At 36.8% G+C, this 144,179-nt stretch overlaps 1 protein-coding gene and 1 long non-coding RNA gene across 2 annotated transcripts; both read left to right on the top strand.

Annotated features, from left to right (window-relative positions):
• Window positions 1-2,854: 2,854 nt before the first annotated feature.
• LOC121383159 lies at window positions 2,855-107,158 on the top strand. The gene is made up of 18 exons (XM_041512987.1): window positions 2,855-2,870; window positions 23,563-23,724; window positions 40,119-40,280; window positions 42,310-42,502; window positions 43,052-43,242; window positions 43,756-43,929; window positions 44,934-45,089; window positions 53,457-53,645; window positions 54,065-54,355; window positions 57,164-57,355; window positions 58,794-58,946; window positions 72,100-72,150; window positions 75,306-75,390; window positions 81,943-82,056; window positions 87,069-87,182; window positions 89,830-89,901; window positions 95,148-95,342; window positions 106,936-107,158. The coding sequence occupies exons 3-18, from the start codon at window positions 40,121-40,123 to the stop codon at window positions 107,015-107,017; spliced, it is 2,412 nt and encodes an 803-aa protein (XP_041368921.1). The 5' UTR covers window positions 2,855-2,870; window positions 23,563-23,724; window positions 40,119-40,120; the 3' UTR covers window positions 107,018-107,158.
• On the top strand, window positions 7,528-9,803 carry LOC121383160. Its single transcript, XR_005959267.1, has 2 exons — window positions 7,528-7,629; window positions 9,686-9,803. It is a non-coding gene; the product is annotated as an uncharacterized LOC121383160 (long non-coding RNA).
• Window positions 107,159-144,179: the final 37,021 nt, after the last annotated feature.

Raw genomic sequence — 144,179 nt, forward strand, 5'->3', positions numbered from 1 at the left:
TCACATTGAAAGTCATTTTACTTGTTTCTAATGCCAGTCACATTCATTTAACTTGTTTCTAATGCCAGTCACATTGAAAGTCATTTAACTTGTTTCTAATGCCAGTCACATTGAAAGTCATTTAACTTGTTTCTAATGCCAGTCACATTGAAAGTCATTTAACTTGTTTCTAATGCCAGTCACATTGAAAGTCATTTACTTGTTTCTAATGCCAGTCACATTGAAAGTCATTTTACTTGTTTCTAATGCCAGTCACATTGAAAGTCATTTAACTTGTTTCTAATGCCAGTCACATTCATTTTACTTGTTTCTAATGCCAGTCACATTGAAAGTCATTTTACTTGTTTCTAATGCCAGTCACATTGAAAGTCATTTAACTTGTTTCTATTGCCAGTCACATTGAAAGTCATTTAACTAAGTCATTTTACTTGTTTCTAATGCCAGTCACATTGAAAGTCATTTAACTTGTTTCTAATGCCAGTCACATAGAAAGTCATTTTACTTGTTTCTAATGCCAGTCACATTGAAAGTCATTTTACTTGTTTCTAATGCCAGTCACATTGAAAGTCATTTTACTTGTTTCTAATGCCAGTCACATTGAAAGTCATTTTACTTGTTTCTAATGCCAGTCACATTGAAAGTCATTTTACTTGTTTCTAATGCCAGTCACATTGAAAGTCATTTTACTTGTTTCTAATGCCAGTCACATTGAAAGTCATTTTACTTGTTTCTAATGCCAGTCACATTGAAAGTCATTTAACTTGTTTCTAATGCCAGTCACATTGAAAGTCATTTAACTTGTTTCTATTGCCAGTCACATTGAAAGTCATTTAACTAAGTCATTTACTTGTTTCTATTGCCAGTCACATAGAAAGTCATTTAACTTGTTTCTAATGTCATTTCATTTTGTTTCTAATGCCAGTCACATTGAAAGTCACTTGTTTCTAATGCCAGTCACATTGAAAGTCATTTTACTTGTTTCTAATGCCAGTCACATTGAAAGTCATTTTACTTGTTTCTATTGCCAGTCACATTGAAAGTCATTTTACTTGTTTCTAATGCCAGTCACATCACATTGAAGTCATTTTACTTGTTTCTAATGCCAGTCACATTGAAAGTCATTTAACTTGTTTCTAATGCCAGTCACATTGAAAGTCATTTTACTTGTTTCTAATGCCAGTCACATTGAAAGTCATTTAACTTGTTTCTAATGCCAGTCACATTGAAAGTCATTTAACTTGTTTCTAATGCCAGTCACATTGAAAGTCATTTAACTTGTTTCTAATGCCAGTCACATTGAAAGTCATTTAACTAAGTCATTTACTTGTTTCTATTGCCAGTCACATAGAAAGTCATTTTACTTGTTTCTATTGCCAGTCACATTGAAAGTCATTTAACTAAGTCATTTTACTTGTTTCTAATGCCAGTCACATTGAAAGTCAGTCATTTTCTACTTGTTTTAACTTGTTTCTATTGCCAGTCACATTGAAAGTCATTTAACTAAGTCATTTACTTGTTTCTAATGCCAGTCACATTGAAAGTCATTTTACTTGTTTCTAATGCCAGTCACATTGAAAGTCATTTAACTTGTTTCTAATGCCAGTCACATTGAAAGTCATTTAACTTGTTTCTATTGCCAGTCACATTGAAAGTCATTTAACTAAGTCATTTTACTTGTTTCTATTGCCAGTCACATAGAAAGTCATTTTACTTGTTTCTAATGCCAGTCACATTGAAAGTCATTTAACTTGTTTCTAATGCCAGTCACATTGAAAGTCATTTTACTTGTTTCTAATGCCAGTCACATTGAAAGTCATTTAACTTGTTTCTAATGCCAGTCACATTGAAAGTCATTTAACTTGTTTCTAATGCCAGTCACATTGAAAGTCATTTTACTTGTTTCTAATGCCAGTCACATTGAAAGTCATTTACTTGTTTCTAATGCCAGTCACATTGAAAGTCATTTTACTTGTTTCTATTGCCAGTCACATTGAAAGTCATTTTACTTGTTTCTAATGCCAGTCACATTGAAAGTCATTTTACTTGTTTCTAATGCCAGTCACATTGAAAGTCATTTTACTTGTTTCTAATGCCAGTCACATTGAAAGTCATTTAACTTGTTTCTAATGCCAGTCACATTGAAAGTCATTTTACTTGTTTCTAATGCCAGTCACATTGAAAGTCATTTTACTTGTTTCTATTGCCAGTCACATTAATTTTACTTGTTTCTAATGCCAGTCACATTGAAAGTCATTTTACTTGTTTCTAATGCCAGTCACATTGAAAGTCATTTTACTTGTTTCTAATGCCAGTCACATTGAAAGTCATTTTACTTGTTTCTAATGCCAGTCACATTGAAAGTCATTTAACTTGTTTCTAATGCCAGTCACATTGAAAGTCATTTTACTTGTTTCTAATGCCAGTCACATTGAAAGTCATTTTACTTGTTTCTAATGCCAGTCACATTGAAAGTCATTTAACTAAGTCATTTACTTGTTTCTATTGCCAGTCACATTGAAAGTCATTTTACTTGTTTCTAATGCCAGTCACATTGAAAGTCATTTTACTTGTTTCTAATGCCAGTCACATAGAAAGTCATTTAACTTGTTTCTAATGCCAGTCACATAGAAAGTCATTTAACTTGTTTCTAATGCCAGTCACATAGAAAGTCATTTTACTTGTTTCTAATGCCAGTCACATTGAAAGTCATTTAACTTGTTTCTAATGCCAGTCACATTGAAAGTCATTTAACTTGTTTCTAATGCCAGTCACATTGAAAGTCATTTTACTTGTTTCTAATGCCAGTCACATTGAAAGTCATTTAACTTGTTTCTAATGCCAGACACATAGATCAGTAAAACGCTGTCTTCGTAAGTTGAATGTTACTTCATATTTGTTGATGCATCACCATTATGACAATGGCTCGGAGGTAAACAACTGTCTTATAGAAACTTGCATCAAAATTGCAGTAGCTTTGATCCTCCCAATTAACCCGTTTCCTGCTGTTAAAGTTTATACATGTCAAGTGTTATCACAATGACATCACTTAGCATTGTTTTCATTTAAAAATCGTTTTATAAAATAACTGTTGAAATTTTTTTCAAAAACAAAGTAAGGAAATGTCAATGAATAGTCTTAGAATGACATCCAAACAGTTGCTAAATTGTTGTTGTACATCTTGTTTTTATTAAAAATAAAAATGACCCATCAAATGGCGCGTGCTATTGTTTATTATTGTTTCTCGTTTTTTGGTAGCAATATTTTTTAGATCACATACTTTAAGAATTTGATAATTTTGAAAATTAGATGTAAATTAATCGACGTCACGACACTAGGTTTATTGACATCTAAGCAAACATACTAGGGTGACACTCCATAATTGACGTATGCATTCATAGTTTTCAAATAAAAACACTTCAATAGCAATTTTACACCAAAAACTGTCCAGTATTCAGAAAACAAAAAGCTTTATGCACTAGTTTATATTGATGTAAGGACATCCAAAATGACTTAATTCGAGTTTAATGTCATTCCATTCAAAAACACTGGTCCACATATTCTTATGTCATTTGAATATTTAGTAATGGCGGACTGAAATTAAAGTTGCATGTACAGTTTACAAAAACATGCTATATCAAGCTTGAGATTATATGATAAAGAGATTATTACCCCTTTGTGTTTCGGTATCGCCAATATCATATATTAGTGTCACAAGTCAAGGGTAATCAGAGCAGAATGTGATTTGTAGATTTAATATACTATTTTTATTAGTACACATGTGGTATTTTTAGTTGTACATATGAAGTTTATGGTATAATACTTATTATCAATTATATACGGTAATACAGGTTGTACAGTTGAGAGAAATGGAATAGATTAGTCATAGCTTGGATCGTGAAACTAAAGGTTTCTTGGTTTGGGATTAATTAGGCAAGGTAGGAATTTGTATTGTTATAGCTTGTAGCAGGAGTGAGTGAATGGTAACTGAAAAGCTGACTGTGAATAAAAGAGATGACATAGTTATTGTTTGAGGCAGTGTGATTTATTTTTGAGAGAGAACAGTGAACAAGATTTGTGCAAGTTGGATAGAAGTTTGTGAAATGCTTTTGTGTTTATAGTTCGGGTTATTGCTTAACCGTAAGTAATTAAATATTTGATATTTAGTATGTATTGTTATTTTGTGATGGTTATAAAAGTGTAGTAGAATGGTAATGACATATTAATTTTATAAAGATGTGGATAATGAATTTTTATAAAGATGTGGATAATGAATGTTTAGTATAACTTGTATAATGTGGACATTGAGTAAAGAGATGAAGTTGGTTGGTATTAGTCCATGGGCCAGATACCGAAACCCTCCCCCCCCCCCCCCCCCTAGGGATTTTTTGAGACAAGTATTTTTAGATACCTTATTATATATGAATTTAATATCTGCTTGTCTGCAGCAAAAATGTTGGTGGATTAAAAAAATATCGCCATTTGAATGGGGGTACCGTTGCACATTTTGTGTTCCAAAAACACTATATTGAAAAATTAAATATAGTGATAAATTTGTCATCCATATAAATTTTTAACAGATATAAGGCCAAAATGAATGATATTCATTCTATACTAGATGTTAATAGTAACAAACCAAATAACAATGCAATATGTGGTATGAATAATGATATACTCATCGGCAAAAGTTAAGCAATGCCTGAAATGCACTATTTTCTATATTTACACATATTTTGGGCTGCTTGAACCTTTTACTATTAAAAATTGCACTGTATTTAATATATCGAGGCAGCATTATTCAAATATGGTTCAGTATATCTGCCTATACTATACTCAACAAAATTAATTAAGGTCCAATAGATATTTTAGCATTTTCCTTTAAATATGGGGGAAAATACAACTTCTTCCGTTGAAAATTGTCAGCATTGTGGCATGTTCTTAAACTTAATGACTTAAATAACAATTTTGAGGGAACACAATGACAAAAAACATTCTGAACAAATGTGTAACAAATACTTCCCTAATGTGTTTTTTGCGTGTATAACCAGTAAAAGTTTACTGAAACAATGTATAGAAGCCATATATATGACCAAAACATGCTAAAATAATATGACATTAACAAAGAATTATATTATAATTTATTACCTACGAGGTACAGCATAACGAGGGTCATATTTATCGTACGATTTCCCTCGTATGTCATAACTAAATCGTATGTCCTCCTGGCATTGTCGTTTAACTGGCTGTTGTAAGAGTACATTTATTTCTGATTGGCTGACACGACATTCCACAGATACTACTTTCTTCATTCATACATTTTCACTACGAGTGGAAGCTTGTCACGAACCACAACATTTACTGTTTACTGGTTATTACTTAATAAATTTAACTCGTTACTAATTAATTCAATTACTGTGTATATGTTTGCTTTTTGGTATAAACATGCTTTACAATTTACAGCCGTTGATACATGTGTACTCTTTACTTATGGGCGTATAAATATGTCGTCACTTTAGAACGGGTTGTGATTTGGTTTTTCAAGACAGTAATGAACATACATTACTCCGCCGTTAAGGAAACGTAATTTTGTAAACAATGACTGGAATGTTCATTTAGCAGTACAGTTCTACGGTAATAAACAGAATATTACATTCGTGTCCATGACGGATGATGTTTACGACACTCGTGCCTAAATTATCACATATGATAATTTAGGCACTCGTGTCGTAAACATCGTCTGTCATGGACACTCATATAATATCCTCTATATAAGAAAGTTTACTAACCCTTAATTAATTTTGTTGAGTATACATGTATGTGCATCAATATTTTGAATATGCCCCTCTTTACTAAACACCAGTGTTAAAAATTTAAAGCATCAGTTGTGTGTACCTACCATAATTTCTTTTGCATTACATGTACAAGTCATCTATCTCACAGAAGTTCATCTTATACTAGTCTGTGTTTGTAATATTTTTAGATTTGCCTTTATATTTACATTGCTTAACTTATGCTCAAGTGTATATAATTAGTTTCTACATCAAATATGTCTAGGAAAGTTTTGACTTCCTTTCATATTCCTTTGCATTTTTATGCAATTAAAATATGCCTGTCATGTTCACAATTTCTGGTATTCTCCTTCTCCAGACTCTACTCTGGTTTCTCCATCAGTATGTCCATCAGCTCTCATGGTATCATATCACTATTTCATCTCAAGTGTGCCTTCTAAAATGTTTCAGCCATATGACAATTTGGTTGGGGAATGGCCTGGTATGCCTGGCATGACTGATACCAAATGACAACTTGGCAATTTGTTCTCTTTATGTGCATTCTTAGAGCATTCTCAGTGAATACATACATGTAGAGTGGAGAAGGCTGATTTATACTCTACTGTAGTTCAATATTATCATCCTTGGTTTGACAACAAACATTTCCAGATATTTCTCAAGTAATGTTTTTGTATGTTATTCGCACCTGCACTCCCATAGAGAAGGTATATGAAATGATTTGCTTCTTAAATATATGAACATCAATTTTTGCTGAACTTCCATGAGCTAACAACATTTCAAGGAAGTCTTGGCATCCCTTACGGAAATAACTTATACAAACTTATACTTTACATATACACCACTTATAAGTGGCCTATAAGTTACCCATATATTGGTACAAGTGAAGTATCAGTGTGTATAAGTATAAGTGAAAAGAATGGTTAACCGATACATCACTGATACTCCACATATATTTCACCTATAAGTGGTTTATCAGTGGTATAAGTGTTCTGGAATTAAGATATTTTTTGTTTGTTTCTATAAGTGAAATATAAGTGAACAATTAGTTTGGAGATAGTCTTTTTGCAAAGGAAATGATGTGTTCCAAATGAACAGGGAAAAAACTAAGTCCAAAAAAAGTTCATGGTTATTTTTTAAAAATTCATAACTTCTCACAGGATTTATCAAATTCATTGGGAACAGTGGCTAAACAACCAAACATACATCTAACAGAATTTGATAGTATTTCCAGTAATAATATTTTTTTTATTAATATTAATATTAATACACATGCTGCTATATGATTATAATTATCCCATGCTACCTCCTCACTTAAATAGACCCTCCAGACTCACCACCTGTCACAATAAATATCTGTAAAATTGTAGGGGCAGGGCAGAGGGGGTGTGTGTGTGTGTGTGTGTGTGTGTGTGTGTGTGTGTGTGTGTGTGTGTGGAGGTGAGCTCCATTTCAGTGTGTTTATTACAGCATGGATTTATTTTATCTATTAATGGTAATTTGCATTTACATATAAAAAAGTTAATTAACTAAAAAAAAAAAAAAAAAAAAAACCACAAGAAAAACAAAGACAACAACAATGACATCAGGAATTCAGATAGAACAAGGGATTATTATGAGAGGTGCAAAATCCTGAGATTAATAGCCTTGCCATCTTAGGCAGTATGGTGCAACTTCAAAAGGACTTAATTCAGACACCACTGTGTGAGTCTCCAGCCAGTAGGAGGAAACCCAAAGAAGAAAACCAAAATGGCGGCACCTGGACATTTTCTTTGTGCACATGTGTTTAGTTAAGACTATACCTCATGTCCGTGGAACAAGTCTATCATACAGGAAAACTAATTTGGTAAGTATCTGACTACATGTAGCACCTATTTTTTTATTTTAACAGTTCATGTTTTTCATTTAAAAGCCATGCATTACAATCATTGCTGGATTTTCAAATAGACAAAATGGCGGCATTCCTTTGTTGATAAATTCTCTTTATTTATGTTAATGCATGTGCATAAACATTTCATTTAGTGAATACAACTATACTAAAAGTTCAAACTAGTGCTGATTATAGTTATTTTGTCACACAAAGGTTTGGTGGTGTTGTTTACATTTAAATATTATAAGTAATTAGTAGTATTAGTAATTAATTAAAATATACTTGTGGTTTCCCTCTGTTGCCAACAAACATGATTTTTTTTTTTTTTTTTTTTTTATGTCAAAGCAAATTTTAAAGTTTTTAAACCCATATGATCAATTAATAGCTTGGAAGTATTAATAAGTTATAATTTTTAATTATATAATTTTGATCATTGTGACCTGTCCCTCCATTTCCGGTAATGGAGGAACATTTGTGCCATTGTACATTAAAACAGTTTATGTGATAAAACCAACTTGAAAAGCATCATATATATATATATATATATATATATATATATATATGTATATATGTATATATATATGTATATATATATATATGTATATATGTATATATATGTATATATATATATGTATATATGTATATATATGTATATATATGTATGTATATATATGTATATATATATATATATATATATGTATATATATATGTATATATGTATATATATGTATATATATGTATGTATATATATGTATATGTATATGTATATATATATATATGTATATATATGTATATATATATATATATATATGTATATATGTATGTATATATATGTATGTATATGTGTATATATATATATATGTATATATATGTATATATATATATATATGTATTTTGATTAAATGATCTAAAATAATTTATGTAATGTTCATCAACTTCTGGAATTCACAAACACTGGAAGTCTTCAGATATCACCTTACAAAGGGATTACATAGCTCCACTAATTGGGGCAATAAAATGTCTATAGGAGAATGGGAGTTATCACCTGATCACTTTGTACCTGTCTTATCAAAAGGATGTGTATCTCTATACTTCTGGCAGACTGGGAGTAATTAATTTACTTCACACAGTGCTAATTAAAAGTCCATGGGAAATGGGGGGCAGTTGTAATGACTGACATTTCAAACAGTAACATGAAAACTATTTGTTAGCTTTTATGTTAATTTGCTTAATACACATATTAATTTTTATAAGCCCAATCATTGCATGTTAATATCATTTACAGTAAACTTTTCTAAAGTCAAAATACCTATTATTTGTTCAGAAAAATAAAGATGCTACAGAGAACACCAAAAGAAAAACCTAGTGTCATCATATTTTTTACAAAATGCACAATTAAAATGGATGTTTTCATTTATTCACAAATTATCTCCAGATACATACATGTTGTAATGGTTCATGTACTGAACAAATCAGTCTGACTGATGTTTTATTAAAGTTGATCATCCAGCTTTAATATCCTCAACATGCACATACAAATACACAAAACTTTACCATTTGGATTATGGAAACATATATAATCAGTTGAATCAGAGAAATTTATAAACAGTTATTTGCATGATTCTTTCTAGTAGTTTCCAAAACTTAAGAGATTAAAAATATATATGTATATACATGTATGTATTTTATTTTCTGGTTTCTTCTTAATTAAAATTAAAGTTCAACATTGAATATTTCAAAGTCTGTTTTAATACAAAAATTAACGTTTATCCTAGATATTTGATTGAATATTTTTTTAAACAATTATTTTTAGAAGTAAAATTGAAAATTTAACTGAAAGTTTGTTTTTTCCTGAAGTTTTGATTCCCCACATCTAAAACTTGGTAGGCTATGATTCTCTAACTTAGACTTTAAAAACTAATAGAAAGAACTAAATGTTTACATTAAACAATTACTAATTACACTGTACATGTACATAGCAGATCTATCCAGACTATATAAAAAAAAATTTTCTTTTTAAATTGTTTTGCAGAATCCCATCTGAATGTTGGATGACATATATCAAGATGGCACTGAACAGGACATAACTGAAGAAAAGGGATGTGAGAGAATCCAATCTAACATTTAAAAATAAATATATATATATATTATTTATCAAATATTTCTTTGCATATACTGTTCAGATATATTAGTGGGTCACTTCGGGAAGAATGAAACACCACTTTGTTAAGACTATTGTGCTTCAATTTTTATGTCTTGCTGACAGTTTACAGATAGGGTGTGGAAGTGCTGTCATACTGTACCGGTGACATAAGAACAATAACTTTTTAAAACAATTATTTGAATTAAATGGGTCATGGGAATTCCCATGGTATTCATGGATTTTGAACCTGTTGTTTCACTATTCTTTTTTCTTTTCTTTTCTTTTTCTTTTTCTTGACAAAACATTTGTTACCAGTTGGTAGCTTGATCAAAATTGGGGTCCATTTTAGTGGGTGGAGAAAGGGTCAGTCGCATTAATACAGAAATTACCTGAGAATATTGAAATTTGGCCTCCAGGGACAGATTGCTGCCTAATTTCACCAGAGCACTGATTAGTTCATCACTGGCTACTGGATGTAAAAAATTAAATTGATAATTAATTCTGACCCATAGTCTTCAAAGGAAGCTCTCTACATGTTTCAAAAGCAGCAAGTCATCATTTATATGATCTTACCTCAGACAGGACAGAACATACCACAGCCTTTGATATTCACTTATATTTCACTTATACTTCACTTATACAGCGTTTTTGTAAAATATCAGTGAATCACTAATACTTCACTTATACAGCAATGTTTGTAAATATCAGTGAATCACTCATACTTCACTTATATTTCATTTATACTTCACTTATACAGCATTTTTTGTAAAATATCAGTGAATCACTTATACTTCACTCATACAGCAATGTTTGTAAATATCAGTGAATCACTTATACTTCACTTATATAGCAGTTTCTGTTAAATATCAGTGAATCACTTATACTTCACTCATACAGCAATGTTTGTAAATATCAGTGAATCACTTATACTTCACCTATACTTCACTTATAAGTCACTTATATATATTTAACACTTCTGTTAAATATAAGCGAATGACTTACACTTCACTTATATATATGGTTAACACTTCACTTATACGTCACATATACTTTGTATAAGTGATACCTCATTTGCATACAAAATCCTAATCGTTTACTTATAAGTCACTTATACTTCAAAAGTATTAACGACTTATACTTCACTTATGAGTAAAAAATATAAGTCATTTCGGTAAGGGATTGCTTGAAATCTCCAGTTTTCCATTCTGCATAAAAGCACTGTTGCACCACCACCACCCCCACCCGCCTGCTACCGATTCAATCGGGCTGCTGGTGCTCCCTTGCACCTGCCAGTGCAGGCAGTCCCTCCTTCCCCTCCCCCCACCTTTCCTGTCATGGACACGACAGGTGTGCGCTACAACAGCTTGCTCTGAATGTGCACGTAAATCCCTATGACATGACATGACATGACATAGCCAGTAATGGCAAGCACAGCTGGAATTGCTAATTGGTGTCTTCCCTGCATCCTTAATGATGCTGTGCACATCTATAAGATGCCTCTTGTTGCCAAATTGAGTGTATACAAATGTCCGTATCTGGGATGGTGAACTGGCAGTAATGTACAGACATTGAAGTATAATCTTTGTTTCTGCATTTTCTTGTGCACTTTACAACACCCTCAGACATGGTTTTCGTTTGAAACATGTACTTTGTCTCACAAATAGAACCCTCTTCCCAAGAAGCTGAGGGCAGAGTTTTCTTTTTTTCATTTAAATGGTCTTCCAGTCTCTTAAGACCTTTGTAGGCATTCCTTAGATCAAGTGTGGCTTGGAAGAACCCCTTTCACATGAGAAATTTAGTGCCAAACCACGAATGCTGTTATTATGCTACTGTGGATGTGTGCGCTACAACAGCTTGCTCTGAATGTGCACGTAAAACCCTATGACATGACATGACATAGCCAGTAATGGCAAGCACAGCTGGAATTGCTAGTTGGTGTCTTCCCTGCATCCTTAATGATACTGTGCACATCTATAAGATGCCTCTTGTTGCCAAATTGAGTGTATACAAATGTCCGTATCTGGGATGGTGAACTGGCAGTAATGTACAGACACTGAAGTATAATCTTTGTTTCTGCATTTTCTTGTGCACTTTACAACACCCTCAGACATGGTTTGCGTTTGAAACATGTACTTTGTCTCACAAATAGAACCCTCTTCCCAAGAAGCTGAGGGCAGAGTTTTCTTTTTTTCATTTAAATGGTCTTCCAGTCTCTTAAGACCTTTGTAGGCATTCCTTAGATCAAGTGTGGCTTGGAAGAACCTCTTTCACATGAGAAATTTAGTGCCAAACCACGAATGCTGTTATTATGCTACTGTGGATGTGTGCGCTACAACAGCTTGCTCTGAATGTGCACGTAAAACCCTATGACATGACATGACATAGCCAGTAATGGCAAGCACAGCTGGAATTGCTAGTTGGTGTTTTCCCTGCATCCTTAATGATACTGTGCACATCTATAAGATGCCTCTTGTTGCCAAATTGAGTGTATACAAATGTCCGTATCTGGGATGGTGAACTGGCAGTAATGTACAGACATTGAAGTATAATCTTTGTTTCTGCATTTTCTTGTGCACTTTACAACACCCTCAGACATGGTTTGCGTTTAAAACATGTACTTTGTCTCACAAATAGAACCCTCTTCCCAAGAAGCTGAGGGCAGAGTTTTCTTTTTTTCATTTAAATGGTCTTCCAGTCTCTTAAGACCTTTGTAGGCATTCCTTAGATCAAGTGTGGCTTGGAAGAACCCCTTACACATGAGAAATTTAGTGCCAAACCACGAATGCTGTTATTATGCTACTGTGGATTAGTTGCAAACCTTCCATCCAGTAGATATTCCCTGAAAATATGCTGTACCAATAGAGCAGATTGGAAGAGAGCAAATTGCCATGGTCTCATATGGTATTAGTCATATCACAAAGTCCAGGTTATTCCTCAACCACATAGAAATGGCTGAGAAATGTCCAAAGAAATACTGAAGCTGAATTGGATGGTTTGTGATCTGATAACAAGAGCTGTTGACATAGTGTGGGAGGAACAAGAGCAAAGGCCCAGAGGACAAAATAAGAAATTACAGATATTGTGAACATAATAGACATTATATTTGAGTCAGATGATAAGTCTGAAATAGGAAAGAAAGTCAAGTACTAGATATGCCTGATGACTATATCTGATGTCAATTATATAAACCTAAGCATAAATTAAGCACAATTTAAATACAAATATGTTTTTAAAAATAGTACAAGCTTCTGTGAGATAGATGAATTGTAAATGTTTTAACACACATGCCGAGGAAGGTACTTATAATTGGTTGGTACTAAGAACAGAGGGACATCTTCATAAATTTTTGAACATAATATATAAACTGCATATACTTCTCAATATGTTATAGAAAAAAGCCAGTTCAATTTGTTTTTTTAATAATAAAAGCTTCAGGCAATCCTAAGTATGTGTATACATAGAAATTAATACATTTCTGGCATTGCTTACTAGTAACTTATTTTGAGAAGTATATAATTATTCATACCTCATATTATATTGTTTTGTAATTGTTATTAACATCTACTTAATAGAATGAAAGGAAGGATGTAGAAATAGAAAATTGTAAACTTCACATATATCATATTTGGGTCACATAAAATGATTGAGAATTGGGAATGAAAGTTAGATTTTTATAGTGCTAGATATTTGCCTGATGACAATATTCTATGTAGATTATATACACCAAACATAAGTTAAGCATAATATAAATAGAACTGCAATTGTAAAATATTACAAAAAGCAACAAAATACATAGCTATTGTAAGATGAACTGTTGTGAGACAGATACATTGTATATGTAATGCAGACTTGCCTAGAATGGTATGTAAATTCACTTTTTATGTTTGTAAGACGTGTGTAATATAAAAGTATTCAAAATATCCATGTAAATGGTTTAGACAGCATGTACTGCACCATATTTAAGTAATGCTGCCTTCAGATATTAAATACAATACAATAATGAAAGTATCAGAATGTTTTAGGTACGGTATGTATATATACACATGTACATAGAGAATTACGTATATCGGGAACTGTGTAACTTTTGCTGGTGAGTATACCCCCGGTACTATATCCATACCAAATATATTGCATTGCTTTGTGGTTTGTTGTTATGAACATGTAATTTAGCATGAATACCATTCATAATTTGGTCTTAAACCTGTTCAAAATATGTCTGGATGTTAACTTGAACATTGCCATGCAGTTTTTTCATATACTATGTTTGTAATACTCAGGACATTTCAAATTCATGGACTCACTATGCTTAGTCAGATGCCAAAAATGTATTATTTTTTGGTGGAATACATTCACCAGTAACCCAGCTTTAAAGTAAAAGCAGTGATATAGTCCAGAATTATTTTCAAATATTTTAGAAAATTATGTGGAACATTCACCTTGATCAGAAATTTGCCCTGTTAAAAATAAATAGGGTGCCTACACTCAAACATGCCCTACAGGCACACCCACCAACAGATTGCCTGCAGACAAGCTGATTTGAATATGTCTATGGATAGGCTTCAAAGATATACTCATCTTGAAAACCCCCCGGTGGGGGGGGGGGGGGTTATAGTGGGCCCACGGTCTATATATAAAGTGTATGGAATAATAAGGTGTTACATCATAGTATCATAGTAATTAAGTGTATCTTGGTTACAGCACTGTAAGAGGTAACTGTTATAACTGGTACAGCAGTAGTGTCTACTGAGAGATGTAGAGGTGGCTTGCCTGTGTGAAGATGTATCCAGAGATGTAGAGATGGCTTGCCTGAATGAAGATGTACATTACTAAGAGTTGAGCTTGTGGAGGTTTGGTGAATTCATGGAGGAGTGGTACACGAGAGAGTACAGAGCGGTGGTAATGTGGAAATGAAGTTCCATGTAGGGCTATTTATTAGCCATGTTCGGGTTACATAGAAAACAATGGGTTGTTGTTTTGTAATACCGTATTATTATTATACTGTGCAAGTATAATAATGGAGGTGTGGTGAATTCGGAAGGTGAAGAGAAGGATGAGTTGAAACATTAGCAGTGATAGTTGTTAACTGGAAGAAAGTGGTATGTGCAATACTGCCTAATTAGTTAATATAACTTAAGTGATTTTGGGTGTTATAAAAGAATTGTTTTAATGAAGATATATGAAGTCATAAGTGGACACTGATATTTTATTTTAATACGTAATATTTTAAATATTACGTGGTGCTATGTGTGATGTGACATACTGTAAAACAGGTATTATTCGCGAATGTGTAATTTTCGCATTTTTCGCGTTTTTAATTTAGCTGCGAAAATTACACTTATGCAAATAATAAAATCCATTAGAACAAAAAAAAAACCCCCAACGGTTTAGCAATTTTGGCATGCTGTTCTGCATCATACAGTCTATATTCACCGTGTTTTTGTTTACGATTTGTAGAAGTGTTTAATTTATCAACGGCATCATTGGCGGCCTGTATCGATTGAACTTCTTCAATCGTTAAACATGTTGAAGGGTCAGTTAAATCAACAGTTTCAGGTTTGTCCGCGCTTTTTTTTAACCACTGCAAAATTGAATCTGCCATACCGCTGTTTTTGTGAAGAATGATAAATGTAGTTAATTTTTGGAACACATTCTTACTGGTATTGTTAAGCTGTGAATAAACATTTAGAAATTAGTATAATGAGCCATTTTTAATTGGCCAATCAAAATAAGGGACACAAATGGTTATGTAAACTTCCGGAAAAACGTCATCGACAAGTGATAAAAACAAAAGAGGTGAGACATTTTAACAGCCGGTGTTTAAACATTAAAACAAGATTACTAGTACAAGTGTTTGTCTTTATTTCACACTTTCTGGAGAGTTGATTGAACCACATCCTGGATTAATTTCATTAATTGTACACAGTGTAGTCGCGGCTGGACATGTGGCTACAGCACTTAGCGGAGTCGCTCAGAAAGGGATAATATTACGTATACCTCTGTTGACCACTCTAATGTCGATTTAATGTTATGTACCAAATTTAGTTTTGTACGTGTTAGTAATTTAAAAAAACAAACAAACAAAAAAGAAGAAACAAAAACCATGACACCGCAGAAATTAAAAACCGCGAACTGCCTGCATTTTTGATATCGTAAAAATTTACTGCCGCGAATAATACCCGTTTTACAGTATACTTAAGACATTGGGTAGTATTTATGTATAGTTAATATTGATTAGTGTGGTGATCATCTGTACTAAGATGGTGACTAGGAAGGAAGGAACTCTATTTACGTGCCCATATCCAATAAAGGTTCAGGCACACCTACCATGGATCCAGCCCCTGACATAGCCAGTGGGTGGTTCCGGGGCAGGAGTGGTGGGGGATAGGGGAGGGGGGAGTAGTTGAGATGATGGGGAGAATTTAGAAATTTTGTTGGTAAGACAAAATGTCCTAAAAAAATAAAACGGGGCTTTACTTTATAAAACATGGTAGTTAGTTTTCAAGTGCACCAATAAAAAGAAATGTATAAATAGGAAATATCAGGTTATGTATTTACTTATTAATTTAGTTGGTGTCATTTTCAGTCGGGCTTGCCTAAATAAATTAATAATATTAATATATATTTACCAAACTTTAACATATAATATGTTAATTACTAATTAAGAGCCCAGGGCCCCATTTCACAAAACATTGTAAGTTACGTCTGCTACTAGCAGTTATGCCGGCCGTGCGTTTACACTTGTTTGGCATCAATTTCACGTAGAAAATTACATCATTATGGAAGCAGGAGTATTTTAAAGACAAAAGAAAATGAAATATGTGCTCTTCTAACTATATTTGTTGAACTATAATAGTAATAAGAATCGTAGATTTACGTTTACGTGCAAAACGTAACTTACGATGTTTAGTGAAATAGGCTCCTGGAGACTAGTGAAATTAGTTAAATGTGTGATGGAGAGAAAGGTTTGGGTGTGAGGGGTTGTGTTAGTGTGCATTGGTGTATGATGAATAGGCCTATGGTTTGCATAATGATTGAAATGTGTGAGTGTATATGATTATTATTTGCTGATGTAAATAAATGTAGCAAACTTATATTGGTTTTATGTGTTGTTTCTTTTAGTTATCTAATCACTCGTTACAATTAGGAAAAAAAATAATGCATTATGCTTGACAGAGGCTCACATAATACACTTTTTATTCCTAATATATGATATTGATGATACCGAAAACCACTCTGGTAATAACCTCTCTATATATGAACTACATTATGACAGGTGCATTAAAATAGAATAAGTATCACTTTTCATGTCTAAAAAAGGTACAAACACAATCAAATAGTTGTAATCTGATGTCATAAACAGTCATCGAAAAGCGCCATTCCCCTATATCTATGTATAAACAACAGGTCATGTGACGACACATACAATTTGATAGCAGTTGTACACATTGCTTGCATGTGCTGGGAGAAAGGAATTTAAAAAAAAAAGAACATTTAAAAAACGATATTTGCCATAGTTTTATCTTGAATCATGAACGCAAAACGATAAACATGAAAACATGAACAAAAATAAAAATAATAATCACATATGATCGGTGAAAACCCCACAAATTGTATATATTTTACATAATAGAATAAATAATACAAAAAAGATATAAAAGTTATGAATTTTAATTCCATATATGTATAAAAAGTACGAGTATTCAGTACTGTATCCTGAAAATTAATAAAAGATGACACCGTTGAAGCGTTTGACAGCCTGAGCTAGCACATGTTTAGACAAAAAGAGTAATAACGTCATCACTGATTGGATGAAATTTGACCTATAGTATATACTGGCTCTTGAGATAACAGTACATGTAGCTGTTCTGCTTACTCCCACTTGTTAAAAAAAAGGTGGAAACCTTTTATTAATTTTAAAATCCTTTATAATTATTGGATACACTACATTGAACAGTCAACCTTAAATACATTTATAGATTATTTCATTATATTTTATGCTGTTTTAAGCAGTTTGTATTGCACAAAAGCCTTCTTGCTTCAGACTAGGACACTCGACCCGACATAGCTCCGTACATAGGTGTTGACAGGTGTTGATTGTAACCAGTTGCAAATTCTGGGTCCTTTGTTTTAATTGGAGTGAATACCTTCATAACCTTGATGGCTGTCTAAACCAAGAACGGTGCTATCGTTAATGTCTGTGTAATCTCTTGACCGGCTCAGCAACTTTGACAAATGTCTAGCCTAGTGGCAGTCGATTGACACTACTGTAGGTCCGACTTCAGTGACTGGCGATATACTTAGGCAGACTTTAAAATCAGAAACGTATGAAACACCAGCCATATTGACCACTATTTATTTATTATTTTAAATCATGCACGAGATACAAATGTCTGGGCAGGCCGGTCCATTTGACCGATAGGAATTTGTTCCAATAATAGAAATGGACAAGTGCTTCGGACCGACAAGAATGACAAAAGTGGGGCCTGCAAACGCGCGTTTTTAAAAAAATAATTTCGGTCTCAGAGATCGAGAATCGGTCCCAGACCGGGAAAAAAGGGCTTTTCCCCACCCCTGTGTTTAAAGGGTCACAGTCGTTAAAAACAAAACAAAACATAATATAGAACACTAAATTGCCGACGAAATGTTTTTTTTCTTTTGTCAAAATTTTCTGAGAAGTACTTCTGACCTCCACTACAGATCTTAATTTGATCTCTTTGGTAGGTCAGTTCATTCACCGCCTTACTTCCAAGATCAGTATTCCACTTTAGAAGCTGAGGTAGCTGAATATAGCATAAAAGGGTCTGTTCTCATAATGGGAGACACAAATGGTAGAACAGCAGACAAAACTACCATACTAAATGATTACATACCACATGACACAAATGACTTCATACCCTTACCAACAGACTCTATACCAGACTATATCACACGCAACCGAAAATCACAGGACACAACCATTGATACACATGGCAGAAAACTAACAGACTTTTGCATAACGACCGGTATGCGAATACTTAATGGAAGAACTCCTGGCGACTATTTAGGAAAATTAACCTGTTTCAGTACCCAAGGCACAAGTGCAGTAGACTATGTCATCTGTCAGAGTAATTATCTGTCCGATATCATCAGCCTAAACGTTAAAAATATTACCCCAAATTCCATTCACTCCCCCCTATCAGTGATCATTAATGGCAAAGTATCTCACAATAAAGTACAGCCACCTAAACTACAACAACTGAATTCAAAACACAGAATCAACACAGAAAATAAAACAACCTATCAACAACAGCTCCTTTCGTTAAAATCATTGGAAAAAATACAAAACTTTATGAATTCCAACATCTCTGCTGACAATATTAATAATAGTGTTGAAACACTGAACAATATCCTGGTGTTGGCAGCATCTAAAGTATCACCCATACATCACACACACAAAACCACAAAACACAAAAGGAAAAAACAACAAAAAACAACAAATATAAGTGCACTCCAGTCACAATTCCGGAGCGGGGCAAAAAAATTGAAAATAAATCCACAGAATACAACACTACGTAACACATTAATGAAAACAAAGAAAAAACTACATAGAAGCAATAAAAAACTTGAAAGAACACTAAAAGAGACACTATATACAAAATTAGAAGATCTAAATGAAAACAACCCAAAAGAATACTGGAACATAATAAATAAAATGACCAATAAACACGCATCTAACAGTGCTGAGCTACCTGATGAAATGGTTAATAATTTAACCAATCATTTTAAGGAACTCAATAGTGACCTTAATTCATACTCAAACAGTAACTCACAAGAATTGCTTAAAGAACTCAAAACACTGGAAAATAAAAAACATGAGACATGCCTAGATAGTCACATCACAACAAAAGAAATAACAATAGCCATAAAGACACTAAAACTTAACAAAGCATGTGGCCCTGATACCATCTCCAATGAAATGATTAAATTTGGCCATGACATAATAAGCTCCCCATTAGCCAAACTGTTTAATGCAGTATATAACACAGGGACATTTCCATCCAGCTAGACTAATGGATATATAACGCCGATACATAAAAAGGGAAACCCAATGGACCCCAAAAATTATAGAGGAATAACTATAACAAGTTGCCTAGGTAAACTGTTTTCTACCATTCTCAACAACCGTCTAACCAGTCATCTAGAAGAGAAAAAACTGCTATCAGATAATCAATCAGGTTTCAGAAAAGACAAGAGAACAACTGATAACATTTTCATTTTAAAAACTATTATAAATAAATATGTAGAAAAGCAACACAAGAAACTATACGTATGCTTTATAGATTTCCAAAAAGCCTTTGACACAGTGTGGAGAGAAGGACTCCTCAAAACACTACGGCTTGGTCTTGGCGGAAAGTTTTATAACATTATCAAGTCCATGTACAATAAGACAGAAGTGGCAGTAAAATTTTCAAATGGGGTATCAGACCACTTCCCTTCTAACATTGGAGTAAAACAGGGGGATAGTTTAAGTCCTACTATGTTTAACATATATACTACTCAAAAGAATTTAAGGGTCAGACGATATTTTCGACATTATTTTCTGAATGTCAATTATATTGGCTAGACCATAATGTCACGCATGGTATTGTTCCATGTTGACGAAAGTGGGTCTAAGCAACCCATAAATGAATTAAAATCCACTGTCATTGACACTGTCAACTAGTTCTAATGGCGAAAACATGCTTACATTTGCACGTAAATTAGGGCGAAAGCGAAAGGTCTGCTAAGTGCCCATAACTTGAATTTTCACAAAGCGCTTCATTTGCACGCTTTGCACGTGTATTCCATGTTCCCAATGCTGAATTTCCGTATAATTGGAGCTTGCGTTCGTGTATGGTGCACACTCCAAATCCGACAATGGTACGACTTCAACTGACTATCGAAGATCGAGGAAGGGCTATTGCTTGGCATCAGGATGGCAATACGCAAAGAAATGTTGCTCTGAGACTTGGTGTCAGTCAGAGTGTCGTTGGCCGACTGTGGCAACGGTACCAAGCAACGAATTCTGTTCGAAATCGTCCACGTTCGGGAAGAACCCGAAGCACTACAAATAGAGAGGACCACTACATCACCAATATGGCTCTACGTCAACGCACAACCACTGCACGCCGATTACGTGACAATCTGCGGACTGCGACTGGAACTCGAGTGTCTGATCAAACCATACGCAATCGTCTGAGAGCCAATAATCTACGCTGCCGTCGCCAGGCTGTTCGACCACCACTCCTACCACGTCACAGAACGGCCAGACATCACTGGTGCACACTTCATCTGCGGTGACAACGTGTTCAGTGGGGTCGAGTGATGTTCACTGATGAGTCCAGGTTTAGTCTCCAGTTCAACGACGGTCGGGTTCGTGTCTACAGACGTCCTGGGGGAGCGCTTCGCTGACGTTAACGTTAGACAACGTCACCGGTTCGGTGGTGGCAGTGTCATGATGTGGGGCGGCATCTCTATCCACCACAGGACCCCCCTCTATGTGGTGGATGGCAATCTGAATGGAATCCGCTATCTGAATGAGATTATCCGGCCATTGGTTCTCCCAGGCCTTCAGCAGATTGGCGGCGGGGCAGTTCTGCAGGATGACAATGCCAGACCCCACCGCGCCAGGGTGGTAACAGACTTCCTGGTATCGCCAGGATGGATTGGCCAGCATATTCGCCTGACTTGGCCCCAGTAGAGCACGCCTGGGACAAATTAGGCAGGAGAGTTCGGGATAACCATGCCCCTCCGGCCAACCTTCATGATCTGGGTCAACTTCTTATGGCAGAGTGGCAGGCCATTCCCCAAGAGTTCTTCAGACGTCTGATCAACAGCATGAGGCAACGATGTGTCGAGTGTATTCGTGCCAGGGGTGGATTCACACACTATTAAACGAATGTTCTAATGTGTAAAATCCATGTTTGACAACCTTCAACTTTGACAGCATGTCATGTGACTTTCTTGTATACAGTGACGTTTATTCGTGGTTTTTTGTAAATATGGAACAATAAATAAAAAATTTGGTGTAGTTTACATCATCAATCTAATACACTCTGAAACTTATTTGGTTATAAATTTTTTACCCTTAAATTATTTTGAGTAGTATATATATAGATAACCTTACCTTTCCAACAAATATATGTACACCAGTAACGCTCCAGAAACAAACAATATCACATTTGCTGTGGGCCGACGATCTAGTCCTTATATCTGAAACCGCCAACGGTCTACAAGAATGCCTCAACACGCTTAGTAACTTTTGCAAATCATGGCACCTTAATATTAACCCAGCAAAATCAAATTCTATGATAATACAAAAAGGAAAAAGCCCCACTAATCTGAAATTATACCTGGAACAAGATGAAATAGTTAAAACAAACAACTACACATATTTAGGATGCAACATAAACTCTGTCGGAAACTTCACACAAACAAAACTAGAACTAAGCAAGAAGGGCTCAAAGGCCCTTTTTAAATTACATATGACTTTTGGGGGGACAAACCCTCCTCCATATATTTATAATAAGCTTTTTAACTCTCTTATTAAACCGATCCTGCTATATAACTGTGAGGTATGGGGCAGCGAACTCTACGGCAGATTAAAAAAGCACAACCAACACACATTTTTGGACACCATTAGAAAACGAGCCATATGAAAAAATACACACAAAATTTTGTAAGTTAAACCTCCAAGTCGGAAAGAAATTCACCAATATTGCATGCAAAAGTGAACTTGGGAGATATCCACTGATTAATAACATACACACCAATATATATAAATACTGGGCATACCTAGAACGCATAGAAACGTCGAGAACAATTCTCTATGACGCAATACAATGCAGTAAAGAACTACAGTCACAACACAACATAGGCTGGCATGCATATTGCAAATGTATGTTTGAAATTAACAATATCGACCCACTTAAACTAAAAAATAACAAAAACTGCATGAAAAGAAATGCAAAAGCCATAACTGAAACCCTTAACAACAATTTCAAAGAATACTTTACAATAAAACTAGAAAAATCTGAAAAACTCCAAATATTCAAACATATTAAAGATGAATATAAATTAGCCGATTATCTAAACCAAATTAAAAATGTAAACTTTAGGCAGGCACTTACAAAACTAAGAATATGCGCTCACCGACTTGAAATTGAAACTGGACGATATAGGAACACTGACAGAAAAGACAGACTATGCAGACTGTGTAACCAAGAAGTAGAAGACGAAATACATTTTTTGACAACATGTCCCACAAACTCCCACATACGAAATATCCTATACAATAAAATACAACAACTCTGCCCAGACTTTCAACATCTAACCAACAAAGAGAAATCGTTTTTTTCTCTTAGACTGCCCAGGGAATATATCCGTAATAATAGATCAGTTGTGCTATGAAATGTTAAATCACAGAAGGACAGAACTCTCTAGACCCCCTACCACAGCCTAGAACAAACTAAAAACAAAACCACATAACTATACTTTTATTCTCTTTCATGTATGCATTTATATCTGTATGTTATTTTATATTCATGCATAAAGGCAATTCATTTTAGAGTTTTATGTAACATTTTAACATGTTCATGATGGTAGCATCATTATTAGCACTACTAGTTTATGTTTATGTACATTTCTGTATGATGCATATATGGAAATAAATTATTTGAATTTGAATTTCTTTACAAAATCCTGGATCTACCCCAGCTAATTGGTTTGATTTAACTTTTTTCATGCAGGTCCATGTAGTGCTGGTAAGATATACAGCAAGACGGGTGCTGGCTGCAACTCATGTCCCATTGGAACCTATCAAGATAAAAAGGGTCAAAGCAGGTGCAAAGCTTGTCCTCAAGGAAAAAATACGGTCACTAAAGGGGCAAAGACACAGGCTGAATGTCATGGTAAGTTCAGAAATATGTGGTATTTATTACAGAGCATGCATAAACAAAAAACAAATGATGAGTTGTATTTTATACATTATTTAATACTAATCTCAAGTTATTTGGCAGTATAATGGCCGCGTCTGAATTATAAAAAATATTTTGGAGCTGCCGACAACACATTGAGCACGTTTCCAACAACAGATCAACAATATACACATCAATGTTTATACCTGGCTCCGGGTTATCTGCGACCTTTTTCACAACGATATTATTTTATTAATTTATTACAAAACATGAACCTGACTCAAGGTTATCCATGAGCAGGAATCAACCACAACAAGTATTATATATTGTGTTCTTATAAATGTCAAATTGCAAAAACGTAGCAAACTTTTCAAAAATGTTACAATAAATTGCACACCCATGGGTAAACACTTATCAAATGTACAATTGATCATCAAATTTGAAACACAACAGATCAAAATCACCTGGCAAAATCTGTAGCAACCTAAATGCACTTTTGATATTCACTTGTTTATTAAACATTTCGTATTTGCAATTTTTATATAAAATAAATCTTTCTATTTCCGTTTGACTTTTGCAAAAAGTCGGTGATAAATGAAAATTATGCATCGGAAGTACATTGAATTAAGAGCCCCTCAATTCATCCTAGTGATAATTCTTCAACAATTTTTTCTTTGAATGTTTATGGTGGTCTTTTGCAGATACTAACTTGTTTGTCATCATAGTTTTTCTGAGCCCATTATACATCAATGGAAAACCTTCTAATGAACCTTGTTTTAATTCCACAGCCATTTTCTTGATTGGATATTTATCCAAATAGGGTCGAATGACCTAGGGCTCAAATATCTTGTGTCACTTTGTCCCCTAAAGTTTCCTCTTTGTCTAAAGCTGTACTGGCTCCCATTGTAAGGTGCTCGGGCCTGCCCACTTGCTTGAAACCCAAATCACGATACTGATCCCGACTGAAAGGAACCTTGAGGTTGCTGTAATGAACAGCTGTTTAAAGCATGTTTAGCATTACATCTCATGCATGTGTGCAAGTAAGCACAAGACTGTCTTGAACAGGCCCCTTTGTAATTAAAATTTAGGCATTTGTTATGTCCCAACATGCTTTTGTTCCCTTGTATAGAAGTGGGCAGTTCTGTTCTGGTCATATATAATAATTATATCGTCAGTGGGCGTCTAAAAGGTCGTATGTCATGTTTTTCAGATTTTACAGGAGACACTTAAAACTGATTATATGTTCATGACATAAATCGAACACTTTTGCATTTTGGTATAACTCTATCATTTCGTATGCTTTAAGTGTTAATTTTCTAAATTGAAGGTGCATGATGGGTAATATCAGACATACGACTATTTGGAATAAAAAATATATTATTTTTAAGTTACAACTTTTTATTACTAATGGTATCTTGCCATATTCGGTATAATTATATTGATACTGCAGTAGCTCCTGGATTATGCATGATGCAGATTTGTGAAATGACACCAATAGTCTTATTCAACTTACTGTGCTAGCACAACAAATATGCTATTCAACCTGAGTCATACCTACACACTGCAGAATTCTCTCCCTTGCCGGATATGCGCAATGCTATCCTTGCACGGGCTACCTGTAACTTCATTCTCAATTCTGCAGTCCACCTGTTAACAGCTGTTAAGCTTTGGCAAAAAGTTTTCTTTACTTGTAATTTTGTGTTTGTTTTTCGGTTGAACTTGACATGCGGTTGGTAGTTGGGAATTCTGTGTTGAATTTACCATGTCCGACGCGAGTTCGTTGACAGCTAGCGCACGGAAAGTTTGTGCGCGAGATGGTTGTCCATTTCCTTTACGACGTCAAGACACACACGTGTTGTGTCCGGACTGTCGGTCTTGTTCTCAAGACCGTCAGTGTGAGATCTGCGCCATGTGGTCTCCTGACCAGTGGGTTTGGTTCGGTTCGGTTCGCAGACTCAGGTTTCGGGTACCAGCAAAATCTTGTCGTCTGCTTTGGCAGTAGTCGGCAAGTCGGACTTAGTGGGTAGGTCCCATAAGTCTGTAGACACTTCGAAAAGTGTCCGGAAAGGGGGGAAACACAAGGGTGTTTCTTCGTCGGTCCGTGTTACGAGTACAGTTGCCGATACTTCGGGAGCGCCCCCCCCCCCCCCCCCCCGGGCTCCTATTGTGACCATGGTAAGTGAGCCGTCTTCGTTAGTGATGGCGCCTTCTTCTGTTTGTGTGGCTTCGTCGCGGTCGTCACCATCGTCGTTACGGTTACCTTTACAAACAGAAGGGGGGGGCAGGGTGGAGTCGTCGCGGCACCGGTTTTGACGACTTCATCGGTTAAAACCGAGCACATGCACTCCGTTGTGTGCATAGGTCCACTGCGTCGTCCGCAGAGCAGGTGGCCCCGACTTTGCCTTCGATTGCTGACAGTCACTTCGGCACCTCAGCATTCTCAAGGCCCGAGGAGAGTTCTGCCAGTTTGCTTCGAACTGAGCCAGTTGTTCTGATGCCGGGATCCGTCTCTGATGGCATCCCGACCGATGTTTACCGTTGGGTGGAGGACTCATCCTGTTTGGGTCCTCCGTTTGCATATGTTTACTCCAAGGGTCCGGTGACTTCGGTATCAACGGAAATCTCCTCACAGTTTGCACTGTCTTTGGTCCCTACCTCTTCGACTTTACTCGATAGAGGACGAGGTTCGCGCAGTTACCCCTCGGCTGGGGGTACTCTGTGGCCGCAAACTCCGACCGTTCCGCACTTGGCGCAGGAACGACCGTTAGGCTTTCAGGAAACGTTGTTTCGGAATTTTGTGGAATTTTTGAACGCTTCACCTCAGTTGGGATCATTGCTTTCGCAGACGGGACCGTCGGGTGCGGCTCCTATTTCCCCCCCCCCCCCCCCCCCCCCCCCCTGGTTTTCCGCCAAAACCAGCAGAAACTGCGTCTTGACAGCAGTTTGACAATGCAGTTAGGGATTGTCGTTCGGTTCCTATTGTTTCCATCTCAGGAGACGCTGCCCCAGGGGCGTCTCGATTAGTGGGAGGAGTCCATGTAGATCTTCGGGATCCAATGGACAGTGACCTGGCTTCAGAGGAAGCGTCGGTTGGACCGGATTCTGTCGCTGACCCAGCTCTCTCTCACTTTGGTTTCGAAGGTAGAGGAGGAGTGCGATTATCCGGCGGTTCTGGTTTTTGTCAGAGACCAGGTCCGACAGGTATGCGGGGATGCTATACCTCAGGTTGAGGCCCAGCCTACATTCAAGGGTGTCTCCTTCGGGAACCGTTCTTTGAATTTAGTCACTCCTCGTGAGGAGTCGGGTTTACCACTTGCACAGGAGGCGCACAGTTCACTTTGTGACATTGATGTGTTGATCACAGGCAGTGATCGTATCCTGGGAGTGGGTGTTGATGAGTACCCAATGGCACTGCCTACGGGGAAAATCTTAACGGGTGCGCGCATTTTTCGTGCCGACTCCTATGAGACGTTGGGGGCGGATTTTCTCGAACATCCGGCAGTCGTTCCTGCTAGTGTCCGAGCCGCTTGTTCCCCATCGCCGCATGTGTCATTGCCAATCGCGGATCTGGAATCGTTCAAACGGCTGGCTAAGTCGATGTTCCAGGTTAATAACCATTTAGGTACGTTCCTATTTGGCTTGGATAAGTCTGTCGAGAGCCTTCCCACGATGGCCAAAGGCTGTTTGGAGGCTGCGTCAAAAGCCTCTAAGCATATCGCTCAGTTATCTGGCCGATTGTTTGCGAACAGTGTTTTATTACGGCGTTACCATTACCTGGTGGGTTTGGGTGCGTCAAACGTTGCGAAGACGTTTTTTCGTACACGTTCGGTACGGGAAAATTTACTTTTCGGTCCTGATTTTAATATTGTCCTAGACAAGGATTTGTCGCGACCAGTCCCGAACACTCAAACCTCAACCTCTGGTAAACGTCTGTCCACATTTTCGGGGTTCAAGCCTCCTCCTGTGAAAAAGGCTGCTTTTTTACAGTCGGCTCAGATCCCTAGGGTTCCTGACACTAGGAGGCAACCAGGTAACAACCTGTCTTCCGCTAAGCGAGGACGCAGACGTCGTACTGCTTTCCGTTCTCAGTCCACCAAAGGCGCTGCGCCTACGGGTGGTAAGCGGTTGGGGTGAGGGTACGTGAACGATCGGCAGTTGCTTTCGGAGGTACCATTAGCAACCATACCCGTAGGGGGCAGGTTCCGCCATTTCCTTCGAAATGGTGCAAGCTGCCTGGTCTCGACCCATGGGTTCTGTCGGTCGTTCGACACGGTTACAAAATACCCTTTTCTTCGAGCCCCCTCTTACTTCCACTCCGAGAATGCCGCCGTTACCGTCTACGGATCGGCGCGTTTTAGTGGAGAGTATGATTGCCGAGTTTCTCGACAAAGGGGCCATCCAGAGAGTCAGTCTGGACACTCCGGGATTTTATTCTCATCTTTTCTTCGCCCAGAAGAAAAATGGGGAATGGAGACCAATCCTAAATTTGAAGCCACTGAATGTCTACGTCGATGTTCCTTCCATGAAAATGGAAACGGTTCATTCGGTCCGGAACCTGCTTCAAATTGGGGAGTGGGTTGCGTCGATCGATCTGAAAGACGCATACGTCCATGTCCTGGTGCACAAGGCGTTTTTGGAAGTTTCTGCGCTTTCTGTTCGACGGGAAAGCGTACGAGTTTCGTCGGTTTGGCGACGATTCCCCATGCTTTTACACATGTGGTAAAAGCGGTGGTAGGTCATGTTCATTTGTTAGGGGTTCGAATGCATACCTATCTGGACGATTGGTTGATCCCAGCTTCGTCGCAACAGGAGTGTCAGACCAATGTCGGGTTGGTTTTGGACACGATCCTCCAATTGGGTTTTATTCCCAATTGGGTGAAATCGGAGTTAACGCCGGCTCAGATTTTTACATATCTCGGAGTGGTCTTCGATCTTGTGTTAGCGTCGGTTCGTCCCACCGATGCGTGTATCCACAATTTTCAAACGTCGGCGCAACGTTTTTGGGGGAGCAAAGTACTACGGTACGATCTCTCCACGTGGTGTTGGGCCACCTCGAATCTCTGGCCTCATTGATCGTGCGGTTCAGACAATTAAAACGACCACTCCAGTGGCATTTGTCCCCACGGTGGGACGGTCACAATTGGGACATGATAGTGCCTCTGGGCCCATGGTTCACTCATCCGATACAGGAGTGCCTGTTGGACAAGTGTATGTCCCTATCGGTTCTGTTGCACCCCCTCCCCCAGAGCCCTCAAAAGTACCCGGTCTCCGGCGGCAATTCGCCGCCTGAAACAGCTTTTGCCGCCGCCTACTTTTCGTTGATGGTAAAAAAAAAGTGCTTTCTCTTCTTTAATAAAGTCTCCTACAAAAGGGATCCAAACAAGGTGCCAAAATAGTTGTTTATTTGTCTTGAAACGCGATTAGTTCACATCGAAATTTGATTTTTCAAATGTTTCTTGGGGAGGGCCCCCAGACCCCCCGCTTTGCCCCCTGCTATCATCACTGTTGTAGCCTGCTACTTCTTAAACTATTGAGGGCGCTGCTCCCCTGCTCCTGATCTGATCCTTTTCACGGATGCGTTGCTGCACGGGTACGGGGCGCATCTGTTGGATCAACACATTTCAGGGGTATGGAATCTCTCCGAGAGGAAGCTTCATATCAACTGTTTGGAGATGGAGGCAGTACATCGTACCTGTCTTCATTTCCGGTGTGTTATTCGACACCGTCGAATTCTGTTGAGATGCGACAATACATCGGTAGTGGCATATCTCAATCGTTGGGGTGGAACCAAATCGGAGACTTTGGGTCGCAAAGCTCTTGCGATTTTGGAATTCTGCGACCAACTAGGGACCACTCTGTGGGCGAAACACATTCCTTCATCGGTGAATGTGTTAGCCGATGCCCTCAGTCGACATACCCCTGTTCAGTTGGAGTGGATATTGAACAAAGGGGTGTCGCAGCGGTTCTTCGGGTGTGGGGCAGTCCACAGGTGGACATGTTTGCCACATGGTTGAACAACCAATTGCCGGTGTTCGTGTCCCCGGTACCGGACACATTGGCGTTGGAGTACGACGCGTTAAGTATGGATTGGACGGGACTGGATTTTTATGCCTTCCCTCCTCCTGTCTTACTCGGCAAGGTGTTGACCAAAGTGGTCCAGGAACCTTGTCAGGTGACGTTGATAGCTCCTCTGTGGGTGGTGCAGCCCTGGTTTCCACAGCTCCTGTCACTGTTAGTGGCAGTCACGTTCCGGTTTCCAGTGTTGTCCGATCTACTCAGCCAGCGACTGAGTCAGACGGTGTGGCATCTTCACGCGTGGAGGTTATCAGGGCTTCCTTGCGACGCAATGGTTTTTCGACAAGAATTGCGCATCTCGTCTCTTCAGCAAAGCGCAAATCTACCGAGTCGGTTTATCAGTGTCACTGGCGTATGTGGGTTCATTGGGCGAACGCACGGGATTTCGATCCCTTATCGCCTACTGTCAACGATTTAGCGGAGTACTTTCTGGCATTGGTCCAAGAAAGGAAACTTAAAGTCACGACAGTCAAAAGTCACAGAGCTGCGATTTTCACTACTTTTAAACAGTGTGGATGTAGTGACTTTTCTACGAACTGTGTTGCATGATTTACTTAAATCATTACAATCCACGGTTGAACGACCTTCCATTATTCCAAAATGGAATGTCTTTCTGGTGTTACATGCTTTTAAGGGTGCGCCTTATGAGCCGTTGAGGTTTGCTAGTCTTCGTGCCTTGACGTGGAAGACTCTGTTTCTGGTTTCACTGGCGGCTTGTCGTCGGATCAGTGAGATACATGCTTTTTTGCATGACTTGGTTGATTACAATTCGGACGGGTCTGTCACTTTACGTACCGACCCTATCTTTGTTGCTAAAATCAGTCTCCGGGGGGAGAGTTTCCACCTACTGTCATTCACAGTTTATCTCGTACACTGTCATCTGATAACTCGGATAGACTTCTTTGCCGGTGAGAGCATTGAAGTATTATTTGGAGCGTACGAAAAACCGGCGACAGGGTAAAAAGAGATTGTTTATTTCTTATACCATTAGGCCGGGTGATGTCACAAAAAATGCTTTGTCTCGATGGATAGCAGCTACCATCAAGCTAGCATATGAGATGGCGGGTGATCATGTGTTACGGAATTTTTCTGTTAAATCACATGAGATCCGAGCCATTTCTGCTTCCCTGAATTTTCATGACTCTTTAGATATTATAAAGGTCATGAATGCAGGGGTTTGGAAAGGACGGCACACTTTTGACCGTTTCTGTTTCCGGGATATGGTGGTTGATCCTGACAGTATGCGTAGAATCCAGACAGTCATTGTGGCTCAACACGTCGTGTCTGTGCGCAGGGCAACGGAAAGGGGTCGACCTCTTTTTCGTCCGACTGCCATCGATTCATGCTTCGGACATGTTTAACACTCCACCCTTTTCTGAGTGATGGGTTTTTTTGTAGTGTTGTCTACCGTTTCCTCTCCCTGGGGAGATGTTTTTCCTCCCTTTCATGGGGATGAGTTTTTCTTTTGGGAAGCCCCTTTTTATTCCTAAAAGTTTGTTTTTTTTTGACTCCTTGTTACCTTATGTTGTGGTTCATCCTATCTCCATGTCATTACTTCAAAGGAGCTTTTTGGGTACGGGTAAGTCCTCTATTTTCTTACCTCCTCCCATTAATGTTGAATTCACGTGCTCTAACGGTGTCATTGCACGTCCGTTATAGCATATTTGTTGTGCTAGCACAGTAAGTTGAATAAGACTATTAGAAAATTTGTTTCTAATTTTCATTATTATTCATACTTACCTAGTGCTAGCACAACAAACTATACCTCCCACCCACCCCTATGAGGCTTTCCCTCGGTGGGTTTGGGTGGACTTTGAACCGAGAATGAAGATACAGGTAGCCCGTGCAAGGATAGCATTGCGCATATCCGGCAAGGGAGAGAATTCTGCAGTGTGTAGGTATGACTCAAGTTGAATAGCATATTTGTATAAATGCACAAACGTTTAAGTTCAGTAGTACTTTTAGCCCAAATTCTACTCGTGTGACAAACTATCGTAAAAAGCATGAAAATCCTTTGGAATAACTGGTTTAAGTTCTTGTAAGTGCTTGTACTTAAGAGCTTTAATTGGAATGGTGTGATTGTAGAGCTGTTCAACTGTGTCTCCAAGTGCTGGCTCTGAACACCTTGCACGCCTTGGTAGGTCTTCATAAGCATTGCTGTATTGTGTTTTGTACTGAATTACTCCATCAGATGTGTATTTAATGACACAGATGTCTGTAACAACACGATCTCCAACCTTTATTCCTGGGCGTATGGAAAAGTAGTATTAAAGTGAAGCAAAGTCCTTAAAAAAGGTATGAGACAGATAATGTACTCTGTACTTTTGAGAGATCCTTGCTGATTTGATTAAATCCATATATGTTTGTGGGCTGTAAATTGGTTTGTTTCTCAAATTTCTCTCGATGGTGCTGTGTACACTATCACATTCCATCTGCGTGTGGCCCTTTTCTAAAAACTTCTGAACAATTGTCATACCTTTTTTATGAGCCCATACGTGAAAGAGCATTTGAAAGGATAATGTTGCGATTTTGGTATGTGCAGCCATCGCTGTAAATAACCAAATGCGTTACATTCCTACTCAAATTTTCAACGAAATCTGACAAACATGACGCAAACGCATTTGCTGACAGTTCACCTTCACTGTCATCCCAGAAATAGCAGTCAACATCTTTAGAGGTCATGTCATGAATGGTGTAATTATGGCAACCAAGCTTTGTTTTGTAGTACATTGCGCTAGCTTTAAGCAGTGGACAAAGAAGAAGACCTTGAAGATCTACCGTGACAACTCTGAAGTTGTTTTCTATCAAAGCTCTTTCTTTATCCATATTTTTCTCCTTCCTGGCTGCTTCTTTTCTCTCTCTGTGGAATTCATATTGTTCTTCGGATATATTTTTTGCCTCATAAGAGCAACATATGACACACTGGTCTTTTTTGGATTGGTACAAACACAGATTCATATCTACAAAAATGTTTCTAAAGACTTTAATACTTGTAGGGGTTTTATCATCACTAGTGCATTTCTCAGAATATGCACGGTAAAGCTCGGCAAATGAGGTGAAAATGGGCTCGAGATAACTTTTGGTTGAAGATGCACGATAATAATGGGAGGGCATTTTTGAAAGTGATTTTAAAAACTCTCTTGCATATGATGTCTTACTTTCATGTGTATTTTTTCTTTTCTCTGGAATGTCTGGATTTCCAGTAGGGCTTACCCAACTATAAACAGTCTTTTCTCCAACCGATAAGGTTGTCAAAAACATACTCTTACAGACACGCAATCTTTCCCCGGCTGGTTTCAAGTAGTATCTACAGGATTTGTTTCTTCTACTGCTGCCCTCTGTCTTTCTCTCTTTCACCCCAGATGTTTCCACCATACTGGCTACATAAACCTCCTGCTGATTCCAGTCCATATTCAGCCAAAACGCTTCAAATATACTTTTCCTTTTATCTTCAGTTAACATTGAACATTTCTTAAATTTACAGCTCCGAGTGCAGCGACTTTGTTTCAGTTCATGTTGATTCTTGTCAACACTGTAGGAGTATTTGCCTGATGCATCTTTCTTTGCTCCAAGGTATTTTTTCCCTTGCATTCTCATCTTTTTGTTTTTATTTTTTGACCAATTAATACTTTCAGCTTTCCCTTTTTTGGCTCTGTTCTTCTTTCCAACATCCTCCTGAACATCTTTCACACCTGTGTTTGCAGCTTTCCCTTTTGGCCCATGGTCTTCACTATCTGTACTACTGTAGTCGTCCTTTGTTGTGTACTTCCAAGTGGGATCCTTGCAGTGTCATCAAAACTTTCACCAAAGGAGTCATTGTTTTCCTCATTCTTTGTATCGAAATTATCAGACTCGTAACATTCACATTGATTTATTTCGTTCATGCATGCCCCTTGAATCCGAAAATGTGTTGTCACAGTCTCATGTTCAAGTGAAGTACTAGGTATACTTGCAGGCACATTAGAATCATGTTCTTTTGCAACTGGTGTAAATGTGTTACTTTTAATTTGGGAGTGTTTCTCTAGTGACAATTCAACCAAACGCTTCCCTCTGGAAAGTTTATCAACATCCATTTTTACACCGGGGATGTAATTTGAGTTCTATAGTGTCGTAGTCATTATCCTTAACACCAACTACTATATATCTAGGCGTTGTTTGGGGAAACAACTTGTAGTAAATGTTTGCAATAAAGTCAAAGTTTTTTCCCTTATTGGCAAATTCCCCTATTTCTCTCTTATACAAAGTTTCAACTATACATGTGGACTGAATGTTAGCACGGTAATGTAAGTCAACAGAATTCCTGCGCCAAGTACTGGCGATTTGTTCTTATCTGATAGAGAAGAGATCACTGAAAATGAATAAGAGCCCATATTAAATTATTGTGATGGAGTTTTATGAAACTGATTATTGCATGTTATATGTTCAGTAATTAATAGCACCAACTGGATGAAAACAATGCCCCAAAAACTATTGGAGGTGTGTGTGTGGGGGGTGGAGTGGGGGCATAGGCATATTGGGACGCTTTGGTTATGTGTGTGTGTGGGGGGGGGGGGGTGCAGAGGAGTTGATATGCCCAAAACATTTTACACGGAGAAAAACAAGTAAAAGATTGCCACAATTTTCCCCATTGAATCAGCATTGTTTTGCCAGAATTTTTTGGGGGTGGGGTGGTGGTGGTGGCCCCCTTGGCTCGTACGCCAATGACGGGGGGGGGGGGGGGGGGGGCGCCAAACTGGCTGTGCAAGACCTGGAAAGATGTGATTTTATTTTACCATTGATATATTGTGATGTCTGAATACAAAAAAATACGTAATTATACAGCAAAACTTGTCAATATTGCTGTTATTAAAAATGTATATCGTCTGAATTTCACAAATTAACCAGGCAGTGAGATTAAAAATATTGTATATCGGGAATAGTTCAAATAAATCATAAAGGCCATCAACACTTCATAATATATATTTGATTAGTTTGTGTATGTTGCAATGCATTAAAGAAAATATGGTTTAACAGTTTACGTGTGATAATCTCACCTAAAACAGACAAATAAGCTTTTACTGCGACTTTTTCGTGGTTTACACTAGCACGATGTATGATATACGATATTTTAGAATCCCAGTGCTACAACCAACTGAGATAAGCTATTTTGTCACATGTCTCAAATATTAAGTATTCATTGGCTGAGAGATACGATATTTTGAGAGAGAATGTAATGCATCCCGCCGATTTCAAAACTGCAAAAAAAAGACTTTGCGCCAAAAGTTGACATACGACATTTTAGAAGCCCACCGAAGATATAATAAATAAAAAATATATAGCAACATGTAAGTGGAGTTTACTGGTGGCCATCTTGGTTTTCAAAATGGCCGTCATTGCAAATTTAGTTTGTTCAATACTACCACACCCAGGCAAACCTAAACTTTGTTTTAAAGTGGTATAAAGGTAGTTAGACATGATTCCATGTTCACTACATATACAAGGATATTTGTAACCTGTATGTTATATATTAAAACTATTGTAATATTACAATTGTATTTATTGATTATATGTCCAAGAACCACTTGAAACAGCATCTTTCAAAAGAAATGTTACCCCCCAAAAATATATCTTATAAAAATTTGACAAGTAACTATATAAAATCATCTGCATCACATAATGATATATAAGGTGAATTTTGTTACATATGTAAATGCAGGCATGTTAAAATAGACTGTTAGCTGTCAAATTTGATTGGCTAATATAACGTTTATGTGGTCACATTTTGCACATTAAACACGGTACAGATGAAATAACATATTTACGATAGTGCTTAGAAAGGGAAGTCTTAATCTAAATCCAATCAATATTTTTGTAAAATACGTATGTGGTTCCTTGCTTTAAATATCATTCTTTGCACATCTTTGTGCTCATTCAGATTTTCCTTTGTTTATGGAAGCTGTAGCGCATGTACTAATGCATGCTAAAAGAAACTGGCAGTCTTACTACACATGGTGTTGAAACCATACTCTGTAGACAAAACACTTTACAGGATTTATGCTTGAATACACTCAAGACTATTGTAACTTCTTTTGGAAACAGTTTTGTGAAGAGATACCATATTTAATATGCTAATAGCAGATTCGTAATTGTCACATCACACACTTTTAAATGTTTATACTACTTTTATATATTAGTACATTAACACATATTTTTGTCAGATGTTATGGTTATGCGAAGTATTTTTAAAATAATCACCAAATTTTAATTAGCAGCTTCCTTCTTTGAAACATAATTTTTACTGTAAAGTGAGATATGCATGTACGATGTCATTACTGTTCTTCAACAGTGTAATTTTCATCATGCATAGTATTTAGGATATATTTACAAATGTCCAGTGCAATACATTGTCAGAAAATGGTGCAAGATAACCCTTGACATGAACAGTTATTCATGAGCATGCATTTTAGCAAGCAGTCACATACCATTACTTCTATAAGCTTTGGTGGAGCACACACCATTACAGTGACTGGGTATGCCATTTATAATGTCCCACCCACAGTCATATATATTTACATTGTCAGCTTTCCACATCATGGTTTTAACTTGTTTGATGTGCTCAGTCAGTGCAAGATCAGTAGGACGTTTGATTAGGGGAATGTCTCTTTTACTTGTAAATATAATGTGCTTCAAGTGGTTCATGGACGAATGTCTGCAAATATATGGCATAGGACATGCAACAAGCCTCAAATCATACAGGATGAAAATGACTGATAAAAAACAGTAATGCCATCATACATGAATATCACATTTCACTGTAAATTATGTATCGATGTAGGAGGCAACCAATTCAAAGTAGGTTGTCATTGTAAAGAGACATCACCATTTAAACAGAACTTTTTTCCCCCAAGAAAATTGGTTCCAGTAATCCACATAACCAGTATGAAGATTGACAGAGTGTATATAACATGATTACGAATCTTCCATCAGCATATAAAAGACGATAACGGTATTTCTGCACAGATTCCAACAGAGGTTACGAAAGTTGCGAGGGTATACAGCCATACCCTAAAAACCTTTATACAGCTTCCTTAAATGATAGGACCTCTGTATTATTTTAGACAAAAATCGATATTGAGATACAAAACATTACAATGTCCAGAAATACATGGAATATAGAGATAATCATATTCTAAGCAAGAAAACAAATTTTAATTTTAATAATGCATTCATATTTTATTTGATGAAACCGTGAAACGGCTACAAACTGAGGATGGTCCAATCCCTTTAATATAAGTATAGAATATTAGTCTGGCATAAATGCACAGAAATACTCTTAAAGTATAATATAGACATTAGTTAAAATAAAATAAATATTTAATTTCAGAAATTATGCCAAAATATCATGTTCCTTGCAAGGTATAAATTAGGTTAAATTGGGATTTTTATTTTTAAATCTGTTATATTTAACTTTCTTCTGTGAAAATCCTCCACCCAAAATGTTACCATTTTCATTTTGACCAGTACAGATTACAGCATTCCCACCTACCTGTATACCGTATAACCGTAAATTTTCGTGGTCTTAATTTTTCGTGGTTTGGGGTATAAAAACATTTCAAGGTTTCTTATTTTCGTTGTTTGCCAAATCTAAATTGAAAGTGATTTTATTTTCGAGTGTTAACAAGTCCAGTTACGAGAATACTTGTTATTGTTGATTAAAGTTTCACTTCGGTTGCCAGTTGTTGGATACCACCGACACCACCGACGTGTAAAGTTAAACAATAGAACACTCAGCTGTAGCTTAATTGGCCACTGTGATACCCGGTATGCTATTCGCCAGACAATTGATCACAGTCTTTGATTTTGTGTAAAGCCAATTACGACGTATGTGTGAACAAACCACTTAAGGACGCCATGAAGTCTGAGTTCACCACATTTTATTCAAAGCAGGAAATGTTGAAATCTGCATTCATCCACCTCGGAATCACTGATGCAGTGCGGGTGGACATTGACAAAAACAATATATGATTTAAAAATATTTCATTATATTCTACAAACAGTGAGATTTACACAATAACTTTTTTTAAATTCTAACTTGTTGTCTTGACTATACTATTCTCTTGTCGTATCCGGTGGACTGCGCATGACAGGAAATAAAATGTGTTATGTTTTTCACAATAAATATTTTCGATAGAATTTGTCGATTTTTTCAAATATTTTCAAAGATTTATATTTTCGATGCTGACTACTTACCCTCGAAACCCACAAAAATAAAAATCCTCAAAAATTTCTGGTTATACGGTATATCTTAAAACAATTGTTTTAGTTGCCTGGGTGCGGTAATATTGTAAAAACAAATGTTTAAATGGCGGCCATTTTGAAAACCAAGATGGCTGTCAGCAAATGCCCCTGAAATGTTGCTATTGTGTTGTTGTTGTTTTGCATTATGTTTTATTGTTTGTAAAAGGTATTCAAATAGGTATGGGTCTTCTAATAATCTTGTACAAATAAAACATTATAGCATAATGCAATGGTCCGAACAGAAAAAACTGTATTTTTTTAGCATGGGGTGGTGCTTTTAAAATGACCGTCAAAAAAATTGCTCAATGATGACAAAGTGTCATGCAGTTTCTGAAACAGAAGACCCTGAATGACATAAAACCATCATAAAACATCATATGTACCCTAGTTCAAGGTATAAGCCTTATTCTGCCCGACTATACAATAAGGTATATGAACACTACATAATGTCATATATACTTGTTAACTTTAGTTCTTGTAACCTTCTATAAATAACGATTATTATTATTATTATTATTATTATCTTGACATTAAAAAAATAAAATAATAATAATAATTTTAAAAAATATATATATATTTTTTTTAAGTTTAAATAGTATTATGATTTAATACATATTTTAAAAAATACCTCTTTTATCCAAAAATGTTAAGAATTAAGAAATTAAAAATGGTATTACACTTACAGGTTATGTTACATCAACATTTGTGGTTTGTGTACCCAAGTACCTAAGACAAATTTATATCAATCTTATAAATTAATATTCAGTTTTTACTATAATGAGGAACAGTGGCGTGGTACTTATTTATTTTACGATGCAATAAACATTGTATTTCCACTAATCATAAGTAAAACCTCATTACCGACATCGTGTGAAATATACCGGAATTATACCCATTTCCGTGAGTAACTTTATGTCGAACACAACATTTATTAATTGTACAAAAATAATCTCTTGAAGTGTACAAAACTAACTGATGCGAGTATTATTTATATAGCTAATTGGTCTTTTCGTTGTCTTGCTGTGACATGTGATTTTAACATTGTGTGTATTGCTGTCAACTCTGGGCCAGAGTGTGACACTTGAGACTCATTATAGTTGCATTATGTAATCTAGTGGAATGATGTTTTACAAGTTAGAGGCATTATTAGGAGTAAATTGGATAGTTTTATATATGGCAACACTAAATGTCAATACACAGCCTGTTGAATCGGCGGAAATAAGCTTCGTAGCCATTATGATGACAACAAACATAATAACACGTCATTTTATAAATTCCATGTTCTTTTTTAACAATATATCTCACAATTCTCACTTTGGTAAATGTTAAACAGTTGGGACAATTCGGTCTGTGACATTTTTGGAAACCGAAATTAGCTGACGTTTTCTGAATGAAAAAAGGCGTAGTTACTTCCCGTATGTTATTTTAATGAAAGTAGTTTTTTATGCTTACAAAAATGTCATTTAACAGGAGATCTTTTTCTCCCACACAGGGAGGGTTGACAGGTCTGCAGTTGTCAACAGTTTCGTCATAGTTGATAAAGTATTGGAGATGTTGTAAACTCTGTTCTGACAGCCATCTTGGACGCCATCTTGAATATTTCAAAATGCTCAAGAGTACCAAGTTTGCACCTCTCAAATCCTTAATCAGGACTTTCGAAAGTGTTTTGACAAACACTAAAACACAGATTTCTCAACAACAAAATTTAACACCTAAATGACAAATGTTAAAAGTGTGATAACTAGCTAAGCTACTCTTTTGAAAATTCCATCATCCATTTGGGTTTTTTTGTCCTAGGGTATACTAAACCAATTATTTATAACAACGTTATGTCTGGCTCATGGACTATGTATGAAATTAAAATAGAGGACCCTTTATCATCATCATTTTCAATCATCATCATGATTGTCTTCATCATTGGTAATGATGACTGATGATGATGATAACTGATGATGATGATGATTGATTATGATGATTTTGATGATTATTAATATTTTTTATTGGTTTTATTGGTTTTATTTTTTTATTTTTTTCAGAGATGTGTCAAGCTGGCCAGTTTTCCAGCAATGGAATTAAGCCATGTAAAGCATGTCCTGTTGGAAAATATCAACCACATGCTGGGAAAACAACTTGTTTATTATGCGACGTTGGCAAAACAACATCCAAAACTTACAGCAAAAGTGCAAAATCTTGTAAATGTACGAATTTGGTACTTAATTATAGTTATTTAATTAACTGGGAATGCAATATGATGTCACTGATCATTCTTATTGATGAGAATAAAAGTCCGTCATCAAGTTAATAATCAGGCACTCAAAAATAGTCAATAATTATTTTTGTTCTTTTTATCATTGATGTTTTAAAAGTTTCATTTGAATCATTTGGCTTTGTTTGTTTTGTGACTCAAGGAGTATCAAGTTTTCTAACAGAATTGTGAATGGATTTTGATGGTGAATAGCAAATATATCCTCAACCTTAAAAATAAAGTGTATAAAAATGGTTGTCCTGAAAATGAACCTATAAAAGTGATCGTCTTTGTAGTACTACCATGCTAACATGCTGAAAAATAGATTCTCAGGAAATATGAAAGGACATGTAGTATAATATATGTAGAAAAAAGAAAATTATGCAATTTTTGATGACGGTCAGGAGCAGATTTGGAATGTAATACGTATATGGGATATGTCCTTAACTGCAAGGATTAATTATAATATCAATCCCGCAGTCCTTAAACTAATTCATATTTCAGATTTATTGTCATATGGCTTTGTTCATGCCTCATTGTGTATGCAGTCCCATTGTGGAAATGACTTATAGCAGTTATATAAACTTATAAGTGAAATATACTTGACTTATACACCACTTATACGTATATATTGGTATAAGTGAAGTCTCAGTTTGTATAAGTATAAGTGAAAAGAATGGTTAACTGATACTTCACTGATACTCCACATGTATGTATTACAGCTATTAGTGGTTTATCTCTGGTATAAGTGAGCTGGAGTTTTCCTTGTTGTTTCTGTAAGTGAAATATAAGTGAAATATTAGTTTGGAGATAGCCATTTTGCCAAAAAAGTTTTGTGTTCCAAATGAACAGGAAAAAATAATATGTCCAAAACATTTTGATGATTATTTTTTTAAAATTCATAACTTCTCACAGGATTTATTGAATTCATTTGGCTAAACAGTGGCTAAACAACCAAACATAACACATTTTGGAAGTGTTTACAATACTTTAAAAAAAATAATAAAAGGAATCGCCACAAATCTTTAATAAGTACTCAACTGAGAAGCACTGTTTTTTGTGTGTGTTTGTATTGCAATTGTCATATACATGCTAGATATGCAACCCAATTATAATGGCGTATGCAAGGGCGTAGGCTAGGGGGGTTCAGGGGGTTCGAACAAACCCCCCCGCTGAAGCAAATGGTCTGCTTTCAGAACTAAAACATACAGGTTTATACATATGGAGTTTCTGGTGGTGCAAAAACAAAATAGAAAAAGGTCCACTTGGTTCATATTCGAACCCCCCAGGTCCAGATCACGCTATGCCCCTGGTATGTTTTTATGAGGTTTTTATAATGCAATGTTGTATGTGTATATATCAATGTATGTATGTAGGTGTGGATGGATGTATGAGTCTGAACATGTATGTGTATGTCGGTGTACATCGATATGTAAATATACATTTTCCATCTTAATGTCAATATATGTGTGTGTGTGTAATGGAAGGAATATTTTAATAAATAAATCTTCGCAGAACTCCTTTTTAAGATTTAACTAGCGTACACCTAGCTTACAGGTTAGATTCTCTCTCTCTCTCTCTCTCTCTCTCTCTCTCTCTCTCTCTCTCTCTCTCTCTCTCTCTCTCTCTCTCTCTCTCTCTCTCTCTCTCTCTCTCTCTCTCTCTCTGTAAAGTATCCATATGAATGATTTTGATTTAGTAGTATATGATAATTTTATGTAATAAATGTAAGAATAATATATCAATTATAATACATTCATGTTTAAATATCCATCACTTCTTCTCCCTAGTTGGTGATGGATACAAGTGTAAACAGGGATTCTGTGAAGAATTAAAAAAAAAAAAAAAAAAAGAGAGAAAAAAAGCACTGCTTGTTCGCTATATTATAACACAATATTTGACACACTAGTTTTGTGCTTTTTCATTCTGTATTATAATTTTTTGAAGTTTATTTTATTGTTCATATTTATTTTGTTTCCTAGTTTTTGACATGGTCATGAAAGGTCCAACAACAGTACTGTCAAAACGTGGACTTGCTAGCAATGTAGATGATTTGACCATTTCCTTTTGGATGGAAGTAAAGTCTGCTGATGGAGATATAGTAATCAAGCGGCCCGATGGGACACTTCTAATACAAATCAGTTTCGGAGCAGTGTTTAAAGTCAATTTCTTAAGGTAATTAGCCAAAAACACATACACATGTATATACAAATCCTGCACATTTTTATTAATTTGCCACAGCTGTGCATGATCAGCCTTTCATTGAAACAAAATATATTTACAATGCAAATGGCAATTAACAGAAGAAAATTGCAAACACAAATATTATTTTAATACACTATTGATAATTAAACAAGAGGAAATAAGGAAACCGTAGAAGCATAGAAAAATAAAGTAATGCTTGCATTTTAGATTTTAATGAGAACAAAGTAATAATATTATGTTTGTTCATCAAAGGCCGTGAACAGTATCTGTTTTTTTAATTATGTTTATTGATACATAGTCTTTAACGTTTGTTTTCTGGTAAAATTTCAGTGAAAATAATCTCTGTGAAAAATATAATGCAGTTTTAAATAGTGTGGGCATCTCCATACATAAGAATATATGATCTCTCCATCCAACTGTCCATCCATCCATCTAACTGTCCATCCGTCCATCCGTCCCTCCCTCCATCCATCCATCCATCCATCCATCCATCCATCCATCCACTTTTTGTCCTTGCAGAAATTCCATATCTAACTTGGGAACATTGACATCCAGCTGGGTCCATTTGTGCCTTGTGTACTCTCATAAATATAAGATGTTGACCATATATAAAAATGGATTTGAACATAAAGTCCAAAGAATTGAATCAGATTATTCTCCAGTGTTCACTTCTGGTACAGCACTAAGACTGGATTTACGAACGTCAAGTGGTATGTAAAACATAGACCAGTTCTATTCACTTCATATGGTACCTGTACTTTATATTAATATTTATTTTCATCATCTTCTTTTTTGCCTTACCTAAATGAAGACAAAAGGCAAGATATGAGAAATGTTTGATTTAGGTCCATTTCTCACAAACTGTAAGTCTTGTAGATCAATGAAACTTGGTTTATAGTTGCATATATCAATGTTCATCTTAATGCATGTTACAAGAACAAAACATGTACACAGCACTCTCTTTTGTGACAAAAAATAAGCAATTCATATATGTTTTTGGTTTCTGTTTATTTAATATAGACATGATTTCCACAAATTATGACAAACTAAAATTATATCAGATATTGATTTTTTTTCCTTCTCTTTTCACATCAAATAAGACTTTATTTTGTTACAAAATCAAAAGATAAAACTTTTATACCATTCAAAGTAATATGTCTACATGAATAGCAAGATTTCAAATAGTGTTGTGTAGAATATGTCCAGTTCATATTTTGTCACAGAAATCACAATCAGGTCCGTGTTCGTTATTTCGTCTGCGCTTGGATCTATTGATGTTAAGAAACTGGCCAACTTCTGTGGAAGCAAGCCACTCAGATTTGCCATATCCATCGCTGATCTGATTGCCAGTGCTGCACCGACTTTGTTTCATTTCAACATGCCGAGCACATGTAAAGGTAAGTTGAACAAAAGGAAGGAAGGAAGGAAATGTTTTTATTTAATGACGCACTCAAAACATTTTATTTACGGTTATATTGCATCAGACATATGGTTAAGGACCACACCGATATTGAGAGAGGAAACCTGCTGTTGCCACTTCATGGGCTACTTTTTTCGATTAGCAGCAAGGGTTCTTTTATACGCACCATCCCACAGACAGGATAGCACATACCACGGCCTTTGATATACCAGTCGTGGTGCACTGGCTGGAATGAGAAATAGCTCAATGGGCCCACCGACAGGGATCGATCCCAAACTGACCGTGCATCAAGTGAGTGCTATACCACTAGGCTACATCCCGTCCCGGTAAGTTGAACGAATTCAAACACAAAAATGAAGAAGCCTCTCTTCCTTATTATAACTGTTACAGCAGGTTTTCAAAATACAGCCAAATGACATTATCGAGGCCTATGATAGTTGGCTCAGCATATCTCGAGGTCAAGAATTGTCCTATAGTAATAATTTTAATCTCATATGTCACTTAAACGTACTTATTGTATGTACATGATATTAGCACCCATTATGTCAAATGCGTGTAAGCCTTAAACTGTAATACATGTACACATTATGTTAATAAAGGTTTCATGTTTGTCTTGATTTTTGGGGGGTGGGGTGGGGAGTTCCCATTCACAAGTCCATAAATATATACTCATTCACAAGTGATAAAATATTCATTTGCGTTTAATACTGTCAATTGTTGTAATATGTAACATGGATTATTTTTTTCTATGTGCCCTCTTTAAACATTGTACCACCTCCCTGAATTCATTGGGTGCTCATTCTAAACATTGCACCCCTCCCTAAAAGCATCCTGAATTCATATGCCCCTCCTACAGGTTTTGCGATAGACTCCATCACTCTACGTCTGCAAGTACGGTACTGTTTTTGTTTCCATTTTGTGAATGTGTTTGTATTTACTCCTCTGTCAAATCTGACTCTAACTCTGAAAATTATTTTTCAGTATTTGGCCAGTGGGAAAGGTGGGGTCTGTGTTCTCGATCTTGTGGAGGTGGAATCCGGTTGAGAAAGCGAAACTGTAACCTACCAGCTGCAATGCAAGTACACTGCAACAATTCAGATAATCAGACAGCAGCCTGCAACTCAGAGCCGTGCAAAGGTAGGGATTTTTAGTGGTCTGTTCGAAAGTCACATTTTACAACAATTCACTGATGTGTGAACCAAACTACCGGTATTCTTAATGTTCTTTGAAGATTGCCAGTCAAGTCTTGTGTTATATAATCAATGTAAATATCTATAAACATTCACAACTGAGCAGACGTATTGTTCCTCTCGGATGAAAATTCATTCTTCAATTATTATACTGCTGGAATCTGAGCAATAAATTATTTTGAGAGATCAAAGTTTCAGAGTTTGTGTTTGTATGCATGTGCATTTGTGTGTGTGTTGTGTGCATCCCCTGCCGGTCCGTCCTTCTGGCTGGCTGTCGGTTGTCCGTCCGTCCATCCATCCGTCCGTCATATTGTTTTCCGGATGTTGTTTTTAGAATGCATTGAGATATTCAGCTGAAATTTTGTGTATAGCTTTATTATGTACTGCTACATATCAAGTTTGACTTTCATGGCAATTTAGCTGTTTTTGACTGAGTTATGGCCCTTGAACTTAGGAGATGTGAAAATTAGTTTTCCAGATTTTTTTCCAGAAGCCCTTGGAATATTGACCTGAAATTATGTGTATAGCTTTATCATGTACTGTTACAGAACAAGTGCGACTTTCATGTAGATTTACCCATTTTTAACAGGATTATGGCCCTTGAAATTAGGAAATATGAAAATTAGTTTTCCGGACTTTTGTTTTGCAATGCCTGAAGATAGAGATCAAATTTTGTGTATACCTTTATTATGTACTGTTACTGATCAAGTTCAACTTTCATGGTGATTTACCCACTTTTCACAGAAGTATGTATGGACCTTGAATTTAGGAGATACGAAAAATTGTATTGCTTTAGCAGTACTTTCAGAATGCTTGTTATTTAACTTTTCTAGCCTACTAATTCCTTAAATAGGCCAGTGGCAATGTTTCTTAATTTCTACCCTTGGGTATGGCGATATGATTGAAAAAGTCAATAAAATGTATTATGTAGACCCCACATGTATCAATAAAGTCAGCAATTTCCATAAACATCCATTATGAAAAGTACCACTAGCTCTCCTGACTTCGACTCATGCATTCTCTCATCTTCTGTTCTTAATGGTGAAAAGTGAAAGGTATGTACTGATGACATTACTAAATATGGTTTATAGTCCACTGATAATTATTCATATATTCAAAGATTTAAGTTTATTACCCCAGCAGTCACTCATAATGGGGGACCCGCCTTGGTGGCGTCGTGGTTAGGCCATCGGTCTACAGGCTGGTAGGTACTGGGTTCAGATCCCAGTCGAGGCATGGGTTTTTTAATCCAGATACCGACTCCAAACCCTGAGTGAGTGCTCCGCAAGGCTCAATGGGTAGGTGTAAACCACTTGCACCGACCAGTGATCCATAACGGGTTCAACAAAGGCCATGGTTTGTGCTATCCTGTCTGTGGGAAGCGCAAATAAAAGATCCCTTGCTGCTAATCGGAAAGAGTAGCCCATGTAGTGGCGACAGCGGGTTTCCTCTCAAAATCTGTGTGGTCCTTAACCATATGTCTGACGCCATATAACCGTAAATAAAATTTGTTGAGTGCGTCGTTAAATAAAACATTTCTTTCTTTCTTTCATAATGGGGAAAATATTTTCTGAGTGGGAAATATTGTGCATTGGTTTAACATACACTACTATTGGACAATTTGATGATTACAAACCAATCACCATATCGATACTAAATATGACATCACAATTTGGCAAAGCACACAAAATGATGTCACGTAGCTTAAAGCGTTTGAGTTTACATCTTTCTGTTTTCTGTGTTAAACTTGTAATAAACTGGTAGTTCAATACAATTCATTATAAAAACATTTGACGGAATAACTTTTTTTTTAATTATCTGTGAATCGTGATTAAAATACAAAGTTAAAGCAATACCCAGAACAGTGTAAAGTGGTTTACATAATTTCTATTTACATGGATGTGTAGCTACTGTGTACCGAAAATAAAGGCTTTTTAGAAAAGCAAATAGCTGAGGTAATAAATAGAATAACAAATTCTGTTCCAGTAATTATCAATTTATGGCCCTCGTGAAATAATTTTCAGTTGTCACTCGCTAATAGAGGTGGGAATTGGTTGGATTTTCATATTGAACCAGTCAGTGGTTATAATTGGTTGACGACATAAACCTGTTTTTACTCGATGTTAAAACTACATTCCCTGGAATATTTTTATTATTTAAGGATATAGAACAGAAAATCCAATTATGTTTGGTGCATATATGACGCCGCACTCCGCATTGGCATTGGTTTCACTATGCTGGCTTATCCAGGTAAAAAACAAAGCCAATATTTTGAAAGTGGGACAAGTATAGAATTCACCAACAAGAGATCACGTGTGATTTCACAGTTTTTGAACAAATTTAACTGTTTTGATTGAGGGGTCGTCTCATATCTCCAAAACATATTTATATCCATAGAGGTATGGTACAACGCCTTTCCAGGGGTCGGTGAGTTGGGGATTTGCCTTGAAATTTTGACAGTGGCCAGCTGTTGGCATACGCGTTACATGTAAGAGGGTGTTACTAATTACGTAATGCTCTAGGGTTAGAGGAAGAGGGTACTGTGTTCGATTTACGTAACATTTTTCAAGACTATATGTTACTTTTATTCATTACTTAGACCTAAGAAGGTGGGTTTTTTAAATGCGCGGTCAGTCTAGGATCGATCCCCATCGGCGGGTATACAAAAAGATCAATTTATGTGATATCCTGTTTGTGGGATGGTACATATAAACGATCCCTTGCTAGAAAAAAAATGTAGTGGGTTTCCAAGGTGCGTGTACAGGGATTTCAGTGAGGTTGGGATTATAGACTGTTGAGCAAAGTTTATATGGGCCATGCTCCCCCCAAAAATACATTTCAATTTTTTTTAAGCTTGGGCAAGTAAGGGTTTCGACCTCCAATACACTCCCCCTGCACATGCACCCAATTCCTCTCTAAGATTATATGTAAAAATTACCAAATGTTAGACATCCAACAGCAGATGGAAGGAAGGATAGGATATGTTTTATTTAACGACGCACTCAACATATTTTATTTACGGTTGTATGGGGTCGGATGATTATTAAATCAATATGCTTTACCCTTTCCAAACGAAATAATATTTATTTGAATTTGTCGATTTTAACAGGTAAAATTAAGAAGTGAAAACGTTCATTGTCTACTTTAGTATATTTTATTTTAAAAATATATACATGATTAATGTGTTACTAGTATACAAACTAAACTTTGAAAGTTCTACTAACACTTTATAAAATATCAATTCTGAAATAGGAAGGTACGACTGTCGATAATACGTTGTCAAGATCAAACCGGTTTTAACTAAAGACTAGTACCGTATCCTCAACCGAATGTCCTTCGTACAGTGCAAGATTTTTCTTTTAATTTTTCGAGACGGACCCTACAATTTGAAATTGGCAAACGCACGCGTTAACTGAAACTGACAACAGGCTGTCGTTTGTGCTTTGCCGAGCTATGGCGGCACAGCCGACAAATCAAGCGTATACATTTGATGATATCCATTCATAGCGAACACACACAACTTTTTTAAAAGTGCATTTGAGCTTGTATTTCACATTTGTACATGATGTTATAATATGGTAACCAGAGAATGTAACTTTAAAAATATGTAAGTTTGTTTGCTTATTGACACCATTGAAGAGTATTGTTACTCAAGCTATCTTAATAGATACTAAAGATAAGAATAAAAGTTCTATACATGTAAAATTGTCGCTTTTATTTTTTATCTGAAAATAAACTTTCTTTTCAAGTTAAAGGAAGAACTTCTTGTTCTTTTTAAAATATAATCATCATTTTCACATGTTCCGGTGATCGATAGTTGTGACCTTTTCTTGCTGATGAGGTTTCCAGCCACGCTAGAAACTCAACTGGTTGTTATAAAATAACTATTAATGGTGAAATTAATGGTCAATCAGCAAATAATACAGTTGAATTTTATAGTACCGTTTTTATAGATACCATTCGAGTCATTAAAATACAATAATTATAACAATACATTTTTTTTTTTTTTTTTTATTGCGCCAAAATACATTGGTAATGTTAGGATTGGGGACTCCTAATTCAACACCTTACAAAATAAGTTATCAAAAGCTATAGTAATACATTTAACTGAGAAAGACATGCTGAAAACACAATATTCTGTACAACAATTTGAAAACAATATTTGTTACTATAAAAGCACACACTCATGTACGATTACGTCATTATTGATGTTCAAGAATGTGAGAGCTATGTGGAAACGCGTAAATGTGCTTTTCCATTTCGTCTGAAAAAACAAAAACATTTTATCTCGCCTTCATGTAAAATTCTTTAATATCATTGGTTGTTTGCCATTGGACAAATCCCTTATACCCCTGTGGGCGGAGCCAAATTCTCTTATACCCCGTCTGTAATTTCCAACAGTTTCCAGCCACCCCAATTAAAGCTAAAGCAATAATTAGATTATAAATAATATTGATAATCAATCAAGTATACATAATTAATTTTATTTTTACTATAAAATACACTATTTCAATACTTTTAAAAGCGGCAATGTTGAACTCGGCCACCTAATTACGGTCGTGGTGTTATTGTATTAATGCGCGATTCTTGTTGTTTTTTATTTTTAATTTTTTTTTTTTTTTTACTACATACATGCATTTCTGATAAAAACATTTTTTAAATTTATTTTATTAATATCTGTTTCAGACAATTTCGTATTACAAACATTTGAAGTTAAAAACTCGTTTATCGATGGAACTATCTGGCAAGTGGTTTCGTTCGCGTCCGCGTGGTACGGCCCCGTTAATAAATTGTTAACAATTATTGTCTGGCGTTATTTTGATTATTTGGCTATATGGTTTAACATGTCGGCAAGATAAATTCGTTGTTGAAGCATCTCTCGGGGTATATGGCTTTTTATGTACCCTCTGTGTGCTCTTTTACCCCCTCGCCTTCGGCTCGGGGTAAAAGAACACACAGAGGGTACATAAAAAGCCATATACCCCTCGTGATGCTTCTACAACTTAATATTGTTCAATACTGTTGACCACACAAGGTTCATTTGCATGTTTTCACGGTTTCAAGTTTATGATGTGTGCCTTATATTATAAGATATAACCAGTTTAGATTTGTAAGCATTGAATATAGTTTTTGGCGGTTACAGGGGTTGCAAACAACAACTGTTCTTGGACCCTGGCCACAGTAAGCTTTTTTGTTCCAGCTCCTCTCACATCCCTGGATGTTAAGCTTAATTTTTGTAAATATATTGTGAGATGTATATTGGGAGCAAGCAATACAGTAGGATTTATAATATACCATTGGAATTAGATCATGTATGAAGACAATTCCTTTTTCAAATCCTTTTTTATAGAATATATGTTTACCTCCAACCTTCACACCTTTGTTATACCATATAGGTTGATGTAAACTATCTATCCATGACGTTATTTGTATTTTATTTACAAAGATAGCCCATGCCTGAAATGTGTCATGCCAAAATTTATTATCTAATATTCTTAATTTCTGTTTTACAAAATCCGTTCCAAAATAAACAAAGTTATGCAAATTTGGATATGTCAGTTTTAGAAGATATGTCCATTTTGATTCTTTATGTATATATCTCCGAAACCATGACACTTTTAATGCATTTATAAAATAATGTATTTTAAACATCTTGAGTCCTCCTTCTTCATATTGTTTAGTTATTATGTTGCGCCTTATTCTGTCAGTAGAACAATTCCAAATAAATTTTAAAAATATATTGTTTAATTCATTGATAGTTTGGTCTGTTGGGGTTAGGCAATGTTAAAATTAAATGGTTACCAAATGGAGTTAATAGTATTTTAGACCATGCAGTGTATCAATAAGTTTATTATTTCTCTTATTTTCTTGTTGTAATTAACAGTTACCATATCTGTAAGATTAGTAGAAAAATCAACTCCCAGTAAGGTGAACATTCCATTATTCCAAGTCAATTTTAGATCTGGATAGAGTATTTCATTGCTATTTTTACGACTACCAAACCATATAATCTTAGTTATATTTATGTTTGCATGAAGGCCGGAGGCATTTGCATAGAATTTTAAAAGTTGAAGGCATTATCGTAAAAACTGTTCTGTTGCAACTAGCGTAATTGTTGTATTACCTGCGTATTGTGATATAAAAAGTCTTAATTTCCAATTGAAACCCCTTTAATATGATTATTTGCTTTTATTAATAAAGCTAAAATTTCTGCACAGAGTATGAAAATATATGGTGATAATGAGTCTCCTTATCTACATCCTCTAGATATTTTGAAACATTCAGTTGTTTGTCCATTTACAATTACACAAGATTTAATATTAAAATAAAACATTTCAATCCATTTTTTAATAGAATCTCCAAAGTTTAAAAAAATAGAAGGTCTTGAGAATAAAAGACCAGGCAACAGAATCGAATGCTTTCTCAAAATCAGTTAATAAAAGAAAGCCTGGAATTTTATTCTTTTCTGTATAATAAAATAAGTCATAGAGATTTCTAATGTTTTCACTGATGTATCTTCCAGATATAAAGCCCGTTTGGTCTTCATTTATTAAGTGAGGTAAAACAGTTTTTATTTTATTGGCTATGCAACCTGATGCAATTTTATGAGACATTTAACAAAGATATAGGTCTCCAATTTTTTAAATATTGTTTATGTTTTAACGCCTTCTTATTGGGTTGATGAGAGTTCACCTGTATGATAACTATAATTTATTGCCTTAGTATCTTATACCTACCTATATCTGTCCACAATTTTTTAAAAGAATTGTGCTGTGAACCCATCGGACCCTGGACTTTTATTATTTGTCATATTTTATAAGCAAGATAGTATTTCATCTTCTTTAAGCAAACCTTCCAGGTTATTTTGTTGTTCATTAAGTTTTGGTAAATGTAAAAAGTTCAATATTTCTTCTAAATTAACATCATTAATATGTCTGGATTTATAAAACAAGCTTCTATTTTGTATCATGTTTATGTCCTGAGTGAAATAAATTATTTCACGAGAAATGAAAATTATTTTGCCAATTGATTATGTCACAAAATGTTACGTTCCACTTGGCATTCTAGTGGGACGTATCACTTAGATATGTACCAATATATTTTTAACCATATGGGTAATAAAAAACAATAATTATAAATGTCCACAAGTCAGTATTATTATACTAGTATATTTATGTTTCTTCAGTAATTGTTGAATGTGCTATTCAAAACTTCTTTGTGTCAAAATGTGCAAGCTTTACTCAAGATCTTTCTTGTGCAATGCAACTCACTAGCCTGGAGCTTACGAGAAGAGTACCGTATTTTCCCATGTATTATGCGCACCGGTGTATAATGCGCACTTTGAACGTTTATTCCAAGAAAAAAAACATGAACCACAATATAATGCGCACTGTTTTTTTAAACCACAAAATCGACAGTGAATGCAAGATGTACCGTTTTCCCCGTCACCAAAATTAACGAAAAGTGAAAGAAGCGGTATATTCAAGAAACCAAGAAACAAAACTTAAGTTGGGTATTTGAGTACATAGACCTACATGTCACATTAAACAAAGGCTAGTACTTGCGTACTTACATGTCACAGACTCACACGTGCATAAATCAAAACAAAGTTATATACCCCATACACTGTAAATGACTAATAAATATATGAAAACAAAAATATAGCATATTATATTTTGTTCTCGTGGCTAAATTTATAATAGTGTGGTATATTTCCGGTTTGCCGGAAATGGCCGAATTAAATCTCATGGAAATTAAAAATATTTACGGTCCAGTTTTGTAATTTTTGTGCACTTTTTGGCGAGGTATGTATACTTTTGTAGATTTATTTTGCATTTATTACAACCATCACAAGTGATTTTTTAAGAGGGTTTTGGCGTTTCGTTGTGATGAACACTGTCAATAACCTGTAAAGTACCGTAAACTACCAATCGGCGATTTTTCATGGGTGATCGCTGGACATTTTTTAAAGATATTTTTTCTATTGCTATGTATAGTGTGCACCCCCATTTTTAACCTGTATTTTATGGAAAAAAAGTGCGCATAATACACGGGAAAATACGGTAGTTTATCACTCACCTGATATTTTCAAATGGGAAGGACTGATGCATGTGATGTCATTAAAGATTTGAGTCTTCACTAAAGTTTTATAAGCATCATTTGTTTTCCTTTATTTTGTTAGAAGTCTTCTCCAAAATACTGCTAACACTGTTGTAAATAATACATCATGATATGCATTGTAATATATAATACCTATTGTGTTCATGATGCAATAATTTATACTTGAAAGCTGTTGTTTTGTGTGTATTTTCAGAGTGCTTTTCTAGTGATATCAGAGAAGGAATAGGGTCATCATCTCAGTGTACTTTTAACAATAAAGAGTTAAGCTGCATTGCAGTCTGCAGAAACCCGAATTACGTCATTGATGTACAGGATAAATCTGTTCTCAAATGCAGACGCGGCAAATGGGACCCAGAGAGTGCGGAATTGGCTTCGTGCACTAGTAAAACAACATTTTCACATTTTAAATATTTTCCCCACATGGTAGCCATTGAGTTAGAGCAAGTAGTTTTGGTATCCCGTTAACTTAGATTTTTCAGTCGGTTTGTTATTACACAAATGTTCATCCATGCATGTACATGCTGAAACATAAAAAATAATAATAAAAAAATATATATATATATTTGACTCATAATATTACAGTTTTGATTTTTAAAACAAGATAATAATAATAATAATAATAATAATAAATTAACAATAATTATAAATAATTTTGTGTTTGTTTGTTGTTGTTTTGTTTTGTTTTTGTATAGTTATTTTTAATTTAATGTTCTTCTAAGACTCAATAGCTTTCAACTTTTAGATGGAATATGATGCTATTTATATGCAAGTACATGGATGTAAACATATTTTACACTTCAGTGGCAGCTCCACCCATTTCGTTAAAGATAATTGCCAGTGGGACCTTAAACGGACCAGACTGCTTACCCAAGTCTGCTGTAGACAAATTGATATCGGCCATTGCTAATAATTCTGGTTATCTGCACTGCATCAAAACTGCATTGTGTAATAGCACTGTGAATCTACAATCTAAAGCCTGCAAAAAGACCAACAGAGTAAGCAGGTCAACTGGGACTCCTGTGACTCTCACACTGAGGGCAACCATTCCTAATATTGATCTCAAACTGGGTGAATTCATGCAATCAAAACGAGGTACAATTCCAGTCTTTGAAACACATTGGAAGATTTGGTTCGTAGCATAAATGTGAGCAGATAGAGTTTGGGAGATAAGTATGAGATGGATGCATAGATGGATGGATAGTAGTTTCTGGCACGAGTCCTTTTGTAGTTGGTTTTACTGACACGAGTCTCGAGAAAATCATTCTAGTTAAATCATACTTATAATTTTAGTATAATTATAAAATTCACTGCATTTTATTTTTGTACCATGAAAGAAAAGAAAGAAAGAAATGTTTTATTTAACGACGCACTTAACACATTTTATTTACGGTTATATGGCATCAGACATATGGTTAAGGACCACACAGATTTTGAGAGGAAACCCTCTGTCGCCACTACATGGGCTACTCTTCCGATGAGCAGCAAGGGATCTTTTATTTGTGCTTCCCACAGGCAGGATAGCACAAACCATGGCCTTTGTTGAACCAGTTATGGATCACTGGTCAGTGCAAGTGGTTTACACCTACCCATTGAGCCTTGCGGAGCACTCACTCAGGGTTTGGAGTTGGTATCTGGATTAAAAATCCCATGCCTTGACTGGGATCCGAACCCAGTACCTACCAGCCTGTAGACCGATGGCCTACCACGACACCACCGAGGCCGGTTTTTTGTACCATGACGTCATGACCCTACTCACAGCTGATATATATTACATCACTTTAAGGAATGCATGTAGTGTTATATTTTATGCAACGTCACATAGTGACATACTACCTTTCATTATCAGGGGTGCACAAATGTGAAATTTTGATGGTAGCTGAAGTTTGGTTGCCAACATCATCTCTTGGTTGCCCACATATTTCATAAAAAGTTTTATGAATATAATTTTGAACTGTCATTAAAATGAAACTGAAATTTAAAATGTTTTTATTATTATCATTACTTATCAGTTTAGTTTTATTCCTTTATTAACATTATTTATCTACAGCTCATCTTTGCTTGAGCTGTCACAGTCATAATACTTTGATGAACTGGATGCTTGTTGGTGTAGTTTGTGGCCTTTCACATGTCTTGTGTAATACTCATTTCAACGGCTGCATCATCCATTCCCAAAGATTGTGACGTAGTACTTTAGCCGACATTATTAAGTGCAAATTTTTAACAACTGCTTAACCTCTGTGTAGGAGATCGAACAAATTAAACATGAGTCATATTACAACATATTGTTTTTAAAAGGATACATAATTCTTAACAAACAACTCACACCATTCAATAACGCGTACAATTTCAGTGACGCAAAGTGCCGCAGGAATTGCTTAATTGTTGAACGGCTCCTCAGAGTGAGAAAGCGTGGGAATACTCTGTAAAACAGTGTACACGTGACGATCATGAGTAGCAGGCCTGATCCGCATTTTCAGTGATACCAAACATTTTGTTTCATGTCAAATCGGCCCTACTTAGTACTACTAGTTTGTCCCTATCTGGATTATTTCACCACCAAATACATATTTTATACTGACGATACTACTAAACCATTTAACAAAAACACAATTTAATTCATGAAAAGACGAAGAACTTAAAAAATGAAAAACTTGTTTTAAAAAATGTAGACCTTGTTTTGAAGTAAAGTTAATAATGACAATATTTAAGAAATATTTCATTATTAAATAGACTAAAACTTGCCAGATGGTGTTTAAAACAAACACTCAGTAAGCATAAGTCGTCATTATTGGGATACAGAAACAAGGTTTTTAGGGTGAATAGGAAATATTTTGTGGCGAGAATTGGTAGGAACCAGCCAGTTTGGGGACGAAATATCTGGCATATGGCTTTTCCAAACACCTGCCAAAATCATGCACGGTGGATGCTGAGTGGATGGCAGCGTTAGGGTGGATATTTATATCGCCTGTCAGTCAAGTTGTCAGTGCGGAGACTTTTGAATTGCCCATGACTGTCTGTATATTGTGAAGCTTTGTTTTATGTTTTATTTGTTTTATGATTTTCTTGGTTGCCCATTGGGCAACTGTTTGACAAAGAATGGTTGCCCACAACATATTGTGGTTGTCCCGGGCATGTGGACAACCAATTTGTGCACCCCTGTCATTATGGAATTATGAACAGGTAGCAATGGCCATCTACATTTTAAATGATGAGACCATTTAAGCAATGAAAAAGTGCATTGCCATCTAGGAAAATGTGTGCTAGACGGGTTTTTTCTAGCATAGCTTTCTAGGACCTTTCTACTGGTGGACTGAACCAGAAATAAGGGTCCAGTCGTAGACATTGTCCAGTACAAATTTATCATTTGTCAGGCTTTCACAGTCACAAACTTAATACTAGTAGTCATTTTATCTGACACAAAATGAAGTACTTCTGTGTTGAAGCAGTACTGTTGTTATAATGCCTTCCTGTTTTGCTCAGAACATGAATTTCCTATGTCTATTAATATACCTAATCATAATAATTTTTACAGGCACCACCCAAAAAATTATTTCCAGGCCTGTCATGGGTGGATGGATGGATGGATTGATAGGTGAATAGGTTTGGGTTTGGATAAATGGATGGATGAATAGGTAGAAACGTGGGTGTAAGATGTATGAATGGATTTTGAATGGATGGATGAGTGAAAATTTTTTGAATATATCGATTAATTGCTTTGTCTGGATCGATGGATAGATAGATAGGTGTTGTTGTTTTCATATTAGTCATCAGTATTATTTACATAATAGTGTAGCATAAGGTGTGTTGTTCAAGTGGCGAGTATTTAATTTTTCAAGTGACTTGACCTTTGTCCTCAGTTTTATGATTTTCCAATTAAATAATGTCACTTGTATGTTTCAGTTACTCCAGAGCTACAAAAACTGATTGAGGCCATTATAGATATGGAGAGGTCGGCACAGGAGCTAAAGAAAAATCTTTCAGTTTTTAACGTCACTTTTAAGAACAGGAATTATTATTCTCACCCAAAAGACATCACAATGAGAGCTGATGTTGAGTGTCCACAGGGAGCAGCAGCCAGAAATATGCTGTGTGGTAAAATATCATTTTCTCATCCTTAGGTGTATAGGACAGAGTCACCCCATGAACGTCGGCTGTCAAAGATGATTCCTTATTACCCATATGGGTAGAGAGAAATGGGGAAAAAAAAGTGATCTTTCCCTAAAGAAAAGAAAAAAAAATTCTTCCCTTAGATATGTTTTGATGTCATAAACAGTGCTTCACTTTAAGCGGTTAATTGTGTGTAAGAATAGTTTCCATGGTGGAAGAGATGTCAACCACTAACTTAGGTCATTAGCGATGCATATGTCACAGCTATGACACAACGCTGCCTCATGTTCTCAATTTGCAAACTTATTTTCAACAACAGTATCTTTCGAAAATCTTCCATAAAATTATAAATTTTGAAAATGGGTAACAAATAGAATACCCAACTCGCTACTCGGCAATACCGTTTATCTTGCACTCATAAATTTATCTTGTCCTTTCTGAGCCAAAGGCTCCGGAAGGACAACATCAGTTCACTTGTGCAAGATAAATGGTATTACCTTTTAGCTCGTTGAGTATTCTCTAACTCTTTCATGGGCTAAATCATATGCTTGTACTTAAGAAGGCAAGTATGACATCGTTGGTAATACATGATGCTATACTATTGTGAGTTGGTGATGTGAGTTCATCAGCCAGTAGTGTTATATCAATATTTTGTTATTAAAACCTTCATTATAAAAGCTTTCTGGTTAATCTGTAGTGTTAAACTATTTAACACATGAAACAACCCCTGCGCGTGTTGTAACCTCACCGTGGTGCAGGGGTGTAACATTTTAGGGGATAACTATGTTGTATAATTTGACAATTTGCAGATGTTAATGCTGATTTTACTGTCGCAAATTGAGTTTTTCTGGTGTAAATAGTCAGAGACAATGCCATTGTCTCTGTTCATGCATAACACATCACAGGTGAGAAGGTAAGCAGTAGATGGACTTGTTACTGAACTGACTACCTGGCCTGAGTTGAGAGTGAATACAACCCAAACTGGCAATATCAGACAGGCAGGAAAAGAATAGAAACCAAAAAACAAAAAGATTTTTACTATTATAGAGTTAAAAAGAATAAAATATATGTAAAGTGTTTTACAATTGTAGTGGATATGAAATGTAATTTAAAACATCCAATTACATTATTTTGTCAATTATTTAATGATAAGGACGGGAACATTTCTAGATGATTAAAAAAATATACTGTATATGATTTTAAAAACCCCAGAACTACTATTGTTACGTGTTAGGATTTAGGTAATTAATATTTATTTAATACACTATTTGTTTTGTATGCCTAGGTGTCCTTTTTGATGTTTTTCCTATCATTGCGTGTTTCACTCATCTTATAGGCATTGAATCGTGTTAATTTTGTTACACTTCCGTTTTATAAAAGAGCAGTACCCTACAACACAGAGACTGATTAATTTGTGTTGTAGTGTACTGCTCCCCCGGAACATATTTTGAGGATGGAGATTGCCATCTCTGTACAACAAACATGTATCAGAACGAAATGGGCAAAACTGAATGTAAGGAGTGTCCTACAGGATCCACACAGTTCAACGGGACGGCATCAGCTGAACTCTGCAAAGGTAAGAAAAGCACACGAAAAAAAAAAAAAGGTTTTCCATCCAGTTATTTCATAATATATACATGAAAAAAATATATATTAGGAAATAAAATGAAGTTTCATCCACGGTGCAAACATTACTGGGTGATCAGAAAAATGTTGAATAGTAGACATTAGGGGTGGGGAAAGCCTTTTTTCCCCACAGGTCATAGACTGATTCTCGATCTCTGAGACCGAAAATACTTTTTCAAACGTTAGGTTGAGTGTCCAAGTCCAGCAGTGTTGGCAAGAGGCCATAAAATTTACTGAAATAATCTATTAATGTATTTATTGTTGACCATTCAATGTAATGTATCCAATGATTATAAAGCTATTGAATTAAAAATGGTTTCAACTGTTTTTGTTGTTATGGTAAGCAGAATAGTTTGTTTGTTTGTTTTGTTTAATGACACCATTAGAGCACATTGATTTATTAATCATCGGCTATTGGATGTCAAACATTTGGTAATTTTGACATATACTCTTCAAAAGAAGAAACGCAAAACCACATTGTCGTAACATTTGGAGAATTGATTTAATTATTGAATGGTGAGTCCGATAATTACCAAATGTTGCAGGATTGTTCACAATTCACTCTAGTCCATTGTGAGTAAGTGATAGGACACACCACCAAGGTCAAGGTCATCTGGAGTCAATACCGGGTGTGGCCTCCGCGTGTGTTGACAACTGCCTGGCACCGCCTGCCCATTGAAGCAACCAGAGTACGGATGACGTCCCAGGGGATGGTGGCCCACTCGGCCTGCAAGGCTGCTGCCAGCTCGGGCAGGGTCTGGGGCTGTGGTTGTCGCTGTCGGAGGCGTCGGTCCAACTCGTCCCATAGATGCTCAATTGGGTTCAAATCCGGTGATATCGATGGCCAAGGAAGGACATTAATGTTGTTGTTCTGTAGGAAAGCCGTTGTGAGACGTGCTGTGTGAGGCCTGGCGTTGTCATGTTGGAACACTGCGTTGGCGTTGGCCATAACTGGAACGATGTGTGGCCGGAGGATCTGGTCAATGTAGCCCTGTGCATTCAGGTTGCGCTGCACGTGGACCAGGTCAGTTCTGCCAGTGTGTGAGATGGCTGCCCACACCATGACACTACCCCCGCCGAATCTGTCCACTTCCTGCACGCAGTTTGCCGCATAACGTTCACCACGACGCCTATACACGTGACATCTTCCATCATGACGTCGGAGCAGAAATCGGGACTCGTCACTGAACCACACCTGTCTCCATCGCAGTTGAGGCCATTGTCGATGAATCTGGCACCACTGCAGTCGGAGTCGACGGTGTTGTGGTGTTAAGATGACACCTCGAACTGGACGTCTGGCACGAATTCCTACCTCACGTAGGCGGTTCCGTACTGTCTGGTCGGATATCCTGCGCAAACCTGGTATTGCTGCGGCTGTGGAGGTGGCAGTAGTCAATCGTTCCCGAAGGTGGCGTACCCGGATGTAGCGGTCCTGCCCGGGGGTAGTGACCCGTGGTCGACCGGATCTAGGGAGGTCACGTGTTGATCCATGTTGCTGGTAACGGTCCCACAGTCTGGAGATGGTGCTTGGGGACACATGGAATGCCCTGGCAACGGCCGTTCTGGATTCGCCTGCGTCTAGTCGGCCGATGGCATTGTGTCTCTGACGTGGCATGTCCTGGATTGTCAACTGTCGGCCAGATACAGAGGCCAGGCAAGCGAACACCCTGCACTTTTATACTGTCGGTGTTCATGTTGCACATGCAGACAACGCACGTGCAGTGGTGACATGGTTTGCACATGGCTGCGTTTTTGCGAATATTCACATTTTGGAACTTTATTGTACAGTAGCTGCGTTTTATCGAATGTAACCGTGGGAATGTGTTTGGGACATGCAATGACCTTATATTCACAAAGCATGAACCGGTAGGAAACATAAAATCGGAGTTATAACCCATTTGTACCCTTTTGCGTTTCTTTTTTTGAAGAGTATATAAGGAAACCTGCTACATTTTTCCATTAGTAGCAAGGGATCTTTTATATGCACCATCCCATAGACAAGATAGCACATACCACGGTCTTTGATATACCAGTTGTGGTGCACTGGCTAGAATGAGGAATAGCCCAATGGGCCCACTGACGGGGATTGATCCCAAACTGACCACAGAATAGCTACATCAGTTATTTCTAGAGCCAGTAAAGGTCAAATTCATCCAATCAGCTATGATGTTATTAATCGATTAGCCTAAACACATGCTTGAAATCAATTGGGTTAAGCTGTCAAAGTAACGCACCAGTGGAGTCATCAGTTAATAGTATAATTATTAATAGTCTTATTCAACTTACCGTACTAGCACAACAACAATGCTATACGACCCTGAGTTATAACCTCCACTGCAGAATTATCTCCCCTTGCTGGATGTATAACCTACACCCGTTTCTCTTTTTGAGAATTTCATGGCCTGGCTAGGGGAATCGCCTCCACCAGTCCCTCCACCAGTCCCTCCACCGCCGGGGTTTCCAGCGAGACCGGGGTTAGACCAGTTTGCAGATTCGGCCGGTCCGCATCGTCCTGCCCATGCAGTTTCGTTTCCGTTACGATCAGTGCATGGCGCGTCGTTTGAAAAAAATTCTTCGGAAGACGATTTTCCCTCCGAATCAGTGTGTGGTTCGGGGGAAGGGTTGGCACCAGGTTCGGTGCTTGACGAGATTCCCAATTTGGCCGATGGTACGCCAGATGGCGATTATGATTACCAGGCGGTTCTTGGTTTTGTATGGGAACAGGTCCGACTGGTGTTCGCGGATGCAATTCCGTCGGAGGAGGCTGTTCAGTCTTACAAGGGTGTTTCGTTTGGAAACCGGCCTTTAGCGACGGACGCTCTGCGGCAGGATTTCGGCTTGCCGTTAGCGCACGAGGCGCATGAATCTCTTGCAGAGATTGATGCTTTGATTGCGGGTAGCGATCGTATTTTGGGGGCGGTGGTGGAAGAGTTTCCGGCAGCGTTAGCTACCGGGAAACTGTTGTCTGCGGCGAAGGTTTTGTCCAGGTCTTCGTATAAGACATTGGGAGCTTCCTTCCTTTCACATCCAGCGGTCGTTTCCGCTAGGGTGAAGGCAGACTGCCACCCATCTCCTAATGTCAGTGTGCCACTCACGGATTTAGAGACTTTGGAGAGGTTATCTAAACTTCTTTTTCAAGTCAATAACCATTTAGGTACGTTCCTATTTTGGTTAGATAAAGCAGTCACGGGTCTTCCGCCGATGGCTAAGGGTTGTTTGTTGGCGGCTTCTAAAGCCTTTCATCACGTCGCTCAGCTTGCTGGGCGTGTTTTTGCCAACAGTCTACTTCTGCGTCGGTATCACTACCTGGCGGGACTGAGAGCGATGGGTGTGGTTAAAACCTACTTTCGTAGTCGCTCAGTAAGGGAAACCTTACTTTTTGGGACTAATTTTAACTTGGTCATGGACCAAGAAGCGGCGAAATTCGTCCCTGCTGCTCCGTCCATAACTGCTCGTAAGCGCCAGGCGGCGTCTACTTTTAAGCCTCCACATGTTAAGAAATCGACTTTTCTTGACAGTTATCAGATCCCTGTGGTGTCTGATTCGGGCGTGCAGTCTGGTAATGCCCGTGGTTCATCGAAACAGGGACGTTTTCGGGGGAAGCCGGCACGTTTTCGTGGTTCAGCTAGGGGCAAGGTGCCCAGGGGTGGGAAGCAGCCGGGATGAGGGTGCGTGGACAATCGACATCTGCTTACAGAGGTTCCGTTAGCAGATCTACCTGTGGGGGGCAGATTGCGCCATTTTGTTCAAAGTTGGTGCGAACTGCCAGATCTGGACCCATGGGTTTTGTCGGTTGTTCGCAACGGATACAGAATTCCGTTTTCTTCACCCCCTCCACTGACGTCCTCCCCCCGGTTACCTGCAGTACCGCCTGTCGACAAACGAATACTGGTAGAGAAGATGGTTGTCGAGTTTCTTGACAAGAAAGCCATCCAGGAGGTGGATTTGGGCACTCCGGGATTTTATTCCCATCTGTTCTTCGCCCAGAAGAAGAATGGGAGTGGCGACCAATTCTAAACCTGAAGCCGCTGAATTATTTTGTCGTTATTCCATCTATGAAGATGGAGACGGTTCAGTCTGTTCGCGCTTTGCTTCAGGTGGGGGAATGGGCGGCGTCCATCGATTTGAAGGACGCTTACCTGCATGTTCCAATCCATCGGGATTTTTGGAAGTACTTGCGGTTCCTCTATGACGGCAGAGCTTACGAGTTTCAAGTTCTGCCGTTTGGATTGGCCACAAGCCCTCACGTCTTTAGTAAAGGCAGTGGTGGGGCGTGTACATCTGTTGGGTATACGGATGCACAATTACCTGGACGATTGGTTAATTCTGGCGGCATCACAGACGGCATGTCTCGTGGGCGTGGAGTTCGTGATCGACATGATTCTTCGATTGGAGTTTATTCCCAATTGGGTCAAGTCGGAATTAGTGCCAACACAGGTTTTCACTTATCTCTGGGTGGTTTTCAACCTTGTGGAGGCGTCCGTTCTTCCGACGGATTCGCGACTTCACAATTTCAGGACGTTGGCGCAACGTCTTTTGGTGGAGCAAAGTGCGTCGGTGCGCATGCTCCATGTGTTGATAGGCCATCTCGAATCGCTGGCGGCGCTGAATGTGCGGTTCAGACGGTTCAAGAGACCGCTTCAATGGCATTTGTCCCGAGTGTGGGATGGTCTCAGCTGGGATTTGGTGATACCATTGGAGCCTTGGTTCATTCTTCCGATCCAATAGTGTCTAGTGGACAAGTGTATGTCCCAGGCCGTTCCTTTACACCCACTTTCTCCCTCGAGGGGTTCGGTGCACACCTTTTGGATCGTCACATCAACCTGTTGGAGATGGAAGCAGTGCGTCGCACTTGTCTCCATTTCAGGACTGTTATTCGACATCGTCGGATTTTGTTGAGGTCAGACAACACGTCGGTTGTTGCGTACCTCAATCGGTGGGGAGGCACAAAATCCCTGTCATTGAGTCTTGCGGCTTTGGAGATTCTGGAATGGTGCGACGATTGGGAAGTGGTGTTATCGGCCAAACACATTCCTTCGTCCGTGAACGTCTTGGCAGACGCTTTGAGTCGTCGTTCCCCGGTTCAGACAGAGTGGATGTTGCACCGGACGGTGGCTTATCGAGTTCTTCAGTTGTGGGGGAGTCCTCAACTCGATATGTTTGCCACTCGCCGGAACAGTCAGTTGCCAGTGTTTGTATCGCCGGTACCAGACCCACTGGCACTGGAGTACGATGCGTTGAGCATGGACTGGACGGGACTGGATTTTTACGCCTTTCCCCCTCTGGTTCTGCTTAGCAAGGTTCTGGCAAAGATCAGACAGCAACCTTGTTGTGTCACGCTCGTAGCCCCGAGTTGGGAAGCTCAAGCCTGGTTTCCTTCGTTCCTGTCACTTTTAGTGCAGGAGCCGGTGCGGTTGCCGTTGATACCCGATCTGCTCAGTCAGAGACTGCGTCGGACAGAGTGGCCAAATCAACGAATCTCGTGTTGCATGACTTGCTTAAGTCGTTGCAAAACACGGTTGAGAAGCCTTCCATTTTGCCTAAATGGAATGTTTTTCTGGTTCTGCATGCACTCAAAGGCAAGCCCTACGAGCCTTTGAAATTCGCCAGTCTTCGTCATTTGACGTGGAAAACTTTGTTTCTGGTCTCACTAGCGGCTTGCCGTCGTATTAGTGAAATTCATGCTTTTTTGCATGATTTGGTGGATTACAATACGGACGGGTCAGTTACGTTACGTACTGATCCTGTTTTCGTGGCTAAGAACCAGGTGCCAGGGGAAGAGTTTCCTCCGGCCATTATTCATGTTTATCTCGTACGCTTTCTGCGGATAATTCTGATAGACTTCTTTGTCCGGTGCGAGCTTTGAAATTCTATTTGGAGCGTACTAGAAATCTCCGGCAAAACACTAAGAGACTGTTTATCTCTTTCACACGCCAACCAGGAGACATTACGAAGAATGCTTTGTCGAGATGGATTGCTGCAACCATCAAACTGGCATATGACAAGGCGGGTGATCATGTTCTGCGGAATTTCTCCGTTCGACCTCATGAGATTCGGGCGATTTCTGCTTCCCTTAATTTCCATGATTCTTTGGACATTTTCACGGTCATGAGTGCGGGATTTTGGAAAGGTCGGCACACGTTTGACCGGTTTTATTTCCGTGATATGGCTGTTGGTCCGGACGGAACTCGGCGGATTCAGTCAGTCATTGCAGGGCAGCAACTCATTTCGGTGCGCAGGGCCATGAGTAGGGGACGACCCTTATTTCGTCCTGTCGCTAGCGGCAGTCTTTCTGGGAGATAGTTCTCCACCTCCTGTTTGGAGAGTGGGGGGTGGATGGTTGACTATCTGGTGCAGTCGAGTGTCGTTTACCATTACTTGGTGTGCGGGTTTCCTCACCTTGTTAACTTGTTTACTTTTAATTGGGGTTGTAGTTCTTTTACCATTACTTGGTGTGCGGGTTTCCTCACCTTGTTAACTTGTTTACTTTTAATTGGGGTTGTAGTTCTTTTACCATTACTTGGTGTGCGGGTTTCCTCACCTTGTTAACTTGGTTTACTTTTAATTGGGGTTGTAGTTCTTTTACCACTACTTGGTGTGCGGGTTTCCTCACCTTGTTAACTTGGTTTACTTTTAATTGGGGTTGTAGTTCTTTTACCACTACTTGGTGTGCGGGTTTCCTCACCTTGTTAACTTGGTTTACTTTTAATTGGGGTTGTAGTTCTTTTACCATTACTTGGTGTGCGGGTTTCCTCACCTTGTTAACTTGTTTACTTTTAATTGGGGTTGTAGTTCTTTTACCACTACTTGGTGTGCGGGTTTCCTCACCTTGTTAACTTGGTTTACTTTTAATTGGGGTTGTAGTTCTTTTACCACTACTTGGTGTGCGGGTTTCCTCACCTTGTTAACTTGGTTTACTTTTAATTGGGGTTGTAGTTCTTTTACCACTACTTGGTGTGCGGGTTTCCTCACCTTGTTAACTTGTTTACTTTTAATTGGGGTTGTAGTTCTTTTACCATTACTTGGTGTGCGGGTTTCCTCACCTTGTTAACTTGTTTACTTTTAATTGGGGTTGTAGTTCTTTTACCATTACTTGGTGTGCGGGTTTCCTCACCTTGTTAACTTAGTTTACTTTTAATTGAGGTTGTAGTTCTTTTACCACTACTTGGTGTGCGGGTTTCCTCACCTTGTTAACTTGGTTTACTTTTAATTGAGGTTGTAGTTCTTTTACCACTACTTGGTGTGCGGGTTTCCTCACCTTGTTAACTTGGTTTACTTTTAATTGGGGTTGTAGTTCTTTTACCACTACTTGGTGTGCGGGTTTCCTCACCTTGTTAACTTGGTTTACTTTTAATTGGGGTTGTAGTTCTTTTACCACTACTTGGTGTGCGGGTTTCCTCACCTTGTTAACTTGGTTTACTTTTAATTGGGGTTGTAGTTCTTTTACCACTACTTGGTGTGCGGGTTTCCTCACCTTGTTAACTTGTTTACTTTTAATTGGGGTTGTAGTTCTTTTACCACTACTTGGTGTGCGGGTTTCCTCACCTTGTTAACTTGTTTACTTTTAATTGGGGTTGTAGTTCTTTTACCATTACTTGGTGTGCGGGTTTCCTCACCTTGTTAACTTGGTTTACTTTTAATTGGGGTTGTAGTTCTTCAATTTAAAAGTCACTTTGACATTTTATACCTTGTATGATGTGGGTTGCTTTTCACTGTGTCATTACTTGAGACGAACACTACTGGTTGAATGGGTAAGTCCTCCTTGTTTTCATACCTCCTCCCTTTAATGTTAAATTCTCGTGCTTTAACGGTGTTATATCACGTCTGTTACAGCATTGTTGTTGTGCTAGTACGGTAAGTTGAATAAGACTATTAGAAATTTTTTTTCTAATTTTCATTATTATTCATACTTACCTAGTACTAGCACAACAACAACCGTTACCTCCGCACCGAGAGAGGTCTTTTTTGATTCAGTCATTCCGGACTTTGAATCGATAACAAGGATATACGGTCTACCCATGCGCGGGTGTAGGTTATACATCCGGCAAGGGGAGATAATTCTGCAGTGGAGGTTATAACTCAGGGTCGTATAGCATTGTTGTTGTGCTAGTACTAGGTAAGTATGAATAATAATGAAAATTAGAAACAAATTTTCTAATTTTGTGGTCACAGTAATGAATACTCGTACTTCATAGACATATATTGGAGTTAAAATTCATAACCGTATAATCTTCCTTTTTCTATTTATTCCATTAATTTTAAGTACACAGTTTTTCTTTTGCTGATGTGATCAAATCTTTTGTTTTCATGATTTGATGTTTGTTGTTCTGTATTCATGATTGAAGATAAAAACCTACAAATGCCACATGATGATAATTTTTTACACTATATACGGCAAATATCACTGTTCAAATTTTACAGTGTATATACATTCATATTATTGTTTTTATTCTATTCCTTTCTTTATTTTTTCATCTGGCCCCCCCCCCCCCCCCCCTACCGAATATTGATGACCATCATCTTGGATTGATAGACAGTTTTATTTTTCCCCACCCCTAGTAAATACTGATATTGTAAACAAGAAAATGTAATCAATGTCTAAAGTAAGTTATTAAAAATGATCTTGTAATTTAGTCAGCAACATCTTTAAAATGACAAACTCCAAGCAGTCTCTTTAACTGGGAGGGGTGGCATTTGGACAAATTATAAACAACAATTGTCTTAATATAATGTTTCTAAAATTAAAAAAATGTATACCCCATTAATTTCCAAGAGTTTAGGGAACGTAGTTTTACTGTTCGTACCCAGTGTGGCAGAAACCCTGAGTGTGAAACTGAAACCGCCATTAAAGAAGGATAACTGTTGTGGAAACTAAACTGGTTTTTATGCCAAAAGTGAAAGCTGATTAATAGTCTTGAAGCTGATCATATATATACATGTATGTCAGTATATTCATATTTTATACGAAAGATTGTTAGGACAATAATTAATGTCAGTGACCAGGTTTCAGAATAAACATAGACAACAGGTTAATTTTTTTGTTTACAGTTTTGCTATTAGTGATGTTGTTATTTTAATTAAGTGGACTGCTGTATTGACGTGTGAAATAAAGGTGTCTTTCCATGACCTATATTTTAAACAAAACTGATCTATAATGCCAAAAATAAAATTAATTTTTAGTGTCAAATTGACAGATCTCAGTATAAACAATGTCATTGTATATCTCCAAAATGGTTGTATTTTTCTGTGTGTAATTTTCTGACTTCCCTGTTATAATTCAAGTTATGATATAATATTTGGATGACAAAATTCAACATTCAATAGAAAATATACATGCAGTATACAATTTTATATATATTTTTTTTGTATTAATTAACATTTACCAGTATATATTAAATACTGTAAGTGTGCATTATATAATTTTTCAATAATAATTGTACATTGGACATTGTTATTATGTTTTATATATGATTATGAATATTGATTATTGTCTGATGTCCATCAATATTTTTTAGGAGAGCACTTATATAGGCTCTGCCTGTTGTGCAATCCTTTTGACTTTTTTTCTGAGCAATAAAATATTTCAAATTAAATAATAATTGTATAATAGGGTGGGACATAACCCAGTAGTAAAACGCTCACTTGATGTGCGATCGGGCCTATTTGGCTATGTTTTTATTCCAGCCAGTGCAGTATGACTGGTATATCAATTTAAAGATTATGGTGTGTGATATCCTGACTATGGGGTGGTGCATATAAAAGATCTGTTGCTACTAATGGAAAAATGTAGAGGTTTCCACTCTAAGACTATATGTCAGAATTACCAAATGTTGGACATCCAATAGCTGAATACTGTAGATCCTGAAATTAATGCGATCATAATTAATATTAATGTGAAAAATGCGAGATCGTGTCCTATGTTTTGTCCAGCAATAGTTCAGCAAGCTATGTCACCTGCTATTAAAACAAAGAAAGATTAAAATTATAATACATTTATAAAATAAGTGGAGCACAATTCATCATAGGCAAGACAGACTAATTGTCTAATAGTCCAGCAAAAACTGACACGATTCATCATGCATAAATGGGTTTTAGCAAGCTGATCCTGAGGTCGACCATTTCTTTGTTTTTACTATTCAAGTTAGCTGCAAATTTGTCGGCGTATCTTAAGATACGTTGTAATGATACATGTATGCTAATGTTTAGCTAGATTTAGGTAACTATACATGTTAGGTAAATCATTGTTGCAAAAAATATGCTTTGAGTTGATCTCTCCAAAAACATCTGGGACTAAACAGGTTAATTGATGTGTACACTGACATGTTAGTGAGTTGATCTCATTGAAGACACCAGAACAGAACAAACAGAACAGAACAGAACTTTATTTCACTCAGGCTGCTATTCAGTGGCATATGAGGTACATTAACAATAATTATATGACAGTGACAAGATGGGGTTTACAGGAGAAAAATTATATGTACTAAATCAAAACAAAAATATTTCTAATAATAATAATAATGCAAAGTGAAATATACTTCTAATAGTAATAATCTATATATACATGTATGCAAACATGGATAGTAGTAGTTGGAATAAGACAGCATAAGCTTGGGAGACAATTCTTTTTAAGGTTTACCAAATTTATCTGTAATTTCTTTTATTAATTCGCACAATTTTTTTAGAAGACTTATTTTGTTATTTGTCATTAGTTGTTTAAATTTCAGCATATTGGGTTTGTTATAATAATATGACTTTAACAATGTTTTTGTGGGAGTTATTAAAGAAATTGCATGTAAGTAGATAGTGAAATTCGTCTCCGATGTCATTTTTGTTACATAGTGTACATAGTCTGCTTTCTACTGGGGTGTTGTTCCATCGTCCTGTTTCGATTGGTAAGTAATGGTTTGATGTTCTAAATTTTAGTAACGTAGTCTAGGATATTTGTGGTAATTTTATAATATATTTTTCTAATGTTAGATGTTCTTTAAATGTGGTGTACATTTTACCCCTTGATGATGAAGCTATGTCGCTATTCCATTGTTGTAGGTACTGATAATTTTGTCTTAATTTAACACGATGAATGAGTAGTGGTATAGATGAAAAGTTTTGTGACATTCAAATACTGGTTATACCTAGTTGGCTAAATATATTTTCCACGTGTTTTATCCACTTATAATTATATCCAGGTATGTTAGAGTCATGCAACATTAGTTTATACAATAAGGATGTTTTTGTTTGTTTTCCAGAAACAATTCGGGGCCCAGATACTTATCATCCTTTGTTGGATAATTAATTTAAGGGGTTTTCTTCCAAGTTCACTGTATATCATGAATAGTGGGGTTCCTTTCCTTACTGGTAGGATGTGTTTTAAAAATTTAATATGAATAGCTTCAATAATATCAATATTTTCATGGCCCCATATTTCACATCCATATAAAAGAATCGGGACAACCATGGAATCAAATAATTTTAATTTACATTCAACTGAAAAGTTATTGTCTTTAGATTTTGATAGGATAAAGTACATTGCTTTTGTCGCCTTTTGTGTTAGCAGTTTTTTGGTTATTTTGAACCTATTTAGTTTGGTAAAAGTTAACCCTAAATATTTATACTCTTACGTTTTCGAGTGTTTGGTTTCCTAATGTAAATACCTTCTTGTAGTCATTAGCAGTACCATTAAAAATTATTATTTTAGTTTTGTTTACGTTAACTTTAAGTTTCATTTATTGCAATATTGTGAAAAGGCATTAAGGGATTGTTGTAAATCGGAGGCATTTGTTGCGAGAAGCGCAGTATCGTCGGCATAATAAAGAGCGATTTCCAAGATTATTGCTATGTCATCTGTGGCTAAAGATACCCCAATACAATTGTGGCTTTTTAAGTAATTATCTAGATCATTTAAATAAATAGAAAACAAAACAGGTGACAAATTTTCTCCTTGACGGACACCGATATTGCAAGGGAATAGATCTAATGTTTCATTGTTTATACAAATGCAAGATTTTATTCCTTGATACATTTGGTAGATACTTTTAAAGAATTTTCCATTTATGTTATTTTTAAACAATTTTTGCCAAAGACATGTCCTAGAGATTAGATCAAATGCTTTTTGAAAATCTACGAAAACGCAAAATAATTTCTTTTTTCTTTTCTTCAGAATTTCGATTAATGAATGTATATTAAATAGATGATCAGTGGTAGAGTAACCTTTTCTAAAAGATGTTTGAGCTTCGTTTAATATATTATTTTCTTCAATAAAGGTATTTAATTGGTTGTTTAAAATAGTCGTAAATAGTTTCGAGATAAAACAGAGCAGCGTTATCGGACTATAGTTTTCAGAGAGTAAACGATTTCATTTATTTTTAAAAATGTGTTTAATTACACCCGTCAACCACTCATTTGGGAAAACACTGTTATCGAGAATTATGTTAAATAACTTGGAATAGATTGGAAGCATTATGTCGGCAGTCACTTTAATGTATTCATTTATAATATTATCAATTCCAGGTGCCTTGCTATTTTTCAATTGTTTTGTAGCATATAATATTTCTCCTTCTATCTTTCTATTTAAAACATTTTCACTATGTGTGTCTATGTTATCCAGATTTATATTTATTTCGTCTTCGTCCGGTTCGCCTTCATTTAAAGTTTGGAACAATTTATAAAAATCGTCAAGTGTAACTCGGATTTAACTGTAAAGTACACAGACGTGTATTATTTGGAAAGTACTTAGTAATATTTCATAGGGAGGCTAATTGCATTAATTTTATGTCACATTTTAGTCTGCCCACCATCACTTGCATTAATTTAGGGACGCTTTAATTTCAGGATCTACAGTAATTATATTTTTTTTATTTTTAATGAAAATGATCATATTGATGCTACCTTTGACACCCAATAGCCAATCTATATTTTTTTGCTGGGCTGTCATTAAACATACATTCATACATTCCAATAGCTGATGATTGGTAACTAAATATGCTCTAGTGTTGTCATTAAACAAAACAAACTTTAACTTTTTGTTCAAGGTATGTTATAGTTACATGTAGCTGTCTTCATTCTGTTGTAGAACAAGTTACAAATGTGTACTTTATTTTATGCAGTGTCGGCAACTGATGTACCTGAAGATACTGCATATCCTATTGATTATCTAGGTGAGTCTTAAGTTAATGAGCTTACAATAACGTTGCTCAAATATGATTGCTAGAACACTGTACGTAACACAGGAAGTCTAAAAGAAAGTTTTCACAGGGTCGTGATCGCACTCATGGGCTGAACTAGATGTTTAGTAACTCTCGGTCCATTAAATGTATTTTGAGTGGACTGATGGTTATGATACACAAAATATAATATGATCTTTTACGAAATGGCTGGTCACGTGTGTGTGTGTGTGTGTGTGTGTGTGTGTGTGTGTGTGTGTGTTAATTATAGCCTAGTCAAAGAAGAAAGAAAAGAAACTGACATAATTTTTGTGATGTGGAAATCTGATCTTTGATTGTATCGACCTCATCATGATTACGAGGCTCAATACTTTTGGAATGGTGCTCACTGAACAGACTATATAACATCTTCAAGAAGTTGTATCACTCAATAAAAACGCCGGTATTTACTTACTGGAATGAAAAGTTGTTTGCGTTCTTGAAATATGTTGAGTTGTTTTTATAAACAAATTTGAAATGCACCGACAAACAAACACCTACGTTAAAAACTTGCCTGGTGACATGGCAACTGTAGCCTTGTTAATAGCCTTTATTTAATAATCCACATATCACGTAGAGATAATGTCTGACCCAGACACTTGTATGGAACTTCCTGCTCCTTTTTGCTCCCAATATGAATTTGAAAATGAGGCTAAAGTTCTGAATACTGTAAAATATTTTATGTTGATGGGATTAAATTTTCGCAATTTAATGAAAATGATTCTGTTCACAAGCATTTATGAAGGTGTTCTAATTACTGTGCAGACGGAAGGAAGGGTTGATGAAGAAATTCTGCACCAGTGGCTGAAAGATGTGTAGGGTACTTGGGAGACCTGGTGCCCTATTGAATCGGCCTTCATTACTTGTGTGGGACATGCTTCATGTACATTTAATGGATAATATTAAAAAAGAACTAAGACAAATGAAAACACACCAGTCGGCTGGTTATATATGCAGGATTTAGAACTTCTCTATTACAACCTTAGGATGTCTGCCTTAATTAGTTCATCATGAGGAAGCAGTGGAACGATTGGATGGTAGAAGCTGGTACCAAACAGTTCACGAAAGGGGGAAACTTTGTGTCTTCTTGAAGTAATTCTTGAAATTTGGTATTTCAAACAGCCTGGATGGCACTTAGATGACGAGCTAAACAGTGACTTAGCAGGTACCAAGGATTCAACAGAAATGATCGTGAGTGAGGATATATAGCTATAGGACTACCTCCCAGGATTATTACAAGATGATGACCCGTACCAGGATACCATGACAGTCACCGAGTTTAAAACTGTTTGAAGCACTTTCCATACTATGGCTGCACTTTATAATAACACCATGCAAATACTGCAGATGTTAGTTATTTGTATAGATCTATAATTGGTTATTTTGGATTTCTGACAAAACTTTAACACATGCACACACACACACACACACGTGCACACACACACACACACACACACACACACACACACACACAAACGCTACCTCTAATATATGTCACATTGCAATTCTTTCAGTCAGTAGCGTCAACGTCCCTAACTACGTTATGTTTCCAACTCTGTTCAATTAATTTTCTCGTGCACGGATTGCACAATCAACAAGCGATTTGTTGTTGTCTGCTTGTCGTTCATTTGTGAGGATTTTCTTCACAGTTGTATAACATTTTCATTAACAGTAAAATTCAGACAAGTAAGTATCTAAATACAAAACTTTACAAACCCCTAAAACCATTGATTTTACTAAGTCGTTTTTCTTTATTCCTTAAAATTACCGATATCGGGTCCACATGACTTGTAGAAATTGACTTACAATGGAGGAAGATGAATTAACATTCGGTGCGTGTCACATGACCTCGCACGTGCCAGATCAACAAGGCCAAATCAGTTTTTAAAATGATTTTTAATCCCCCTGTTGTTTTCAATTATTATATTCGATCTGCAAAATGTATGCTACATTTTTATGCCTCTACTGTATTAAATAGTATTCATTATCTATTGATAAAAATTGTTACTAATTTTGAGTGTATAAATTGTGTTAATTAAGAATCAATTCATTTAAAAAATGATATTTTACAAACTATTCACTGGTATGAATGTCATGCCTATCAGTATTGACATCAAGCGTAAAATGCGGACCGGACCAGAACGCTTGATGAACTGAATTTTTCAGTTAAAAAAAATATTAAAACAAAGTGTTCATCAACTGCATAGTTAAAACATATTTTTTATGTAGTGACCTTAAAAATTGAAAATAACAAATCACACATGCGTGGTACAATACTTTTTGCAAACGCCTGCGCCCGAACAGTTAGAAACGTTGCACTGTTTCCTGTTTGCTAGAGGGTGCTTCACTAGAATGGATTTGTTTTACGTCCACATTGTCGATATTTTTACGTTAACTAATTACAATCTGTTACAATAGTATTTCTGTAAATATCGTATTCATGTTTTTATCATTAGGTGAACACAGTTTGGGACGTCAATGGTATATTAATTAGTGATATATGAGATGAGAAGAATAAGTAGAAGTTTTGCTGAATTTAAAATAAAAAGGAAATGATGTTATTTTAAAGGAATAAGTAGTATTTATTGATGTATGTTGAATATATAATCTGGGCATTTAATGTACAAACAACATAACAAGTTTACATATTTATGACCCCAAAATGTTTTCCCCACAAATTTTAATAGTACACATGTATCTACATGTCACACCGTTTCAAAGTGAGTATTGACAACAGAGACTATTGTCTCTTATTGGATACTAAATGCCAGTGCATTTCATCATAGAAAATTATTTGAACAAGATTGTAGAGAACAAATTTTATTTTAATTTGTTAAAATAATCTTTAAATGTAATTTCTTCACAACTACTAAACCATTTCCAACTAAATTTGGTGGTTTACATACATATAGGCTTGCTTGACCCATTGAGAAAGAAAATCATGAATTTAGTCATTCTGACTCCCAAGAAATATGAGTGTTGTTCATTGCATGAGTCTGGTAGATGAGGTTAATGATTTACTCAGGTGACTGTTTAGACCGATGGACTTCCTGTAATATAACACACTTGTAGACACTTGTTACTTTTCTATACATTTTAATTAATTTTAGATGTGCTAGTTGGTGTGGCAGTGGCAGTTGTTTCATTATTGGTGACAATGGGAATAATTTTTCTCTTCTACATGAAATTCTGCAGGTATGTATAATTTTATTGTCATTTTTACAAAGTAAACAGGCACGATATAGTACAGTGAAACCTATCTAAACCGGATCATGCTGTGGACCTAATATTTATCTGATTCAATTCCTGGGTCATGTTGACCACCTGCCCTTGTTTCCCCTGGATGGGGGTAGGTACAGTGTAACAGGGAATCTGCGAATTAAAAAAAACAAAATTTGCACCTATGCAGGGCTTGAAATTAAGAACTATTTGCACTGGCCTGGGGGACTAGTAGCCTAGAAACGTTTCTAGTCCCCAGGAAAAATCAATAGTCTTCCGACTGTTGGGGTATCGCATGAAGATAAAACTTACATGGGTTCTGTTCCAAGGAACACAAATTACCTATGTCATGTATCATGGTTCATAAAGACTTGAAGTTATTCAAATACAAGTAACTTATGTGTTTATGTTATGGAACTAATAAAAATTCCAAAGTAGAGGAAATGTTTGATTATTTAACGCTACAACTAAAGGACCATCTGCGATTCGCACTGGATCGCATCCTTGGTGTCTAAACAGCGACCCTTCAGATTGAACTTCATCTTGGGGAAGAGAAAGAAGTCGCAGGGAGCCAAATCCTGCGAGTAGGGGGTGGGGGTGAGAAGCAACGATCATGTTTGTCCAGGTGAAAAACTTGTGTGTTTTTAATGCCCCTGTGAGGGGGCGTGTTGTCATGATGGAGCATCCAATTGCCATTGCGCCACAGTTGAGGTCGTTTGATATCAGCAACTTCCTTGATGGTGATCTGATGATCCTGATGCACAATTAGTTCAATTTTTTTGACATTTTCGGGGGTTGTGCTTGTGGAAGGTGGCCCTGACCTCTCGTCATCCTCCAGTGATGTTCTGCCCCTCTTAAAGCAAGAATGCCACTCAAAACACCCAGCCCGGCTCCTTGCTTCATTGCCGTAGGGTTGCTTAAGCATTTTGAGGGTCTCCGTTGCTGATTTTCCGAGTTTGACACAGAATTTGATGTGTGCTCTCTGCTCAAGTTTCAGGTGCATAGTAAAATCGCAAATAAGCAAGTACACGTGGTCACAAAAATCGTATAACACAGATCCCGATGTTGAATGCATAACATCACGTGGCATACAGAATAACGAAAATCACTGCTGACTCCTGTTGCACATGCATGGCCATGTCGTGCTCCATTCGTTCACAACAGGAACAGTCTCGGAACTTTTTGATCACACCTTGTAGATCCATTTTTACACGAAGAGTTCGTATCCTTATTAGAAAATCATAAAATCATCATCTCACTGCTATTTGATATTTACTTTAGTGGGTTCCAACTGCCTTACATGTGCCAATTGCCAACTGGCGATCGTACAAAGGGTCGCGATGGTAGGTATTTACGGTAATAGTAGTGCCAAGATCGCTTTGTGGAACATGACCCAGGTTTGTATCTTTCCAACACACACAGCTTGATGGAAATGGAAACGATTTAACTAGCCCGCCGGACCAGAACCAACTAAAATTTACTAGCCCGCCAGAATTTCTACTAGTACGCCAGTCTATAGAATTATATATTGATTATTTTTTTTTTTTAACAATATATTTATAATAGCATCTTTCATATAGATTTAGAAAATTCAAGTGACATCCCACAAGTATTTAACAGAAGATGCTATTCAAAACACATCGGTAACATATTTTCAACGTAAACAAATCATTTGTAGGATGCCTGTTTGTTTTGTTTAACGACACCACTATAGCACTGATTTATTAATCATCGGCTATTGAATGTCAAACATTTGGTATTTTTTAGTGGTTAGTGAGTGAAGAGGGTGTAGTGGCCTTACGCCTGCCCATTGAGTTGTTAAAACTCACTCTGAGTGGGAGCTGGTACCGGGCTGTGAATCCTGTACCTACCAGCCTTATGTCCGATGGCTTAACCACAATGCCACCGAGGCCAGTTTCCGAGGAATGAAACTAAATTGAAATTACTATCAAAAGGAAACCATTTTTGTGCTGTTATTGTTTGTTTTTTTGTTGTTTGTGTGTGTGTGTGTATGTGTGTGTGTGTGTGTGTGTGTGTTTTTAGTGTTTTTTGTTGTTTTTGGTTTTAGCTATAACAGCATTTCAATGTAACAGTTGGCAACAATAGTGATGGGGTGTTAAAACCTAAAAATATTTAGCCCGAACATCCATTATTTGCTGTGTAATTTGGGGAAACTGTAATCAGAATGGATTAGAGCATTTTACTAAAACTGCGAAAGAGAGCTGCAAGGATGATATTAGATGTAGATCCTATCACTTCATTTGCCTGACTATTTAAACAGTTTTAAATTATTTATTGTCCCAGCAAAAACAATTTGGCAATGTCAGGGATGGGGCCCTGAAACATTACCGTACACACATTATACCAAAGCAACAACACACCCACACAAACTAACTCTCATGTACACAGATACACACACACACACACACACACACACACACACACACACACACACATACAGAAGATTGATATAGAAAAAGAACAACAGGTTTTAGACAAGTCCTGAGTTATATATGTCTATCATATGTAACAAACTGTATTACCAACCTTACATTTCTCTGCTTTTATCACAATATGTTCCTATTAATTGTTACTTGTTTCTAAAACACTGAACCAAGGTGACCAATACTCATAAAATTCTTTATAGTTACTACTTTTATAAAATCTAAATTTTTCAACATTCAACTTTTCATATATAATATTTTTAATGGCATCGTTGTTCAATTTGGCTTTTCTTATTTTCATAATATAAATATAATATTTTATATTGACAATTAACCAGTTTAAAAATGTGTTTTTTTTTGTTTATAATTCCAAAGAGTACCACATATTTATTAAATTTCGTATGTTCACCTTTGTTCAGTGTCCACTGTTCCACTGCATTCCATAAGACAGCAACTTTAGGACATTCATAGAATAAATGTTCCAGGGTCTCTGGTTGAAGTTGACAAAAATTACAAATACTAGAATCAACATATTTGATTTTGTATAAAAATGTGTTTGTTGCTATTATTCTGTGTAAGATTCTATACTGAAGCCATATAAGAGTAGGATCTTTTAAGTTTGAAAAAAGTATACTGTAATATTTTTTCCATTCATCTAGGGAAAATGTATACCCTTTTTCCATATATTTTGCTTGTGAAATTGGGCAGATACTAGAAAAATTTAATATTTTATACATTACCCGACTACCCGTTTCCTCCTTTAAAAAAATCTGTAATTTATAAGGTAATATTGGGTTATTCATTACAGGATTTATTTGGTTTACTTGTGTTTTTACAGTGTTACAGAATAACTTTACAGCATTTAACAAAGAGGCATATTCAAGAAAATTTGTTTTTAAATTATATTTAATTCTGAATGTATCATAATTCATGAAATATCCATATTCATCCATCAAATCTTGAATAAATACAATACTTTTTTCAAAATATGTCTTGTACAAAATAGGCTTTCCATCAATTGTTATTTTACTGTTATACCAAATGTTACAGCTCATTATTTCTTCCATTTTCTCAAATATTTGTTTCTGCTGAATCAACAGCCAACTATGGAGCACATCTTTCCAAACTGCGAAAGAGAGCTGCAAGGATGATATTAGATGTAGATCCTATCACTTCATTTGCCTGACTATTTAAACAGTTAACATGGATGACAATGGAAACACGAATCCACTGTCACAAATGTTTACAAATTTATAAATGTCTATGCAATGAAGCCCCAAACTATCTTTCAAACTTATTAATATACTACTCAAAAGAATTTAAGGGTCAAAAATTTATAACCAAATAAGTTTCAGAGTGTATTAGATTGATGATGTAAACTACACCAATTTTTTTTTTTATTGTTCCATATTTACAAAAACCCACATATAAACGTCACTGTATACAAGAAAGTCACATGACATGCTGTCAAAGTTGAATGTTGTCAAACATGGATTTTACACATTAGAACATTCGTTTAATAGTGTGTGAATCCACCCCTGGCGCGAATACACTCGACACATCGTTGCCTCATGCTTTTGATCAGACGTCTGAAGAACTCTTGGGGAATGGCCTGCCACTCTGCCATAAGAAGTTGACCCAGATCATGAAGGTTGGCCGGAGGGGCATGGTTATCCCGAACTCTCCTGCCTAATTCGTCCCAGGCGTTCTCTATTGGGGCCAAGTCAGGCGAATATGCTGGCCAATCCATCCTGGCGATACCTTGTTGTCTGAGAAAGTCCGTTACCACCCTGGCGTGGAGGGGTCTGGCATTGTCATCCTGCAGAACTGCCCCGCCGCCAATCTGCTGAAGGCCTGGGAGAACCAACGGCCGGATAATCTCATTCAGATAGCGGATTCCATTCAGATTGCCATCCACCACATAGAGGGGGGTCCTGTGGTGGATAGAGATGCCGCCCCACACCATGACACTGCCACCATCGAACCGGTGACGTTGTCTAACGTTAACGTCAGCGAAGCGCTCCCCAGGACGTCTGTAGACACAAACCCGACCGTCGTTGAACTGGAGACTAAACCTGGACTCATCAGTGAACATCGCTCGACCCCACTGAACACGTTGCCACCGCAGATGAAGCGTGCACCAGTGACGTCTGGCCATTCTGTGACGTGGTAGGAGTGGTGGTCGAACAGCCTGGCGACGGCAGCGTAGATTATTGGCTCTCAGACGATTGCGTATGGTTTGATCAGACACTCGAGTTCCAATCGCAGTCCGCAGATTGTCACGTAATTGGCGTGCAGTGGTTGTGCGTTGACGTAGAGCCATATTGGTGATGTAGTGGTCCTCTCTATTTGTAGTGCTTCAGGGTCTTCCCGAACGTGGACGATTTCGAACAGAATTCGTTGCTTGGTACCGTTGCCACAGTCGGCCAACGACACTCTGACTGACACCAAGTCTCAGAGCAACATTTCTTTGCGTATTGCCATCCTGAAGCCAAGCAATAGCCCTTCCTCGATCTTCGATAGTCAGTTGAAGTCGTACCATTGTCGAATTTGGAGTGTGCACCATACACGAACGCAAGCTCCAATTATACGGAAATTCAGCATTGGGAACATGGAATACACGTGCAAAGCGTGCAAATGAAGCGCTTTGTGAAAAAGCAAGTTATGGGCACTTAGCAGACCTTTCGCTTTCGCCCTAATTTACGTGCAAATGTAAACATGTTTTCGCCATTAGAACTAGTTGACAGTGTCAATGACAGTGGATTTTAATTCATTTATGGGTTGCTTAGACCCACTTTCATCAAAATGGAACAATACCATGCGTGACATTATGGTCTAGCTAATATAATTGACATTCAGAAAATAATGTCGAAAATATCGTCTGACCCTTAAATTCTTTTGAGTAGTATATATGTTGGAGAAAACAATCCCTACAACCTTCGAAATGTAGAGGATAGAAATCTATTAATTCCAAAACCCATGTCTTTATTTAAACATGCTTTCATTTACTCTGGACCCTGCAGTACTTTGGAATCAATTACCTAAAGCTATCCGATCATCGCCAGATACTACTGTTTTTAAATATAGACTCAAGAAATATTTTCTAAAATAACATCATTTGTACAATGTTTATTGCCATACATGTATATGTATTTTCTATTTGTTTTTAAATGTATGTATTGTAATTCTGTTTTGTTTGTACCTGAGATACCTGAATAATGTTTGTAATGCCGTTTTAAGCCATACATTTAAGGTTGTGTTTCCCTTTAAGCCATATAGCCATTGATTTTAGTGCAGTTTGAGCCAACGCTGTTTTCGTTTGGGGCTGTTTTGGCACGTTTCTGTTTTCACTATAACTCCGAAGTAGTCTATTGGCAATATGGTACATGTATCATTGTGTACTTCATTATCATTCTGAACAATTTGTTTCAATGGTTTGGAACGAATCATGGATTCAATGCAAAAAAAAAACAACTAAACAAAAAACCCAAAAACAAATATTGTCAGAAAAAAAACCCAGATCGCCTGCCGGACTGGTAGTTGTATTTGTCAGAATTTTTAATTGCATTTGGCGAGCAGGTGAGTACTTTTTGTACTCCTGTCGTCCATAATTAAAGTTCACACAGAATATCTTAGCACTCCAGTTGAGATACATGTACTTAATTCTACCTTGCCCACTGCATTTGCGTCTGTTGAGTGGGATGCATTATAATCTTCTGAGTGAATATTCATAACTAGATTTATGTAATGTTGAGATGAGGTATATAGGTATGGCTTTCCTCCCAGATTATGATCACCTTATAGATAGCTAGCCGTCATTAGCCAAGACTATATACTCAGTTGTATTTAGGAAATTCATCTTTGAATACAATTTTTTGCAAGGTGTATGTACTATAGTCAACTTTAGTGACCTGCATGAGCGCAAAAGATCCTTGCGAACTGCAGCACCGGGTAAGTACAAAGAAACTGTCGGCAGTGCAGATAAAAAAAAAGGAATAGTGATCAGAAGTATCAGAAACTGTTAAAACGGACTTGTGTATTATATTAGAGATTATCATGTATTATATTTATTATTCCTTCACAGGTCAAAGGCCCATAAGGTTGAAAGCACTGACACAGACATTAAAGCTGAAACACAGACTGCCACCATAAAAACAATACAACCACATCTTGTAGCATCGGATCGTCCATTTCCATGGCAAGTCAACAAATATGTGAGAAAAAATAGACATACACACACACAAATATGTAAGAAAAAATAGACACACACACACACACACACACACACACACACACACACACACTATATATATATATATATATATATATATATGAAGAGTTCAGGTGCAAAAACCGACAAACGCCATTTTGGTCGAAAATAAACCATGGCGACCATTACATAGTACTGGTGGCGTATTTACTGACAGCATATCTGTTTCTTTGCAAAAGCCGACACCTACTTCATAAAACCCACAACAATTCCATGATTCGTTTCAGAAACCGACAAGTGACGGGTATCATTTTTCTCAAATACCGACAACTCCATTTATCCAATCTATACGCTGTAATTAGTCACGTGATTCAACATGGCAGCGTCCAGGATCCCTCTCATTACTCACTAAAGTTTCTACGTATTTTATCGAAAATTTCCTTTAATAATGGAGAACTTTGATGAGACAGTGGTATTATCACCAATTGGGCGTAAACGGGAGAACAATTCAGGCAATTCTGGACGCTCCCTTGCAAAAAACGCGCGACATAGTGGTGCTGAAAAAATTGCTAGCATTTCGTGTGTACATAATGTACATAATGTGTGCTTGGCGACTTCCCTGTCCAATGATGATTTAACCTACGCACATGATCGGTTATATTCTACTGAAAACAAGGTTACTCAGGATGCCACCCTGCTTTCTTACATGGATATCGGTAAATGTGTGCGGAGGCGACCAAGGATAGACGATTCTTCTAAAATTAAGAGGAATAGAGAAATTTCAGTGAAGTACTTCACTTTGACTGCAAACAAGGAGAAGATACCAGTGTGCAAGGCCTCATTCATGAGCATTTTCGGTGAGTATAGTGCCCAGTGTAATAAAGTTCTAGACCCTAGGCCATAAATGATCTAGTTTTCATTAGTATCAAAATGCCATGCAAATAAAAAAGTATTATAAGTTGTAGAAACATCACAAGGGGCAAATGGATTTTTATGTGCCCTCTGTGTGCTTCGACTCGGGGTAAAAGAGCACACAGAGGGTACGGTACATAAAAATCCATTTACCCCGAGAGATACTTCTTCAACGGATTTATCTGGCGGACATTTAACTATATATTATGATGATGTATTTACAAATTTCCGCGATTAAAGGTTTACACTTTTCTAAGAGTACGGCGTCTCCCTAAAACTGAATGTTTTCCTTCCATAAACCTAAAACAAAAATGACGTCAAACCTTAGAAAATGACGGGGGGAATACAATTCAATAAGAGAATCTGGCTTTGCCTTCCAGTGTATAATGGTTTTGTCAAAGGCTAAATGATCAATGGAATTCAAGTATTTTACATGCAGGCGAGATAATTAATATTAGCCCCCGAACCGGACAGTGGCTAGCCACACCAACTGACCAAGGCTATGTAATTGTTTGCTCCAACGGCCATATTTCCTGGTATGGCAGGCGTGTGCGCAGGGGAGGGTTTTGGGGGTCGAAACACACACCCCTCCCCCACCCCACCCCCCCTGCTCAAGGCAAAAATTTTTTTGTCAGAAAGCAGCTCGGCTAGCCAGCAAAAAACATCTCAGAATAGCCCTAGAAGGGGCTTCGCCAGACACCTCGACCCCCCCCCCCCCTGCAAAATTCCCTGCGCACTCCCCTGTATGGTTACATGACTGCTAAATTAGCTGCACTTAGCAAATATTCACCCCTACCAAGACCAGGCTATACCCATTTATTCTGACCCCCCCCCACACACACACACATTTTAACCTTACAATATGGACTTTGGGAGTGGCTCAGGTCGTATCTAATGACATAGTCACGTACTTTGAGCCTTCAGGTGGGACCCACCTTCATAAAATCGTGGATCTTTCCCAGATTGCATGCCGAATGATAACTGCTTATTGTTATGTGCCCCAGTATTGTTATTTTAATAATTTTCTTATTTTCATTTCCATTTTATTGTTTCAGGTGTCAACAAAGATCGGTTAGCGAATATTGCCAAATATTGGTCAGAGAATGGAGTTGCGAGACCAGAACATCGTGGAGGTGTGCGAAATGTGGAGAGGAACCTTGCCAGAAAGCATGCCATTCGTGACCACATCACAAAGTTCACTTGTCGAGCTAGCCATTATGCTCGGCGTGGTGCCCCTGGCCGGAAATACTTACCAGCCGACCTGAACGTCAAAAAGATGCACCAAATGTTTCAGGATCAGAATAATTTACAGATATCGTATTCACTATACTACAGTGTTTTTGTCTACGATTTCAACTTGGCCGTTGGTCATCCTGCTGTGGATATATGCAGCACATGCCTGAAGTTCAGGCTACAGCTGAAGGACCCATTCATCACAGATGATAATAAACGGAATTGTTCGGCCATGTTCATTCTTCACAGGCGTATGGCAAGGAGATTCTATGACAGTTTAAATAATGTCGAGGATTCATTCACCGTTTGTTTTGATATCATGGAGAATCTTGTTCTTCCAAAGTCTCCCATAGGACAAACCTTCTATTCTCAGCAGCTCTACCTCTATGTTTTTGGTGGAGTTCACCACCGCGGCCGATGTCTTCCACAGGGAAAAAATGACATTCACCTATACATATGGCTAGAAAGCCAGAACCGCAAGGATAGCAATATGGTGGCTTCAGCCTTAAACCATTTTTTCATTTCTGTTGTGGGGGACCAACTGAAAAGGAATCAACACTTGCGCTTGTTTTCAGACTCGTGCTATGGCCAAAATAAAAACATCAATGTTTTGTTGATGCTGTGTGCTATGCGAAAACAGAACTTTCCACAGCTGAGCATCGAATACACATTCCCTGTCCGAGGCGACAGTTTTCTTCCAGCAGATAGGGCATTCGGGAGGATTGAGCAAGACATTAGGAAAAATAATACTATTCTCCTACCTGATGAGTATGTTGCTATTCTAAACAAATACGGCAAAGTACATGCGTATTGTACAGATTGGCAATGTCGCGATTTCAAGACGGCTGCAGCAGTGCATTGCAAGTCCCAGAGGTCCTTCAAGATCAGCGACGCCAAGATCCTACGCATCAATTCGGATCAAGTTGGTTTGAAGCAAGTCTATGGTGGTGACTTTTGTGAACACGTTATTCTCAAGAAGGGTAGAAAATGGGAGAACTTCAAGCCAGCCATCACTCCCATGGTCAACTGTGTGAAGCCTGCCATGAAAGTTGATGTCCTCAAACTTATTGATGAGATTGGTGCAGCTGACACTGTCCAGATCTTTTATGAGAATATCTTCGCCGATGTCGGCCAGCGTGACATTGGCAGACAGGACCTTGAGGAAAGCAGTGATGAGGACTGAACTGTCATTGGTTGGTTTCAAGCTAGTGCTACATTATATCCCTGGAACTTTGTGTGGCGATACTAGTCACAAACTTTATAAACCTTAAGAACCTTGACTCTTTCGTGGCGGTGATTATTCCTTTGTAGTTAATATCAATCTGATTAGATTTCTAGTCATGTGAATGTTTGTTTGTCCCAGGACCTCTTGTTTTGTTAGATTAATACTGATTTATGTTGAATATTTAATAACAGTCATAATATTTGCTATTTTTAACATATTTGTGTACTTTGAAACATATAATGTTTAGACCGTTATTTGAAGAAAAAAAATGTATGGATTTGTCTGTTTTTGCCGTAAAACGGAATCAAAAACTACATTTTTCTACTTTATTAATAAATTAATATTTTTGAAATTCTGTCCATGGTTTACTTCACTTATAACAATTCAGAATCACCCTATACTAAATTGATATGCTGAACCTCGAAAGCACACCAAAAAAACCTCTTTTACAGAAAATGATCAAAATGGATTTGTCTGTTTTTGCATCTGAACTCTTCATATATATATATATATATATATATTATATATATATATATATATATAATTATAGTTTATTATATATTTATCATATAATAGCTAGCATATTACCAGGTTATTACCGGAGTGTTTCGGTATTGTCATTATCATATACTGTAGATCCTGAAATTAACACATCCCTAAATTAATGTGAGTGATAGTGGGCAGACTAAAATGCAACAATAAAATTAATGCAAGTGGCCTCCCTTTGAAATATTACTTTCCTAGCAATTAATACATGTCTGTGTACTTTTTGGTTAAATCCGAATTGTTTTTCAATGAGATCAACTCACGAACAAGTTTGTGTACACATCAATTAACCTGTCTAGTCCAAAATATGGTTAGTGGGATCAACTCAAAGCATATTTTTGCAAAATTCCATTACGTAACGTGTACAGTGACATAAATCTGGTTAAAAATTAGCATATATTTATCATTACAACTGTATCTTCCTAAGAATGTTGACATATTTCAAAGTCATAATGAAAGAACAATTCACACAGTGGTGTGTCGACTAAGTTGTAGCAAACTTGAACAGTGAACTCATAGAAACGGTCGACCTCAGGATTAGCGTGCTAAAACCTATTCACACGCGATGTATTGTGTTGGCTTTTGACAGGGTGGCCAAAAACCCTGCAATCATTATACGTGTCTGGCATCTTGTTGGACTATTGGAAAATTAGTGTGTCTCGCCTACGATGAATTGTGCTCCAGTTGTTTTAGAAATGCATTAGAATTTTAATCTGTGTTTGTTTTAAAAGAGTGTGACACATAGCTTGCTGGACTATTCGATGATTAGTCAGACTCGCATACAATGAATTGTTTTCCAGTTGTGTTATGTATTAGAATGTTAATCTTTGTTTTGTTTTGTTTTAATAACGTGGGACACATAGACAAAACATAGAAATAAATGAGTCATATTATTAATGCAAATAACACGAGCTAGCATTTTTCACATTAATATTATGATTGCATTAATTTCAGGATCTACAGTATTATGCGAGCATGATACAGTAATTATTTTTATTCCTAATATATGATATTGAGGATACCGAAACACACGAGGGTAATGTATGAAAATGACGTTAAACTTGAATGAGGTGATATTTTACAGGAACGACAAGACTGGAGCAGCCTTCAAGAAAGATATTGGTCCTATAGAGGTTATCCCAGAAGACACTTTTAGAACTATCCCCAAAACTAAAATAACATCACCCACACATCCAACGTAAGTCAACAAAGTTAAAATTTGTTTAATTTAATACCACTTGAGAACATTGATTTATTAATCATCGGCTATTCGATGGCAAACATATTTGGTAATTTTTACAAATAGTCTTAGGAAACCCACTTTATTTTCCATTAATTAGTAGCAAGGGATCTTTTATATGCACCATCTGACAGACAGGATAGTACATACCATGGCCTTTGATATACCAGTCGTGGTGCACATGCTGGAATGAGAAATAGCCCAATGGGGCCCACTGATGAGGATTGATCCCAAACCGACCACGCATCAAGCAATTTTTTTACCACTGGGCCATGTCCCGCCCTCTCATAATTCAACAAGTTGAAATTTGGAAAGAAAAACAGTATGTGTGACAGAGTAAGGGAAGAGAGGGAAAGAGAGATGAAGGGAGGGAGGGATGAATGGAGGGAGAGACGGATAGAAAAAGATATAGCTCAATGGTAGAACAGTTTAAAATGATTATCATTAAATATTTAATCTTTTCTCAAGGTTGATCCACAAAATTTGAACGGTCTAGATAACTATAATGGGAAAGGCAGTAAAAAATTGACACACAGTAATATAGGGCTTTCTTCATGCATCCAAAAAAAACCAGGGGCGGGACACAGCCCAGTGGTACAGCGCTCGCTCGATGCACGGTCGGTGTGGGATCGATCCCTGTTGGTGGGCCCACTGGGCTATTTCTAGTTCCAGCCAGTGCACCACGACTGGTATATCAAAGGCTGTGGTATGTACCACCCTGTCTGTGGGATGGTGCATATAAAGTGAAGTGGCAACAGAGGGTTTCCTCTCTCAATATCTGTGTGGTCCTTAACCATATGTCTGACGCCATATATCCGTAAATAAAATGTGTTGAGTGCATCGTTAAATAAAACATTTCTTTCTTTGCCAAAAAACCCAGATTATTTTTATACAAAAAAAGCACTTAAGATTTTGTGTTTTTCAGGAGGGTGTGGGGGCAACTGATTCCTGAGATGTCAAAGCCGTATGGGATTATCAGCTTAAATTAGATCACAGAAATTCAGAATCAGTTTGGCAGTACAATAAATAAATCCACACTTGAGACACACACACACACACACACACACACACACACACACACACACACCCATCTGACATTGAACCCTCATGTTTGTGTTGGGAAATATTGTAATGCACATTCCATACATCTTGACATGAACAGATACATGTAGGTACCAGAAAACACTATCCTCCCATACTATTCGCTTATACTATATGCTTATACTTGCAGGGAATTATTGGGGGGGGGGGGTTTTCTCAATTATTTCAATAACGTTTTTTTTTTTACAACATGCACACAGGATACATGTATTTCCTGTTTTTGTCAAATCCGAAGTCTTGTCTGACAAGTGTCATATGAATTTGTGGACTTCACACTGTGAAATATCCATCGTATTTCACGAAAAGACATGAAATGTTCTATTTAATATGTAATTTTGTTAATATTCTAAATATCACAGGGGTTTATGACATGGATATCATGGGTAAGTTATAAGATAAATACGGCTTATTAGTCCTCGACTGATCCAACTGGAGGAAACTGTAGGTCTTTTATCCATCACACGGTCCATCAACATCTGACTATTCTTCACAATGTTTCAACATAATACATTACCTTTTTATAAAAAAATATATATATTTGAGTTGGTATGGGTTTAAAACTTAATAATATGTTGTTATACAAATTTTAACTTTATTCATTATGGAGTTATATTGCAATTCATCAGGGTTTTTAAAAATTATTATTCAAATGTCTTAAACAAGCATCATAGTTTTCTGGACTTTGCAATGTGTCAACATATTAAGCTGAAATATTGTGCTTATAGCTTCATCTTGTAGAGTTGCAGACCAAGTTTGACTATCATGAGGTTTTAACCCTTTTTGATAGAGATAGGGCCTTTGAACTTACAAAATATTACAACCATCACAGCATCACAGTTTTCAGTACTTTGTTTTTACCCTCCAGTGCTTCAAGATATTGATCTGAATTTCAGGCTGAAATGACATGTCTAACTTTATCACATAGAGTTATATATCAAGTTTGTGTTTCATGATGTATTTCACCCTCATAAATGTTATATTCATATATTACATCCCCATGAAAATTGGTTGGGCTAATAGGTAACATGTATTGTTTTAACAATGGTTTCAGAATGCTTCTTTAAAATCTATGTAATAATATTTAACTTTTTAATAATATTACTTATAACTATAATTCATACATTATAAAGAATTTTTACAATAATAAAATTAATAATAAAAAGGAAATGATCATCAGATCATGTATTAGTCTAACATAATGTTTTCTATTTGCTTAGAAACATATGAACACAGGTAAAACATTTAATGATTATTAAAACTGCAAATGGCATGATTGTAAAACATTTTATAATAATCCACATTTTCATTCTAAAGTATCCCTCATTCGCTTTACCCTGGTGTTTCATTGCCTTTGTATTAGTGATTTTGGATACATGTAGTTCCAGCTTTCTACCAATAAAAATATTATTGTTATTTTCTGTGAAAATACAACAATAATTTCTCAAATAAAATTTTTGCAGCACTTAATGGATTAGATGATTGTATGTTTATTATTTTTACACAGACATTCATTGGGGACCACAAGCCACGGTTCGAAATCATCTCACAGTTCACTTGGTAAAACAAGTCCACATATGTAAGTCAACTAGACAATATCCACATTGCTTTTGTGTGTGTGAGAGAGTGAGTGAGTGAGTGAGAGAGTGAGAGTGAGAGTGAGAGTGAGTGAGAAAATTTTGCAATCATTAGTTTTGAAGGTGTGATTGTAACTGATTTAGTTTGAAGTTGATAAAACTTCACATTAACAACTCCATCAAAACACCTTGATGACTATGGAAAGATAGTTGTATTGGGGAACCGATTAGATACTTGTATATTGTGTGTTTAGTACACACAACTCAAAATTTACAACATATGATTAATACCAATAGTGGAGAAGGAATTCATAAAAATTGTGCACTTTGTGACATGTTTGTGCAATTTGGCATGGTGTTAAATATGGTCATAAATAAAACAAAAAAAGTTGGGGAAGTTCACTGGTGGTTGGTATGCACAAAATGCAAAAAGAATATCATATCTCAGCTCCTGTTAGAACTAGATCCTTGTATAATACCACTTTTCTATGGTTTTTAGTGCAAAAAATCAATTTCTGAAGACATATTTTTGTTTCAAGGTCATTTTCAACATCAAAAGTCATTTCAAGGTCATATTTAGCAAACAAACAGATAATTGAGGTATTTACTGTCCATCCCATCCTTTTATAAAAAATGTTTTTTGTAAATAATTTCAGTTTGATTTGATGTAAGAAAAAAAGTAAAAATGTTTTGAAAATAACAACTTGTATGTGCAATAAAAAAATAAAAATTGGTTTAGAAATAAATAAAACTGTAATATATACCATAGTAGAAAGCGACACTTGCAGGATTATGGACGCCATTTGGTTTTATGGACTGGTATATTCTTGCTTTAATGAGATAACTGTTTATTTTCTTGCTGCTCCCTCTGTAGTGAAATTAATCAAATAGAGTTGTCTCTGTCAAGACTACCAATCCATAAAACAAAATGGTGTCCGTAATGCTGCAAGTGTTGCTTTTTTACTATGGTATATATTACAGTTTTATTTATTTCGGAACCAAATATTTTTTTAATTGCACACACATTTTTTTGTTATTTCCCAAAGACTTTTACTTATCTTCTTACATCAAACAAACATTTTTATAAAAGGATAGGACGGACTATTCATGTAATCCCTATTTTTTCAACTCCAGGCATTTACTTTTTTAGTTTATTAGACACCTTATTGTCTCCTTATAGTCAAAAATCCAATACGATGAGCAAAATGGCTGCCGTTCTAGCTAAAAATGACAATACCTCTGGAACTGAGCCACAAAATATAACCTTTGGGTCCATCCCATGTTTAAAGCATCCATTAGCAAAACTGCATAAAATAGAAAGAAAACATTACAGTAGTTTTTAAGTTTGAAAACATTATTATCAAGATATTAGTTTGGGTTGAAAATATAATTATGGACCCATTCACTGGGGTCAGGGATCTCTCAAACTCAATCAATGGTCATCATCTCGCTATGGAGGAAAGTTAGTTTCTTTTGCTTAACGACACCATTAGAGCACATTGATTAATTAATCATGAGCTATTGGATGTAAAACATTTGGTAATTCTGACTAGTAGTCATCGGACGAAACCCGATACATGTTTCCATTAGCAGCAAGGGATCTTTTATATGCACTTTTCCACAGATAGAAAATTACATACCATGGCCTTTGACCAGTTGTTGTGCGATGTGGAGGAAGCCCATGAAGTACACCATCTTTGATTCACTGACCTCGTCAGTGTACTCCCATTGACATTTTTTGTCTTTGGTCATAGAGAGTAAATTCCTGCATGGCCAGGGCTGTAACCTGGCCAGGATTCATTAACTCTGTTGCCTTCTTGACCACAAGAATGAGTGTTTCTGCATGGCTATGATGATGCCTTCTCATTGAAGATGGGGAAAACTCCAACTGTGGCCCTTGGCATAACAACGTCTGTGCGTTGGCCATGGAAGAAGAACCCAGAGTACATCACTGGCGTTTTTTGAAGTTTTCCATCTTTTTAGGTCAGCACCGTGTGAAAATGGTGTACTGCATGGGGAATGTGTCAAAAGTTATTTAAAAATATGCACTTTGTGAAATGTTTTTGCAATTTGGTATTTGTTTGAGCAAGTCATTCAGGTTGAAAAAATATTTTGCATGTAGATTTTGGAAAAAAATATAAGTATGAAAACCATTGACCTTTAAACTTTCTTTGAATAGAAATTAATTCACCTTGCCTATAGAAACCTGAAAAATGAATTCCTTGGGGTCGAAAACATAGATATGGAGCCAAAGATCATCTTTCTTTGTAATGTGGCTTGCTACTAATGGGAAAATGTAGTGGGTTTCTTTTCTAAGACTATATGCCAATGTAACTAAATGGTTGACATCCAGTAGCCGATGATTAATAAATCAATGTGCTCTAGTGTCGTTGGTGTCATTCAGTTCCAAAGTTATGGTTATTTTTAGCTAAAATAGTAGCCATTTTGACCACCATATTGCATTTTTTACTGTAGAGTGACAGTGAGGTGTTAAAAAAGTGAAAAATTAATTGCTGGTGATAAAAAACATAGGTCTAGAGACCTTGACAATCTTTCTATGTGACTAAGTTATGGCTGTAACAAAATATATTTTGGTAAAATGACCTTGAAATTGAAAGCACAAAAATTACTTCAGAAAGAGATTCCTCGCACCAAAAGATTAACAAAAAGTGGATCTAGAGCTACATGCAGCTGAGACATTCTCTTTTCGGCAGTGACCACCCCACTTGTATGCACTGATTTTTGAAAACTGTATGCCTATACCTAGCACCATGCTAAATCGCAATAAACTTTTCACAAATTGCATACTTAAAAAAACATTTGACATATTCCCTCTCCGCTACAATGTTAATTTGCCTTTGTGGTACTATTATCCTGACCACTATAAAGGATGGACTTTCTATTATTGCCAAAATCTCTTCGAGACAAGTGGTATTTAATTAATTGTGTGAAATTATATTCAGTCTGAGTCACTCACCAGTATTAAAATATTTGATAATTCAACACTATATAAATTTGTTAAAGTCCCTATAACAAACTTAACGGAAACCTCCATTTCTTAACCAAGAGGCATTTAGTTAATTGTTCCTTAAACAAGGGGAATTCCTTACAAATATATAAATACATGCATATAATTATCTACCAAATATGTGGACTTTCAATAAATATGATTGACAAAACCATAACACATGGTCAGGGCCGTATATCCGCACAATAAGAGTCAAATGGGTATTTGGTAAAATAGTGGTTGATTCCACAAATGTCTCTCTAGTGTCTTGTCTATAGGACAGCCACTCCTGAAGAGATCCTATACTGGAGATTTCATCCCTCTGGCACTGCCACAGATTATTGCCACTTCCAGAGTAGTTTACTAAATCAAACCTGGCATCGGACTGAGCTCAACAGAATAAGTATAGCTGTGATGACATGCACTCATGAATCACTGTCAGAACAGTGCTGATATCAGGTGTTCGCAAAAGGTGAGCATACCCAGCCCAACCGGTTGCACCCATCATGAGTACTGTCACCACAGCTGTTGTCTATCAATTCATCTAAAACAATGAAAACATAATAGACCATGGGCTACATAGGGCAGATCTCCACACAAGTCTACTACATTATGTTTTTAGAAGCCCCAATATGTTCTGAACATGAAACTATTAACATTGACAAAATGAAGATCCACTACTCATTTGTCACCAGGTCATAATCAGTACACTATAATTTTTGTGCTCCGAAATACCCATACAAATGAGTCGGTGGCATGTATTAGATATCAAATCAAAGCTTATAATATACTGGACCACATTGCATGCCTTAATGTCGAATATCCACTAAATATCCATGACTTTGTCATTATTAAGTGACCATACCATAATTTTCCTTACTGCTTTCCATAAAATATCCCAATTTTTGTATTTTCTGTTTCACAAGGACACATCAAATTTGATTCATTACAGTTGTGATGTCCAAAACATTCAAGCCTTTTTATGGCAGATATATAGAGGCCCCGTCCTGTCTGAAATGATGCTGTACCCTATTGCTAGTTTGTACATATATTTTCATTGTTTTGGTTGAGCCATGTGCATGTTTTTTAAATCAATTAGATGAGAATTACAGACTTGACAGCTATAGCTGAGCTCATGAATACTGGGAAAGGGTATGCTCACCTTTTGTGTATTGACAGTGATTCATTAATGCTTGCCCTAATGTCTATCAGATATCGAAATAAGCATTGTGCCTGGTAACCCATATACAGGTTACCATAAATTATAGGCCTGGTAAGCTATAGGTTATGACACTTTTCTGAAGTTTACAATTCCCATTACCACCCCTTCACAAATACACTGATAATTTTGTTATTCGTTCATATCAGTTCTCATTGTACTAATACTTGTGTGTATGAATTTTATTTAATCATTACACAATTGATCAACATTTAGGTTATGGTTTTGTTAAAAAAACCCACCAAAAAATCTATTATGAAGCACAAGGTACTGTTCTTGACTTTCTTAACAAGTGGTAACCTTCTGAATGACTGTTCTCAACCTATTTTGATGTGTGCCTGAGTTCATTCCTCAAGCTCTATCTTGTGTACATTTAGATTTGTCTGGAAGTGACAGTCTTTCAGACAAAGTTGTAAGGATATATCATCGTGGGGAGCAGCAGTCCTTTAGACAAAGTGGGGATAATCATAACATATCGTCCTGGGGAGTGGCTGTCATTAAACAAAATAGAATGAACATATCCTGGGAATGGCAGTTCTTCAGATGAAATGGAAAGGATATATTGTCCTGGGGAGTAGCTGTCCTTCAGACAAAATAGAATGAACATATCCTGGGAATGGCAGTTCTTCAGATGAAATGGAATGAACATATCCTGGGAATGGCAGTACTTCAGATGAAATGGAATGAACATATCCTGGGAATGGCAGTTCTTCAGATGAAATGGAATGAACATATCCTGGGAATGGCAGTACTTAGATGAAATGGAAAGGACCACGACCACACCTATTTAGTTGAAAACAGAAAATGTAATTTGAAGAACCTGCACTTTGAAGGATAATTAGTGAAATTCAATGCTCCTTTGATTGGGGACTGAAAAACAAAAAGAAACATTGAACAGTGAAACATAACAACGTGTTTAAATGTAATCAATCACATGTATGATCATATAAAATTATTATGATGTCAAATTCTTCATTTGTATGTTCATATCAAATTATTGTGATGACATATTTTTATCACAGGCATGACAGGCATGATTCAGCCCATCACGAGGTCACCTTGATGGATACACATTTAATGTCGTCAAACACTCATCCAGTGTCGCCACACACTCACCCAGTGTCGCCACACACTCACCCAGTGTCGCCACACACTCATCCAGTGTCGCCACACACTCATCCAGTGTCGCCACCAGTGTCACCACATAGACAATCAATGTAAGTTACAAGAGAGAGAGAGAGAGAGAGAGAGAGAGAGAGAGAGAGAGAGAGAGGGGGAAATTAAAAACTTAACAACTATTTCATCTTTGCTAATTAGCAAATATGACAGAAGAACGTATTAAATAAGGTATTTTTTTATTGTATGATGTCCAAAGAAAGAATAGGAATAAATGTTGAGTCATAAATCTGTTTGATGTGCCCACAGCATTCATCAAAATCAGAAGCAGTCAAAATGGCAATTCACAAGCAGGGTCGTCTGATGAAATCACAGGTTCAGTAGCACGTATGCCCTCCATGTGTACCCACAATTGTAATGCAGCACCTCCTCATTGACTGCCTGATGCGTGTAAAACTGCAGTAGAGATACTGCGCCATATTGTGCCACTAATGTGGCACCAAGTTCCTGCAAAGTCTGTGAAGGGTTCCTGAGAGTGCGCAGGTGTCTTCCTAGCACATCCCAGACATGCTCGATGAGATTCAGGTCAATCCATGACACTGATGCTCGCGTTCCTCAGGTTGTCAAGATGACCGTGTGGGGTCTGGCGTTGTCATGCAGAAAGATCAGGCCTGGACCACGAGCTGCCATGAAGGGCACAAGTTCCTGGGCCAGCACCTGGTCGCGGTATGCAGCAGCGTTGAGGTTGCCATGGATGACAAGAAGTCGAGAACGTCCCATTTCCACAGACAGCATCCCAAACCATTACACTTCCTCCTCCGAATCTGTCAACTTCACTGACACAACACTGAGCATGATGTTCACCACGTCGTCTCCAAACCCTCTGCCTGCCATCGGTAAATCGCAGTGTGAATCTTGATTCATTGCTAAACACGACTATTCCACTCCCCCCGAGTCCATCGCAAGTGACGTGCCCACAGTTGACGTTGACGTCGATCAAATTGGGTCAAAATGGGTCTAACATATGGGCGCCGTACATGGAGGTTAGCGGTTCGTAGCCGATTTCGGATAGTTTGCGCAGACGCCCAACGTGTCAAACGTTCATTACTGGTTGCGGAGGTGACGTAACACAATATCACGGTCTTCTGAGGCGATCAGCTGTAGTGCCCGTTTGTTGTACTCATGTCCGCAGATCATAAATTGCCCGTCGCCTGCAACCCAACGCCCTTGCAACGTCAGCTATTGACGTTCCCGCGTGCAACATGCCGACGTCTCGTTGACGCTGCACATTTGCGAGGCGTGGCATCGAAACAGGTCGTAACAAATATCGTTTTAATATTGTCAGACTAGCGTGAGCAAGTAACAATGAAAATACGTGTTATTGTAATCACGTGACCAGTGGCACGTGTAAATCCACTTTTGCCTCAATGGTGCTGTGCACTTGCTATGGATCAGGTCACGTGGGCTGTGATGGGTTATAAATGAACTGTAGACATTGCCATTACAATATTTATTCCTGAAAAAATATCCGCTTTCATCACTCATGACTTTATTCAAATTTTAGATTGTGAAGTTTTTAATTTGACTGAGTGTGTGTGTGTGTGTATATATATATATATATATATATATATATATATATATATATATATATATATCATATAATATCTTACATTTTCAGTGCAATCAAGGTATGTGATATTTTTCAGATCACATACTTTAAGAATTTGATAACTTTGCAAATTAGATGTAAATTAGTCGAGGTCTCGGCACTAGGTTTATTGACATTTAAGCGAACGTTCTTGGGTGACACTCCACGATTGACGTATGCATTCATAGTCATCAAATAAATGAATGAATGAATGAATGAATGTTTAACGACACCCCAGCACGAAAAATACATCGGCTATTGGGTGTCAAACTATGGTAATGCAAATAAATAAAGTGATGATCAACATCAATATAAAAATTCAAAAACAGTGTAAAGAACTGTGCAAAAACACAAATATCACAGAATTTTACGGACACCGAATTTTACTCAAAACTTCAATTTTGTGCTGTATTGGCCATTCTCAAAGAGAATGTTACACCCCTGCACCACGGTGAGGTTACAGCACACGCAGGGGTAGTCATCAAATAAAAACATTTCAATGGCAATTTGACACTGAAAGCTGTCCAGCGTTCAGAAAACAAAAAACGTTAGGCATAACTTTATTTTGATGTAAGGACATCCAAAATGACGTCATTCGAGGCTCGCATAATACATTTTTTATTCCTAATATATGATATTGACGATACCGAAAAACACTCTGGTAATAACCTCTATTTATATATGTATATATAAATGAAGAGTTTAGGCGCAAAATGCGATATAAACCATTTTCTTTCTAGTTTTAGTTAAAGCCATTATTGTATGTCAGTAAGGGCTAATCGTAGGCCCGCTGATTTGCTGAAAAACGCGATATACGCCAGTTAAAAAAACAATTTTTACTGAAAATGAAAAATGGATATATCGCGTTTTGCGCCTAAACTCTTCATATATATGTATAGTCAGACCTCGTTACAACGGCCGTCGTTAATACGACATTTACACAATCCGACCACAAATTGTCGGAAACAAACGTACATCAGTGTTATTCTGTTCATTACACCGGAATTCACACCTTCCGACACCGACAGAGAAAATTATGAACAAACGTTATGCGCCTTGTTTATTATATTTAATGTTGTTTTTAAAGACATATTTAATGTCTGTACGTGTATTTGTTGTTTTTAATAATAATTGCAATGCATTAATTATTTAATGCTATTCATTCATAAGTTAATATTAATTAGTATTTTTTGTTACGTTATTTTGGCAATGGAGATAACTCATGATACACCGGCAATTTCGATATATATATGTACCTTAATTCCATGAATTATAATTTTGCAATACACACTTAAAGAAGTTAAACTGTGTTTTATTTGATGTAATACAAGTAATTTGCAATCTAATTAAAATTAGCTGCACTATTACATGTGGATATAACAGCAGCCCGTTGGAGCTGATGTCCAGTTGACCTTTCATTCGACCAGTCAAAACCTTACGTGCAAAATCATGCCAGTGATTTGAAAGGAATTTGAAAACATTCGGGATTATGCCGAGGGTATACGAAATAATTCGGGTGAATTACGAAGTATGCCAGAAACTAATTACAATATAACATTTTATATAAAATTTGTTTCAAGACGAAAAAATAAACCGTGATGGTGTAGCAATAAAATCTGTTTATACTAGTATACAATCCAAAGTTTGTTACTGTACTTTCCCCCCTGTTTTTTCAATGTTGAAATAGACCAACAAGTTCGCTTATTGCATAAATAATCTCGCCCGATATTTTTAGAATTTGTATGCTCCCGAATAACGCTATAAAAGGCGAAGTGTAATTGGTCGATATTTAAATTGTTATGTTTAGATGAAATGTCACCTGGACATGCGAGTCAACGCAATGCTGTTAGATCTACTGGCTAGACCCAGTAGAGCTAATTTTAATCAGATTGAGTAAATTGTGTCCTTTTGATGTATGTATATTGTTTTGGTTCTATTATTGGCAAGCCATTTGAGTTGGTATTACACTGTACGTTACACGATGCACAGTTGATGTAATATTTAAATGTGACAAAAGCGGCCATAAAAAAGTTTTTAACTTTGAAAAAATATTGCCCGAATCTGACAAAGGAACATATATTATTAATGACATGAGATATGACACAAAATAAAACAAGTGTCTGTATTTAATATTTGCAACACAAACCATCATAATTTTAATATTTGTCCATAATTTATAAAACATGACCTAACCAGTCATCCATATATTTTTAATTTACAATATGTCTGACACTGTAACTAAAATATTCAGTTATTTGCTTGACATGCAGTGTTTTGCTCTCATAGCAAAAGGATGAACGTTTGTGACTGCATTAATTTGAAGTTTGATTGAAACTTAAATACTTGCCCATAATATATCATAGAACTAAAACAAGAAATACCAAAACAAACCGACCACTCAGCATAAATAATAAAACTGCAAATCCATTGTCGATTACGAAATCAGAATACTATTAGTTCTGACAAACTGAAGCAAAAGTTGGGCTCAGTTCGATAAAATATCAACATGCATCTACCACTCCTTTAATGTACATTTTTAAAATGAAGATGGTTGTGAAGTAATACAATTTCTCCACTGCATAAACAGAGGCCGTAATCCAAACGGAGAAAAAATGGACGGTCTTTTGGTGAAAGTCTGCCAAGTCACAAAGTTATTAGTCCCTGTAATATTTTGGACCTAATCCGATTTGAAAAACAAAATCACACACCAGACATCAATACACCATCTTCTTTGCTGTCCATGGTTCACGTGTCACCATGTACACAGTATATCATTGTACACAAGATATTATGAGCTCGAGCTATGAAGCGAGAGAAAAGCAAAATACCAACGCATCGAGGTAAATGATTTGATGTTTTCTTTGATTTAGTGCCAATTTATGTTGCACAGTAGTATGTGGTTATTTGATAGATAATCTGCCAATAGAGTTATTTCATCGAAAAGCCATATGAAATGATAGATATTTAGTTTGATGAGGCCAAATGTTGGTGTGAACACTCCGTGGTTCCAGGCTCGAGCCAAATAGTAACCACACGGCTATTCTGTTTGAAATTCAACTGATCGGAAGAATCTCAGATGGCATTCGACCACCAAAGGAGTATAAATGTGATAAAAGTCCTTTAAAGTTCAATAGAAAGCATTCTTAAACTCACTACACACTTTGTTTCATTACGTCATATTTTCACCTTATTGGCTTAATCTAGTGAATTTATGTACGTCATATTTTCCAGATATGTCATTCACATGGAATGTAGCAGTAAGTGCCAAGATAATAATCGCTGTCGTGGTAAATAAATAAAAAATAAACTTAACAGTTTTGTAGAATCTAAAGTAGGAAGTAAACAGGAAATGCACTTAGCTACATCTATCGGTAACATGTTTTGTTTGGCAGCACACGTTTTGGTCAGGTCAGGTTAGGTCATGTGGTTCAACGTGCCATGGACACACGTGCCGGTCTTGGCCGGCTCCTCCGTCCAGGATAGGAAAGGGTTGGGGTGGGTGGGAGAAGGGACCGCCTGCACTGGCAGGTGCAAGAGAACACCAACAGCCCGACCGGAGTCGGTAACAGGCGGAGGCACGTTTTGGTACCAAAAGTGAAAACGTGTGAATGCGTCAACCCTTTTTACATTGTAGCTCGGGCCAAATGTAACTCGTATCAGGTCCAGGCCAATTGATCCGGGCTAAAAATGCTAGTGTAAATGTGGTAATTATCTTAGAGACGTTGAGTCTGTATCGCAGAAATGGCATTTTATGTATAAATAAACGCATATTTTCATGCATTGAATGTTGAGTGTATTAGGGTTGGTTCATACATTTGACATAAATAGCGTGAAAAAAAATAATGAAAGCAATTTTACAAACGTTGAACACTACGAATGTATCCAACCGTTTTCTTCTCTAAACCCCGTTCTCACTTGAACGATTTTCTACGCGAATTCCGTGCGACCACCAAATCGTACAGGGCGTGCGGGAGTCGCACGGCAGTATGTTGATGATTCGCACACGTTGTAGGGGTGTCGTGTGTATATTTCGGACATGTCGCATGCCGGTGCGACATTTTTTAAATGTTTAAAATTATCGTACGGCTGTCTCTAGGTTCGCACAGTTCGCATTGGTCGCATAGAGGTTGCAAAGCAGTCGCACGGCAGTATGATAGGTCGCACGGGAGTCGTAAGTGAGTCTTAAGGGAGCCGAGATGTGCGACTCCCAGCGGACCCCCTGCGACTCCCGTGCGACATCCATTAGACTTCCGTGCAACTGTCGTGCAACCTGTGCAACTCTCATGCGAGCCCGGTGCAGAAAGGCAGTCGCATGGCAGTTGCACAAGTGAGACTGCGGGGGGGGGGGGGGGGGGGGGGGGGGGGGGGCCCTAGGTAACGGCTGTACAATCTTTTAGTCGCACCGCAGTTGTACGTAAAATCGTTCAAGTGAGAACTGGGCTATACGATTAAATAGTCGTTTAATTCTTATGACTGAAAAACAGCCGAGTTGGATATAGCTTACATTGGTCAATTCGAAGTACTCGGGTTTATTTTCCTCAAATGACTTTTATAAATAATAATTAAAAAAATCAATTTTTAATTTATTAATTAATTGTTTTATTTATTTTTGTTTGTTCTTTATTTTTATTTATTTATTGTATTACGAAGTATTTTCATATTTTCAAGCAGTACCCTCCTACCACAGTACAAGCATCCTAGTCATGTGTAACCCTGAAGGCTTTTTGCCAGAAAATAATTTGAGGGTAAACAAAACAAACCATAAGTGTCCCTAACTTAGGTAACTTATAGGTTATAGGTTTGTTTTGAAATTCGATATTTTATGTACTTTGAAACAGCAATTGTCTTACTTATCTAAAAGTTATTTTAAAAATAGATTAAATTTTCTGGCGGAAACTCTTTATATCACTCATATATAAATGACCATACTTACCCTTTAAAAATGTACTGTGTTCTTTGTATATAGAGAAATAAATATTTTTTGCATACCTTTCGAAATGTTGCGTTTGTCGTTTGTAGTGTTATTAGACCGTATTGCAAAGGAAAATTCAAGATGGCCACTTTTGTTCAAAATGGGTACCAATATTCCCCCAAATCGCATACAAATGTAAATATATACAAACAATGTACTTTTGTTAGGTTACTAATATTGTCAAAGAAAGCCTGTAAATATAAACTAATTATTTAGTTACAAAAGTGACATAAATGATATATCAAGTCCATCGTCCGCTTTATAATTTTGTTACCCTACCCCCCCCCCCCCCCCCCCCCCCCCCCCCCCCCCCCCCCGCAAACAAAATCCTGTATCTGTCTCTAAGCCACAGCATAGATTAACTCGATTAAAATTGCCATATATAGCTGTATATTATTGCTGATGCTTTTCTGATTTCATACGCCACTGCACTGGCTTGGAGTTTTTATTGAACCCTTAATTCTCACAGTAAGAAGTACAGTTCAGAACACTTCTATCAGGTCGTTTTGGAAGAACGTCTGACATCCCCTCAGACTAGCAACCACACTTAACGAGTCACCTCCATTTGGTCAAAATGCCATTTGGTCGAACACTATAATAAATTGTAGAAATAAATGAGTGAATCGCTAATCACCTGGGCCCCATACCCCGAAGCGATCTTACCACCAAGATCACCTTTAGTCTATAACAACCATGTACTAAGATCGCTTTGTGGAACGTGATCCTGCCTGTTACCTCCATTTGGACCTGTCCACATTTCATTAATATTGTATTATATTAACAATAAAAACATTTGATAAAACTATTAAAAAGCATAAAATTGTAATGAACTTTTAGTGAGAAATACTTAAAGACTAGTTAGTAAGGTTAATTTTATCCGAATTCAATGTTGTTATGTATCCGAATTCAATGTTATGAGTTCCCGAATATACCTCGCGTAATATTACTAAGATGTCCCGAGACATTTCAAACACATACAAAACAAATTGGAGAGATCTGTTTATATTAGTTAATGTAATTGAATATTTTACCTCATTTAATACATGCATTATTACTAAATCAATAAAAACGAATAGACACATGACCATGTAATTTTAAACAAACCCCTTTTCTAAACACACAAACGTCCGAATTGCGCATTATTATATAGGTAATGCTATGGCCTTATCTTTTAGACCAATTGACACTTGAACCACTCGAGAAATAGACGTAATGGGACGACATCCACTTAACCAATGTACTGCAGGCCTTTATTAAAGTCCATCTGCACCCTTTCTAGAGTGGGTGCAGTTTGTTAACTTTTCAATGATGAGCTATATTTAAGCTTGGTAGGCAATTTGTTTTGTGTTCTGCAGTAGGGCATCATGTGTGAATAAAATGGTTTCCATTGCCTTCCCCTTCTGAAAGTTTAACACCGCCTCTATTTCGTCAAAGTGTTCCAGGCTGGACGTGTAGATCATCTGCATCTCCTTTGGTGGAAGGGTCACATGTCACAGCAGGGTAGTAGTTCCATGTATACCAGGCTTTCATTTATTTTTCTCGATGAAATCATAGTGTCACATCATCAAAAGCTTCTTGAAGAAAGGCAGGGCCAGGATTTTCTCTTTAATCGGGATGTCGTATATTATATACCGGTCAACGGTATATACAATGGTGACTGTTTTCTTGCTTTTCTACTGTGGATATTTTTATTGCTGTCCATGATCTACATGTCCTATGCCATTGTAAAGCTATCCGGATTGGGTGCGATTATGGGTGACCCCACATGGAGAATGATTATCCTACAAGATTCGTGTATCCCTGGTTCGAGTGATATTGAGATTTCTCATTTGACAAACATGGGTTATGTCCCAGTCAAGTAGTCGCATACCGAAATGGAAATACTGCGGTTTCAGTATTCATCTTATCAATATGCTTATATAAAAGAGGAGGGAGGATAGTTGGCATCAGTTGTCAGGCTGCTGGTATAAACACGGTCTTAGGAAACTGGGCTGACGTTTAACGTGATCCAAGCAACACCGAGGAATGTGAAAATATTCGTCCGGTCTCCCCTCCATCATCAATGTAAAGAGGGATTTTTTTTTTTTTCATGGGGCTTATATATGAAATGAATGAAAGGGGGGGGGGGGGGGGGGGGGGTTACCGGGTGGATATTTTGCCTAATTTGTACCCAGGATATAGTCCGAACCCATACTATTAAAATCAAAATCAAAATTGTTAGTATAGACTGAACGCCTATCATTTAGTGAATATACCTCTTTCTCGGGATATTGTGAAACTGAAGATGAGCAATAGTTATAATTTGTATCACAGTAGATCTATCATTTCATATGGCCTTCTGATGAATCAGTTTTTGTTAGCAAATAATCTAGCTAGTAATCAGTTAACATTGGTCAACATAAATCTGCACCGGATTTGCAAATTGCAAACAACTTGCGTCGAAGCGTTGTCTCTTGTTTTGCCCTCGCTTCAGAGGTCGCAATATTCTTTGTACAATGATACATTGAGTGCTCTGCCGTTCGAGAGCTAGACGACGTTTGGACGGTTATAATTGCTCTTAGGAAAAGACTTCCGAACGTTCCAGCATGCATGATAATAATATCACTAACCCTTACCCTAAGCCTGAATGAACTAAATGCTGGAACGTTCGGAAGTCTTGCCTCGTCGTGTTTTTTGTTTTGTTAAAAGTGTAGGTGTATTCACCGATACACCTACACTTTTCTCAAAAAGTGGAGGTGTATTACAATACACCTAGACTTTTCATTTAACTACATATTTAAAACAAACAAAAATGATGAATAATACCATGAACGTTTATTGCCATAACTTACATTCAAATCCTATATTTGATGAGCACGTGTTCATTCGAAGAAGTGCACGACAGCGCGTCTGTTACTAACATTTTCCGTCTGATTCAAACTTGCCATGTTCGATTACAACGCATTGTCTTTTAAATCCTTCAACACTTGACTAAAGTTTTTAGGTATCCATATTGGGGGAATGTAGACAAATGTTCCCAATTTTGGTACACATGCCCACCTGTCATACACCTGTATTATACAACACCACGTGTTCTTAGCCGTGTTCGCGGGAATCAGTAGCAGGTAGGACTTTCCTTTGGCACTGTCCCATATAAAGAACATTATAAATACTTAAAATAAATAAAGTTAGGGTTAGGGTTTTTGACAGTGTCAAAGGAAAGTCCTCCCGTACATAAAATGCAGTCAATTTAACAAAACGAACGAAACAAATAAAACAATTCCTTTCGGTCTTGAAAGTTTTTTTTTTTTCTCCCAGACTTCTTTTCACACACTCGACCGTCCGTCACGATTAGCCTTTACAAAATAAGAGAACAATGGCTTCGATTGGTGACACTGTCATTTGCATATAACAAATAATGTTCTCGTAATATTTCAACCAATAGAACAAGCCATCAACAAAAATTGGTTTGGATGATGACATCGTTTGCATATGACAAACTTCAAATTTTATTTTCACAATATTTATAGCATGACACATCTGTTAAAAACATGCAAAGTGCGGAGCTGTAGTTAGCGTGGTAGGGGTATCAGCTACCCCACTCCAGTAAATTCCCAAATCTTTTTTTGAAAAGTAATAATTAAATATGATTTCTAGTTCTACATATCATGAACGGTGTTTTAAACATTAAAAAAATTGTCTCGGAGATGGTATTTTACTTCTTAATTCCTCGACACTGTTCCCATCCTCAAAAAAATGTAACTATGTCCCTGAGTTTTAATACATTCCGATACCAGTACAGCCCTAACGCACAAGGATAAAACTGCACCAAATTGCATTTGCACGTGTGACACGGACAACTGTCAAATAGACCGTTTCAACACTCAGAACAAAATGTGAGGGTCACGACGTCTGGTCCATGTTATTTTCGTTTCACTTTTTATTATTACTTTCTGGTTATTGATAATATTTTCCATAGAACTGATATAGTAATAATTCACTCAACCTAAAGTGGGGTGATAGTTATACCCACACTTACCCGGTGTATCGTTGAATATCCCAACAGTTTTGGTAATGAGAACCTCCGACGTGAAGGCCAAAACTGTAGGGATATTCACCGATCAGTGATTAATAGATGAAATAGAGAATAATACTAATATAATAATAATAATAGTGCTTAACGTTTTTTGTTTGTTTTCTGAACGCTGGGCAGCTTTTAGTGTAAAATCGTTATTGAAATGTTTTTATTTGATGACCGAATGCATACGTCAATTATGGATTGTCACCCAAGTACGTTTGCTTAAATGTCAATAAATCTAGTTCTGTGACATCGATTAATCACACACTTTGATTGCACTGAAAATGTAAGATATATGATCAAGATATGATATGATATGACACAGACACACACACACACACACACACACACACAAACACACACATTAAATCAAACTTACCCCCTTTCTCCTGGTAAGGGAGACGTCACTTGTCCTTTTTCAATTCTAGATTACGGCCTGTAAAACAAAACAAAAGAAAAAACCCAAAACAACCCCCCCCCAAAAAAAAAAAACCCAAACAAAAAACAAACAAACAACAACAACAACACACCCACAAATCCCCCCCCCCAAAAAAAAAACACACAACAACAAACAAACAAACAAACAAACAAAACAAACCCCACAACAACAACAACACAACAACACCAAAAACAAGGTGAGTATATACCGTATACACCGAGTACAAATTCAGATTACAAATCCTTAGGTCTTCTGTAACGGTAAATAAACGTGTAACTTTCAGTGATGTAATATATCTGCACAAAAGCATGAAAAAACAGCAACGAAACAAACAAACAAACACAGCATTTCTGATCCATTTGTTGTTTATTGCTTGACAGCAGTAAACAATTTAACGTGTATGGAGTTTGAAATATCCAAGCTAATCATTTCTTCAAAAACTAAGGACGTTGTGGACGTGGCTCATTTATTTTTAGAAAAAAGAAAAAAGTTATCAATAAGTAGTCTTAATATATACTTTTGTTTTAGAATAACAGTTTAGTAATATTATATTTTTTTTTTTTTTATTTTTTTTACAGTCCGAAGTCATCAAACGACGATTTAAAATCAGGATATGTTCCACCAAAAACACGATATATACCAGGAGGTTCTGGTTCATAAAATTGAGTTACAATATAACCAGTGGCGGATCCAGAAAATCCAGTTAGGGGGCCCCAGTGGCATGAGGTGGAATGCCAAGTGAACTTTTGGGGAGGCTTGGAGGGGGATCGTAATTTTTTTTTTTTTAATATATAATAAAATTATAAGTATCGCAAAATTTGGGGGGGGGGGGGGGGGGGGGGGGGGAGAGGCTAGATCCGCCTCTGATAACTCAAATCGGCAAACACACAGTTCTCTTGAACACATTCAATTAAAACACCAACATTCGTGTCCGAAATTCACATCAGCAGATAACCAGATCGTATCGGCAAAAAAAAGAAGAAAGAAGCAATATGCACCAGGGAAATTAAACTATATGCGCCATTAATGACTTTACTCATAACAGAAAATACTTGGTTGGGTCCAAAACACATAACCAAAGAAAAGAAAAAAATAATTACATCTGTGAAGAAATAAATAGGAAAAATTCACATTTGACATCGGCAAATACATGAATGGCAAGAACAAATACACTAAGTGACATTAACAAAACACACAGATAATGTAAGTAGATACGCAAGTGAATCAACCAATGCATAGATCGTGTCGGCTATTACAACAGATCAATAGAGAATGTCGGATATTGCCTCCAAGAACATCCATTGTAAGGTTTTTAGAAGAACACGTGTCGGAAGCTCCACTAGCAATACAGTGACGGAGGATCTTATTTAAATTAACCATTTGAGATGCGACAGCCATAACCGTTTGTTAATAAAAAAAAAATATATATTATCAATTTATTGTCAAACTTTCCCTTAAGACTGACTATGTACCTTATGTGTATCCCGTCTCTTTGGCAATAAAATGTCAATTATGCTATGTTATTTCGTTATAAGATTGTAGGTGTACACGTGTGTCGGACAAAAAACAGGCTTTACTTTGTTCTTTGTAACCACTTCGTGTTTTGTATATTGTCTGTTGTTCTACATGTAATGCAGTTTTGTTGTTAATGTTATTATTTGGTGTTGTTTCTGTTTGTAACCAGGGTGGGTTCATTTATTGCCAAATAAACTACATCTGTTGGTGACGTACGAATTTACAGTCCTCGCTATAGGCTACTCACTAAAGTCGATACTGGCCCATTTAAAATAAGGTTTAATCTTTTTTGTTCTTTTTTATTTCTTCAGTAATTTCTAGAACCTGTTTTGTTAAATTACTACAATTCAAGTGTGATGAATAAACTATTTACATAAAATAGATGGTGTTATTTTTATATATTTGTTTTATCTCCGATTCATATGGACGTGATGCAACTGCAACAAGGATACAGTCGAAATGGTGTGAAATCAAATTTGTGTAGTCATGTGTGTACTGCTGATAATTTAAGTAAGTTCACGCTCGCACGGACGCATGCACGCACGCACACCCCCCCCCCCCCCCCCCCCCCCCGCGCTGTAAAGTTCAAGCTAGTATTTTAGAGCTTTCAAAGTTGTATAAATTTTAGCGCAACATGAACAAAACAGTTTAGTCCATGAGCCAGACCTCAAAATTTTGAGTTTGAGTACCAAATTGGTGAACCGATCCAACATGGATTTTTAGTTAAGTCTGATATCTGAAGTGTCCGAAATCACTTGGTGGACATTCTGGATAGGTAGCCAAGTGCTATTTTGGCCAAAATCCCACAAATCAGCAAAATGATAATTACTCACGAAATAAATGACCAATGGACATGCAATTTGGCTTATTTTGTTCGATTTATAATTGTGTATTAGCAGATGTATAGCTTTTAATATTTATTTTATAATGTCTTTATCAAAATCAAGGAAATGTATGGGGAAATGACCATTTTCTAAAAAATTTCATGATGCATCTTCAAAAATTATTTACCAATAGTGTTCTCGCTGCTCCATATAAACATCTTTATTGTTTTTTATATATCTTGAAATCTTTTTTATTATTATTATTTTTGATATTATTTTTAAAACTTTGATCGGTACAGCAAAACCAGAATTGCCCGTGAATGTCGGACCGACAACATGAGTCGGCTTGTATTTCGTATGAACTTTTTTGTACCAAATAACGAGAGACAAACTAAGGAGTATGTCTTTCCACAAATTCGACCAACCAACACACAACCATACATCGCCCGCCCCTTTTTGTGGTTTTTATTTTTTATTAATTGTTTTTTGAATGCTGTGTTACCGCGAGGTTTCCTTCCTTTAATTTTTCACCCAACAAGAGCACTGAAGTCTATTTTATATCGAAGCTTCTTCAAGCCAATTCTTTTTAGGTCATCTAGATTGATGTATGAGGCATCCATAAAAACGTTTACATCCAGGGTTTTAGACATGTAAATATGTAGACATTTTAATTACGCTAGATATGACCGGATTTTTTACCAGGAACCTTGTATGTTTATTCTTACTTTCTGTACATGCCAATAGTCTCTTCCAATTTTTTTAACTTACATTTAGGGGGGGGGGGGGGGGGGGGGGGGGGGGGGGGGTGTAAACCCACAGATAGTAGTGTCTATTATAGTTGTTTTTATAGAATTCATCTTTGTTCACGATAGTATGATGGGCTATGTGTAGGATAGTCGACTGGACCTGAGCGTAAAAAACATACCTACGAAGTGCTATATCAGTAAGTACAACGAAGGCGGTCAGCAGTACAGATCAAAAGAGGTGAAGTGATACAAATGGTTGGAAACTGTTAAAACGGCCTTACGTATTATACTGCATTTTGGCACAAATCACACAAATCAGTAAACTTATCATATCTCATTAACAAAATTTTACATAATTCAGGAAATGTAATGACAAAATCTTTGTTGTTTTTCCCCCCAATGTTTTCATGATACATTTTCAAACGTGTTTTGCTATTTTAAATCAGCATGTTGAGGCCAGTTTTCTTTCTAGGTTATCTAGAGTAATTTATGAGGCATCCATAAAAAGAATTACATCGAGTAATTTGGACTATTTTTTAAAATTTCGTAGACATTTACAGGTTTCTATTTACAAGTTTCTCCCTTCTGGTGGATGTAATATATGATATCAGAAAAGTTACTATAGCATACAATATAAAGCGTTTGGAAATATGCAATTCATCCTATTGTAAACAGAATGCTATTCTGCATTTATTTATATTTGTTCCACATTTTATTTATGATTATAGTTTGTCTCAAAATAAATCAAACACAAACAAAACATACATTTTAAATAGTTTCTTATTAAAAGATAGCATCACCAAACTATTAAATTTAATTGAACATGGTTTACTGGAATCTTCATCTGATGGAGGTTGTCTATCAACAGGTTGAGGACCATATCAATATATCATTGGAGAGGGGGTACATTTGAAGGGTCTGTATGGACGTTTAATTCATGGTTATAATCAGAAAATAAAATTCAATAAAATCAATAAAAAAAGATTGCACTAGCTCAGTGCAGACTATATTTGTGGTTGGTTTTATTGTAAAAACATTTCCCATTTATTTCAGAAAGAATGGGACGTGTTGTTGATACCTATGTAGTGTTTATAATATAATGACAGACAAAAAGTGCACTTTGGTTAAAAACATGAATCTTGATACTTATATACCTTGACTCATTACGAAGCATTTCAGATATGGACCCAAGTCAGCAGGAGTTCCTGGTTGCCAGAGAGTATCTCTAAATCCTATCCACTTTTCATGTAGGACATTCTTAATAACTGCATTCATATGTATTGTTCTCACTCAGTTAATCCTAAATTCTAAATAGGTAATGATTTTGCACAAGGAATCTGACAATATTTTTTTTTATCCCATTGACTGACTTCCTTTTCAGTAAGTATTTAATATTTGAAAAAATGCGATATTTACACCTCGGATGCACGATGTTAAATTTTTTATTACTACATTCTGGTCCATCCCGTGTCCTAACGTCGGTACTTAAATGATGTTTTTAAATTAACAACAGCTAATGCAACTAAAATGGGTTAACAATTAGGGTCTCCACGAGTCCAAAATATTGGACTGGAGTACTCGAAGGTCAAACTCGACCCAGACCCGAGTACCCGACACATACATTAGATGATGATGAGATTAAGGAATAAAATAAAATACTAGCATTATGCATCTTAATTCCAGAGCTGAACATGGATGCCAAATCATGCCATTGTATTGCATTTATAAGTGTTGTGACTGACGGACGGTCACGTTATAAAAAGAGAAACTAGCGCATGATCATGTAATGATTGTGTAACATATATTGTTGATTATCTACTGCTGAAATTATTGTCCTGCATTATCCATTGTATTGTAGTTGCTCATTGTATTCAACCTTGTACGGGGTCCTTGGGTTTGGACGTGTGGTGTGCGTGGTGAGGTGAGGATCACACCATGGTGGGTTCGACTGCGCAATCGGTCACTGTGATGGATCTCGGTTACTGCGTGGGCTTCACTTCAGGCTCTTGGGCTGCACGGAAATCCTATACACAACCAGGGACTTAGGCTTTGTCTTGGCGCATTTAGAACATCTCCTGTAGAGAGTTTATACGTTGATGCACACGAACCTTGTTTGGGTGCTAGACGTGCCAAGCTTTCTCTGCAGTATGCTGCCAATTTAAATCTTTAGCAAAACATCCAGCACATTATGTGGTGTTTGATAACAAATATATGAAGTTGTTTGATGCAAGGCTAAATGCTATTCGTACATTTGGTCTTTGCATTAAGCGTTTTTTGTCGCTTTCCAACATTGATTTATCAGACACTTTGGAAACTCCTTCATATTTTGTTTTACCACCATAGTGTATTACACCACCTAAATTTGTGTTTGGTCTTTCGCATCTGCAGAAAGATCGGACAGATGCTGTTGTTTATAAACAGTTTTTCATGGAAATTTAGGACAAGTACCGTGATTACATTCCTGTGTATACAGATGGATCATGGGATGGGAATTCTGTGGCTTGTGCTACAGTCTTTCCATCAGACACTATCATTTCCATGAGACTGCCTGACTCGGCATCAATCTTTAGTGCTGAACTTTGGGCAGTCATTAAAGCCTTAGAAGAAATTAAAGATTCAATAGCATCCAAATTTATTATTTTTACTGACTCACTTTCGTGTCTCCAAGCTTTACGTAATATGAAGCTGGACCATCCCTTAATTGGGATAGTGATACGAAAGTGTGTCTTTTATCCATTGCCAATAAAGTTATTGTATTTTGTTGGGTGCCCAGCCATGTTGGCATCAGGGGTAATGAAATAGCAGATTCAGCTGCCAAGTCTGCTTTGGATTTGCCTCATGCCAGGGTTGGTGTACCTTATACTGATTTAAAAAATAATATCAACAAATTTACCTTTTCGACTTGACAATATGATTGGGACGGTGAGGTTGCGAACAAGCTTCATGCTATCAAGCCGGTCTTGGGAGAGTGGCAGTCCTCCTATAGACAGTGCAGGAATGATGAGGTAGTCTTGTGTCGTGCCCGCATCGGTCATACTTATTTGACCCATTCATTTATTTTGAAGAAGGATCCTCCACCTCAGTGTGAGCGTTGTCAGTGTCTTCTGACGGTACGCCACATTTTGGTGGAGTGTCCTCATCTCAAAGAGACTCGAAAAGATATATTTGGAGAAACAAATGTGATGTAATCATTTCGATTCCATCCAGAATTTGTATTACAATTTTTACGCGATACTGAATTTTACTCTAAATTGTAATTTTATATATCTGCGATATTTGTATTTTTTGCACAGTTCTTTACACTGTGTTTTAACTTAACTGTTGAATTTTTATATTGATGTTGATCATCACATTGTTGTTGCATTTACCATAGTTTGACACCCAATAGCCGATGTATTTTTCGTGCTGGGGTGTCGTTAAACATTCATTCATTCATTCATTCATTCATTCTACCTTGTACGGGTACTCGAGTCCTGTTAACGGACTCGAGTCTTGCTTGACTCGACCCGTGCTCGAGTACTCGTGGAGACCCTATACAATCGAACCATAATATATTTTTCTGTCTAGTTTGCTTAAAAATTTGCGTTAATCACAAGTGATTATTTGAAGCAACACTAAATTTTATAAGTTTTATAGTTGACGACATTGCAATTTTACCGATCAAAATAAGTGTCAAATTACACGAATTTCCTAATTCATCGCTGATATCAAATCTGAACACTATTACTTGTCATTTATTGTTCAATTATTTCTGTTGATTGTCAAAGTTCACAAATTGTGTTTATAACACTTTTGCTTGACGCTTCTTTGACTTGTCCTTGTAATACATCAGCTAAAATGGCGACAGCTGCCAAAGTAAGAAAGTAACAATAAATGAATGCCGGCGATTCTGCAGAAATAATAAAATACCATGTGCTTGAAAACTGGCGAAATATATCTATAAGTAAGATTAATTGTTACTTTATCAATTACTAAAAGTCTATCCAAAAAAAAAAAAAAAAAAAAAAAAAAAAAAAAAAATCACTAACAATATCCTCCTACAAAAATATTTTTATTTGTAAATAATTTCAGTTTGGTTTCACGTAAGAAGAAAATTAAAAGTTTTTTGTTGTGTTTTTTTTTTTGGAGGGGGGGGGGGGGGGGGGGGGGGGAGAGAGTATTGTTTTGTTATTTTCAAAACACTTTTAGTTTTCTTCTTAGTCAAACCAAACTGAAATTAATTACCAAAAAACCCAAAACACCCCAACATTTTCGTAGATTGGTGTGGCCATTACAAAATAATATTATATACATATATATGGCGCCATTCAACAATTATGTAACGCTTTAAAGTCCATGCCATGTTGTTATCAATTACGATACTCTCCCACTTTTAATTACGAATATATATTCCTCACATCTGCCGAGACAGAAATCATGGAAAAACATTACAATGACACAGATTGTAACCATGTCATCTATATCGACTTCGCCAAGATCTCCTAGGACAAAAAGTATGTAATTTCTCGCCATCTGCCATTGTACTTTATTATAGAATACTGTTAAAGAGGGGTGGAAGTCTCTTAAGTATGTGACGTAATTAATGTAACGTCATCATGCAATATATATATATATATACTCTTCAAAAGAAGAAACGCAAAACCACATTGTCGTAACATTTGGAGAATTGATTTCATTATTGAATGGCGAGTCCGATCATTACCAAATGTTGCAGGATTGTTCACAATTCACTCTAGTCCATTGTGAGTAAGTGATAGGACACACCACCAAGGTCAAGGTCATCTGGAGTCAATACCGGGTGTGGCCTCCGCGTGTGTTGACAACTGCCTGGCACCGCCTGCCCATTGAAGCAACCAGAGTACGGATGACGTCCCGGGGGATGGTGGCCCACTCGGCCTGCAAGGCTGCTGCCAGCTCGGGCAGGGTCTGGGGCTGTGGTTGTCGCTGTCGGAGGCGTCGGTCCAACTCGTCCCAATAGATGCTCAATTGGGTTCAAATCCGGTGATATCGATGGCCAAGGAAGGACATTAATGTTGTTGTTCTGTAGGAAAGCCGTTGTGAGACGTGCTGTGTGAGGCCTGGCGTTGTCATGTTGGAACACTGCGTTGGCGTTGGCCATAACTGGAACGATGTGTGGCCGGAGGATCTGGTCAATGTAGCCCTGTGCATTCAGGTTGCCCTGCACGTGGACCAGGTCAGTTCTGCCAATGTGTGAGATGGCTGCCCACACCATGACACTACCCCCGCCGAATCTGTCCACTTCCTGCACGCAGTTTGCCGCATAACGTTCACCACGACGCCTATACACGCGACATCTTCCATCATGACGTCGGAGCAGAAATCGGGACTCGTCACTGAAACACACCTGTCTCCATCGCAGTTGAGGCCATTGTCGATGAATCTGGCACCACTGCAGTCGGAGTCGACGGTGTTGTGGTGTTAAGATGACACCTCGAACTGGACGTCTGGCACGAATTCCTACCTCACGTAGGCGGTTCCGTACGGTTTGGTCGGATATCCTGCGCAAATCTGGTATTGCTGCGGCTGTGGAGGTGGCAGTAGTCAATCGTTCCCGAAGGTGGCGTACCCGGATGTAGCGGTCCTGCCCGGGGGTAGTGACCCGTGGTCGACCGGATCTAGGGAGGTCACGTGTTGATCCATGTTGCTGGTAACGGTCCCACAGTCTGGAGATGGTGCTTGGGGACACATGGAATGCCCTGGCAACGGCCGTTCTGGATTCGCCTGCGTCTAGTCGGCCGATGGCATTGTTTCTCTGCGGTTCACTGAGACGTGGCATGTCCTGGATTGCCAACTGTCGGCCAGATACAGAGGCCAGGCAAGCGACCACCCTGCACTTTTATACTGTCGGTGTTCATGTTGCACGTGCAGACAACGCACGTGCAGTGGTGACATGGTTTGCATGTGGCTGCGTTTTTGCGAATATTCACATTTTGGAACTTTATTGTACAGTAGCTGCGTTTTATCGAATGCAACCGTGGGAATGTGTTTGGGACATGCAATGACCTTATATTCACAAAGCATGAACCGGTAGGAAACATAAAATCGGAGTTATAACCCATTTGTACCCTTTTGCGTTTCTTTTTTTGAAGAGTATATATATATATATATATATATATATATATATATATATATATATATATATATATATATAATCAACGCACCCTCCCCCACCCCACCCCCACATACTCATATTTATGCAGCGTAATTAATGTGTCTCTCTTGCGCTCGCTATTAGATTTCACTTAGTTAATTATGGGTGCGCTCCTTTCACTCTCCCGGAGAGCCAGAGTACACCGCACAGCAACGTGGTGGCTGGGGAGGGAGGTGGAGGGTGTGTGTGTGTGTGTGTGTGTGTGTGTGTGTGTGTGTGTGTGTGTGTGTGCTGTTGATTCGCGTTACTTTATAATTTCATTAGTATATTTTAAAATTGCTTTGCAAATGTATTATAATTATTAGTTGAACAAACGTTTTCATTGCTACTTGGACCAACAATGCATAATTCAGGAGCGTACCCTGATAAAAATCCGGGGGGGGGGGGGGGGGGGGCACTACTTTCTTTAATGAACAAATGAAACCCTACAGGCCTACAAATTAAACCCTGAGATGTATATGCTATTTTCTGGAGTAAAAAGAAAGAAGAAAAAAAGTGAGATTGCCCTCCTCCCCCAACCGCCGGAGGGTACGGCCCTGTAATTAATGCCACCAAACGTGCATACATGATTACAGTTGGTTTACCTCCGCTCACTGAACGAAGAAACGCAAGGGCCTAAGTTTATTTTTTCAATTCAATTCAATTTATTGTACATAACACTCACAAGGAGCAGGTACAAAAACAATAACAATTGCATATGTGTACATTACATAGTAAAACATGTATGGTTAACAAAGTAACGATATCACGACTGCACTTCTATGCTCAATCTAATTAAAATTAGCTCCACTGGTTAATTACTATTACCTGTGGATCTAACAGCACCCCGTTGGAGCTCATGTCTAGTTGACCTTTCATTCGACCAATCGAAACCTTACTTGCAAAATCATGCCAGTGATTTGAAAACATTCGGGATTATGCCAAGGGTATAAGAAATGATTCAAGTGAAACTAATTGCAATATAAAATTTTATATAAAATTCATTTCAAGACGGGGAAAAAAACCCCGTGATGGCATAGCCATAAAATCTATTTATACTAGTATACAATCCAGAGGTTATTACTGCACTTTTCACCCTGATTTTTAATATTGAAATAGACCAACAAGTTCGCCTATTGCATAAGTAGTCTCGTCCAATATTATTAGAATGTGTATGCTCCCGAATAACGCTATAAAAGGCGAAGTGTAATTGGTCGATATTTAAACTGTTATTTATAGATGAAATGTCACCTGGACATGGGAGTCCACGCAATGCTGTTATATCTACTGGTAGAGCTAATTTTAATCAGATTGTTCTGTGCTGTGAACTTAAACAAATTCTTGTAGTTTACTTATGAAAAATCCAAATGGCGCGACTAAACAACAACAACTACTACTACTACTCAGGAGACAGAGCAGGCGTAGGGTTAAATTATCAGGGGCGTCTCAATGGTCCAGTCAGTGCACCAAAAAAAAGTAAAGTTTGTTTTATTTAACGACGCCACTAGAGCACATTGATTTTTTATCTTATCATCGGCTATTGGACGTCAAACATATGGTCATTCTGACACTGCTGTTTAGAGGAAACCCGCTGTCGCCACATAGGCTACTCTTTTACGACAGGCAGCAGGGGATCTTTTATTTGCGCTTCTCACAGGCAAGATAGCACAAACCATGGTCTTTGTTGAACCAGTTATGGATCACTGGTCGGTGCCAGTGGTTTGGAGTGTATCTGGATTAAAAATCCCATGCATCGACTGGGATCCGAACCCAGTACCTACCAGCCTGTAGACCGATGGCCTAACAACGACGCCAACGAGGCCGGTAACCAATGCACCATGACTGGTACATCAAAGGCCGTGGTATGTGCTATCCTGTCTATGGGGTGGTGCATATAACAGATCCCTTGCTGCTCAACCGTAAATAAACTGTGTTGAGTGTGTCGTTAAATAATTTCCTTCCTTCCTAATTGCTAATAACAATAGGCTTTGGCACTCGTACTAAACCGGGGCGGGACGTAGCCCAGTGGTAAAGTGCTCGCTTGATGCGCTGTCGGTTTGGGATCGATCCCCGTCGGTGGGCCCATTGGGCTGTTTCTCTTTCCAGCCAGTGCACCACAACTGGTATATCAAAGGCCGTTGTATGTGCTATCCTGTCTGTGTGATGGCGCATATAAAAGATCCCTTGCTGCTAATCGGAAAGAGTAGCCCATGAAATGGCGACAGCGGGTTTCCTCCCTCAATATCTGTGTGGTCCTTAACCATATGTCCGACGCCATATAACCGTAAATAAATGTGTTGAGTGCGTCGTTAAATAAATCATTTCCTTTCCTTCCCTTTCGTACTAAGGCCGTGACCGATGCGGCGCCGAATAGCAAATGTTGGCTAATTGCGGTTTATACAATATATATATATATATATATATATATATATATATATATATATATATATATATATATATATATATATATAAGAATTTAAGGGTAAAAAAATTTATAACCAAATAAGTTTCAGAGTGTATTAGATTGATGATGTAAACTACACCAATTTTTTTATTTATTGTTCCATATTTACAAAAAAACACAAATAAACGTCACTGTATACAAGAAAGTCACATGACATGCTGTCAAAGTTGAAGGTTGTCAAACATGCATTTTACACATTAGAACATTCGTTTAATAGTGTGTGAATCCACCCCTGGCGCGAATACACTCGACACATCGTTGCCTCATGCTGTTGATCAGACGTCTGAAGAACTCTTGGGGAATGGCCTGCCACTCTGCCATAAGAAGTTGACCCAGATCAGGAAGGTTGGCCGGAGGGGCATGGTTATCCCGAACTCTCCTGCCTAATTCGTCCCAGGCGTGCTCTATTGGGGCCAAGTCAGGCGAATATGCTGACCAATCCATCCTGGCGATACCTTGTTGTCTGAGAAAGTCCGTTACCACCAGCGCGCGGTGGGGTCTGGCATTGTCATCCTGCAGAACTGCCCCGCCGCCAGTCTGCTGAAGGCCTGGGAGAACCAACGGCCGGATAATCTCATTCAGATAGCGGATTCCATTCAGATTGCCATCCACCACATAGAGGGGGGTCCTGTGGTGGATAGAGATGCCGCCCCACACCATGACGCTGCCACCACCGAACCGGTAACGTTGTCTAACGTTAAAGTCAGCGAAGCGCTCCCCAGGACGTCTGTAGACACGAACCCGACCGTCGTTGAACTGGAGACTAAACCTGGACTCATCAGTGAACATCACTCGACCCCACTGAACACGTTGCCACCGCAGATGAAGCGTGCACCAGTGACGTCTGGCCGTTCTGTGACGTGGTAGGAGTGGTGGTCGAACAGCCTGGCGACGGCAGCGTAGATTATTGGCTCTCAGACGATTACGTATGGTTTGATCAGACACTCGAGTTCCAGTCGCAGTCCGCAGATTGTCACGTAATCGGCGTGCAGTGGTTGTGCGTTGACGTAGAGCCATATTGGTGATGTAGCGGTCCTCTCTATTTGTAGTACTTCGGGGTCTTCCCGAACGTGGACGATTTCGAACAGAATTCGTTGCTTGGTACCGTTGCCACAGTCAGTCGGCCAACGACACTCTGACTGACACCAAGTCTCAGAGCAACATTTCTTTGCGTATTGCCATCCTGAAGCCAAGCAATAGCCCTTCCTCGATCTTCGATAGTCAGTTGAAGTCGTACCATTGTCGAATTTGGAGTGTGCACCGTACACGAACGCAAGCTCCAATTATACGGAAATTCAGCATTGGGAACATGGAATACACGTGCAAAGTGTGCAAATGAAGCGCTTTGTGAAAAAGCAAGTTATGGGCACTTGGCAGACCTTTCGCTTTCGCCCTAATTTACGTGCAAATGTAAGCATGTTTTCGCCATTAGAACTAGTCGACAGTGTCAATGACAGTGGATTTTAATTCATTTATGGGTTGCTTAGACCCACTTTCGTCAAAATGGAACAATACCATGCGTGACATTATGGTCTAGCTAATATAATTGACATTCAGAAAATAATGTCGAAAATATCGTCTGACCCTTAAATTCTTTTGAGTAGTATATATATAAAATTTAATATTTCAAACATTGTAGCATAATCAACATAGTCAGTGATGGACTATCATCATCACTGTTGTCTTATTCCGATTCCAATATCATGATTGCTGCAGCAGCCACTTCCTCGACAGAAGCAGCCATGTTGGTGAAGTAACTTCCTGTTCCAAATTCATTCCTTTCGCTGTCCAGGACAGAACAGATGGAACATGTCCAGGAGAGGTGAAAGGAGCGCACCCATTATGTGGATTGTCAAGATACAAGAGCAGATTGGGTGAGAATATTAGGCATTAGTTATGTGGAGACTTACAATTTTCGTACCACCAGCCAAGAACTGGCAATACAGGCATCAACAATAGGCTACTGCAGGACCCACAATTAGATCCTCCTATCCATTTTTGAATGTAATTAAGCATAACAGTCGGACAGCTTAGGTCCACATTTGAGAATAATGTGGACATTGACTTAGTTTTAAATTTTTAAAAGGACCCACTTCTTCAAGGTATATTATGGCGGTCATATTATCAAGTAAAACCTATTTAGTACCAATGCCGCACCAGTGCTACTTAGCCTCGCACTTTTGTTATCTAACCTTACATATTGGGGTCAAGAAATGAAATTATATTGTGCCTGAACCTCTTATGGATATAGGCACGTTAATAAAGTAACAGTAATTACGCTATTCAAATAATTACAAAATGAATTTGTATAAAAATGAAAAGAAATATGGAGACAAAACGTTAAGTGGGGAAAGCTGAAACATCTGTTGTGAGTCTTACCAACTTTTAGCATTGATATCATTATGTTCAAGACCAGGCAAATCTTCTTTGGAATATATAGTAGTCTTGTCACAACATATATTAACCTGATTAAGAATTGCAATATATAGTGACATATATCATTCATGATACGTTGCTGATTTCATATACCATGTGTGCTAATTTTACTCCTCACAAATACACAGTTCAGTGCATTTCTAATGGCCGATTTGCATATATATTACTACCTAATTGCTACAAACCATTTGTATCACCGTAAATAAGTCAGAATAGAAGTAAACATATTATGAATTATTAAGTTAACTCAAGATGTACATATATGTAATGATTCTGTTATCAAACCTCTAAAGCTGTATTTAAAGTATTCTTGACCTTTGACCTTGATATGTGACCTTGAAGTTGTCAGGAAAAACCCAAAAGGATATATGTAAATATGTTAGGATAGAAGCAAATACATTATGTATTATTAAGTCAGTGCTAGCAATGAGTGAGCGGACAACCTCGCCAAAATAATGAAAATAATTGCATTCACCTAGGGATTCTTTTCGGACAAAATATTAATTATTACAAAATTATTTTCGCGAAACGAAAATTAAATTCGCCAACTTATTTTAAAATTCGCAGTTGGTGAACTTGGCGAGTGCCAGAAGCTAGCCCTGCAAGTTCATTCAGTATGTACATGCTTTTCTTGGATTGATTTCGTTATCAAATATCTGAAGCTGTATTTAACAACTCTTGACTTTTGACCCTGATATGTGACCTTGAAGTTGTCAGGAAACAAATGATATATAAAATATGTTAGGATAGACTTAAATACATTATGCATTATTAAGTTCACTTAGTATGTACATAGAGGATAATAAACGAGTTACCAGATATTATCAAATTTATGTCCTGAGTGAAATAATTTACAGTTGTCACGAGCTTTAACTTTAGCATTACAGCTTACTGGGCCTTCTCCATAATACATACATTTTACGACAGTAGTATAATTTTGCAATTTAAATGTGAACATAAATAAATATTATTGAAAAACAGAAAGAAGAAAGAATAATGGAGTCTAACACATCATGCATAGTTTGATCTAAATGGTCTTTCTAGAATTTAGATGACCAAAACACAGAACACTCGGTGTTACATATTTACTTTAGTTTTTGTTTTCATGTGTTTATAAATATACCTTTTTAACAACTCATATTTAATTAATTACATACTGGATAAGGCATCTAATTGATACACAACAAGGTGCAAATAAGGTTAACAAAGTCAGAATGTGTACCCAAAACAAGAAGTGGAGAGAAGAGGCATTAATTTTAGTGAAAAAGAATGTCTGAATGAAATATTAATATTATATTTGGAAGGTTTCAAATATTGTTTACGTTTACATCCTGACACATTTAAAAACAATATCAAAAATAGAAGAAGAAAAAAAGTGAATTAACTAAATACTAGATATATAGCTAACTACTTTACTACTCTCTGTCTAACTCCTAATTAGCTACTATCCACTGACTTGTAACTATAGTGGTCACCAAATGCTGACTACTATCTGCTAATAACTATTATCTGCTAATGACTAACTACTATCTGCTAATGACTAACTACTATCTGCTAATAACTAACTACTATCTGCTAATGACTAACTGGCCAGTTATAAAATACCTAATGATTCATAATGCAAAGAAAAATCCAACTTGTTTCACATACATATATATGTAAAAATTTCAAGCAAAAGAAAAACAAAACCCCCAAAACTACAAATAATTCAGCCGGCAATAAACATTAAACAAATAATGAGCTCATAGCCCGCGCACGCACGCACGCACGCACACACGCATAATTGTCAAATGTTTGTATACACAAAATACCCTGGAAAATATACTCACAATCTCAAACAGAATTGTTTTCTGTTTCCTTTTTCTTAAGAATATTCCAGAGAATACAGGTAATAACAAAACTGAAGGTCCATAATAAAAGTTGCAGTGTCTTCAGAATATAATGAAGATACTTCAAGTAGCAGTTAATAAAATCACACTTAACTCAGCAGGTCACATACAAATAATGTTGGGAAACAATACTTCAGATTCATCTTGCAGTCGCACAGTTTGGAAGTTGTAGATCAGCCGACAGCTTGAATAAAAGTCCCTACGTCGGCTCCATTGTAACACAATCTTGGATATGATGATCCGAACTATTTTAAAACCCTATAAATAAAACAAATAATTAAGTACATATGCAATATTAATAATCATATACAGTAAATATATATATATATATATATATATATATATATATATATATATATATATATATATATATATATATATATATATAATTTATATGTATTTCTGCTAAGTATTCATATATTCACATATACAGTTTAATTGCTTAAAATAATACAATATCACAATATATCTCATACAGTAAATTTCACTAGTCTACAATGATATAATGACATATTTACTAGTATTATACATAATAAAATAAAATAAATACAAAATAACATTCAGTTAATATTTTAATAAAATATTACTAACACAACATAACACTATGTGCGTATATCACCATAAATAACATAAATACACATCATTTGATACATATTCAATTTTATACACTCTTTTGTAATATTAATATATTACAAATAACATAACTAATAATAAATACACACAACCTAATATATAATTGAGTCCATACCTTATCTTTGGGACAAAGGTTAGCCTGGTGCAAAACTGTGAAAAAACTGTTCAATAACTTTCAAGAAAACACTCAATATCACCAATGACTCGTATCACAAACAGCAGCAGAATGAAGCAGTTCGGGTGTTTGAAATAAAATAAAGACTCTTTTATGAAAAGCCAAGCTGGACCAACCAGTAAGAAGAAAGACACCTGCAGATTGAGACACACTCAGCTTCTATGTTAGTAATGCAGAAACAATAGAAAGACAAGCTATTATAGCCAGACTGAGAAGAAACAGAAGAATAAACAAGGTAAAACAAAGCTTGGATACTGAGTTTGAATTACATTTAGACTTGTATTTAGAATTAGTTTATAATATTTTCTGACAATAAAAGTGTTAAAAACCTAATTTTTGTGCTTGTTATGTTTATAATAAGGAAGGTAATCCGTAATAATGAAACTTTAAAGCTGATAAATATCAACGTTTTTGTTTAAAATGTCTTATTTTGCATTTAACATAAATATTAAGTGCCAGAATACATGTGTCTTGTATTTTAAACTGTTATTTAAGAGTTGTAGTTGTGTGATGACGTCACACATCCCCAGAATTGTGCACACATACGAAGAAGAGACTGTCAATCTAGAAAAGTACTGAACCTTTGTTTTTAAAATTGTTTTTAGTATCAGCAGGCCATACGCATCAAATATCCACCATGGGTAATTTTTTGAAATTTCTGAGGGTCATGGGGAGGTGCCACTTTGAAGAAAGGGAGGTAATCACTAATAGCAAAACATATGTTTATAAATATCAGCACTTTTGTTTATAATTAATGTCTTATTTTACCATGAAGACGAAGTGCCAGAATATATGTCTTGCCTTTTAAAACAAAAGTGCGGTACATGTAGCATATATTGGGGAGAATAACGTCACCAAAGGGAGACAATGATATTTGAACATAACGATTCACTGGTATCATTTACTTGGTTACAATTTCTTGGTAGGTTTATTTGAAGTGGTTTTGTGAAACAAAGCATTTGTGCAGCCATTTACCTAAGCGCAATAGTGTGCATCAAAAATAAGAATAAAAAACGCGCATTAAATAATCATATTTAGGTCTGTATTTAGATCAGTTTTGCCTCATTGGTCCACTTTATCTGTAAAAAACCTCCGCACCCTGTAAAAGCAGAGGAGAAATGCAGACGTTTAGAAAAACTAGCAAATTTAGATCCTCATTTTCAAAATGGCATTAATCAGTCCTCAATGTGCCACTTTATTTTAAAAACTGTTGCATACTAAACACTTCCTGGGTAAAAACATGGCATACTAGTATTATAACCAGTAATGTTCGTGGAGTGGAAAAAAGTTATATATGTAATATAATGTTATTCAAAGCTTCCACGAACTGCCTGATTAATCATACGCTTCACTTGATATTTCATCAGTTTAGGTTGTTGCCTTCTTTACAGTGTCCCCTGCGCGTGCTGTAACCTCACCGTGGTGCAGGGGTGTAACATTCTCTTTGAGAATGGCCAATACAGCACAAACTGAAGTTTAGAGTAAAATTCGGTGTCCGTAAAATTCTGTGATATTTGTATTTTTGCACAGTTCTTTACACTGTTTTTGTTTAAACCTTGAATTTTTATATTGATGTTGATCATCACTTTATTTATTTGCATTACCATAGTTTGACACCCAATATCCGATGTATTTTTCGTGCTGGGGTGTCGTTAAATATTCATTCATTCATTCATTCATTCTTTCATTCATTCATTCTTTACACCTTCTACACCTGGTCCTGTATCACGTACTTCACAATACGCTTTGTGCCATGAACCAACAAAATGCTTTCAGTATCCATTCCATGCACCATTTCCATCCGCATTCTTTCACCTCCAGATGATCATTACTTTGTTCGCTAGATCTCAATCTACGAGGCCAGTTTGGTTATGAAAATTGGCTGACGTCATCATTCACATCATTGTAAAGCAAGAAACCCCAAGTGTAATAACGATTTATACACGGTGGATCAAAAATGCAGGCAAAAGCCAAGACGATGAAGAATTCGACGGTACAGGCTAGAGTTAAAACAAAATGAAGCAGAGGACGTCAACCAAACATGTACTACACATTGAGTTTTGATGGGAAGACTATGGAAACACAACTTCGAAATTTCATCGGAAGCATGACTCAGGCACTGAGTGGATGTTCTAAAATATACTATAATTCTAAGCACGTTGTAATTAAACTTATTTTCATTTGATGAGTTTATTTGGTTATTACATCATTATGTCTCTTCAGACCCCTACCGGAGATGTTCTGGACGTGCTGTTTACTAATAAGAAAATAACATGACCCAATGAGGCAGGATTAATATCATTTTGTAATAAAAACAAAAAGTGTACATTGACGGGCTTCGAACCTAGTGCACCGATTCACACGATTTTTAGACAGTCCATGATGCCAACCTCAGATATCTATAAAATTAATGCCATAGTTAGAGCAGTACTGCCAAACACTTGGTTCGAAAGGTGTTCTTACTACTGAGCTATTAATGAACTACAAAAAAAAAAAAAGGTGGACCTAAATATACTTGAATGCGAACCTATGGAGATAAGGGTGACTATTCAAACATTTCTCACTTGGATTTTCAAGATGAGGTATATTTGGAAATAATATGGCCCAAATGAAGCAAAACTGGTTCAAATATAGACCTAAGTATGGTCATTTTTCGAAAGATTTAGCACCTGGGTAAGAGACTCTCCTAATTATTTGTAGATAATATTTTATTTAGGTGGATAACCACACAAAACTTAGTTATTTCACGAAAACTAAAATATACTCGGGATGGGTTCGTAGTCACGAAATGACATCATTATGATTATTGACCCATCCTCCGTTTTGACACCATTACTCCAACTTTATCACAAATTAACCCACTTCCATGCTTTCTTTTGTTTATTTAATTGCCAAAAAGAAAATAATAGTAATTTAAAACAACCCAAAACACATTAGCTGTGAATCTGCACATATAACACAATACATTATACAGCAAAAATATTAATAGAAAAAACATTAATAAATAAAATTGATGATATTTATAAACTTACAGGTTTTTCTAGTACTGATTACCTCCCTTTCTCCAAAGCGGCTCCATCTTCATGTGACCCCAAAGATTTCTAAAAATGACCCACGGTGGTTAATTAATTTCTACATATACCTTACTGTTATTAAAAGAAGTTCAAAAACAAAGGTTTGATACTTTGCTTCAGTAGTATGCGCTTTTATTTGTCTGTATACATTGAAACAATCATTCTCGGGTATACAATGTCATCACGCTCATACAACTTCAATATTTCAAAATGCAAGCCAATGTATTGTGATAGTAAGTCTTTATGTTAAATGCAAAATAAAACATTTATCAGCAAAAGTGATGATGGTCATTTGCTTATAAGCTCCATGTTTACGGATTACCTCACGACACCAGGATTTTATTTTAATGAACTACAGTGGTTATTTCATGCATATAGCCTATTTGTAATAAAACAAGTTTTGAAACAAAGGTAGATTATTGGGCACTTTCTCCGGCTATTTTATACGTAAAATACTATTTTACCGGCCAGTTTTGTTTTTGGCTCTTCTGGAACAAAAACAAAAATGTTAAGAATGTAATGCACCATATTTGGATTTAGCATACTCAAATTATGTCAAATGAACCGAATGAAAAAAATCTACTAAAATGCCTGACAAACATTTTGAGGGCTGTTTTTTAGACTAAATGAATATATCTGCAATATAATTGTATAGGGCCCCGTTCCACAAAACAATTGTAGATAAGGTTAATTGTAATGACTTAAGGTCAGTTTTACAACTGGCACAGTAACCTTTACAGCCATTCCACAAAGCAACCTTACGGTAGTCGTAATTGCCAATTTAATGATTAATATAGTCTTTGCAAAGAAGTGCGAATTAGTTAAATAATACATTGGTTACCGACTTTTCAAACATCTTGGATGCATTCATTGGTATCGGACATCCATGATGTAACTTTGTCAGTTTGTGTGCTAAGCGAACATTACCGAATGCATAAGACATGAGAGTTATCTCCCGCATTTTCGTGTGAAGGTCGTATGGCCTAGAATGTTTTTCATCGAACGCTGAGTTTCGTAAAAGGTATTTGGTATATATCAGATCTATTTTTACACAATAAGTTAGTATCTTCCTGAGAAAATATCAAATCATCATCTCGCTGCCATTTGACATCTACGTTAGTAGCTTACAACTGCTTCGTACCTATTGTAAATTTTCATAGTAATTTACGACGATAGTAAGCTACGCCGCGTCGTGGAACGGGCTAGCGATCGTAGACAAAAATTAAGATCGCGATGTTAGGCATTTACGGCGATAGTAGTGCCAAGATAGCTTCGTGGAACGGGGCCCAGGTATGTAACCACGAGATCCGTCCAAGTTACATATCGTGTGTGGAGTATAGGTCTAGAAAGCATATAGGACTACACTGATGAATGTAAAGTACATGAGCACAATTGGGAGATTTTTTTTTTTTTTTTCTCCTGATGAATTTTTTGGCTAAATATTCAAAAATTTCAAATACATTTCGCTTCTGTTACGACTTGCCACTTTTACGTCATTACCACAATCCACTCATTAACAGGCTCCTATAGCATCCAATCAAATCATTCATATTAAAGCACAGCTTCAAATCTCATTGTTATTATTGATGAACACAAACACAATATGTTTAGCGAGAACATTCTTCAGGGATGTTCAGAATGCCTTTTCCAAAAACGTTCTTACCGCATCGTCACTATTTAGCATCTCAGTATCATTTATCAATAAATGAAATGGTTGTTTTTTACTTTATATCTACTGTATAGGTTATGTGTAGGTCATCTGTTAACATGGTTTAATGGTATGCATACACAATGTAGTTAAATTATTAGTAGAAGTGGCACGTGCTTTCCAAATCTCCCAATTACCTTCAAGTTGTTGGCGACACATTCGGCCTTTATAAATCCACCGTCTCTAGAACTGTCAGCATTGTTTCATGTGCGCTATCTGAACTGCGAAATGAGTACATCCAGTGGCCAGTAAGTGTCCAGCACCTTGCCGTGGTGAAGAAGGGATGTTTGAAAACGGCGGTTGCCCCAGTGTCATTGGTGCTGTAGAGACACACGTTCGTGTGCAGGCACCATGTGGAAATCAACCATCCTTCGTCAACAGAAAAAGGTACCATTCTCTGAATGTGCAGGCCATATGCGACCACGAAGGTAAAAGTTATTATACAGTTGTTGTTGTTATTATTATTTATTTATGGTGTAACAACTGCCAAAGAAAGACAATTTATTCCCCTTGATGACACACATTTGGGAAGAGGCCCATTAAAGGAAACGTCTAAAATTATCCATTACTGAATGTGTAAACATAATTGTATGGGGTGTTGGGAATGGAGGTGCTGTAGTTCCCTCATTGTTGGGGATTTACAAATATATTTCTATTAATAATAAACTCTCAGTCAAATGAGGAATAAATATTAAAAAGAAAGTAATTTGTCACAAATATTATTTATGGAATTTTTAATAAAGCATTTACTTCTTACAATGGCCATGGAAATGGATCACACCTTCAAAAGAAGGGGAGTTAAAAGTTTGTTTTGTTTAACAACACCACCAGAACACATTGGCAGATATACAGATAGAGAGAGAGAGAGAGAGAGAGAGAGAGAGAGAGAGAGAGAGAGAGAGAGAGAGAGAGAGAGAGAGAGAGAGAGAGAGAGAGAGAGAGAGACGTGTATATATATATATATATATATATATATATATATATATATATATATATTTATTTTTAATTTTTTAACAGGCAGATTTACCAACATAGTTGCCAAGTGGCCAGTATCTACTCTTGACAGCCATGTGTTCAGAACTTCTTCTATATGCACATACAGGTACTTGAGACAAGACCTTTCAGTTTAGATGATGGAATATAGAAGAAATTAAGTGTTTTAAAACAGATGCCCCAAATACTAGCAACTATTAGTAGTGACTTATTAAAGCTAATACCATAATGGAAATGGGATTGTTTGGGGGTAAATGTTTTGTTAACTGTCATTTACATTTAAAACAAACAGGGTGTTGGTTATGCAAATTTAAATTCAGGCAAACCGTGAAGTATCACAGAAACTGTTCTTTAATGATTAGCAATAAAATATTTCTATTTTATATTTTATTATGTTTAAACTTAAGAGTATGAGCTGAAAGTACTGTATTAAAATGTAAATTCAATGCATATTTAAGGTACCGTAACTAAATAATTTACACAAATATAATTCATGCAACCAAACAATCGGTTGCCTAGGAAAAATCATGTGTTCAACCGATTACAGGTTACCTAAGATTTTAAAATACTGTACCCTGGTGCACCATGAAATGATTACAATATAAAAAGCATTTTGAAACAACTTACTTCTATACATTTATAGAAACCTTTGCTAAATGAATAATAAATAGGAATATTTTTAGTTCACTAATAAATATATATTAATCTGTTTCAGGAGAAAGTGGGTATGCGTGCAGCCCAAATCTCATGCATTCTTGCACCCAACTACACAAACGCAAGTAAGATATAATGTCTTGTCACAAAAGTTCAAGAAACGTAACTGAGAGAACATTTGGTAGGTGGAAGCGCAGATTTGGATGCTTACATAACGAAATTAGAATGAACCCCAAAGAGTGTGTAGGATCATTGTTGTATGTGCGGTTTTTCATAACATTGTTTTAGACCACAACAAGCCTATAGATGATGATGATGTCACTGAAGATGATTCTATCATCGACAATTATGTTGGACCAGAAAATGGTCAGCTTGTCCGTACACATATTGCAAACATATTTTTCTAAAATGTTTGATAAAATTAGTGTGCAATTCATATCACTTAATGATTCGTTTTATGGCATTTACAGTTTAAGGTTTGTTTAAATGTAATTGTACCATACCATACCATATTGCACAGTTGAAGACTAATGTCCTTTACTTACTTTGATGTGTTATATGCAACAATGATGTTTACCCCATTCAGAGGATATTAACTACTATGAGTTTCCCCAGATGGTCCAGGTATATTTGCTGCTTGTGTATATAATTTTCTCAATAAAAGAACAACATGGGTGATACCACTAATTATTTTTAAATGCCACTAACTTATTTAAAAAAAATCAAAGACAGGCTGGCTCATGAGCCATACAACCAACAATGGAGCATCCTCCAATTATTACACGCCCGTCTATGATGGGTTGTATTATCGTATGGTGTTGTCTGTCCGTTCATCCATCTGTTAACATTTTCTTGTCCGGATAATATCTTGCATACAGATGCCTACAGATGCATCCTGTCTGTGGGAAAGTGCATATGAAAGATCCCTTACTGTATTAAGAGAAGGTAGTGGGTTTCTTCTGTTGACTACAAGTCATAAATACCAAATATTTGACATCCAATAGTCAATGATATACATATCAATGTGCTCTAGTGGTGTCGTTAAACAAAACAAACTATTACTAGGTCACTGTGACCTACTTTTCACGGTCTACGACACATAACAGTAATGCCTGAAAAGTAGGACATGGTGACCTAGTTATGGTACACGAAACACCACCGTTCGAACTTGTCCTTTCACACAGGGTTTGATTATCCTATATGAATTGATAAGAAACATATGCTCCGAAACAAACTGTGTACAGAGTTACAGACAGACAATGTCATAGGGTACCACAATTCGACCTTCAAAAGACGGATGTATAATTACTACTGTTCCATGCACAAGTCAAAAATGTATTGTGGTCTTTGGTGTCCTTTTATGAAATTAATTTGTAGTTGCAGATTTGTTATTTGCAACTAAATAAGTTCTCTCTCTCCTTTTATTTTTGCCAGTTCCTCTTTAAGGACAGTCATCTGTAAGTTTTTAAGCTCATATCCAGGCTGAAAAATATGTCAGTTAATATGATGTTAATAATGTATTAAACTATATTGATGACTGAACATGAAATAACTGTATGACTGTTTGCGATTTATTAATTGAAAACTGATTAATTAGTCGATTTGAAAATGTAATACCTAAAACTGCTTTAAGACATGTTGTCTGTTCAGTAATATAATTTCCATAAAATGTACAAATGATTCAACCTTTAATATTTCTTTTGCAAAGAACATTACATTTAAAATAAAATTACAGCTATACCACTTAAGGGAAGTGGCATATTTCACTGAACTGAAAAAGAGTATCAAAATCATTGTTTCCTATTCTTATTAGCAATGGGAGTAGCATTTTTATGTACCATTCCTGTTCTTGTTTTTTTCAAACAAGGATCAACATCACCGGATTTCATTTGTAAAAGTCAAATCATCTTTATTTATAACCAGTATTTTTTCATAATAGGCATGTGCATAGAAAAATGAGCAATTGTTACTTAATAATATCATTAAATGTGTTAACATTTGTTTCATGTAGCTTATCTCAATTGAACAACAAGTTGTACAAATCTTAAAGTATGTTAACAAGACAAATGTACTTATGCTGACTATGCAGCATGGGTTCTATAACAAGGAAGAATAAGAAGCACAATATTTTTTGTGTAGGAACAAAGTGGTATTTAATATTTAATAACAAGTCGATATATATATATATATATATATATATATATATATATATATATATATATATAAATAATGAAATGTGTCATACCAAAGAATGTTTCCTTTTTCGTTTTTCTTTCTGTGTTTTGTGATATTTCTGGCTCCAGCTGAAACTGATTTAATGATAATTATTAGAGGCTGTTATACAATGTCATATGCAATGTTTAATATTGTACAATCAGGGAAACAATTGGTAATGTTTTATATTTTACTTAACGCAGTGAAATAAATATGATTGCTAAAAGTAGTGTAGTGATTTGTTTTAAATAAATGTTTCCTTTCCTTTGAAAAAAGGTGTTATATAATTATTTTCATTGAAAATGTGTTGTTAAACATCTGTACATGTGTATGTGTCTTTGTGTAGGCACATGTAGGTAGGTCGGTACATGATTAGTTAAAGTTTGTATTTCTTTAATGACACCACTAGAGCACATTGCTTTATTAATCATCAGCTATTGGATGCAAAACATTTGGTAATTTTGACATATATTCCATTAGTAGCAATGGATTTTTTATATGCACCATCCCACAGACATGATGGCACATGCTACATCCTTTGATATACCAGTCGTGGTGCACTGGCTGGAGCGAATACATGTTAGGTGTACATACTGACAGTGTGTGTGTGTGTGTGTGTGTGTGTGTGTGTGTGTGTATTTGTACTTGAAGGACGCACACATACATTTACATGTACAGACGTACACACATATTTACAGACATACACACACACATCATGTCCATGTAGCTGCTACCTAGGGCGAATAGTGCTTCACCACTGAGGTTTAAGTCTTAAATGAATAAAAATGGTGTCTCTTATTGTTATCTTCACAGAGTTGACATGTATATGCATATTCTGTTACATTTTAATACTCTTGTGCAAATGTAATTACGTTTATGCAGTGTAAAATGAAGTATGAAAAATGGACATGATATACATGTACATGTATTACTATGAAATGCAATTCATGTGTAATCTGTTCAAATGAAATAAATGCAGACCCACATGTAGTAGTGTTTATGGTCCATTAACTACGTGGAGCAATATAGCAAACACCCAGTCATCTACTATTGCCTATATATTCTTGCAACAAGACATGCTGAAATCTTCTATAGACATATCAATCCCATACAAGGTCTCTGATCATTATCCCGTGACACTGACCTTTATTAGTGGTAGATTCTTAATTGGTGATAAAAAATGGCATAGAACAACACTGAAATGGCACATGGCTACATCATTTGAAGTACAAATGTATGCATCAGTGGTAGATAAAATCCTCGGAACCACAAGTATTGACTCTGCTAAACCTGATAGTGTTGAGAACTATTATGACTGTATCAACACGGTGCTACACTCGTAGGGAAGTGTAAGACGTACCTAAAACCATACTGGAAAGGTAGTAATATTTATCACTAGCAAATGAGAGAATTGAAACGGCAATGGAAATATGCAGGTCGACCACATGATCCCTCAGACGAATCATATGTGACATATAAGAAGACGAAATGTGATTTTAGAAAAGAGAAACGAAAAACTGAAATACGCTGGAATAAAGTAAAATATATTGAAATAAGTAAAACATGTGAAATGGACGTAGCAGAGTTTTACAAAGCTGAAAAGAAACAGAGAAGAACAAATAATAGAATGGGTACACACTGCATAAAGTATAAAGAAAAGACTGGTAAAACGCCAAATGAAGAATGTGAAGTTTGGCCAAACTACTGTTAAGACTTGTTATCTCTCCTGCAAAGATCTTACTTCAGCCAGACCTTTGAACGCGAGGCTGACGCTAAGGTTCGTGACATTATCAAATATAGTACTATATATGCAGGTGGGGTGTTATGTACTATAAGAAATAGTAATATAATTAATGATGCCTGTGCAAGTATTAATTCTTTAAAGGATATTGGATTGAAAGCAGGTGAACATAATCCTGTGGTGTGTGCAAACATATGGCGTCGTGTCATCATCCCATGCTCGTTTTATGGGTATGAGCTCTGGAGTAACTTAAGTGCAAATGACACAAATTAACTGGAAATACTCCAACGTTATTTCGCACGACTTGTGCAAAACTTCCATAAAAGATCACCATTAATGATTATTGAAACTCTTGGTCTCTGATTAATGGAGGGAACTATATTAATAAGATAAAACTTACTTAACTCGGAGAATTGTGTAGACCCAAACCTGGTTACATAGTGGAACATATATTTGCTCTACGATTTGGCCAGTTCCTTATCAACGATATTAGTCACAGGGGATAACCGCATGCGGGTAACTGTAGTTACTCGCATCCAATATGGCTGAGGACGCACATGATGAGTATTAATCAATGTGAATTTCCGTATTTCTAAGCATTACTTTCACATTTTAATAGAGAGTATTGACAGTTGGTTTAGTATGAATATATTTTGAATCGATGCACTAACTGCAATGATGAGCGTAGCTGTAGGATGAGAGTAACTGCTGTAGTTGTCTCTTCATAACTAATGATCGCCATGTGCGTCAAGAAACAATTAGTTTTCCCCTTCTTTTTTTCAGATTATTACATGTGCTATTTGTGCGATACATCCTCCGCCCGAGCCAATACTATTTCAACACACACCATCACAATGCTAATTGGGGCCATTCAAATATTATGTAACGCTCGAGGGTGGGTGGTTGTAGGTCCAAACGTTATGTGGCGTTACAGGGGGTGAGTGGGTGTATTTAACAGCGTTATGTAACGCACTTTTTTAAAAATATTATTTCTTCTTTTTTTTCTCTTTTTTTTCCAGCGACAATGTTTAACATAGGTCTAGTTAGTTATAGCTAGACGTATACACTCAATAAGGATTATAAATCGAGTTGAAATCGGTATCTGCGCCTCCCAAATTGCAAAACAGTACGTTAAAATTACATTACACCCATCACATGACTTGTTATGAATGTGTGTGTGTGTGTGTGTGTGTGTGTGTTTCTTTCTTCGTCTTATTTTATATCTGTTTGACGACTGTTGATACTTTATGCATTTCAGTTCAGTAGTGGGGTTTTTATAGTAAGTTATGTTATATGTGTTTTCTTTTACCTGTATATAACAGCCACCTGTAAATAACGGCCACATTTGCTAGGTCCTTGAGTGACCGTTATATACAGGTTCGACTGTATATCAAATGACAAAACCCAATCTGATTAAAATTAGCTCTACTGGTATATACCGGTAGATCTAACAGCATTGCGTGGACTCCCATGTCCAGGTGACATTTCATCTATAAATAACAATTTAAATATCGACCAATTACACTTCGCCTTTTATAGCGTTATTCGGGAGGATATAAATTCTAAAAATATCGGGCGACACTATTTATGCAACAGGCGAACTTATTGGTCTATTTCAACACTGAAAAAACCCCAGGGGGAAAAGTGCAGTAATAAACTCTGGATTGTATACGGATATAAACAGATTTTATAGCTATACCATCACGGTTTTGTTGTTGTCTTGAAACGAATTTTATATAAAATATTATATTGAAATTAGTTTCCGGCATACTTCGTAATTCACCCGAATCATTTTGTATACCCTCGGCATAATCCCGAATGTTTTCAAATTATTTTCAAATCACTGGCATGATTTTGCAAGTAAGGTTTTGATTGGTCGAATGAAAGGTCAACTGGACATGAACTCCAACGGGCTGCTGTTAGATCCACATGTAATAGTGCAGCTAATTTTAATTAGATTGGGCAAAACCAAGTTTAGTTGAAGCACAAATACCTAAAAACGTTGGACAGCTTTGCACATTTGGCTGCTGCCGAGCTCTAGTTCTAGGCGTCTTTTTTATTTTATTTTATTTATTTATTTATTCTGCCTTGCCGGGGCATTTCGATGTTTAACAACAAAATACATAACTGAATGGGTAGCGTGCGTACGTGCGTTATTCGGTAACTATCGGGAGTATATTTTAATTTTAAAGTTACATTCTCTGGTTACCATATTATAACATCATGTACAAATGTGAAATACAAGCTTAAATGCACTTTTAAAAAGTCGTGTGTGTTCGCTATGAACGGATATCGTCAAAAGTATACGCTTGAGTCGTCGCCTGTGCCGCCATAGCTCGGCAAAGCACAAACGACAGCCTGTTGTCAGTTTCAGTTAACACTGCGTTTGCCGATTTCAAATTGTAGGGTTGGTCTAAAAAAATTAAAAGAGAAATCTTGCGCTGTACGAAGAACGTTCGGTTGAGGATACGGTACTAGAGTCTTTAGTTAAAACCGGTTTGATCTTGACAACGTATTATCGACAGTTGTACCTTCCTATTTCAGAATTGATATTTTAGTAGAACTTTTAAAGTTTAGTTTGTATACTAGTAACACATTAATCATGTATATATTTTAAAAATAAGATATACTAAAGTAGACAATGAACGTTTTCACTTCTTAATTTTACGTGTTAAAATCGACAAATTCAAATAACTATTCTTTCGTTTGGAAAGGGTAAAGTTGGGGTGGGGGTTGGGGGGTGTTTAACGACATCAAAGTTAAAGCATATTGATTTAATAATCATCCGAACCCATACAACCGTAAATGAAATGTGCTGAGTGCGTCATAAATAAAACATATCCTATCCTTCCTTCCTGCTGTTGGATGACTATCATTTGGTAATTTTGACATATAATCTTAGAGAGGAATCGGGTGCATGTGCAGGGGGAGGGTACTGGAGGTCGAAACCCTTACTTGCCTAAGCTTTAAAAAAAATTGAAATATATTTTCTGGGGGAGCATGTCCCGATATAAACTTCGCTCAAGAATCTATAACCCCAAACCCGCTGAAATCCCTGTACACGCGCCTTGGAAACCCGCTACATTTTGTTTTTAGCAAGGGATCGTTTATATGTACCATCCCACAGACAAGATATCACATACCATGGTCTTTTATATACCCGCCGATGGGGATCGATCCTAGACTGACCGCGCATTTCCAAAAAACACCTTTTTAGGTCTAAGTAATGAATAAAAAAAACATATAGTCTTGAAAAATGTTACGTAAATCGAACACAGAACCCTCTTTCTCTACCCCTAGAGCGTTACGTAATTAGTAACACCCCCTTACACGTAACGCGTATGCCAACAGCTGGCCACTGTCAAAATTTCAAGGCAAATCCCCCACCCGCCAACCCTTGGAAAGGCGTTGTATCATACCTCTATGGATATAAATATGTTTTGGAGATATGAGACGACCCCTCAATCAAGACTGTTAAATTTGTTCAAAAATTGCGAAATCTCACGTGATCTCTTGTTGGGGAATTCTATACTTGTGATAAGCCAATGAAAACCGAGATCTTTAGGAGCCCGTCAAAAGTGTCCCACTTTCGAAATACTGGCTTTGTTTTTGACCTGTATAAGCCAGCGTAGTGAAACCAATGCGGAGTGCGGCGTCATATATGCATCAAACGTAATTGAATTTTCTGTTCTGTATGCTTAAATAATAAAAATATTCCGGATACTGCTGCTTTAATTTTGGTATAATCTGACATTAAATTTTCGTTTAGGGTAATTGTCCTTTCATCTTTCAGAGTTTGGGTAATATGTCAGACGTTGTTGCCTCCAGTAAATCGGTGCCAGTTGCAGTAACACTGCCGAGGTCGAGCAGGACGACAGTGGTCGGATGTGACAATGCCATTGGACGTGCCATCCCTCCATATTTCATTTTCAAAGGGAAGCGAATGCGAGACGAGCTATTGGAAGGTTGTTTGCCAGGAACTAATGGAACTGTCAGTGATTCGGGCTGGTCCAATAGTGAAATCTTCCAGAAGTATCTTGCAGAGCACTTTGTTACTCTGTACTCTGTCCAGCCAACAGCAGAGAAACCAGTGATGATCTTGTACGACGGTCTCAAGTCGCACGTCTCCATAGTACTGAATGAATGGGAGAGAGAGAGAGAGAGAGAGAGAGAGAGAGAGAGAGAGAGAGAGAGAGAGAGAGAGAGAGAGAGAGAGAGAGAGAGAGAGAGAGAGAGAGAGAGAGAGAGAGAGATATATCATCCTGTACTTCAACCAATGGATGTTGGTTGCTTTGGGCCGTTCGAGAAAATCTACTGCATCCTTAGGCACAGGAGTAGTAGGGGGGCCTGTAGGGGGTCATCGTCCTTGACCTTGATCACGTGACCGTGGTAGGAAACAATGGCCTTTGTATAGGTGGGTGCAGGTGTATGGTCTCGGTAGGAACCAATGGCTTTTGTGTAGGAAACAATGACACAATGGTCTTTGTGTAGGAAACAATGACAATGGCTTTTGTATAGGAAACAATGGCCTTTGTATAGGTGGGTGCAGGTGTATGGCCTCGGTAGGAAACAATGGCCTTTGTGTAGGAGACAATGTCACAATGGCCTTTGTATAGGAGACAATGGCCTCTGTGTAGGTTGGTACAGGTGTGTGGCCTTTGTGTAGGAGACAATGACCTTGGTGTAGGTGTGCGATCGTGTCAGCAAACAAATAAAAGCAAAGAAACAACAACAATTAATAATAACAATATGTACAGGCCAAGTGTAAGTCTGACGTTGGTTTTGGCTTCATTGTATAACGTCTATTGTGTTGTTGTATTTTTGTATTCACAGTGGACATAGACGTGAATGTTTTTTCACAGTGTTTTATTCTAGACACCCAAAATAATAGCCGTTAAAATATGTCTCGTGGGGAAGGACTGTAGCTGTTTGCTGACTGTGAGGAAATCATGTCGCCAGACAAAATGCGTGTGTGATGATTTTCATTCATTTGTATTTCTTTAGCACATTGTCGACATTTTCTTTGTTGTCGTCATTCAGCCATTCATTCATTCGCTTTATAATAGAGGAGTACTTTATCAGACCTCTTCATCAGCCCTCATACAAAGGCATTTTATTACGCCTCTCCGAGTGTTTTTATGAAACCAGGTGAACTGAAAAAGACTTCAAGATTTCAAAAGAATACACATGCTGTCATGTGTACAGACTACGTCTTTTTGCACGAGACACATAGAGCTAAATGTACCCAGGCAACAAGCTTTGTACTATCTTGCTTCTGGTTCTGGACTGCAGAAGCTGCTATGGTCATTATAAGCACGCCTAATGAGGCCTCCGGTAGCAAAAAAAAGCTGAAAGGGGCTTTTCTTGGGTACACCGTCAACTTGCTATGTTCTCAAGAGCATTCATTCGCTTAATAATCCTACACAAAGGATGGGCGATGAATAGCTTTTCTATTCAATATGTAAACCTTTATTGATGGTCATGAGCTTGTAATTGGGAGCTAAGACCAGTCAGTTCAAGAACTTTCTGAGGTAACTTCACATTTCTGGTCATCATTCCAATAAAACTGTAAGTTTTTTAAGAGGACGTGGGAAAGGGCAACAAGTCCGATTAACAAATGATAATTTACGTCTTGCCAGTTTTGTAGGGTACAGGACATACTAGTACTCGGAGTAAACATCTTCACCAAGGCAAGTAAGGCATGTTTCCCCACTCGCATTGTAAAAATCCATTGACAAGTGTATCTCTGCTGGTTCAGGCGTATGAATCACGCCTGGAGGTGATGTAAATAATTTCAAACACTTTTATCACTGAACATCATAAACATATAAAAAATCTTTTTTTTAATACGGGAAGATTCCGTATTCAATTTATTATTATTTTTTTTTTTTTTTTTTTTTTTAATTATTATTGTTTTAATAAGGTAAATTATTTTTTAAATTATCAAGGTGTTGTTCAATTTGTTGAATGTCATCCTTGATCTTCATACACTTTCTCTTGCCTTCTGCAAACCGTCTTGATTGGATGTAACCGAAGTTGTCTAGGCTGGACCATCCTTTTCGCTTTGAAAAATAAAAATAAAATGTTGGATTCCCATTCCTAAATAATAATGGAATGACATATGCGCTCTAAAACAAAGGGCGTTTCCTATTTATTATTCCCTTATTATTATTATTATTATTATTATTATTTAAAGGATTTTTTAGTTAGAAAAAAATATGTCATTAATAATACTTACAACTGATCGCCACCCATCTTCATTAATTTTATTAGAGCGGCATCCTCTTTACCGCTGTCTTCGTACTGTTCCTGTTAATAAACAATCAAAAACCGAATTACAATAGGTAAAATACGTTTTAAAGAAACTTTGTTTATGTGTTGTTTTTATATATTTTCTCTTATAATTGTTAGATTTTTTTACTTTACAAATAGCTGCTGTTCCCCCTCTCCTTATTTACAGGAATTCTTTTTAAAAGGCAGTAGTGGGAAACAAGAGAGTGTTTCTTTGCTTTTTGTCGAACGATAAGGAACTGTATTATAATTAAAGATAGATGCGTACTCTTTGCTTTTTGTCGAACGATAAGGAACTGTATTATAATTAAAGATAGATGCGTACTCTTTGCTTTTTGTCGAACGATAAGGAACTGTATTATAATTAAAGATAGATGCGTACTCTTTGCTTTTTGTCGAACGATAAGGAACTGTATTATAATTAAAGATAGATGCGTACTCTTTGCTTTTTGTCGAACGATAAGGAACTGTATTATAATTAAAGATAGATGCGTACTCTTTGCTTTTTGTCGAACGCTAAGGAACTGTCTTATAAGGTCGATGGATGGTTACTCTTTGCTTTTTGTCAGAACGGTAAGGAACTGTATTATAATTAAAGATTAGATGCGTACTCTTTGCATTTTGTCGAACGATAAGGAACTGTATTATAATTAAAGGGGTATCATCACGTACTCTTTGCTTTTTGTCGAACGAAAGGAACTGTATTATAATTAAATTACATGGATTGGGAATACCAAACTCTTTGCTTTTTGTCGAACGATAAGGAACTGTATTATAATTAAAGATGGAATGCGTACTCTTTGCTTTTTGTCGAACGATAAGGAACTGTATTATAATTCGGAAAGATGGATGCGTACTCTTGAGGCTTGTCGATACGATAAGGATACTGTATTTTAATTAAATATAAATGCGTACTCTATAGCTTTTGTCGAACGATAAGGAACTGTATTATAAATAAAGATGGATGCGTACTCTTTGCTTTTAACGAACGAATACGCTGAAATGTATTAATAAAAAGTCGGATGCGTACTCTCACCATTTTGTCGAACGATAAGGAATTGTATTATAATTAGGCGCGTGTGCAAACTCTTTTGACTTTTTCGCGAACGATATTTCGGTTTTATATATAGCGTAAAAATGGATGCGTACTGTTGCTTTTTGTCGAACGAAAGGTTGGCTGTATTATTATTAAAGATAGATGAATCCAGTTTTTTTGTGAAGGACAAGTTCAGTATGCCGTCGGTGATGCATGCACGTACTCTTTGCTTTTTGTCGAACGATAAGGAACCAGATTATAACACCGGATGCGTACTCTTTGCTTTTTGTCGAACGATAAGGAACTGTATTATAATTAAAGATAGTATGCGTACTCTTAGCTTTTTGTCGAACGATAAGTAACTGTATTAGTATTAAAGATAATGTAATACTAATTTGCTTTTTGTCGAACGATAAGGAACTGTATTATAATTAAAGATAGATGCGTACTCTTTGCTTTTTGTCGAACGTTAAGGAACTGTATTATAATAAAGATAGAGGCGTACCCTTTGCTTTTTGTCGAGCGATAAGGAACTGTATTAAATTAAAGATAGATGCGTACTCTTTGCTTTTTGTCGAACGATAAGCAACTGAATTATAACTAAAGATAGATGCGTACTCTTTGCTTTATATTTATTTGCTGTAAAATTAAATTAAAGATACGTAAGCAGCCTCAAAATTGCAATCAGTGAAAAAGTATAAGTTCAACTGTATTATAATTAAAGATGTATGCGTACTCTTTGCTCTTTGTCGAACGATAAGGAACTGTATTATAATTAAAGATAGATGCGTACTCTTTGCTTTTTGTCGAACGATAAGGAACTGTATTATAATTAAAGATTATGCGTACTCTTTGCTTTTTGTCGAACGATAAGGAACTGTATTAGTATTAAAGATGGATGCGTACTCTTTGCTTTTTGTCGAACGATAAGGAACTGTATTATAATTAAAGATACTCCCGTACTCTTTGCTTTTTGTCGAACGATAATGCAACTGTATTATAATTAAAGATAGATGCGTACTCTTTGCTTTTTGTCGAACGATAAGGAACTGTATTATAATTAAAGATGGATGCGTACTCTTTGCTTTTTGTCGAACGATAAGGAACTGTATTATAATTAAAGATGGAGGCGTACATACACGGCTTTTTGTCGATATATAAGGATCTGTATATAAATTAAAGTCTGATTCAGATTATGCTTTTTGTCGAACGATAAGGAACTGTATTATATTAAAGATAGATGCGTACTCTTTGCTTTTTGTCGAACGATAAGGAACTGTATTATAATTAAAGATGGATGCGTACTCTTTGCTTTTTGTCGAACGATAAGGAACTGTATTATAATTAAAGATAGATGCGTACTCTTTGCTTTTTGTCGAACGATAAGGAACTGTATTATAATTAAAGATGGATGCGTACTCTTTGCTTTTTGTCGAACGATAAGGAACTGTATTATAATTAAAGATGGATGCGTACTCTTTGCTTTTTGTCGAACGATAAGGAACTGTATTATAATTAAAGATGGATGCGTACTCTTTGCTTTTGTCGAACGATAAGGAACTGTATTATAATTAAAGATGGATGCGTACTCTTTGCTTTTTGTCGAACGATAAGGAACTGTATTATAATTAAAGATGGATGCGTACTCTTTGCTTTTTGTCGAACGATAAGGAACTGTATTATAATTAAAGATGGATGCGTACTCTTTGCTTTTTGTCGAACGATAAGGAACTGTATTATAATTAAAGATAGATGCGTACTCTTTGCTTTTTGTCGAATGATAAGGAACTGTATTATAATTAAAGATAGATGCGTACTCTTTGCTTTTTGTCGAACGATAAGGAACTGTATTATAATTAAAGATAGATGCGTACTCTTTGCTTTTTGTCGAACGATAAGGAACTGTATTATAATTAAAGATAGATGCGTACTCTTTGCTTTTTGTCGAACGATAAGGAACTGTATTATAATTAAAGATAGATGCGTACTCTTTGCTTTTTCTTCTCCTCATATCGAGGGGCTCTTCTTCTTCTTTCTTCTTCTTTTTTTTCTCTTTCTATCTCTCTCTCTGTATGTGATTGCGAGTGTGTGTGTATGTGAGTGCGAGTGTGTGTGTGTGTGTAGGTGTGAGTATGTGTTTGTGTGCGTGTGTGTGTGTGTGCGTGTGTCTGTCTTTCTCTCTCAGAAAGAAAGACAGACACACGCACACACACACACACACACACGCACACAAACACAAACACATACTCACACCTACACACACGCACACACACACACACACACACTCGCACTCGCACTCACATACACATACATACACACACTCGCAATCACATACATAGACACAGTCACACACACACACACACACACACACACACACACACACACACACACACACATACGCACACATACATGGACTGATCATTGTTATAAAATTGCATGCTACTTTAAAATTAAATTCCAATGTTTCACCTTGGTCAGCTGTTTAAACTTGACGTTTATACTCCGTGCTCACGATATCGCGGGTTCCACGATATCACGGTTACAGTGTTACTATATTTAGAACGCGCGACCTCTAGAAAAGTATGGAAACATTTAAGGGCCATGCCTATATTTATTGGCAATTTAAACAAAACATAACATTTAATGTGTTCTATTCTTGGTTTCACTCGATAAATATTGATTATATAAATGCTTTATCTTACTACTATGATGAACTATTTTAAAAATGCCCACACTGTCTTGCAGAATAATAATAATTATTATTACCGACTTTTCCTTTGGAAAATGTAAATATTTTACTACAATTGAAAAACGAATCGTTTTAAGTTGACTTTTCTTCCTTCTTGTCTTGAAGTTTGTTTACTAGATATTACTACAAATGTGTGTACAAAAAGAGCCATTTTTGACCCGTGCGGTCCACCGTATTGTAACGTTGGCGATTTACCCCGATATCGTGGTAACCTCCCTTGAATGGAAGCCAGTGCTATGGTGTATTTCCATCAACTGTTTTAATTTTAGAACTGCATTTATTTGTCAAAACAATGTCATGGACGTGATTGCAGATATAGCAAAAATTGCAACCCAAGTATATTTACCTTCATATATGCCAGTACATTTCTTTATTTCTTCCAAATAGTTAAGTACCGCGATATCGTGGTACTATATAGTATACCTTTTTTTATTTCTTCCATGATTTGAAGTAGCCTAATTCACGGGTAGATCGATGGACCAATGCCCGTGATGAGATTATATGTGATTATTGTTTAGTAAATACTTAA

This window comes from Gigantopelta aegis, chromosome 10, assembly GCF_016097555.1.
Source record: "Gigantopelta aegis isolate Gae_Host chromosome 10, Gae_host_genome, whole genome shotgun sequence".
Taxonomy (NCBI): Eukaryota; Metazoa; Mollusca; class Gastropoda; order Neomphalida; family Peltospiridae; genus Gigantopelta; species Gigantopelta aegis.

Bases quoted from the DNA above. Each gene is read 5' to 3' on its own strand.
- LOC121383159 (XM_041512987.1), top strand. From the start codon at position 40,121: ATGTGTCAAGCTGGCCAGTTTTCCAGCAATGGAATTAAGCCATGTAAA. The intron at 40,281-42,309 runs GTACGAATTTGG...TTTGTTTCCTAG, and splicing joins AAGTGCAAAATCTTGTAAAT to TTTTTGACATGGTCATGAAA. The intron at 75,391-81,942 runs GTATGTATAATT...ATTCCTTCACAG, and splicing joins TTCTACATGAAATTCTGCAG to GTCAAAGGCCCATAAGGTTG.